The sequence below is a fragment of the Lathamus discolor genome, chromosome 1 (assembly GCF_037157495.1).
Source record: "Lathamus discolor isolate bLatDis1 chromosome 1, bLatDis1.hap1, whole genome shotgun sequence".
Lineage (NCBI taxonomy): Eukaryota > Metazoa > Chordata > Aves > Psittaciformes > Psittacidae > Lathamus > Lathamus discolor.
The window spans coordinates 97,130,046-97,274,224 of record NC_088884.1 but is presented as its reverse complement, the minus strand read 5'-3'; positions in this window follow the sequence as shown (position 1 = coordinate 97,274,224).

Here is a 144,179-nt window from a genome sequence, read left to right as displayed (position 1 = left end):
AAAATAGCTCAAACAAGTTGTAATGGATTTGATGCCTGATGCTGTGGGCTTTTGAGTTCAATTCATTAGTCATCAGTACTGAACATGTCCTGAGCTGATATTCAGGAGATGAAAAAGAAGGTGCTCAAAAGAAATTGCTCCACTTTCAACTAGGTTCAAATATTTGGGAAGGGAAGAAGAGGAAACTTGTTTACCAAAAGATGTGTAGCCAATTGTTATTCTTAAATTCACTGAACATTATTCTTGATTTAAGGAATGTGAATTAGCACTGTGTCAACTGTCCTACTCTGTTGGCTCAGATCCATTCTTTCTATAAAGTGAATCAATCATGGCAATTTTATCACAGAAGTGATGCCTTTGATCGGTCCAAGAAAGATGGTATTTTCTCCTTAGAATTGGAATACACTCTGACAGGTCTTTAAGTTGTTTATAATTTCTCATTAAGCATCTTTTTTTGCTTATAATTAAAATCTATTGAAATTCAAAGGTACTTATGGAGGAGCTGTTTTTTCAATATTTGAGTCCTCTAGGTACTTCATAACTTGGGGTTTAATAACATAAGAGACAACCCAGCATGTAAATACCATCTTTTAGGAAAAAAAAAAAAAATTGTTAGAGAAATAGTGATGAAGACAATTTATTTCATTTATCAGCCTCTGGGACTGTTGACTGAAAAGCTGATTCTGTTAGAACTAAAACCTCCCAGTGAAACCAAGGATTTCACCTGAATAAGAAACATAAGGACAAGTTCCCACTTGGATTGGCCCCTCCCAAGTCACATGATATGCTTGTAAATTTATTTTGTATTTCATCATATTAAAGCGAGAGGGCAAGTTTATTTCAAAAGACACTATAAAAGCACATCAAGAACTGTAAGAGTTTTGAGCTAATAAGTCTCTGACATCTTTAACTAAGTAAAGATACTTGCCTAAGACATCATTCTATGAGGTCTACTCAATAGGGCATTTTAAAACTGTTTTTTTCACGTCCAGCAACTGTAAGGATTTATGATGCTTGTGGATTGGCTAATACATAAGATATTCAGGATAGAAGATATATTCTCTGGCTAGTGACAATGAGAGGTGACATTTAGGGATTGAAAGTGGCCATAATTAGGTGAGAGCTACTTTTTCTTTTATACAAATGATACTTATCCGAAAATTCAGTAGTTTCAGAGTTCATGCAAGCTGATATCACACTGTTTACAGCCTGACCTGAATGTATTTACTACACTTCTGACTCTGTCAATGTTTTCTGGACAAAATGATCTAATGGATAACTATTCCATAATTTATCCATTGGATGAATTCATATAGGTATTGTTGAGATTTGTTCTATCAATGTGTGTAACAATGTCTGCTCTTGTTTTATTCCAAAGCATGATATTTTTTTATCATAAAAAATCATATATGGTCATAAAAGACATTTTATGGAGCTCATGTAGTTGGTAAAGTATCCCGACTCCAGGTAATCAAGAAATTTAGAAAGATGAAATAAAAATTTCAAATAAAAAATAATCTCAACGTCTAGCAGTAAATTCTGATGCTGTGCATGTGACATCCAAGCATACAGTGGCAGTTCAGTTGAATCACTACTCTGTAGAAACTGAGCTCAGAATTGGTATGGCTGGATTATCATGTTCCACTTGGAAAGGAAATAAACACTTTAAAAATCAATCCTCAGTTCTGAGTGGAATAAAACCTAGAGCTGTAAAAATTGTCCATACCGAATTGCTTTTCAGGCAAACTGTTTTGAAAATATTGACTTGGAGTCCAACATGTCTGCCTATTTCTTCCTATTTTAATTTTTTCCCTTTGAAACTGAATTCTAACTGAAATTATTATATTAAACATTCTGATTTCAGCATAATGATCTATTCTAATGAAACTCAGTCTGAGCAAAAACTATTATGAACAGGGTAACTTAGCTATAGTTGCTTATGGTTAATAAATTTTAATTCTTGGTTAAAAATGTTTTTGAGATTTTGCTACAGATTGCTAGTGAAATACGTAAACAAGCAAATTTGATGTTTCTTTTACAGAGATTATGTTTCTTTTACAGAGATAACAGAATAAGCAAAAATGTCCAACTGTAATTTCAGAATTTGTTTATCTCTGTGGTTTTTATTATTTAGGTATGTTATTTTGTATGCATTTGTAGTGGATTTTGAAAGTGTTGGAGGTCTTAACATGTTTTTAATATTAAGATCTTGTTTATCCTTTATTAAAAAATGTGGATATATTCATGTTGGCTTTGCAAATATCATTGAGTGAAAAAAAGTTGCTTATGTGCATGTTTATGTCTTGATGCTATAAATATGTGTGTATAAATATCTGTATAGCATCTATTTACCCTAAAGTTGTAATGTTATATTTTGACAGTTGTCATATTTTCAGAGTCAGTTTCCCTTTTCTTCACGTACCTGATCAGCAAACCATGTGATAAAACTTAGAAGCTCAATCACCCCATTTCCTTGTGTAATCTCCTGAATGCTTTAAGTGTCCCTGTGTATTTTGTTCCACAGGAATCTTGCAAGGACTATTACCCTCATGATCACTCGGAATTGTATTCATCCCTCATTAAATTAAGAAGTTTAATGAGCATGTTAATAGTAAAACAAAAATGCTGAGTGTATATTAGCTGCGGCTTCCTTTACATACCAGGAAGGATTTCTATTTGTCATTAATTTTAGAGTGATTCATTTAATATCTGCCAGTTTTCTTATACTTGTGAGCATTGCTGTCTGTAGTCCTTCCATTGTCCTCTTTCTTTTCTTCCAGTTCCATGATTAATTTATATGAATGCATACTACACATAATGCTGTCCTAGTGATAGCTTTTCTGTGTTTACCTATTTCTGTTTTAAGGTCCCTGAGCTCCAACCCAAATTATTGTTCTGGTGGCACCCTGGCAGGTTTGTGTTAAGATATCAAGCATGGAGCATCAACATTGGCATAATTTGCTGCTCTGAATTACGGACTCAATATAAATTCTGACACTTAATCTCAGCCTTTTATGAATTCAGTGAAGTGGCAGTCTACCATCAAATGTAAGATGTTATGCATGCTGTGTACTGATGCATAAACCTATGAGTTTAGAAACCCTTTTCTCCATGTCTGATATGCGTGTAGTACTTTTATGAAACATGTTTGCTAGCACAAGGTATAGTGGAAGCAGCTACAAATAATGGAAAGTTAGGTGTAAAGTACAGCTAAAAGTATGTTCTGGTATAACAATTGTATCTGTTGTGACCTCAGTTAGGGTCTGTTGAGCATAGTTTCTGCTGCAATTATGGTACCAGCTATAAGGCACAGCACCGTGAGTGATTCAAGGGAACTGTTCTTCAAACTTCAGAGTCTTTTTAACACTGCTCAGACATCAGGTAGCATGTCCACTGTGTCCAGGAAATATATTGGCAGTAAGACATACAATCTCTATGTCACTTTTAAATAAAAATTGATGAATAGTAGCAAAAGATACTATATTTTTGTATGTTCTAGATTGCGGATTGACCTTGTGCTTTTCATGAGAAAAGCCCAAATTTTAAAAATGCACTACTAATCTGTATCCTGGGCTGCATCAAAAGAAATGTGACCAGCAGGTGGAAGGAGGAGATCTTGCCCCTCTAGCTCTGCTCTTGTGAGACCCCACCTGGAGTACTGTGCGCAGTTCTGATGAAGTCAACATAAGAAGGACATGGAGCTGTTGGAGCAAGTCCAGAGGAGAGCCACAAGGATGATAAGGGGACTGGAACACCTCCCGTTTGAAGACAGGCTGAGAAAGTTGGGGCTGTTCAGCCTGAAGACTGCGTGGAGACCTCATAGCATCCTTCCAGTACCTGAAGGGGTCCTTCAAAGATGCTGGAGAGGCACTCTTCATTAGGCATTCTAGTGATAGTATGAGGAGAAATGGGTTTAAACAGGGGAAGTTCAGGTTAGATATTAGGAAGAAGTTCTTTACTGTGAGGGTGGTGAGGCACTGGAACAGGATGCTCAAAGAAATGGTAAATGCTCCACCCCTGGCAGTGTTCAAGGACAGGCTGACAGAGCCTTGGGCGACATTGTCTAGTGTGGGTCATCCCTGCCCATGGCAGGGGGTTTGGAGCTAGATGATCTTAAGGTCTTTTCCAACCCAAACTGTTCAATGATTCTACTATTTATTTAATATAAGTAACAGTGTCTGTAGTATTTTCAGTCTTCACAATATGACTTTCATTTGCCAAATTGCTTATTTTAACTAATCAGCTTTGTCTAAATAATTATGTTGCTATGAATAGATTTTAAGCCCCTCTTTGATCCTTACTGGAAAATCAAACCATCCAAGGTGAAAATATTTGAGTCAGGCTTATTTTTACTATTTCCTAAAATAAATAAATAAAGGAAAAAGTCATCATCTTTGCCATTATCTTTGCACATTAGTACTTTGCAAAATAAGCCTGATGATATGAGAATTACATGCTGAATTGCTTTTATATTTCTTGTTACTGTTAGAGATGTGAATATGTAAAAGATTAATTCTGGTACCTTTCAACACATGCTACTACTTTATTTTTTTATTTCAATGTCACACACTATTCTTTATAAGAATATTTCCTTGTGAAATGATTCATGTGATGTGCAATTAAATGTCCACATAATAATTATTTAGTGGCACTAAATTAACTTGACTATTAGATAGCATTGAGGTATTACTGATTTTTAGATTACTTTCTACCTGAAAATCCTTCCTTTAAAGACTGACAGCATATAGTGCATTTTCACAGTTCCTTAAACTTGGTAAATTTTTCATTATATAGATATTATTAACTGATGAAAGCTGTCCTGGGAAGAATAAAAAAAAACAAAAAAAACCACAAAAATCACGAAGAAAGAAGGTAAAGGGAATATTTTTTATATTTTTATGGGGAATGTTCCTTCCTGTCACTTGTTCCACTAAATTGCAGTAGGCCTGATTTCCATTTCCAGATCAAAATACAAGCAAGCTGGAAAGTTTCCCCAGAAAGCTCTGTGGCCAGACACTGTTAATGTAAACTGTAGCTCCATGATTCAGTAATATTCTTAGAGTGAAGTTGACAACTGATTTCTAACTATCCTTGCATGACTTATACAAAATCGGCTTGTTGTGATGGAAGAGGGAATGTAACATGGTGTTTCAACTGTGCCATGAACAAAGACCTACAGGAGACAGGCAGATTGTGTAGAACTTAAGCCAAAACTGAGAAATCCAGTTGCCTAAATACAGTTCTCAACCCTCTTCAACTTTCCGTGCCAGGAGAACACTGGCAGCAGAGCTGACTCCATGCTTTGTTCTCTCTGGTTTCAGTAGGCAAGTTGTGCTATGCGTCCATGTGAGAGGATGACTGCAGTCTCCATGTTGGCTCCAACTACTGCTCTATGAAAGATTAACATCTCTGAGATCTGTGTCCAATACATAAATTATTCACGGGACTGTCACATAAGGGTATGACCAAGCCCATCTTGCAGTGTTGACTTCAGTTCCCTCTTCTTTTACAAGAGGACTGTTGATGGTTACATACTGAGAAAGGGGAAATTATTAGCACATGATTATCTTTCCTTTCCATTAAGTTTATGCACTTTGGCTTCACTTTACAATGCACAGCATGGTGGAGCAGAGACTCCTATAGAGACCGGTGTTACATTTGCATAACCTATACCACTGATAACAGTTAAACGCGCTTGCATAAATTTTGGAAGTCACTTACTGCCTTAGAGTTTGCTAATAAAAGTTTCAGATAAAGCAGTGATAACAAGAAAATTTTATGTTTAGCTCATTAAATGGTCCTGACAAAAAAACTTTTAAATCAGTAAATTCAAAATTAAGTTTACATTGTGTCCAGTGTATGTTTTACTGAAAGACGACAAAAGAACTGAAATGAATTAAAGATGGATTGTCAGTGCTGTATTTCTGATTTTGTTTTTTGTCTCCCATTGAAAAATTTTACATTTCCATATAGAATTTTTCCATTTCAATTTTAAAGAAATGAACTGCATTTTATGGAAAATTAGGAAATTTAGCATACATAAGTCAGGACCATAATGACTACTTAAAGCAATTTCTGGGGTTTGGTTGGTTGGTTTATGTGATTTTTATTTTGCCTTTTTGTACCAATATGTAAGAAATCTTATTAATCCAAGAAATTACTGGTTTTAAACATGGCTTATTAACAATCAGTATGTGAAGTTATTTCAGAGTAAGAACAGAACTGATGCAAGTAATGCAAACTCAGAATGTCTCAAAGCCAGTTTTGAAAGACAGATCTTTATTCATCATGTCTCTTGAGTCTTTACACACCTGTTAACAGTGCTTGACAGTGGTTTTCTTCTCCTTTCTTCTCTTTTACTGTTAAAAATTGATCATACAGATTTGCATAAGGAACAGAGATCTTTCCAAGTGTCAAAGAATGTATGATGATAATTTTTTAGTTCCCTGTGTTAAAAAAAAAAAAAGAAAAGGTAAATAATCACTTAATCTCACTTCTATATGGGTTACAACAAAAGAATCCTCTCTGCATTCAGATCCACTAGATCAAAAATTATTATTTTCATAGAACCACAGAATGGTTTGGTTTGGATAGGACCTTAAAGATCATCCAGTACCAACTCCCCAGCCGTAGTGGTTGGTTGGTTTGTTTTAATCTGTGGCTTCTGGAAAATCAGTGGAAGATTTGGTTTCTTAACAGAGGGTACTTTCTTAAGTTGTGCTTTTCTGTTTCTAAAGGCAACTTAAGCATGTTAGCAGGTTATAACTGATGTCAGTTTCCATGCAAAAATGCCCACAAGGTCACAAAAATATTTTCTAAAATTTCATTCCATGACCTGAAACCCATCAGCTGTGTATTCATAGGTGATGTTTCTAAAAAGAAGCATTAACAGAACCACAATGTCTAACCATATGGATTTTTGTGCATGTGCTGTTAGCACAGAGCTGCTTCTGCTGTTTCCCTTCCAGCACTTGCAGTCATTTTGACATGGAAAAATTAGCTCTGAGTTAAGCAAGGAAGTTGCCAAACTACAGAATATAGTTTTCCTGCTGAGCAGAAACCTAGGTGAAGTTCCCTGCTGTTCTGTGGAACCTGAGGTGATCACAAGTAATCCCTCAGGTTCCTTCTGCTCTTCTGGTGATAAAGGCACTGACTGATTTGGTTGCCTGCTGATTATTTTGCTGTTTTATTTGCTGATTCAAGGGAGTGGTGGTTTGATAGCTCTTTTCAAAATTAGTTTTTGCTTTCTGGAATTCTTGATGGGAATGAACCTTTTCTACAAGTAGTCTCTGCAGTCCTGAAAGCTTTCTTTATTGTTAAACACAGCAGGACCTTTGCTTAATATAGGAATATTTCAAATTTGCCACAGAGGTCCCATGTTCAGGAGATACATGTATATTGCTGAAGATGCATCTGCAAATAATGCTGTGTATGAGTTTTTTCATCTTGTCATTATTTTGTTTATTTAGTATTAGCAACTTGCTAACAAGAACAAGCAGCACATTTATGTGAGCTATGATATGAAGTTATATTTCCACAAAGAAGTAATGCTCTGGTGTTTTTTGTAAATGTTGGTAGTTTAATAACCATTTCTATTTGAAATTAAGATTTTAATAAAAATTGTGATGATCATTGATATTTTGGAGAAAAAAAAAATTGTTATCATTGCAGATGTATTACTCATAAATGCAAGTATTGTATGGTACACTTCCATAACTTAGAAAAGTCTTGTAATTAGATAGAAGACATGCTTACATAAAAAGCTGCAGGCAAATATTTTCTGCTAGTTTCAGCAGAAGAATTTCTATCAAGTGTAAGTTTACTGAAATGAAGCAAGAAAGAATTCAGTCAATCATGTTTTACAGAGAGGTACATAAGTGTGGTCTTGAAATGCCAGTTTCACGTAGAGGCTCTGCATGTGTAAGTATTTCAAACCCAGAGATTTCATTTTCACAGAAATACAAATTTATATTATTAACTATTGTATGTCAAATAGTGTTAATGCTGAATAAAGGTGCTCAAAGGCAACATGTGGTGACTAGATTTTAAATTGTTGGTCTGCGTTATTACTTGGCAAAAAGTGAAAAAGGAATTGAGTGCTTTCATAATTTCTAAATAGAAATTGTGTTCCAGGTTTTTTTTTAAGCATTTTAATTCTTTTTGGAACCCTGATAATCATTCCAGCTATTGAAATGTTTCCACATATTTGTTACAGAGACATAGATACCTAAAAAGTTAAAATAATCTACAGGGCAGACAATAAAAATCACTTTTAATGGTTGATTCTTGCTTGCCTTCCACTGTTAAAATCACTGCTTACCTTTCTTAAGGTTAGTCCTTGTTTTGGCTAAAGAAGTGAATAAGTATTCTAATGTTGTCTATTTGTTTTAAATTTTGTGTGGTTTTCATTCATCCAAGAGCTATGTTTTTTGAAACCATCTTAACAGACCCAAATTTTAAGTGCAAGATATAGATATAACTTCATACAAAGACTATAGGTAATTGATTTGCAATTTAGTTTATTCACCTCTATCATGAAAAATATTCAGCAGAACAGCCAAGGTAAATATTTTCTTTTAAATGCTGTTTCTCTTCTGTATGAAGGGTTAGGGTATCTCTCCTCTTCATTTTCAGTTAAAGTTATAATGAAAAGATCATTCTGCTGATAGTTACTTTCTGTTAGGGTCCTATTGTTATCTTTTTTTATCTCCTAGCTGCTTCTCTTGATTTAGATGAAACAAGAAATCATTTCTTCAACTCTTCAGCGGGAATTACCATGTAAGTAAAGTTGCAAAAAGCTGGGATGTAAACACTGCCTTGACTAAACCACTATACCATAGTATGCTACTGTTAACATGCTAATATGCAATTAATTTATCCTCTTTCTCCCTCGCTGACTAAAACCATTATACAAAACAAACCTATACCATGGCGGTGTGAGTCACGTGGAGTTATGCTTATGAATCTTTCTATTATCAAGAATGTAATGCAAATATTTTCAAAAGTAAGAAGGGAAGAAAGAATGAGTGGTGGCCCATTCATGAAAATATTCCGTACAAATCAAATCTGTTAATAATAATTGTACTGCTTTTTCATTTCATTTTTTAAGTACTCCTCATTGCACGTATATTCAGGCAATCTAGTTCAATATTACTGTGTGAAAGCTATTCATAGGTATACTATATGTTATTGGATATGATCAGCAATCTACCTTATCTGATGAGCACATTGTTAATCTTGGCAGTGCTATTCCTGGACAAGCAGACATCTAATGGCTTAGTGCAAAAATGGAAGAGTTTGAGAGGGTTAAGCCAAGACATCTCATCCCTAGTTTCCAGCCTGTACTCTGTGCTCTGTTTGTAGAAGGTAGAAGGTTTTAAATCCTCTTAGAGAAAAGAATTGAACTGTGATTTCCAAATGAAAATGATAAAAGCTACTTGATAAAAAGGGAAATATATACATACATAACTGACGATCTTTGGAATAAAAATCACTGCCTATGCCAGGTGCAGCAAATTCCAGCTCTGAACCCCAGCTACATATAACCATAGAATGGTTTGTGTTAGAAGGGACCTTAAAGATTTTTTAGCTCCAACCCCACTGCCATGGGCAGGGACACCTTCCATTAGACCAGTTTGCTTCAAGTTTCTGTGCAACTATCCTGGAGAGGGATTCAGTTTAAATTACCACCTGCACTTGTGTGTTAGGTTCAGTGACTCTTCACTTGCACTCTTGGCAATCCTTTTTTGAGGCACCTAACTCTTCTAATAAATTATGGAAGGAACCTAAAGCAAATTGAAGAGTGTGAATATGTTACAGGGGCCAGGTACATATGAAATATTTTGTTCTGGTAGCTCTGCCTCTCTCTTCTCTTTGATTATTAACACTTTCCTAATTTTAAGAAAATCTTTTTCCAGACTCTAGTAATTTTATCAGTTTTCTTTTCACTGTTGAGGTCATACCACTGGCCTATTAGATTATTATATACCTCACTCTTTTTTTTTTTTTTTTAATGATTCAATGTGCCAAGAAAGACATTACTTGTCCCCAGCTATCAATATTATTCACAGGAGAAAAGCATTATGATTTCCAGTCTGGCACTCACACAGTCTTCAGCTCAACAATGAGCAAAAGGAGTAGAGGAAGGTTAAAAAGCCCGTTTGGGAAAAAAATCTAACCATGCTTCAGATAATCTCTATAATTTTATGTGTTTAATGACTTCAAAACTACTATGTACTTACACAGTCCTACCAACAAGTAAATCCTGTCAAAAAGTCTGGTACAGAATAGTCCTATATTCTTTCTGCTAAATGGTCCCTTATTTTGTAACAAATAAGCTTCCATTTTGATATTATGGCTGTAACTATTAGCCAATTTACCACTGGCTTAATTAAGCCATATAGTTTTAGATATCCACTGCTTCAAATTTTTAATGTGGTAATGGAAATATTCAGCAGCCTGCGGTATACATGAGGTCAAACTTTATGGTCACTGATAATCTCTGAATAACGTGTGAATCTACATAGGCAAATCATTTTTTTGAGGCCTGATTTACTATACCATTTTTTCTGAAAAACAATTCTTAAAACATTGAATAAAATATGAACTTGTCTGATGCCAAATTTCTTGAAACCAGTCATTAAGATTTACTATTTCCATTATGAATAATGTCCATTATAAAAGAAAAACATGACTGAAAGGCAAGCGTATATTTTCTGTCATAACACAGCAGTTTGTCTTCAATGACTGATGTTGTTTGCAGTTAGGGAAAGTAATAACAGAGAAACATCAAGTAAGAATTGTATTTTTAGGAGAAACTTATTGTTCATCACATACATTATTTTCATTCTTCTATAAAGTGAATGTTTGTTACTGTCAATAGTGATGACAAAAAGCCAGCTGACCTCTCCTCATAACTTAATAAAACTACAAACATTGGTGAACAAATCATAGTGTTATAACCATTTATGACAGGTCTTGCCAAAATGTACATATCATGGTGTATGTATGTCATGAAGATGAAGAAAACCTTCCTTATTAAGACATAAATGTCTCCTTAATGAGAAACAGTAGGAACATGGCTGTAGGATGCACACCAAAACGTATGTTTCTGAAAGTCTCTGAGAACACTCTAGTTTTGGCTCATGAGTTAGCAGCCTCATGAATTTATATCACCTCAGGTCCTCTGGAGGTAGTTTGCAGGCAGTTAACTGTTATTCTGCTGTTCTTTTTGTCTTGAGAAGAATACTTTTCATTCTCTTCTTCCTTTTCCTTCTGCTCTGTTTAGAAGAGTGCAACTGCAGTCAGCAACTCCATGCTCGTAATTAAAGCTCAGTCTCATTTTCCACCCCTCACCCCTACCCTGTTTGAGGAACTGAATTGCTGATGACTCGGGTGAGCTTGAGCTGCTGCTGTCTGCAGGCAACTAATAGTTGGCAATATTCTCAACCTATTTTTTGACCTTCGGGGGGCTGTGGTCACCCACTTGAGAAAAGAATTAAATATTTCCCCAGAAGCAAAAAGTTATTATCAAAGCAACAGCAATTTTCTGTAGTGTCCCATTGGAGGAGTCTGGTGTGTCCTCATGTGCTTGCTTGCTCAGGCTTAGCAAGGGTATTGAGAATCTGCACATGCTGTAGGTGGTGCAGGATAGCATACTGCTGCAGGAAGCTCTCCGAATGAGAAGAGTCCCATACCATGTTTCAGAATTCATGGTTATTTATTTCCAGTGCTCCTTTTCCCTTTAGACTCACCTGCTTGCTCTGTTAATCATTGCAAAGCCAGAGACTGTTATCATCTTATTCCTGAGGGATCAGCTGTGCTTGCCAGAGACCTATATGAGTATTTTCACTGCATGTAGCAAAAGGCAAGGGAAAAAGCTGAATGAAGGGGCAGACAGCAACAATTCTTTGTGCCTTCTCAGCTTCCACCTGCAGTCCAAGTCAGCCAGTACAACCCATGGCTGTTACAGATCACAGTCTGTGCTCCCACATGGTGCCTGCAGCAGCCATTGGATGCAGACAGAGCTCTTCAAAATTAAATCATGTATTTCTTTCACAAATACAGCTTAGAAGACAAAGAAACTGAATTAATTTTTTTCTATGTAGTAGAACACAAGTAAAACATTCTGCAGCTGAAAAAACAATTACTAGAAAGAAAACAAACCCAACACTAGGACTCTAGGACTGAAAACATGTGGTGCAGTGTTAGGCCATATTTCTGCTCTCAAAATATGTTATATACTGTTACAATGTGGATGTTTAAGCTTATAAAACTTCCATCAAACCTACTATGAAATATGTGGTGGTGTCTTCTTTTTTCCATGTTTATTCCAACTCTTACTCTCTGTCAGTGGAGAACCCTGTCAACTGCTGTGTCTGTAAATAAATATGTGAAATAATTTTATCTAATATGATCAAAGTATCATAGAAAATAATTTTGCTCAACATAAAATAGTATGTAGGTGCAATATATTTTGAAATCTGACCTTTATTATCTGTATATCTCTAATGAGATTTAGATCTGCTTCTTCACTATAAAACAGTTTTAGACAACCTTTGCAAAACAAAAATCAAAGAACACTTCAGGAGCAGAAAAAAAAAATTGTAATGAAGACTCTGTTCTGTACAGATAGTGAATGAAACTGAATGAAGCTGAGTATTTTTCATTGTAATTTTTCATAGTAAAGATGTCATTGTGATAAAAGTATGTTTCTAAATTAGTGACATTTGCAAATTGGTTTCAGATATATGAAAAAACTGTGCTGGTGGGAAATAATCCAGGAAAGAAACGTAAAGAATCTGTTAATTACAAAGTACAATTCTTGCTATGTCTTCCGCTACCAGAAATATCTGTTAATTGCTACTGGCAATCCTCTTTTACTTCAAGCTGGTCTAATTAATTTCAAAACACAGTTCAGTTTCAGAACCTGGATTTCTAGGTTTCAGAAAATTTATTTGCTCTTGATGACTTTAATAATACCTCACATATCATGTAAATCAAGTAGATGTTTTCAGATAGATCACATACTAGGTAGATCCATGGCATGTTTTTCTTCCCATACCCTTCTTTGTTTATATAAAGTACTTCTGATACACAGTGTTTTTTATTTAAATATTTGAGATAACCGTGATTGTAGTTAGGAAGGGTTAGGTCTACTTGTACATATCACACTTAATGATAATTTAAAAATTAGCTACTTTTTTTAGTGGCATCTATTGATGTACAATTTTTGTTAATTCCTCTCCTCATATGAAGGTGAATTATTGCAGAAATTTATACTGTAATGCACATTTATATTTTCCATTCTTCAGCTCTTCTTCAGTATTTCACCTTAAGTTATATTTTGTGCTGAAGAGTTACCATAGACCCATCTGCTCTTTTCACATATTTAGCACCTGTATTTGGAGGCAACAGTTTCATTTTGAATTGTCTCCTATTAGAAATTTTTTTTCTGTCAGCTGTTTGAGAGGCGTATTTGGGGGGGGGGGAGGGGGGGAGGGGTAAGAATTCTTAACCAGAGCTGTACATTAAACCCAGATGGAGGTGGTATTGGCCATTAACACTTAACACATCAACTGTAGAAAGACCACATAGTAAGTTGAGGTTTGAATAAGCGTACAAAATCGATGGGTCCGGATGGAATGCACCCACGGGTGCTGAGGGAGCTGGCGGAGGTCATTGCTAGGCCACTTTCCATCATCTTTGGTAAGTCGTGGGAAACGGGCGAGGTGCCTGAGGATTGGCGCATGGCAAAGGTCACACCAATCTATAAGAAGGGCAAGAAGGAGGACCCGGGTAATTATAGACCGGTCAGCCTTACCTCCATCCCTGGAAAGATGATGGAACAACTTATTCTTGACTCCATCACTAGGCATATCAAGGATGAGGGGGTCATTAAGAACAGCCAACATGGTTTTATGAGGGGGAAGTCATGTATGACCAACCTTATAGCCTTCTATGAGGAAGTGACTAGGTGGAGGGATGATGGTAGAGCGGTAGATGTAGTTTTTCTTGATTTCAGTAAGGCATTTGATACTGTCTCCCACAGCATCCTCATAGATAAGCTAAAGAAGTGTGGGCTTGACAATCAAGTCGTGAGGTGGATCGAGAACTGGTTGAAAGGAAGAAGGCAGAGAGTTGTGGTCAATGGTGCAGAATCTAGCTGGAGGTCTGTGACTAGTGGAGTTCCTCAGGGGTCGGTGCTGGGACCGGTGCTGTTTAATATTTTCATCAATGACCTGGATGAGGGAACTGAGTGCACCCTCAGCAAGTTTGCTGATGACACAAAACTGGGAGGAGTGGCTGACACACCAGAGGACTGTGCTGCCATTCAGCGAGACCTGGACAGGCTGGAGAGTTGGGCGGGGAGAAACTTGATGAAATTTAACAAGGGCAAGTGTAGAGTCTTGCATCTGGGGAAGAACAACCCCATGTACCAGTACAGGTTGGGGGTTGACCTGCTGGAAAGTAGCGAAGGGGAAAGGGACCTGGGGGTCCTGGTGGATAGGAGGATGACCATGAGCCAGCAATGTGCTCTTGTGGCCAAGAAGGCAAATGGCATCTTAGGGTGCATTAGAAAGGGAGTGGTTAGTAGGTCAAGAGAGGTTCTCCTCCCCCTCTACTCAGCCTTGGTGAGGCCGCATCTGGAATATTGCGTCCAGTTCTGGGCCCCTCTGTTCAAGAAGGACAGGGAATTGCTTGAAGGAGTCCAGCGCAGAGCCACAAAGATGATTAAGGGAGTGGAACATCTCCCTTATGAGGAGAGGCTGAGGGATCTGGGTCTCTTTAGCTTGGAGAAGAGGAGACTGAGGGGTGACCTCATCAATGTTTACAAATATGTGAAGGGTAGGTGTCAGGATGATGGAGCTAGGCTTTTTTCAGTGATATCCAGTGATAGGACAAGGGGCAATGGGTGTAAACTGGAGCATAGGAAGTTCCACGTTAACATCAGGAAGAGCTTCTTTACTGTAAGAGTGACAGAGCACTGGAACAGGTTGCCCAGGGGGGTTGTGGAGTCTCCTACACTGGAGATATTCAAGGCCCGCCTGGACAAGTTCCTGTGTGATGTACTGTAGGTTACCCTGCTCTTGCAGGGGGGTTGGACTAGATGATCTTTTGAGGTCCCTTCCAACCCTTGGGATTCTGTGATTCTGTGATTCTGTGATTATATTGAAAGATTTTGAAGTGGAATGGGAAAGTACGTTCACACTATTTCATTAGCACTATTTCTATGCTTTCCCACCACAGTGCAGTCAGGTGTGTTTTGGCCGGTTTGTTTGTTTATTACCTGCAGAAATTACAGATGTGATGAAGGTGTTCAGCTTTTTTCTAGCCTGTTCTCATGTGTAAAGGATTTTTTTGGATCCCTGTTCAGTACTGATTGAGAGACTGTTAGTTTTAGACATCTAACAAGTCAAATAAGTGTTTAGCAAGTAACCTCCTAGTATGCTTTCCTTCAAGTATCTGGCCAATGATCTTCCTTTTAGCCTGAAGCAATAATTGTGCATTTTAACAGTTCATTTGCTTTCACTACACTTCTTGTTTCTTAGCACATTAGATTTTACGCAGCTTTGAAATAACTCCTCGTGATGGTTCAAATGGGCATTTGTATTAGATACAGTGCAGTGGAAGAAATCTTTAATACTGGCTGTATATATTTTTATATGGATAAGCAGTATCTATCCATCTCAAAAATGATTTATTTATGCCTCTCATAGCAATAATACATGAAGGTACGACATTTAACATAGAATAGTATTTTCCTAATTTGGGGGGGGGGGTGGGGGGCGGTGTTAGGTTTTTTTGTTTGTTTGTTTTTGGTTTTTTATTAAACGACTACAACCATGAATCAAATACTCTCTGAGGGCTATCAGCACCAAATTAGAGAGGTATATTTACATAATATATATTCTTAACTGTGTCCAGCCACAAGAATCATTTCCCAGAGGGGTGAAGAACGCAAAAGTAAGAACACTGATTTCTGAGAAGTCCTTTTGGAATTCCTTGGGGAATTGTGTGAGGATACTATAGTATTCATAAGAGTCCTAGAAAGTTATACAGTCAGCTTCTGCTGCAAAATAGTGGTCTATGCTAGAGTAGTAAGGGATGAATGAAGGGATTTTGGCGAATGAAGTTGCTAAGCCACTGGCCATCATATTTGAAAAATCATGGCAGTCAGGTGAAGCTCCCGACAACTGGAAAAAGGGAAATATAACCCCCATTTTCAAGAAGAGGAAGATGGAAGACCCAAGGAATTACAGACCAGTCAGTCTCACCTCTGTGCCTGGCAAAATCTTGGAGCACATTCTCCTGGACAGCATGCTAAGGCACATGAAAAACAACAAGGTGCTTGGTGACAGCCAGCATGGCTTCACTAAGGGGAAATCCTGCCTGACCAATTTGGTGGCCTTCTATGATGGGGCTACAGAGCTGATGGACAAGGGTAAAGCAGTTGATGTCATCTACCTGGACTTGTTCAAAGCGTTTGACACTGTCCCACACGACATCCTTGTCTCTAAATTGGACAGATATCAATTCGATGGATGGACCACTCGGTGGATAAAGAACTGGCTGGATGGCCGCACACAAAGAGTTGTGGTCAATGGCTCGATATCCGGCTGGAGACCAGTATCGAGTGGTGTCTGTCAGGGATAGGTGTTGGGACCGGTCTTGTTTGACATCTTCATCGCTGACATGGACAGTGGGATTGAGTGCGCCGTCAGCAAGTTTGCCAATGACACCAAGCTGTGTGGTCCGGTTGATACGCTGGAGGGAAGGGATGCCATCCAGAGGGACCTTGACACGCTTGTAAAGTGGGCTGATGCCAACCTTATGAAGTTCAACCATGACAAGTGCAAGGTCCTACACTTGGGTCGGAGCAATCCCAGGCACAGCTACAGATTGGGCAGAGAAGAGATTCAGAGCAGTCCTGCAGAGAAGGACGTGGGGGTGCTGGTCGATGAGAAAATGAACATGAGCCGGCAGTGTGCCCTCGCAGCCCAGAAAGCCAACTGTATCCTGGGCTGCATCAAAAGGAGCGTGACCAGCAGGTTGAAGGAGGTGATCCTGCCCCTCTACTCTGCTCTCGTGAGACCTCACCTGGAGTATTGTGTGCAGTTCTGGTGTCCTCAACATAAAAAGGACATGGAACTGCTGGAACAAGTCCAGAGGAGGGCCACAAGGATGATCAGGGGACTGGAGCACCTCCCGTATGAAGACAGGCTGAGGAAGTTGGGGCTGTTCAGCCTGGAGAAGAGAAGGCTGTGTGGGGACCTAATAGCAGCCTTCCAGTATCTGAAGGGGGCCTATAGGGATGCTGGGGAGGGACTATTCTTTAGGGACTGTAGTGACAGGACAAGGGGTAACGGGTTAAAACTTAAACAGGGGAAGTTTAAATTGGATATAAGGAGGAAATTCTTTCCTGTTAGGGTGGTGAGACACTGGAATGGGTTGCCCAGGGAGGTTGTGAGTGCTCCATCCCTGGCGGTGTTCAAGGCCAGGTTGGATGAAGCCTCGTGTGGCATGGTTTAGTGTGAGGTGTCCCTGCCCATCGCAGGGTGTTGGAACTAGATGATCTTGAGGTCCTTTCCAACCCTAACTATTCTATGATTCTATGAACTGAAATGTGTGCTGCAGCCTCAAGGGGCAGCATATGGAGGGATTGTGAACACACTTTTATTCAGTTTTAAATACAGTACAGTGAAATTAACCTTATTTTAAATTCTTTTTTCTTTTGAAGTTTCTTGAACTACTGAAGTTTCTTTCAATACAGTGGAGAGCTTGTTATTTATAGCAGAATAACTTTGGACCAAAGAAATTGGAAAGTATTATAACATTGATGCAGGAAAAAAAACATGGAAAAAAAGAAAATTAAAAGAAAAGCCATAATACAGACTGAAGTCTATTGCATTCTCTTACTTTGGCATGACTGTCACTTCTTTCCAGGTATGGTCTTTAAAAAAAGGGAAAAAAAGAGCAGCAGAGAGGGGAGGGTTTGATTTTTACTCTGTGTCATTACAATTTTACAAGCAAATTTATCTTTTTAAACTCCTTGTCTAGAATGATATATGATTTCTAAAAAGTAAAAATAGTAAGAGATGTTTAAGGAAAAGAAGATGAGGGAAAATGATTGGCCCTGTGTGATTTGTCTTACTGTTTGCTCACTGAGATATTTTCAAGGATCATAACTCTCTTCAGTTAAGAGGATTTGCTACATATAGGGGTTGGCTCTCCCTCATTCAGAGGTGTTAAGTTTAGCAATATCTTTTATTGATGGCAAGCAGCGTCATACTATACCAATTATGTTGCTTCCACTTTTAATTGAAAATATCTTATACTCTCTTCTCAAACATCTTATTTAGGACTGCAATACAACTACATGCTGTCATATATGTTGTGTAAGTCAACAGCAGTCTAAAAACGTACCAAGAATGTCAAGTTGTTTTCACGCAGACGATAACAGGTTGTAGTTCTTACAGAATGTGCTTTCCATCTTAAACATATGTACATATAATGAGGTGAGGAACAAGTGCAATAAGGATCAAAGGAAAACAACACACAGATTTGAAAACTGGAGTTTATCAGAAATATGCAGTTACTGGCTTCAGCTGAAAACAGAGCTATATCAGATGACTGTCTGCTAAAAGTTCCATTTACTGTTTTATCCCACAAATTCATTAAATTATACAGTTAGTTCAACGTAATTCTTAAAGAGCTGCAATACTGCCAATAATTTTTCATTTTGTTATTTTGGTAATTACTTAACCTCTAGGAATGTTCTATTGTATTCTTCAAAAAAAACACACCATCTTTTTCACAGTCTGTCCTGTCATAATTGTAACATGTGCCTAAATGTTTCCTGTGTACACCTTTGCCTTTCATGACAACTTGGTAAGAAGAATTTAAAAATGTAAGAGAGGTGTGTAGAAAAGGTAAAGGCCCTGTGGCAGTGGAGCCTGACCTTCTGGATTATAGGGATGTTAGTGATTCCAAAGGCTTAAAGGAATGTTTAGTTCTTAGACATTTTTTAAAATTATTTAAATGAGTGTGAGTGTAATACAGTGTGATTAAATTTTTATTTTCCCATAGCTGATGGTAAAAAAAGATGTGTATTATTATTGTCATGTATAGCTAAAGTAGTTAGTGATTCCAGAGACTTAAAAGAGTATTTAGTTCTTAGACATTTTTTAAAATTATTTAAATCAGTGTGAGTGTAATACGGTGTGATTGAAATTTGTTTTCCCATAGTTGATAGTAAAAAAGGAGATGTATTATTATTGTCATGTATAGCTAAAGTATTTCTCTGTTGTGGTCCATGGTGTAGTTGTGTTCCAGTGTTACATTAATTTTTCATGTCCTTCATTTACAGTCCTGGTTAAACTGTTAATCACAGAATCACAGAATGGTTTGGGTTGGAAGAGACCTTAAAAGTCATCCAGTACCAACCCCCCTGCCACGGGCAGGATCACTTTCCCACTAGACCATATTACCCAAGGGCCTGTCAAACCTGGCCTTGAACATAGTTAATGTGGACTCGAAATACAGGGTAAGTCTTTAATAACATTCCCAATGGCCTTTTTCTTCTTTTTATCTATCTCCCTCATGACTTTTTTCTTTTTTTTTTCTTTTTTTTTAATTCTTTTCTTTTCCCTTTCTCCTGATCATGTCACCAGAAACTCAACTGATTTTAGACCAAGCTCTGAGATTTAAACGTATGTGCGCACACAGGTTCAAAGCATTAATAAAGACTCATTAAGATCACAAGAGTAACTGGGATCACAGATCTTAAAGGTTATTAGAATATGATCTAATCTCAAGTCAAGTAAAAAATTAGCATATGCTTACCATGACTATCTGCACTTATTTAGCATTGTGAAAGGAATAATTTTAGAAATGGTAACGCAAAAAAGAAAAAAAAGGTGAAGGGACTTTTAGCTGCTGATAACTTAGATTTCAAAATCTTAAAAGAAAAATCTTAACTTTTGGCTTTATCTGAACTAAACTGTATACTGCAGACTGGTAAGTAATAAGTTATTGAATGAGATTTCAGCTATAAACTGATTAAATATGTATTATTGAAATAAACAATGTTAATTGGAACCTATATGGAAAATAATTAGCCTTTTTTAACCAATGCTAGAAGATAATGTCCTAAAAGATTTTCTCCTCGTCTTGTCTTGTGTCATGCATACCCTGCATGACAGTGAGATCTTGCAAAAATAACAAATTTAAGATTATCAGTTAATCCCCAAAAACAGAACAATAAACGGCACACGTCATGAATGGCTAGCTTGCTTACATCCAAACAGAATGCAGTTGATTTTACTCAGGAAACCAAATGTCGTAGTGCAAATTCTGTGAGCAAAAGAACCACAAAGTAACAGGGAAAAAAAAAAAGCACTTTGTAATCAGTAGTGTTGTGTACAGAACCATTCCTTCTCCATTCCCTTAACCCTCTTCCTAAAGGAAAGCTACAAATTACTTTCAGAAGTTGACCCTGGAGTCATAAATCTAAAAGAGATCAACAAATTACAAATCACATACTCAGCCAATATATTCGTATTCTGGCATATCATAAATTTCCTCACACTCAACTTCTAACTAAACCATCAATGTTTTAAAATCAATATTTAGCTTGCTCTCTCTGTCCAAGAGGGCTAATGACTTAATCATCTCCCTCTCTCCTAACAGTCTTTTTTATTCTTCTGGTTTATATTGCTATTTTACCTCAGATCGTTTAATTGATTTATATAGTAAATTAACTCCAATGAAGAGTTCTGAGATCTTCTGTTCCTGTTTTACATTTCCATCAGCCTTTTTGAAAGAAATAAAAGAAGCAGTAGAAAAGCTGGAATCAGGAGGATAAATTCTTCAGTAACTTCAAATGACATTTTTACACAATTTCCATTGTAATTCAAATACAAATACAAAGGCAATATTTACTTGGTGGCAACTGTGATAATTAAAATTTCATAAATGTCACTTATCAGGAAATTGCACTGTTTCCTTAGTGCACAAGATTTGGAGTTAGATAAATACCACGTAGACACTATAAGAGCTGTAATTTTCTGCAGAGCAGGGATACTGTCTTCATATTTTTTGTGTGAACATTAGCTATAAAGTTGCTCCTTATAAATACATCTGAAATTATATTCAGGGTAGTCTGCTCAAATTACATTTTCACAGGTGAAATATTTTAATTCTCCATAATTCCTTTAGTGACTATTTTTATTGTTGATTAAAATGCTTGTCATATGTTTCTGCAGGTCAAATTGCCATATTATCACTTTATACTGTAAAATCTAGTACAATTACTGTAGCAATGCTTTTACTATTTCTGTGAATTGTCTGAAGCTGGCAAAGGTTAATGAGATGCTCTTGGTGAGGTAGATGATTAGTGTGAAATTTACTTTCTGTTAATCCACTTTACATGGGAGAAGTATGGGGGTAAAAAAATGTAAGCAGGAATATTTTAAATTACAGCATTACTGTTATTAAATACTTATCCTTAGGGATCTATTTTATGATTTGTGGGCAAATCTAACCATGTGACTGCTTTATCTGTAATGGATTATATGCTTCAATGCTTCTTTTAATTTTTCTTTCTTTTTCAAACTTACTTTCATATTTTTCAGAAAAATATTTCTGACTAGTTAACATCACAGTCTGTCTCGTATCATTCTTTAAGGCTTTCTTTTCAGGATTAGATGAGGACTGTATAGTTTTCCATGTGTGCAAATCTAATATATCCTAAGGGTTTTCAAATATACAAATATACAATAATCAGTTTCACTAGACTCTCTGAAACCAGCTAGAATAAACTAAATTGTCTTAAGGCCCTCCAAAGCTGCAAAGCAAACCATTTACTTTAACAGCTAGTATCACTAGGATTTAGGAAATTGAGATAAGTTATTAATATGCCCATTTTAAAGAAATGAGTACACTTAGATGTACCTGAGCAAGTCCAGAGCTTCTCTTCCCTTTTTCTGAATGAAAAATATTTGTGAATAATAAAACAGAGGCCCTTTTGAAAATTTCATCAGATAGATCGTAGAATTAGCACACGTGTTATATTTAGATCTATTTCAACAGTTTACTATTCACTGATGTATACATCAAGAATGTTATACTAAGGAGACTGCTATACGCATCTGTTAATTCTTGGATGGAAAAGTCTATCATCCTTAAAAAACCAACAAAGCTTTCCGAAACAAATAAATTCAACCGATAGTACTTACAGGTTTTGCTATTCTTGAAAGGGATACAAGCTGACAGAATTTTGCCTTGGAGGTATGTGGAAACCATGGATGTTTTCTCATCCACATCAGAAGTTCACACGTCAAAATGGGATTTTGGAGACATGAATTTCTCACGACTGATGTCATCCACTGACCAGTAACATAGAGTCTCTGTCTCTGTGGAAGGGAAAGGAAAAACTAGCAAATGTAAGGGAAAATAACAGATGAAAGCTGACAATGCAAAGTACTAAACTGAATCCGCAATGACAGTAAGATTTGTCCAAGAAAACTTACAAAACAGAGAAAAATGAAATTTTTGCAATGTGTTTGAGGTGAAAGTATTCTACTAAGCAAAGGTGTGCTACTATTCCGATAAACTGCTTATCAATTAACCAAGGCTGAAGTCAAACTGAAAGATTTTTTTTTTTTATTTGAAAGACTTCCAAAAAACCCCTTTTAATTATACTTTGGAGAAGTAAACAAGGTATTAGCCTTAAAGAACTAACTGTTGCAAGAAAAAAGATGTTAAAACTATATTTAAAGTTGTGTAGTCACATAGATATTGTGAAAGCCATCTATACATGTATAGTGACAGATTGCTGTAAAAAGTCTGAAAATATAAGGCAGATGAAACTGTTTTTTTGCAAATGGCAGCCCTTTCATGATCCTGTATATGGGTGATCTCCTTTGGAAGGAGAGCCTTCAAGTTCATTTAGAACTGTAAACGCAATCTGATAGAAATCCGATTTGAAAAGCTTACATTTATACCATTTAACCTGTTGCTTTGAAGTCTACACTCAGATACATTTTCTGAGGTTTATCTGTGCTTTTGTACATAGTTTAACATATAGGACTGTTCATTGGAGTCTTCAGGTGCTAGTATGACGTGCATATATTGAGGGGGTCTCAAAGTTCAGATACAGAAGCAACAAATCTTCTAGCTGTACAAAAGAATGTATGCAGTCATTTGGTAGTGTTTTTCTTCTTTGAAGTCATAATATATAGAGGGCTTTTAAATTATATGGATGAGAAGTGATTTTTTAGTTTAGCTTCAATGGCAAAGTTGATGGGTATGTAAGAATTGTAGCTATAATATAAATAATGCAATTTATCCTTAACAAGTTACTTCTGCCTTCAGCAATGAATAAAATGCCTGGTATGGAAAAAGATGATAATTCTCTCTGTGAGTATGGAATCCAGCATCAGTTTTCTTGCTATAATAACCCAAGACAAATGCTTACACAGATGATTTGCTTAATTGACCAAGTCACAGAGCAGTCAGCTTTGAGGAAATATCATCTTGGAAAGTTTATTATGCCTGGTTTGAAATAATAAGCCAATGAACCTTTGGACTGAGGAAGAGCGAGCACCATTGCTTTCGCTAGTCTGAAGGGATGTGGACATATTTTGCCCAGCAATTTGTCAGAAAAAGACAGGAAAGTGTTTGCAGGCATTAGCAAACAGCTACATTATCTTGGCATTCTGGACTTGGGCATCAAATAATATTGGCAGAGCTACGGCATTAGAGTAAAGCAAAGCATCTGTACCAGAACAGTCTGAAGAGGAGACCACTGAAGATTACTCTGTCAAACAATAAATAAATAAAAAGTGCTTTTGTAATACATTTAGAGACTAGTCTGTAATGTTGTTCAACATAGCATGAATTTAGCCTCATAAGACAATGTAATTGAGATGCATACATGTAATATTTGTACTAGAAATTATTTTAAATAACAAGTAGGAGGATACTCTGGGCCACATTCCTAGTTGATAGAAGTAAATTTATACATAGTTTCATGTAAATTTACAGTGTCTTACTATGTGGTCCCCAAAAAATAATTTAAAGAAATCTTTTAAGTTGCTTGCAGTTTGAAGGAAGATACCTGAAACTCATTTATGCAATTTTCATCAAATATGAAAATAAGAAAAGTATGTATCCTTTATGTAAGTATTTGGCAGTGGAAATTTGAAAAGTTCAAAAATGGTGATTAAAATACAAATTAGACTTTTTAATCAGCAGTTAAAAATCTTCCAAATACTTGATTAATAATAAATGCAATTTTATTCATTAGTGTGGCAATTTTACGTGAAATTTTAATGAATATATTGGCTTTTAAACTTCCACATTGTTTCAAATCATCATATAACTGTAAGAATATTTGTACTTACATATTTTTCTACTGTGATCATAGCTGTGCATATACTTTTGGAGTACGATCTTGACATAATACACAAATCCTGCCATAGTTTTTCACACTGAGAAAAAAAATGTTGACCTATCAAAATTTTTGAATTAGTGGCAAATAAAAATTATAGTGGGCTGTTTTGCCAAATGTTAAGCATTGTGACAGGTTGCCCTGACTTTCACAATTTCACATTGTCCTCTTCTGATTTCTGTGGAAGACACATGTATTTAACAGCTCTGAGAATTAAGCTGCATTCTTGAATGCTTTCATATAGATTACAGTGTGCAAGTATGAATTTCAGTGGTTTCATAATGGCATCTGACCTTTTTGAGGTTGTAACTCATTCCTCCAAAATACAAGGTGGGAACTTGAACTTTACCTTTTCAAAATGTGCCAAGCGCAAGGCAAGATTAAGGTTATCTCCTGATTTTCTTTATCAGCTTGTACATTCCTGTTAGCTACGCACGCAGAATCATATCAATAGGGCTATTAGAAATTAAGAAAACTCAGTTTGTTATTGACAAAACAGACTTTGACAAGTATAAAGTAACTAATTTTTCTTAAATAATTGCAATTTACTTTATTTTTTAAATTAACAGACTGGTTTAGTATTGCTGCAGTAGTATTTTTAGTGTGTTTTCACAGAGGCAGAAGTTAAGAGAAATTCACCAAAATCAGCTATATTTTATATATGCTTAATATATGGTATTGACTCTCTTTACATTATTAAAAACAAACAAACAAAGTTAACATTATAATGGAGGAATCAGCTTTTTAGTCTCTTTCATCTTATTTCTATGAAGATGTTTGCATCTCTCACCAATCTGCTCAGAACTTAAAGTGCAGAGGTGGTGGGAGTACAGAAACCCTGCCTGGAGAGTATATGTACAGCAACAGATGAACTGGAGCATCTCAGGAAATAATTCAGTTTATAAAGAGCCAGTTTAGTTTTACAAGTGTAAGCATGTCCTAAGTATTTTTTTCAGTTTAGTTTTACAAGTTTAGCTTCACAACTGTGTTTTGTTACCCAGCAAGCAGCACATGAAAAGATGACTGTCACTGTAGGAGATCCCTAGTAAGGAAGGCTGTGTATAACAACTAAACTGAAGCAGTAGAAATTTAGGATTGTGATAAGACTCAGACCTCTGAGAATATAAAATTTCCAAGGAAAAAAATAAAACTTACAGGACTCAGAAACTGCAGATGCAAGAACTAACTCTGGGTATTAAAGATAAGAAAATGAAGGTAATATTTTTGTTTAATGTGTGTGTCATTTTTCTAAACAATCTCAGGAGGAGAAGGAAGGTGAAGGATGAGTAGAAATGGAGCTAACAGTGTCAGGAATAAATAATGACATGCTGAAAAATCTGAAAAAATTTCCTAATTAGTACCATCATTGCAGACATCCTAAGATTATAAGAAGGCTAGAGTGGCATTTTTTCCAGGTTTTGTTTTTGATTTAGTTTTGTTTTTTTTTTTTTGTTTGGTGTTTTTTGTTTGGTTAGTTGGTTTTGTTTGTTGTTTGTTTTTTTTTTAATTGCTGGGCTTTTGCAAGTAACTCAGAAACGTTAATAACTTGGAGATACTACAAAATTCAAAACTTAAGACTATCTTTTTTTTTTTTTTTTCTTTTGATGGAGGACAGTTTGAAATTCTCAAGAAATAGAACTGTTCTATTTAAATTTGTCAAATTTCTGTTGCTGTTTTGAAAGACTCTCCCTCAACCAAATGATAGGTAATTATGTGAAGACCAACAAAAAATCACAAAAAGCACCAGCAATCTTAGAGTTGTTGTAGAAGTAACTTAAATTGGACAATACAACTACCAAATCAAACTGGGCCAGTCAATTAACTACAATTAATTACAACCTGCAGCCAGCAGGTATCAAATTAATATAACTAATAATAGCATCAAGAGATTATTTCAGTTGACAGCCAATTCATATGAATTCCAGCCTCAAGTATATACAGAGATTTTCTCATTCAAAGCACAAACTATGTAATGAATAGGTAACTTTTCAGAATAATCTGCAAGTAGTTTATCCTTCAGTTCCTAAAGCAAATATGGACTGCTGATTTCCCTACAAAATATTTTACTAACATTGGGGGGGGGGAATCACAATAATCAGCACAGACCCATCTTGCTAATATTTTTTAGTCAATTCTGATAAGATACAACAATTTACCAATTTTGTTTGCTTAGATCCAGGGAACTATTGTGGATGCATTGTTATAGAAAATTTATACACAGTTCAGGTGTGCAGAAGAATCTACACATTCCTGTCTCTTGACGACCGTCAGCAAAATTATTAATGTGCTTTTTTGCTTTCCCAGAGAAAGAACAAATGCAAAAATAGTCATTTGACTTTTACAGTTCACACGAACTTTATAGCTAATAATACTTTCAGAAGCAGGTATCATTAGATCCAGGGTTTTCTTTGTGGCATTTGGTCTTCATAAATCTTAAAGTTAGGTTTTGAATATCTTGATCCTTGCCTCTCTACACTATTAGCTTCAGAAAGCAAAATGCATCAGTCTGTCTTACCTGAAAAATTCCTAATTCTTCCTATGGGGCTCTCTTCAATGAAACTAATGTAACTATTAGCAATGCAAAATAAAAAAGAAATAATATAAAAAATTATAAGAGCTAGATAAAGAACAAACAATGTAATGAAGCAGAAATTTATCCAGCCAAATACTTGCTGAAGTCCTGTATAAAACGCATCTTTGAATGTTGTTGATATTTTTTTTTATATACGAAGACACAATCCAGTAAATTATGACAGCTTCTCCACCAATTGAGTTTTATTGGACTGCTAAAACCGAAAGTGCATCTACTTCGGATATCTGATTTTGGTTTGGACCCTGAGAGCCTTCAAGCCTAGATCATGGAATTCAAAAGAAAGTCAGGAGTATAAAAAGACTGTCAACTATCTTTTGGGATTTTTGTGAAAAATAAAGGAGTCTGCAGGATTGGTTTAGTCAGAGACTCATAAATAAGCAATTAAAACCACAAATTGAGACTTACGCATTTTAAAGAATTCCAGCGCTGTGTAAAAGCTAAGCTACATCATGGGAGCACAGGAGTCCTACCACAAACATTGCATCAAACCCCAGCACCTCGCACCACTGTCCAGTAGAGCACCAGCAGATGCAGAAGTGGCACATACTTAGAGATAAGGAGCTGCTAGCTGTGTTCTTTTGGAACAGAACAGTTGCCTTGATTCATCTTTAGGCACAAGATCAAGATTAGAGTTTGAATCCAAGGTATTAGTATCATGAAGAAGTCACTGCTGAGTGCACCCTTGTAATGACAGTGCGCATTATTTAGACTCCAGCCCTTGATGTGAAAATAAGCTCTGCCCAGGAAAGTCACTAGTGGTGGCATACGTGCTGAACAGGACATATCTTCCTGAGCACAACACAGATGGCACTGTGGAATAAGAAAGAAAGTCTTATCAATATGCTACATTACCTTTGCATCTGGGAGGCTCCTGGCAATCCAGCAAGGCACTGAAGAGGATTGGGTGCTGCAGGCAGAAAAACAGTGTACAGGTCAGACCAAGTAACACAGGAGGTTGCCTATTACACCATGGGAATGGTGTAAAATATATGTATTTAATTTATTGCTTAAAATTAATTTTTATTTTAATTTATAGTTTGTTTTAAAATTCCTTGAGTAGAGATATCAGCAGATGTAAGAACTTGACATCATGAAATAACCATGGGCTTGAAATGTCCAGGCAAGAACTATATAAAGCAATGCGTATTGTGCAAAGAGTTTAGTGACAGGCAAGACAAGCTTTATAGATAATTTTTTCAGTCCCACTCTTAATCCAGTAAAAGGCTGGAACCCAAAGGTCATGCTCCACAAAGGATGGGAACTTAATAGTCGGGAGGTCATTAGTTTACTTCATAGAGATGGACTTTCTAGAGGAAACTTAGACAATACTGAGTATCAGAAAACTGAAGGCACATTTTGTCAAATACTATAGATCTGACATTCTGTGATTAGGAAAAACCTCAGAAAAAAACACAGTTTTCAAAAATTCAGAGCCAAAAGGAAATCTGAATTCAAGCTGTTTTGTTTTCTTTTTTTTGTTGTTGTTGTTGATTTTTTCTTTTTTTTTTTTTTTTTTTTTTTTTATGTTACATACAACAAGGTAAGGAACAGACTTTTTAGTTAGATGTTAGATTTTGGCTGTTGGCTCAAGTGATTTCTGAGCACTACATATGGGGTTGTGTTTTGAAATAGGTCTGGCTGCAGGTGACATCGTCAAGGCCCCTACAATACTGGAGGGAGCAAATTTCATGAGATAACACACTTTAGCATCATTTTTTAATGCTCTCCAGTTCATTTGGGAGTAGTATTGAAGAGTTCTGCAGAGAAGCCTGTACTTAGAAGTGAAGCAAGAAGGTCATCTCTACTTATTCTTCCATGTTGCTCTTTTGCCATTGGGTGAGGGAAGGGAGGAGAACTACACAATAGAAACTGCTGGAAGTTTCAGAATACCACTTCTCTTCTCTTGGAATTCAATGTAGGTGGGGAAATGTGCTAAATTTTCAAAAGTGTTTTTTTTTCCCATTTTTGGGGCAGGTAATAGGGAGCTAGATTATTAATAATTATGCTGCCATGAGATGTTAATCTAAACCTTTAGGTTCCTTTTGCATTGCAGCTGAAAGAAGGGAAGAAAAAAAAACCAACAAAAACAAACCCTAAAAACCAATTCATGAATACTTAATGAATGAGCAAACATTTGCATCATATAAATATTTTCTTTCTCCTTGTCAGTATTCAGGGGCTGCATTGCCATCTGGCAAAGGTTTCAGTTGACTAACACTGAAGCAATAAATTAATATAGTGAAAGATGCTACCAACAGTTTTAAACCAATTAAAATGCTTGAAGCAGACTCTGTGTATGTTAAAATGTCATGTCATGATCCTGCAGCACAGAACCAAAGAACTGTAATGAGCCAAGTGTGAATGAGCAAGGACTGCAGGATTCAAGGGCATTGCTTGGTGTGAGCCTTACGGCATGCGCAAATATTCTTGTAATTCAAAACGTTAAATAGTCTGACCCATATTAGGGTGGATGCTAGTTTCACCACAGAACAGAGCTGTCTTATGCTTTTGTAGTTTTTAATTTGGATCCAGTAAGAGCGAAAATGAGGGTAAGTCGTGTGCATTTTAGCTGTCCTGTGACCATCCAAAACCTGCATGGAACAATGATGCAGAAAGCCTTCACATTAGAAAGGGGTTTGCTGCTTGGAGAGAGGGAACAACAAAAGGGAGCACTGGGGACAAGAACAAAGCAACAGCCCCTTCTGTGGGTCTGTTTTGCCTGAGCTTGGACTGTAGACTAGTGGCTGGGCTGTGCAGGACCTGCTGTCCAGAGCCGCCTCCTCAAGCACAGGGTCCCTGCAGCCATTCTTCTAAGAAACCAAGCAGAGCTTGCTGCTGTCTTTTGAAAGGGCTGGTTTCCTCCAACTCTTTGTGGAGACTGCAAAGGTGAATGCCACACTTAGAAGTCTAAGGCTTTCCTTACAGAAACCCCTCACTGTCTGATTCTTTTCTTTGGGAAAAATGTCACTGGAATTGTAAGCTGAATGAAAATCTCTTATAGCAGTGATGCAGAGCAGTGCCATAACCTCCCGTGAAATGAGCTAAAGAATTTATTGAACTTTATGGATTTTTTTTTTTTTAAAGCAGTACTGCATACTTTAAAACAGTCCATCAAAAGGGTGCTATCAAAGATCTTTCTCAAAGTTTCCAAGGTAGGAAATACCTATGCGACTATTCAAGACAGGGAAGAAGCCTGTTCCCAAACCTGTCAGTTTGGTATGTTGTTTTTTTATGACATAAGAAGAAAAGAAACGAAAAAAGAAATCCTCCAAAAATTACTGTATCAAAAATGTGAAAACAAATTTTGAAAACATGCCACTCATTAACTTTCTACAAAAGGGGTTTATGAAGGTAGCAATTGTGTGGCCATGTTGCTAGAAAGAACATAACATTGTTTATGTCTTCTGCAAGTGTAGTGATTGCAAAGCACAAATATGTGGAGAAGTATTTTTGATGGTAAATTAATACTATGAGAAATAAGTTGGAACAATGCAATAAGACCTGCTAATGCCAAGATCATGCTAGAATGTTTTGTTTTTTTTTTCGCTCTTACGTGTCTATCAATAAGGATCAGAGCTAGATGAATTACACATGAATAAAGTACAAGGACAGAGTTGTATCTTTTAGAAAATGAATGCTAACAGAAAATTACTACTGAAATATCTGAGATTTAAACTGACATAGTCTAATAGTTGAAATATCTTGGAAGCACAAATGATCCTTTTAATGTGGGCTGTTCACATCACTGCAGGAGAGAGAAAACTTGTACTTTTTTCATGCATGGCAATGATTTATTAAAGAATGTTAAAGGAAAATACTGGGTTTATGTAGGCTTTTTATGAACTATTTATTGCTACTGCTTTGTACACTCATACAAGTCAGAAATGCTAACCTTTCATTTATGATACAAAAAAAATAAAATAAAAAGGACAAAAGCATAAACAGCTCTAAATCCTTTTACTGGATTAAAATGCCATTTCCATCTGAGCTGTAAGATCTAACATAACATCTGTCATAATGAATTCAAAATGCTCATATTCAGAGTACTGGAATGTTAAGGGAGAATTTTACGCAGATTTCATAAGCACTACTTGATTATATAATGTTATCATAGAACGTATGTATGTTAATGTAGATGAAATGTCAGTGTTTAATGCTATGATTTATTGAAACCCAACCATTTTTCATGAAGATACTTAAACAAGGTAAGGTTACTTCTTTTAATGTCTCTATAAGTTGAGACACTTGAGAATTAATTTGCAACTCCCCATGACAGATCTTCCCCTTATATATGTTTTGCAGTGATCACTTTAAAACAAGTACCATAGACTATTGCATGTCAGGGAAAGAAAAACAGAAAGGTGCTCTGCATCTTTTACTATTCCTAACCTACTTCCAGAGCTACCTTGAGAAGCAAGGCAAAGAATGGGTTGTTTTTAGCACGCTAATGGTATAAAATGCCTTTCATAAGGTGGGAGGTAATACACTACTGAAAATATGTGAAGCAAATGTTTTACCCAATATTCTTTATTTTAGATATGGGTAAAACTTGATAGTGAACGCTGCTGAAATTTTAAGTCCCAGTTTGTATTTTCTCATAGGAAAGGGGCAAGTTCCCTTTGCTACTGGAGGGTGCACTGGGCTCAGTGTGCAGCAGCCTGGAAAAGGCAGACAGTCCACCTCATCCCACCCTTTCAACAGAACATGACGTGCAGTCAACAGGGAAACCAGGTATGCCCTTCATTTCAATCCATGTGGAAGCTTCCTTTTCCTTGGGCTGCATAAAATATGAGTTGAGATCATGTCCTCAGTCCTTTACCGTGCGAAATGGTGGGATAGTTGCAGAGAAATGACGAAGTTTCTGAATATCTTTCAATGACAGATGGTTGAAAGGGGCTGACTTCTCTGCTGCCTTCTCTTTCCTGTCCAGCATGAAGAGTGGTGGAAACAGCCCTCTGTGCTGACTACCTGGGCTCCTCGCGCAATATGCATTCCAGAAAAATAAACCTTCTGCTCTATTTAAATATCTTAAATATACTGATTCCCTGCCCCTTCCCCCCCCCCCCCCCCCCCCCCCCAATATGCTCAGATTTAAGTGGTTTGAAACTTAACCTGGCTTGTGTAGCATCATTCTGTCTCTTAACAAGGTGACAGTGTGGTCAGCAGTCAGTCACAGCCTGGGAATGCAGTAGCTTCCAGTTTTTATGGCACTGGTTTAAATTGGAAAGGGCAAAATATGCAACAGAACAAGATTAATCTTTAAATTCAGATACCTCAGATCTTCTGGGTAATTGAATTAAAATAATTCTAAAGTGTATCCAGTGCCCTTGCAGAACATGTTACAGTTGCAGTGATCCACTTTTAGCTGGTGTGTTTTAAGGACTATTCTATTATTTGAATAATGCAATGTTGTTGATGATGTTTAAAATACAGGTAATTCTTGTGCATCTTTACAGTTGATGTATCTTAACGAAGTAGTGCCAGCTGAATGGACTGAGCCATTGGCCTATTGACCCATGTTCAAAATAACACTCGCAGTTTAGTCTAATTTTGTCTAAAATTATACAGGGAAGATACAATCTCCAGGGAAGGTTCTGTATAAAATGGAGATGGCATTCCCAGACCAGACTGGCAAGACAATTGAACAGATCTTCTGCAGGTATGATTGTTAATGCTGCTGTTCACATTGAGTTTTAATATGTGCAGAAAAACATTTTTATTTGTTTCAGTGTCTTTGCAAAACACTGCCATGTTAATGTCAGTGAGGTAACTCAAAACCACCATTTTCAATTATATAAGCAACTTTTAAATAAAGGAAAGCCAGAAGAATTAGGAAATGTTCATTGATGTGTTCAATCATGGTGATTTTTTTTCTGCAGTCTGCGTATAATTGTTATAACTGATAATAAAAACCTTTTGTTCTGAAACGAAAACATTAGCAGTATGCAAATTGGCAGAAATACCAGTGCAGCAGTTCAAACAGGTGTAGAGTGCAATTCAAATCTCGCTACACAATATTCTATCCCAAACTTGCTTTGATAGCCAAAGAAATGGTAGGTTGAACTTCTGCTTAGAGAGTTATCAAAGCTAAGGTGCTCTTTCTATTTTATCAATTTAGTTGCAAAATTATTATCCTAGACAAACCCTGATGGAGTTGTTATAGTTAGCACATTTTGCATCCCAAGCATGATACTTCTGCAAGAAAGAGACAGGGATTTTCAGCAACTGTAGCAAAGAGACTGTGAGGCTCGTTAAGGCTTCCCAATACTGAGAATTAGAATGGAAATAAAGATTTGGAACTTGAAAGCATACCCGAAATTATATAAATTTTGTCTCCCTCATATTTATTAATATGATAATATGTTTTAAATTGCTATTTCCTGCATTCCAGAGAAGCCAGGAACATAGAACTAGAAAAAGGTAAAACTTGAACATATTCTTTTCAGTGACTTCAGTGAGTTATATCCTACCTGAGCTTTAGTGTCTGAAAAAAAAAAAAAAAAAAATCACAGCCCAAACTAAGACAAAAAATTAAGTATAATTATTGTATAACTAGAGACTTTACAAATTCCTACATTCTACCCTAACTTTACCTCTTATAAAAATCTTGTTCAAATATCCTGGTTTTCTGTACAGTGTAAAATAATTTCATAAAGGGAATAGTTCAAAATATATATTAGAAACTGTTTTCTCACGGTGAACTCCAGTTGTCTTCTTAAACAATGCTGCAACTTCATTTACATACTACTTTTTATTCCTGTTTGATTCCCAAATCTGTTGTATCATATGTAAAATTGTATGCTCTTTAGAATATTTTGTAGAATGTGTTATAGGTCTTCAAAAGCAACTTAGTTTGGTGTCACAAAGCTTTTTATCCATGTTTTGCCTTGATGGTGTCTTTCTTCATTATTCATAGAATAATCAAATGGTTCGGGTTGCAAGGGACATTAAAGATCATCTAGTTCTAACACCCTGCCTTGGGCACAGAAACCTTCCTCTAAACCAGGCTGCTCAAAGCCCCACCCAACCAGGCCTATTAAGATCCTCTTTACACATATTTTGTCATTAAAATAAGTGTTAGTATTTTCTCAGTAATTTTTCATGAGAGGAGTCTTAGCCAACCAGTAGTACTGTGTGCCATGCTACCTATGTCAACAGCTGTAACGTATATGCTACACTAATGCAGATGATCTGATCACCTCTTGTGCACTGTCAGCTTGAGTACAGTACGTCAACTGCACTTTGTTTTATAGACATTCTTTCCTTTATATTCTCATTCTCAATGTGGAAAAGCTATATAATCAGATGAAAAGAAGCATATATTCTAGCTCCTAAATACCTCAATTTGTGTTTGCTGTTTAACTTAATTTTGGTTGGGTATCAGACATTTGAGCTAAATTAGAAAATTAGAAAGACATTAATAGAACAGTTTGACCTAACACGGGAAGGAAAAGATTGATGATAAACATCCTGACAAAACTTCAGAAAGCTGAACTGTTATTGCAGAGTAACAGGGATTTTTTGTCACTATTTTTAGCAGAAACTGTGATATAGATATATGCTCCTGGCAAACTATCAGTTGCAGAAGCATTTTGGGTCATTATGACAGGAGTTTGTTGTTCCGTTTTATAGTTCTATAAGAGCATCTGGATTTTTTTATTTTTTTTTTCCAAAGGGGAAAAAACTAACTACGATTTTGGACCCTTAACATTTGTAGATCTGCAGATCTGTTAATCCTCTGGGGGTTTATTGCATGCAAGATTTTCTTCATACAAGCTATAAAATGCTTTCTTCTATAACATCGTTCTATTTTTTGAAAGTTTTATCAGGCTTGACATTACCTTTTTGGGCTACAACAGGAGAGATTAGAAATTTTTCTTACATCAACTGAAGAAAAAGTGTTTGTGTGATGACTTGGAGAAAGTCATCACCTTGGTGTTTTTGAAATGCTTCTACTTTCTGTTGTTCTGGCTTTGTCACCCTCCACCCACCCCATCGCCCCACTTTGTTTTGTCACATCTGAGGAGATTTGTGGAAGGGAAGTGTAAAGTGATTTTCTCAGTTTCCTAGTCTGCAGGCTCATTAGACATGTTGAGGTGCACTTTGGCTCTGTGATAGCGCTTGACAAAACTGGTAGAGCTGGTGATTCCCTTAAGGGAAGTTTCTAGTACCTGATTCTTAAATAAGAAAACGTCTGCTGTTTTTCTTACTGCGTGACTCCCTTCTCTGATTCTACCTACCAAAATTAAAGGTGCAGGACACAACTGAAAATAGTTTTATTTCTGCCCTAGAAATAATATAATTCAATAATATAAAATTATTGTATATTATAATAATGTATATAGTAATATATAAATATATAATAATCTATATAATAATAATACAATAAGCCTTGGAAAAAAAATGATTGCTTCTATACACAAGATAACCTGTTGCAGAAGTTTGTCAGAGATAGATGGGTCAGAAAATCATCATAGAATTGCTAGCTTTTTTCCTTTCCTTTAATTTTTTTTATTTTTTTATAATTTTCTAACTATTGGTCTGAGTGTTCACAGAGCAAAGTAATTAAGATGTTTATTCTTTGCCATATAAGAGCAATTTTAAGGTCTTGCATGGACATCTGTTACAAGCAAGCAAAACAAATGTTCTTTGTAAATTACTGGTCTGAATGTCTGTCATAGTTCAAGGCCAGGCTGAGCAACCTGGTCTAGTGGAAGGTGCCCCTGCCCATAGCAGGTGGTTGGAACCGGATGAGCTTTAAGGTCCCTTCCAACACAAACCATTCTATGATTCTGTGATCAGTCATTTAGTTTAAAAAAAAAAAAAAACAACCAAAAAAACCCAGATTATTACAGTCTTTCAATTATTTAAAAATGTAGTTCAGGTAGAACTAATTGGAAATTTTTACTATCAATTATATGATATATTATCTAACATTGTTTAACTTCTTCAGGATGTTTTCCGGCAAAGAGTGGACACCCAGTAGACACCTCCTGTGTTGTTCTTGGACCAACAAAGAGTGTCACAGGCTATATCATGCCTTACACCTTGGCTGCTTCTCTATTCTGTGCTGACTGATTGACAGAGAATATTGAGCTGTCATCTGGCACGACCAAGTGGGGCACAAAGTTCTCATTTCAGTGATGGCAAGGTGTGATGATTCCCATTATCATAATCAAGAGCTATGCGAAAGGCAAAACATCTTTGCAATATTCTAACCTTCAGAAGTCCAAGTTCCACAGAAGCCTATTACACTACAAAGGTTTCCAGGAACTCTATGAAATGCTTTTATTTCGTATTTTCACATGGTGCAGTTAAAGAAATGACTGTCTGTTGCAGGAGGGGAAGAGTCAAAAAAACCCAAACAAAACTGTAGGAACATGAGAGAGATATTTAAGGTGTGAAAAATAAAAAATCTACAAATTTTGAAACATAACAGTAGAGTTCTAGTCATAAAACTGAGTAACATTTTGAAATTTGCTTCTGAGAAGATTTTGAAATTGATGTTTTTGATCAAAAATTCTGTGTTCATTTCTAGTGCTGAGTTATTTTTTGTCCCATCAGGTTATTAAGGAGAAATTCATTGTGAATTGTTTGACAGGAAGGTTTCTAGTAGTCCATTTTCAGAGCACAAATTACCTATACCCATGTGTTCATGAGGTTTCAGGGCTTCTACACTCTCCTCATAAAGAAGCTTCTGAAATAAAAATTACTTTTTTCCAGTTAGTTGCATTCAAAACCTTGCTATCAGTTTTTATTAAAAATGCAAAATGAATTTTCAGCAGAGCTTTGACACTTGCATTGTTAATGTGCCTTCAGGCATGTAATTAGTAGAAGAGTATAATCTTTTATATTCCAGACTTTGATCAGAGTAAATAAGCTCAGAGAACCTATAAAGTATTGGCCAGCATCTTCGATAAAAGAAAGTTGTAAGCAGTACTTAAAGATACTTTCATAAACTTGAATGCACAACATTAGTTCTGCATATAATAGACAGCATGTTCACTTATTATTTTTATTACTGGTGTATTGATCAAGCCCATAGTGTTGGGAGTTTTTTATTCCCTCTCCCTGTATTCATTTAGAACCTTGTGTTATTTTTCAGTGTTCATGGGAAAACTTGAAAACTGCTATCTGTAGCAGCCCGATAAATGAGTGATTTATTCTAAAGCTGATTCCATGCTAAAAAAATTTTATTGATCATCAAGAAAACCTGTCTGGTAGGCTAACTGATAAGATGAAGCTGTTCACGTTAATTTTTTGAACATGTAATAAAGATCAAAATTAGGGTGCCATTAAAGTGAAATAAGAATTTGTCATTAAATTAGCAGAACAAAATATTAAGTTTGAAAAATTTGCTCTTTGGGTTATAATAACTTATATTTAAAACTTTTATCTACTACCACACTGAAAGGTTTGAATTTATTAATTCTCACTTTTCTTATAGCTGCTGGATAAGACCAGTTGCTAATCGATGTTAGTGGGTGAAATAATCAGCAGATTTTTTTAATGAAACATCTAAAACTTTTCCTAATGTTTTGAGATATGAAACATTCAAAATGAAATTAAATTTGTGTTTTTCCACTGCAGTTGAATAAATAAAACAGTTAACCACAAATAAAATTTTTTTGGCACCTCATACTTAATCCATGAAAAAGACCAAGAAACTTGAAAAGATGTGTTGATTTAAAGTCCTTCAATTCTTTTAAAAAGAAACTCACAGGGGAACGTGATTTCTTCTGATTACAACGCTTATCTAAGGTAGGGTGAGGGGGAAGCTCACACATCGTTTTGTCTGGGTTAGACAGCATTTTGTTTGGTTTTTACAGGTTTTTGGTGCTCCATTTCTGTCCCCTCTCTCCTGCCCCCAAGGTACTCATAATGAGTCTCTATGCATCCCTGATGGGCAGCCTTTCAATTCATGCAGTTGGGGGTGGAGAGATCAAAATCACACATTTCAAGCTGTTTTGGTTTTGATATTCAGTCTAAGTAACAGTGTTGTTTCATTGAGCTTAATTCTTTGCTACTTAGATCCTCAACGCCTACATAGGCAGTATCTTCCAAGGATGACAAATTTATCTTGGGAACCCTGAAGCACCTTCTCCCACCATTGACTCAAACCTTGATGAAAAAGTCTGAGTGTTCATAAATAAAATTTCAGTCAATGAAAAGTGTCTCCAGGGCAACTGTTGGCAGTTATTCTCCTATGTTGTCTCCCATGTGGCTTCCTGCATACACCTTGTCTGGCATACTAAATCTCAGAGAAGTTTGAAGCTCCCTGCATATAAAGGGTGAATTTCTGGCTGCTCCTACAGGTATATTTGGCATTGCAGGTAAGTTTTATTTTGAGAGAAATGTTTGGCCCAGCCTTAAGAGAGAATATGAGCTTGATCAGAAATTCTAATGACCATATACTAGTATTTTTCTCTTGTTCCATTTATTTCCATAGTAAAAATGTGTCTGAATTTTATAAAACTAAATTGATGTGCTTGTGACCTCTGATTCTGATCATACTGCAGACAAATCCCCAGTGGAGAATTCTGTTGTGAAAGTACATGTGTTTAGTAGGTAGTGCATGACCACATAGTGAGAAAAAATATGTCCCGAAAGTAAACTTCATGCTAATTTCAGGAACAATGAAAATAATACAACTATTTTATTTGTCCTTTATAGCACTCAATTGCTTCACAGTCTACAGAATGAATTTTATATTTAAGGGAATGTCTATAAATAATTCTATATGATCTTTGAGGAATAAAAATTTATGTATTTTAAATATTGCTTATATAAACAAACCTAAATATAAAGACATTTTAAAGAATTTTTGGTTTCATCTCTAAATTATGGAACTAGAAACAAGCTCATGACTTCAATCTATCTTCTTCATCAAAACCATAAATACATCACTGGTGTTTTACCTCAGACTGTTCCCTCAATAAGGTAACAAGAAGCAATGATTTAGCATCAAGAAAATAAAACCTTTTGAAATTGCTTTTTCTTTTCTTTCTATACGGCAGGTCACTGCCTCTACATTTTGGGGTGTCATTATTGAGATTTCAGGCTTGGGGGTGAAAGAAAATTTGAAGATATTGCTTAGAGGTTGCATATTCTAAACACTTTTGCAAAATAAAGTGGTAAAAGTTTTTCCTGTCAAATATCAAAATAATTTAGACTAGCTATTCTAAAGTGGAGGTGCACATTTAACTCAAAGAACTAAATGAAGTAAATGATTTAATGTGATTTTAATTAATTTACCTGTCTCTAGACAATTTCTCATTTTTTTTCTTTCAAAGTCTTTGCTCTTTTTCTCATTAAATTTTCTTGACAATAACAAGTTATTTGTGAAAATCAAAAAAAACAATCACTTTCCCATCTTTATTCTAAATTATTCTGCCATGTGTAACTTCTGTTGATTTATTCACCAAAATAGAATTTATATTGTAGCTAATATATTTTGATCTGGGTTATCAAAAGAAATGTGCTGTAAAAAGAAATAACCTTTCTAAGCACTATTTTGATAATATTTAATTTGGAGATTGAGATGGAAACATTACACTTATTGTTTTATTTTCTTTTTAATGATAATAAAAATCAGGTAGTCATAGTTTAATGTATGTCTTGGAAATGGGAGCAGAAAACTACTGACTATGAACAAGTTAAAACTCAAGGAACATTTGAAGCAGAAAACTACTGACTATGAACAAGTTAAAACTCAAGGAACATTTGAAATAAGAAATTTAGTTTGTCATTCTGTATTTTTTCTACATTACTAAAATCAAGACTATATTTTTGTTAAAATGTAGAACTTTACACATTACTTCCTACCCTCTATATTTAATCAGTGTACTGAAAGATACAAGAGTATGTCAGAAAAAAAGGTAAAAATAGACTGGTATGATTGAAGACCGCACCACAAAACATATTTACCAAGAGCTATTTAAAATAGCTTTTCTTAAAAAACCTCTGAGATAATATTTTGTATTTTTAAATGTTAGATTCCATTTACACATAACGTTCTGAGTCAATCAATTTGAAAATGTATTTGAAAGTGAAAAAAACCAAATAACCCTACTTAAAAACTCTTTAAGTTATATTTTCCAAGAATTTTCTAACCTAAAAAAAAAAAAAAGAAAAAGAAAAGCAGCTATTTCAGATAATAAATTAAGCCTATGATTAGGTTATTGAAAAGTTTTAAATCTTATGGATACTGAATAAAGGCATAATGCACACATACACATTTGTGCTAGGAATACAAATCTGATTTTTCCCCAGATTTATTACAATAAGCTAAATCATCGTTTGCTAAAAGTCACGCAAAGGATGAACCAACATTACATGAAAAGCCAGCAAGTTTTACCCTGAAAAAGAACTCAGCTGCAGAGTAGCATTACCAGATCTATCATATCTCTGTAGGTAGAAGTCTATTCAGTGTGCCACAAGCTTCATTTGACTTGAGCAGTGGCAAGGCAAGTGAGACACTGTTTCAGCTAGGGACTTGCTGATGGTTTTTTCCTCTCCTCTCTTCCAGGGCAGCAAGCTATTTCCATAGATGACTAGTGGTGCTGAACATCACAGCTAAAACTACAACTTGCCTACCAGAAGCCTAGGGAAGATGGATCACCTCTAGCCTCAGCAGGGAAGCAGCAGCTATGGGCTGTGATTTTGCAGTTGATTTAGAGAACAGCTAGATGCGGATACTTCCTGGGGAGGGAAGGCAACAGCTGATGAACTTTCCCCTCCCCAGCAAAGAGGATATGATAATCCACACAGGTGAGACAGGGACAGCACCTGTGTGATTGACTTTGATCTTCCATGAAGACTCTCTCCCTTGGAGGGACATCAGGGTAGACTAATATTTCTGCTACAGCAATGTCAGATTTCCAAATTACAGGTTATCTTTCATTAAAAAAAATACTGTTCCTTGTTGCTAGTGCAGATGTACATTTGAGCAACCACATAAGCATATATGTTTCCAGTCTGAAAATAGCATATGGGTCTTTTGTGTTTTGTATGTAGTATTGATATGATGGGTTAATTTTTTTTGTGCAAAAAGCTAAGTTCATTAAGGCTAGCTAGGAAGGTCTGAAAGAAGGCTGGTGTGTATGGCTTGTGGTACATATTAGTTATGAGAATGGCAAAATTCTTGCCTGTAGTGGAGCAGGGATGTCAAGAGCATGGATGCCATAATGTTAAGGAACTGCCAATAGCATAACTCTGAATTAAAGATGTGTAGACTTGCTTAAAATTTCTCTAAGGGAGGAAACAGTACTTAAAACTACACATGGCTTATTTCCATGCTTTTGTGTCAATAATGGAATCCTCCTAGGATAGGAAATTGAATATAACAGCTGTTTATGTAAATTACTTAATGCAGGCTTTTTTTTTGTTTGTGTTTTTTTTTTTTAATCAACATTTTTAGAAAAAACATACTATGGACTTAATAGACAGCTGTTGAAGAAAATATGAATGCGACAAAATTTTCTGTATTCTGTATAAATTATTCTACTGCTTGGAGGCTGGAGGTTTTTTCCTGATTTCTTTTTTCTTTCTTCCTTTTTTTTTTTTTTGTGTGTGTTTGTGGGTTTGTTGGATTTTTTTAATCTTTTAATCTCACAAAATTTACTGCTTGAATTGGTGATACACAGAGTGTTAAAATGTCACTTCATTGTTTAGATAAAAGTTAACAAATCCTACATTTGAAGCAATGAGAAATTAAATTTAACGAAAGTCAGGTGTTTATTATTTATGTACTATTGCACAAGTGCTGGTAACTGTGATGGAAGATGGCAGCAAAACAAGCAAAAACTCGCAATATTTCTGTGTTTCTTCAAACCAAAACAGCAGTAATTAATGCTGGATAAAACACTTTTGGCTGTAAGCTGTTGAATATTACTCACAGAATACATTATCCTCCCAAAGTAGCTGTTATTCATTAAAGAAATTATTTAGGAATAGTCTTTTGCAGTATTTGACCATCTCTCTACCTGGTTGAATGCCAAATCATTGAACAAATTTTTCAAAAGATAACTGCTTGATTCATGTATAATGTATTTGAAAAGCTTCTTCTCTAGTTCTTACCAGCGCTACTTAGACTAAGTAATACCCTGCGCATTTATTAATAATTTGTCATTTGGTTGGCAAAAATGAATGAAGGCAGCAAAAAAGGAAAGGATCTGACTTTTGAGGTTAGTGGGAGTTTTGCCACTGACTTTAAGTGGGCCCAGGGCTTCACCTGCAATGTTTAAATGATGACTTTGAAATGTGATGTGCATTTGTCTAAATTTTAAAGAACTGAATATATTTTAATATCCTACACTTATGAAAATATGCAGTAACATTTTGGCATAAACTTGCTAGAGATGATTGGTGTAGGAAGAGGATCGTTGTCTACCATGAACAGAACTGTGTGTGTTAAGGAGTTACCTCTCTTAAGAATAATTTTTTGAGCTTATCTCAATCTGTAAATATTAGAAAGCATGGAAACTGCAGTGTGAATACAACAGTGATTTTGAAATTTTTTTTTGGTGATAAATATATGAAGAAAAAGCCCTGCAAATTCATACAGTGTCCCTGACTCGTAAGAAGCCAGAGGTGATATACAATAAGAAAATTTCCAGAAGCCTATTTCCTGAGCATTCCTTGCATGCTGGAGACAAAGTGACAATGATAAAAGACCCATTCTGTGGATTATATTAGATAAGACAGGACAAAATAGCGAAAGATGTATTAATGTTGAAGTTAGATTTAAATCTAGGTATAAACGACTTCAGGCAGTGTGCATGAAGCAAGAGAGAGATCAAAAATAAAGCAGTATGCATTTATCCAAGACTAGGAGCTCATCTTCCCAGACTGCAAATGTTTTAAGATGAATTTTGCCACAGCAGCATTGTAATTTGGCTTGGAAGTCGATGGATTCCCTCACCTGTGTCCATGGACTGCTTTACTGCTTGTAGGCCCCGTACTTTACGTGGAACTCATGTTCAGTTATTTCTTCTTGACAAACTTTCAGCTGTTTCTCTGGCATTATTTTCCAAAATACAGTCATCATGTATGCGTGACCTTCAACTTCTGCTTATTGTCCTGTCTAGATGAGATCAGCTTATTAAATCTAATATTGGCCTATTCTTACATTTATGTAATTCCAGTGATTGTTTGGGTTTTTTTTGTTTGGTTGGGGTTGGTTTTGTTTTGTTTTGTTTTTGGTTTTTTTTTTTGGGGTTTTTTTTTTTGTTGTGGTTTGTTTTGGTTTGGTTTTTTTTTCCATCAACTTTCTAGATGCATTACAAAAATTTTTAATAGCTTTAAACTTTGGAAACTTGCTTACAAAATCCCCATTTAAAATGCTTGGATAGGAAGTATATAAGGACTTGTAAAAAAGAATAGTTTGATACTGGTTCTGGTGCTGCTCTGATTTCCAGTATGTTGGTTTTACTGAGTGTAACAGCTGAAAGGAGATTTAAAGCCTGAGACCCTTTTGTACATGTGAGCCTTCCTGACTCCTGGTCACAACTGCAGTCAAAGTCGTTGATTTTTATTTTGCTTATTATGGAAGATGGGGGTAGGAACAATATTCTCTGGGAGGAACCTTTTCTCCATCTTGCTGTGATATACCTTTAGCATGGCAGCTGCCTTCTGGGTTCCTGTGTTGTGACTGTGTTTAAGGCTGGCTGATGCTATGGGGTATTAGTGGGACCTTTGTTAATATATCAGTGTATTGACTGAGTCTCAGGGCTGCTGAATGATTTTATGGCACTAGGAGTATCATCCTATCATTCAATAATGTAATCAACCTATTCAGGTACCTGAAATATTCACACCTGCTTTTTTAAAATTTAATATTAAATGAACTTTATGTTGACTACATTTAGCAGGATTTTTCAATGATTGCAAGCATTTACTCACCTGAACTAAGGAGGTGATTGACGATGGCTATGGAGATAGCTTTTTTCTTTATTTTAACAGAGTAGAGCAGTGTATTCCCAGAAGAATTAACATAACAGAATAAGGTGTTTTCTCTAGAAGAGCTAAGACCCTGAGACTATTATTAACACATTGCAGATTGGGGGAAAGGAAGGTGCAGTTGCATCAACAGCACACAGGTGTTATATTCTTCCAGTTCCCTGCTTCTTCCCATTTTGCTGTTACGTCCCACAATTTCAAGAGACAAAGAATTCAACCAACAAGAAAAAAAGCAATATTGAATGTGTAAAAATATTTGCACACAACTAACAACAGCTAACACTGCCAGCTTTTTCTTCTAGCTCTTCTGCTTTGAAATATGAGCTGGAAATAGCACAATATTGGGGGGCGAAGGAGGGAGCACAGTAAATTATTTGGAGCTGGTTTTTACCTAGTAATTGAAATATGTGAGCTCACAACACTCATATATTATAAATGTATGCATTTGAAGGCAATTTGAGTGGAATGTTTAGGTTATACTTATTTAAGACTAGTTTCATGTATGTCATTTCCTGACTTCAGATCTTGGCATTTCGCTTTTCATTGCATTGTTCTCAGAGTTCTACTAGTGCATACAGATGGCAAAGCAGAGACTTGGTTATCAGGTTTGGTTTCTTATGCTGTGTTGTTCCAGTCAAAACATAAGATAAAAGGGTTTTCGAGAACGTAAAGGCTTGGAAGTTTCACTTTGATATCAGCACCTGCCTATATCATTACGCATAATTTGGAAGTTTTCATTAGAAAGAACAGCAACCAGATAGCTTTTACATTCTGAATAGAGTGATTACAATGTTGGTTATGGGGATCAGAAGTGAATATGCCATTCTTTATTCTTACCAATTCTGAAAAGTTTTATATCCGTATTTTTCCATTGCTTGGAACTTTGGTTATAGTTAAAATAATTACAGTGGTTCTGCATCAGAATAACTGGAATACTATGAGCAATGAATATGGTCTCAGAATAACTCTGAGAAGTTTATTTTCCATTTTTTCTTCTTCATTAAAAGAATTCAATTGCCTAAAAATGAAAGATGGTTCAGCAATAACAAGTGATGTTAAAATCTGATTCTACTTGCTAGTCTTTGCTAAAACTGATTGAAACTGCTTTGAAACCACCATTTGAAAAGTTCTGTAATGATAAGGAATGAGAAAAGGGTAATTACCAGTTTAAATGAATTTATCAAAAGCCATCATCTGAGGGTCACTGAAGTTCAAGCTACTTGTCCCCTAAGCAAGGTGAAATGCTGTTGTATTGTACCAAGCATTTAAAATACTGAAGACTACAGCTCTTAGGTACTAACAGGGAGCAGTTGTATATCCTGGGTGTGGTAAGTGAAGACTGAGAAACAGAAATAAATAACAGCAGTAAAAATCTGTAACAAGGTATTTGGCTTATAGCAGAAGTATGTCTATTCCTTGATCTCATGCTGTAAAAAGCAACTTGAGTGTGAGTCATTTTAGCTATGAAGGTAAATACCATAAGTGTTCACCTGTGGATAATTGAAATCTCATCAAGATGGAATATTATGTTAGCCCGTGCGTTCCCGTATGATTACTGAAGTTCACTAAAAAGTGTATCTGTTTTAACGTCAACAAGAGGCATTCAGAAATATTTCAAGGATGTTAATTTTATCTTTCAGAAATTCAAGATGTAGTGAAAGATGATCAAATTGACATCATCAGAAGAGATGCATTAGACTGAGAATTTGGTAAGTTTCAAACAAACAAAAGCATATACATAGTAACTTTTCATCATTGTTCAGACAGTAATTTTAAAATAAAAAGCTGAAAAAACATCCTTAACTGCTGTAGTGATTGGTACCAAACATCAGACTTACTGCATTTAATACCACCTTATCATTAAGCAGTTAATTTGGTCATGATGAAACTACTTAAGAGGTAAGGTCAATCTAGTTCCAAACACCTCAGCAAAATAATAGTATGCTGGCAAAGAGTATAGAAGCAATTAATTTTAAGGTTTTTCATGTCTGGGTCAGCATCAATAAGCAGTCTTTCTCACTATTAACTGAGAAATTATTTGAGTGGAAAGTAGAGGTGCTTGGAGGGAGAAGGAATATAAGGCAATACTGAGTCAATACTAGTAGATCATGAATGTGATCTTGGATACTTGCTGTAATGGCTGTTAAATGAGTCAGAAGTTCTCTGCAAATCTGCTGCTGTTCTGCCTATTTGTGCACTTGCCAGAAATCCCTATTCAAATGCACATGGTGTCTGAAGAGCATGATAAGGTCAGGCAGCAAAATTGCTCCTAATTCTACTGAAAGCTGATCTTCTGAGGAGAAGGAGATATCACAGTGCATAGCACAGAGCTGATATCCCCTCTGAAAATGAGGCTGGCTAGATTCAGTTCTTAATAGAGATGGATGCAAATGAAAATTCCAGATTTGCCTCAGAGTTCAGAGCTCTATGTAGTACACTCTAGTTTATAGAAAGGCTTTTGTTGCTGGTTATTATGAAAGTATGAATTTTGAAATTATCTTTAATATTTTGCCTTATTCTGCATTCCTATTTTTTTTCATTCAAATCCTGAGTTGGAACATTTTACATAATTGTGTTCCATGCTGCAATAGATTTCACTAAAGAAGAAGATAAGATGTCTTAAGCTTCTAGCTCTAATCCTGCTGTCTTAATGAGGTAGACATACCATCTTCAGCAACTGTTCAAAAATGAAATCCAAACAAAAAATCTAGGGATCCACCACATTTCTGAGGCTGATAGGGATCATTAGAAGCACCTGAAATCAATTGAATGCTTCAAGGAGAAATACTGAGTAGTAATAGAATTTAAATCTGTCTAGACACAAGCTGAATGCCTGTTTTATGAAAAATCATTGTAAATTTTGCTGGAATTTATTTTTTTAGTTTACCTCATTGACTAGTATATTCCACTGACATGTTTCCTTTGTCAGGTGAGATCATCTGCAGTAACAACATGAAAAGCAACAGATGTAAGTAGACAAACTGTTAATATTTCCTGCGTTATTGAATGCTTTATATGTATTGTAAAAATTAAAAGACAAGTGGCAAATTAAAAGAGAATACATAGTAGTTCCCATAAAAATTGTATTCTGATGGCTTGGCACATCACCAGCAGTGAGATAGATAAAGATAAATTATCTCAGTATAAATAGTAAATATTCCACAGATAAACAGCCTTCTACATTTGAGCTACTGTTAATGCTCCCAGGAGTATTCTCTCCAGTTTGCTCAGTTTTGCTGCCATGCAGAGGAGTCGTTTTCCCTGAAACACAGTTACAGTCTTGTCTGCATGATTCTGTGCAATAACGTCAATGAATGAAAAATTAAATTGTCACTCTGTTTTGCATTTTTTTACAAGTATTTTGTATTTTGTAAGTCTCAGTGTTCAAAATCTGAATTAGTTTCATATGCCTTTGTTATGAAATGCCACAGTAAAATTCATAAAGAATTACTATTTCTTTGTAAAATACGTAATGAGAGATTTCCTAAAAAAAGAAAAAGAAAAATCAAAATAATTTTATTTCAGGTAGAAATGGAGTTTTTGAAATGTTGCCATACTAAACGAAATTTTCATAGGGCAGGAACTTAAGCTTTTGTGCAACTCTTTGTGAGATCACAGTGATCATAGTTCACAGATACTGCTGGAGAAACTACGTTGGTGCTATGGTCCAATTTTAATATAGCATTTTGACTAAGAAAGAGAATTTCTTTGAAAAGGCATAGAGGAAAGTAAGAAAATATAGCAGCTTATTTCTTTTGCATCCATAATGAGTACATTATTTATTTGCCCTGAAGAGGTTCTGATTTAAAGACATAAGTTGAACAAAAAAAAAAAGTGAACTGCATAGGTTCATGCAGTCTGTCAATGCCAGAGCTGCAAAGAAAACTCACTGTCCATTAGTCCACATAGCTTTGGAAAAGTTTGTGTGCAATGCATAAAGGGACAAAGGATTACGAGAGATCATTAATGTATAGTTGATTTTAAGATGTTGTATTATTTTTTAGACAATAAATTTAAGCCACTGTCCTGGGTTTACCAGGAGCCGTTTTGCTCCTTCTTAGTAACTGGTGCAAGCTCTGTGTTTTGACTTCCAGCCTGGGCAGAGAGCTGATAACACCAATTGTTTTTAATTGTTGCTAAGTAATGTTTATTCTGGCCAAGGACTCTGTGAGTCTCATGCTCTGCTGGGGATGAGGGGAGGCCGGGAGGAAGCAGAGACGGGACACCTGACCCAAACTAGCCAAAGAGGTATTCCTTACCACAGCACGTCATGCCCAGGGAGGTAACTGGGAGTTACCCGAAAGGGCACACTCTCTCTCTTCGGGGGGGTCGAACTTGTTCGGCGGTGGTATCGTATTCTCTTGTTATTTTCTCTTATCAATATTATTATTGGCGGTAGCAGCAGTGATTTGTGTTATACCTTAGTTACTGGGCTGTTCTTATCTCAACCCGTGGGAGTTACATTCTCTTGATTCTCCTCCCCATCCCTCCGGGAGTGGGGAGGGTCGGGGGCGGGGTGAGTGGACGACCTGTGTGGATTGGTTTAAACCACGACAGTTCTTTTTAGCGCCCAACGTGGGGCACGAAGGGTTGAGATAACGACAGATCTGACTGGATTAATAGTCACTCGTCACAATGCTGATTTATTGGCTCTCAAAGCTGTTCCTCTTGGTCTCACAGGTTCAGAACTCTGTACATTACATACAGCCGGTATTTGCTGTGGTAGTGTTTTTCAAGTGTGGGGCTTGGGCTAAGGTTTTTGTCTCATTGTACTTTATTATAATGACTTGTAATACAATAGAATCATTGATCATGAAACTGATCGGTCTTATGTTCCCAGTGTGGTCACCACCTTTATACTTTGGGAGGTATATAATAAAGGTGCTTAGCAATTTCACATCTTTTTTCTCCTTCTCGGGTGGTCAACCTGTGAAGGAAACCCCCTCTCAGACCAGCTACAGCATCATTTGAGAGTTTTGAAGTTCTTGAATGGCCTTTTAATATTGTTGAGACCTGTTTCCTGATTGTGATGGGGATTTCCATGTTGGCACGCATACGGATTGTGTTTTGCCCACAACCATCTCGTCTGATTTCAAGAGTTAAGCAGAGTCAGGTTTGGGCCTTGTCTGGGGTTAAACGACGATATAGGAGGACCAAGAGATTTTCCTCGGGGCTGGACAGCCATGAGTGGCAGGGTGTGTGGGATAGTATGGGCAAGTATCTAGGTCAATGGGCTCCTCCAGTACTTTGGAATTTCACCACCCCCAGTGACGAGTACAGTCACTACCCAAACTCTGGCTGCAACAGACAGGATGGCTACCCCAGCTCCAAGCACAGCAGCTACACCACCCCCAGCGACAAGTACAGTAGCTACCCAAACTCTAGCTGCAACAGACAGCACGGCTACCCCAGCTCCAAGCACAGCAGCTACACCACCCCCAGCCCCAGCGACAAGTACAGCAGCTACCCAAACTCTGGCTGCAACAGACAGGACAGCTACCCCAGCTACAAGCACAGCAGCTACACCACCCCCAGCGACAAGTACAGTTGCTACTCAAACCACAGTGAAAATCACTGCAGCTAAACCAGAGGACCAATTTGTACCAATATTGGTTGCCCCTGTACGCAAGAGAAAAAGCAAAAAGGAGGCAAGAAGGGTGAAGCAAGATGAAAAAACAATGTATTCACCACGTGGTCCAGAATCTGAGGAGGAGTCATCATTGCATGATGACGAAGAAGAAGAAGAGGTGACTTCTCGACCTTGGACCTCAACCGAGCTACGGAATATGTGAAAAGATTTTACCCGTCAACCAGGGGAGCACATCATCACCTGGCTGCTCCGATGCTGGGACAATGGGGCCAATGGTCACGAACTAGAAGGTAGTGAAGCCAAGCAGCTGGGATCACTTGCTAGAGAAGGGGGAATTGACAAAGCAATTGCAAGAGAGAAAAAGTCCCTCAGTCTTTGGAGGCAGCTCTTGGCAGCTGTGAAAGAAAGGTTTCCATACAAGGACGATGTTATGAGTCGTTCGGCCAAGTGGACTACTTTAGACAAAGACATCCAGTCTCTGAGGAAATCAGCCATCATAGAGATGATCTATCACATCAAGCCAAATAATGGGGATGTACCCATAGACCCAGATGAAGTCAAATGTACACGACCCATGTGGCGAAAACTAACATGGAATGCACCGTCATCATATGCTCAGTCATTGGCAACAGTAACCTGGAATGATATAGTACCACTAACAGTGGATGAAATGATTCATAAACTCCAAGAGTTCGAAGACAATCTTACCCCTTCCATCATCTCAGCTGTGGAAAAACTGTCCCAGGATCTCAAACAATTGAGGGATGATCTATCTGATTTATCCAGCTCCTCACGTGTACCAACACACGTCTCAGCTATTAACAAAAGGTGTCCTATTCTTCGAGAGAGAAGATACAGGAGGTATACGCCACGAGCCACCCTATGGTTTTATCTGCGGGATCACGGAGAAGACATGACAAAGTGGGACGGAAAACCTACTTCAGCTTTGGAGGAACGGGTGGGTGAATTGAAGAGGGGAGCAAGGCCCAAGACTCATCGTCCCATGAGAGCTGCAGCTTCAGTCTCTGGTGAGCAAGCCCCCAGATGGAGTGGAAGAGCTGACTTTACTCCAGCTCCTGTGATAACGAAGAATAATCCCTTTCAATATGACTTAAGTGTTCAAAGTTGTGGTGACTATTAGAGGGGCCCTGCCTCCAGCCATGTGGAGGTAGGGGATAATCGGATTTACTGGACTGTGTGGGTCAAATGGCCTGGCACATCAGTCCCACAGAAGTATAAGGCTTTAGTAGACACCGGTGCACAGTGTACCCTGATGCCGTCAAGCTATCAAGGGGTGGAACCCATCTATATTTCTGGAGTGACAGGAGGATCCCAAGAGTTGACTGTACTGGAGGCTGAAATCAGCCTAACTGGGAGGAAATGGCAAAAGCACCCCATTGTGACTGGTCCAGAGGCTCCATGTATCCTCGGCATAGACTACCTCAAGAGAGGGTACTTCAAAGACCCAAAAGTGTACCGATGGGCTTTTGGTATTGCTGCTTTGGAGACTGAGGAAATTGAGCAGCTGTCCACCTTGCCTGGTCTCTCAGAGGACCCTTCTGTTGTGGGGTTGCTGAAAGTCGAAGACCAACAAGTGCCAATTGCGACCACAACAGTGCACCGGTGGCAATATTGCACCAACCGAGACTCCCTGATTCCTATCCATCAGCTGATTCATAGACTGGAGAGTCAGGGAGTGATCAGCAGGACCCGCTCACCCTTTAACAGCCCCATATGGCCGGTGCGAAAGTCTAACGGAGAGTGGAGACTAACAGTAGACTATCGTGGCCTGAATGAAGTCACACCGCCATTGAGTGCTGCTGTACCAGACATGCTAGAACTTCAGTATGAATTAGAGTCAAAGGCAGCCAAGTGGTATGCCACGACTGATATTGCCAATGCATTTTTCTCCATTCCTTTGGCAGCAGAGTGCAGGCCACAGTTTGCTTTTACTTGGAGGGGTGTCCAGTTCTCTTGGAACCGACTGCCCCAGGGGTGGAAACACAGCCCTACCATCTGCCATGGACTGATCCAGACTGCACTGGAACAGGGGCAAGCTCCAGAACACCTGCAATACATTGATGACATTATTGTGTGGGGCGATACAGCAGAAGAAGTCTTTGAGAAAGGGAGGAAAATAATCCAAATCCTGCTTCAGGTAAAGGCAAACCCACTCGTGGGATTGCTTTTGCTCAGGGAGCCGGATATACTTGGTGGGTAATGCGGGAAAATGGGGAAGTCCGATGTATACCTCAAGGGGATTTGATTTTAGGGGAAAACAGCCAATGAACTTAATTGTGTGCTGTTGCCTGCTGTGTAATACTTTTATAGCCCATCAATTAGATGTCTTCAGGTCACCAGCGACTGGCCCTGACTTCCCTCCAACCATCATCACAACAGAGAATGAATTCTGATAGAACCAGACAAGTTCTGCAGTGAAGGAACAATCAGCATCAGCAGGCAACGATCCAACACTGCACACAGCTTTTCCTTCCCTGAAAGACTGTTACAAGGGATGGAACCTGACATCATGGACCGAATGGACTCAGCAGCTTTATAGGGACTGATCCCTGCACTAAGAGTGTACTGAGATAAGAGTGATGGTATACTGAAAATATGGGATCTGAGCATGATGTGAATGGTATGGAATAAGGGGTGGATACTGTCTTGGGTTTACCAGGAGCTGTTTTGCTCCTTCTTAGTAACTGGTGCAAGCTCTGTGTTTTGACTTCCAGCCTGGGCAGAGAGCTGATAACACCAATTGTTTTTAATTGTTGCTAAGTAATGTTTATTCTGGCCAAGGACTCTGTGAGTCTCATGCTCTGCTGGGGATGAGGGGAGGCCGGGAGGAAGCAGAGACGGGACACCTGACCCAAACTAGCCAAAGAGGTATTCCATACCACAGCACGTCATGCCCAGGGAGGTAACTGGGAGTTACCCGGAAGGGCACACTCTCTCCTCGGGGGGGTCGAACTTGTTCGGCGGTGGTATCGTATTCTCTTGTTATTTTCTCTTATCAATATTATCATTGGCGGTAGCAGCAGTGATTTGTGTTATACCTTAGTTACTGGGCTGTTCTTATCTCAACCCGTGGGAGTTACATTCTCTTGATTCTCCTCCCCATCCCTCCGGGAGTGGGGAGGGTCGGGGGGGGGGGCGGGGTGCGAGTGGTCGACCTGTGTGGATTGGTTTAAACCACGACAGCCACTCTCTGTAACACATAGAATTTAACTTCTCACTTTTATGCCTCAGCATACTAAAGAAAGAGGCTGCAAGATGAACTGAACTTGTCATAACTCACTAAGGAAGTTATGGACTTCCTCCCCCAGAGAACTGCTGCCTATCTAAATCTAGGATGAAAAAAAAAAATAAAAAGCATTTAGATTATTTAGAAAAAAAACAACAACCAAAACCCCCAAAAATACTGTTCTGTTATTACTTGGGTAATGAATGAAGCTGTATCCATAGATAACTTATATTTCAGTAGCAAAAGTCACTACATATGTCTAGTTCCATTTTGTTATCTGCTACTTAAGAGTCTTAGGAGGGTTCTGCAGGTCAGTGGTTATCTAATGCCTGTCTAAATTTTTTTTCAAATCTGATCAGGTTCCATAATGAAATGTTTCTTAGCCTACCTCATGTATATCATCAAACAAATTTTCTCTGAGAAAAATTAAGGAATTGTTTTTTATGCAATAAAGCAGTCACAACTTTTCTTAAATATGACTGAAAGTAAAAGTGATGCCTTCTTTTTTTAATTTCTTGAAAATTTAAAAAAAATAATAAAAAATCCTACAATGTCGTGAAAGGAAGACTTGGACAACTCAATATGAGTTAACAGCAAGCTTCGTTTATTGGGCTTCTACCTTCGGTTAATATAACAGTAAATATGCAAATACTAGGCACTTGATTGGTTCTGGCACAAATAAGGCATTGTGTAAGCTCTACATTCTTGCAGCTACACCGTGCACCCCCCCACCATCCTCCTTCTCATGCACTTATCGCTTAGTGTCCTTGGCTGTGATTGGTCATAGTATGTTGCTGTTTGCCGGTGTCCTTCAGTTCCTCATTATCTGGCGTGAGAAGTCTGCACCATGTTCTACACAAATGTCTTGTTTCAGCTCGTTGATGGGAACGTGACCTTTTGACCTTTTTTGACAAGCCAATCCTCCACACTACAATAGCTTAGTTGTCCCAGCATTTGCATAGTTAATAGAAATGTAGGTACACTGAATTTAGTGTTCCTACTCATGCTGTTCTCCATTTGAGACAACATAAAGCTGTATCTTGCATGTCTCTGGAGATTTCATCAGACACACAGTGGTCTACAAAGGAGATGCTTCTCATTCACAGGGCCCGGTAGGTGTAAGGAAGAGAGAAATCAAAATAGATGTCTGTCTTTGCCCTGGGAAACCTCTGCCCTTCTTTCCCTCCTTGCCCCCTGTCGTCCCACCCCGTGTCCCCGTCCCCCCCCCCCCCCCCGTTTTTTTTTTCCCCATTAAGAAAACTTCCACCAATCTCAACATATTGTAGGTTTTGCCTCCAGGTTGCAGAAAAGTTCTTTAAGAGTGTCTAGGGACTGTGGATTGTAAAGCTTGCTGTCAGGCTCCCTTTCTCTAGTATGGGTTTTCAGCTGGCTAGGAGTTCCCATAGTCAGAAATTAAAGCAGAATTTCTTAACACTTAGTTCTGTAGCTTAATTTAGCATTCAACTAAAACTATGATTTCAAAGACAGTCGTGTGCCATTGTGCACTAGTGATTTCACATCTTTGGAGAAAAGGGCAGGTCTTCTACATAGCTGCTTTGTTATTTTGGTATACAGCTTCAAAACTGTTAATCTTGCATTGTTGAGCTAAAATAATCTGCCAGTCTGGAGCATCCAGCACCAGTCATCTGGGGATACTCATGTTTCTTCAGGATTCTCTACACACCAAAACTTTATATTCATGTGTGCTCCCTCATATGTTGATGAATGCCATAACTTTCTTGATAACCTGCCAAACATGTTGTTTCAAAACAAGAGAAGATCGCTGTATTTGTTGGACAATGTGATATAACTCAGCAGTGCTGTGGCATGTAAACCGTCTGCCATGTCATGGATCCTCATAATGTCTTTTATAAGCTGAGGGATAAAGCTTAGACTAGCCAAGTGTGGGTCATATCTAAGGTATTTTAAGAGTAGAACCAAACAAAGAGCCTGTTCCTTCGATCATCCTGCACCATCCATATGCAAACAAATTTGCATTGAGCCTTACCTAGAAATTACAATCAGGCCATATGAATTCTATCCTGTCATGCATCAGTTATTTTCAGACTACAATTTCTTTCAGAATTTCTTCTTCCACTGTGTACTCTTCACATCTATTCTTCCTCTTGGCACTTTCCACTTTGTGTCTAAATTCTGGACACAAGAAGACATCTGAACTTTGTGTACTCTGCACTTATATCCCAGTGTCACACTGGACTGAGAAAACTGGATTGAAAACTAAAAAATGAAGGCTGAAAATGGTAATATTCTGTCCTGGACCTTTATTTGAATGATTGGGAGTACAGGAACTAAGTGCTTCTTATTATGCAAATGCTGTTCATTCTTAGCATAACCTTTGCCTCTGCATGAATGAATGAAACCCCATAAAACACATTTTAAAATGAATGATAATACATTCTTTGTGTGCATTGGATTATGGAGGTATATTATATTTCCAAAATAGTATGTAGTTATTAAAAAAGATTAATTGAAAACAAAGGCTTTGTAAACCAAATACTGAATACAGAATCAAGCAGGGTATCTGAAACATGAGTTGGTTTCCTGGCACGTAACATAACTTTCTCCAAAAATGCATGCCCAAAATTATGGAAAATAACTCCCCAAGGTTGCACAATGACAGACTTGCATGTACTCTCTTTATTAAGAAATTGAAAAGAACATTGCAAAGATTTTTTCAAAAGCAGCTTCCTGCTCTAGAGGAAGCCTGTCTACCTTGCTACTCAGCTGCAAGTGGTAATTTGGTCAGCAATAGAAAAAACCTTCTTGTCTATAAGGCACATAGAGCTTTTTATCTTTTTTTCTTCCTCTCCGCCTCTTTTTTAATACATTCATTTTTAAAGGTCAAAGCTGGGCTCAGCCTACCAGTGTTCTCTTATCAAAATAAATTCCCTAAGTCATGGTGAATGTTTTCAGACTAAACTGTTGAACTCATGATAAAAAATGTCAGTTGTCATCAACAATCAGATGCTCTGTACAAAGAGACAGGAAAAGAAATGTCTGCAGCTCGACACATATCGTGTATAGCAGATTTCTGAGTGGGCTGCAAACACTGTGCACATTCCTTTCAAAGCTTGGGAGTTCTGCACTGAGCCAAATCTAAAGAGGTGAATAAGCTACTATTTTTGAAGTGCATCAGAGCATATCCAGACAAAGGAAAAATGATTTATATAAAATAACTTTCCTACTTTAAAGTATTCATTAGGTAAAATAGAAATTTTCAGAGAAAATATAATAAATTTATTTTTCTGTATTAGGCAGATAGATTTTGTTTGGATACTCACAGAAAAGGTTTTTGCAAATATAAGTTTGCAACAAATAGGAATACCTTAAATCAAAAAACGAAAATGGAAAATGCAAATACTTCCTAACTGAATCACAGTGGATGTACCTGGGCCATTCCTCCTTTCTCATCTCAACTATAGCATCACATTTTGCTGTTTGCTTTCCAATTTTGCTTTAATTGCAGCAAAGTTATGTGCAAAGAGAGAATGAGGTATAGGATAGAACAAATATCGTTAGCAGTTCATGTCTTGACATTGTTGGTTCTTCTGAACACAATCTTCTAACAATTACTCAAGTATCTATTCAGTTACAAGGCCTAGCTGATAACATCTTAAAAATCTTGGGCAGAGACCCGTAAAGGGATTTAGTGACTCATGGTATTCTTTCTGGGCTCCTTCAGCAGAACCAATTCCATTGTGCACACCCTGTGTAACGCATAGGGAGTTTGGCACATCAGGGCGTGATGCACAACTCACAACATTTACATAAAGCAGTCACTGGTTAAAGAAAACATACATAGTCTTCAGAGCAGAAACCAAAACAGCCTAGTTCCTGGAAGAGTGCCTTAAGGCCACTAAGTCCTGCTTTTCCAGTGTATTAAAAGTGAAGGATAAATGAGAGAGTGACATCCCCTTATGCTACAAAAGGCTGACTAGCTTCTTGTCTAGTTAGTGTGATGGAGATATGAGCTTATGGAGAAACAACAGGAATGAAGCTGAGTCCTCCTTAGCCTTGATGAGTCCTTTCAGTTGAGAACTGTGGAGCAAAGGGCAGTGTGCTTCCTTCCACTTCTGTGATGCCTTGGAGGATCATAACTACCCAAGACCAGCATGGAACATGATCCAACAGACATGCTGGGAGAAGGCCACTGAAAGCAGGCATGTTGGGCAAAGCAAGTGAAAGGCATGGTCTGCATTCTAAAAGGCTTCCTGTGCCACTTAGATGACCAGCTATACAGGCTTATAATAAGAAATGTGTTACCTAGAGAGCTCTGAGTATGGAAAACTTTGCTACTCCATGCTTAAGCAAATGCAGAGCAGGGTTTAACATATCTAATGTTGGATTTGGTACTTGAAGCCTTTGACAGTTGGCTTTATTGCTAGCAATTAAATTTGCATTGCTTTTTTTTTCTTTTTTTCTTTTTTAGGTCTTTTGTGTTATGATATTTTCCATTAATATCAGAGACCTTTATGCTATCTGCAATGCATATCCACCATGAAATAAGGTCTCTCCTCTGAAGAATTTAGTGCTGGACATTCTTAACCTTAGGTTATGAACCATCTGCTAGAATTATTATTCCCTGTTCTCTCAGTCTCTGAATCATCTGATCCTTTTCATAAAGAGAAGTATTATAAGTATTATCACCATATAGATGTGAGGAACAGAGAAAAGAAATATTCTCCCTAACATTCCATGTGGAATTTTGGGCTGGGAGAGAGTCAGGTACTTGATTCATAACTTTTACCCATTCTAGAGATTTGATCCTTATGCTAACTTCGTAATATCAGTTGCTTATGCATGGCAGAGTAGCTTTCTAATTGCACCTACAAGTTCTCTTAATGGAATAAGCTGCCTGTTTGATGCAGTCAATTGTTCAAAGTTCCAGTTCAGAGCTCCAGTACTCACCTTGAGAAGACACTCAAAATCTGCAAGTTTATTCTATTATTTCATTTCAAAAATGGCATACAAGTACTTGCTGCTTACCTCTAAAAAAAAAAAAAAAGTTAAAAAAAATCTGATCTTTCCATTTAGCAGTCACTGGGAAATACTTGGTGCTAATGATTACAATTGAAATTGTCTATATTTTTACCATTAAAAAAAAATCACAATTCTTATCTAAAACTCTGCATTGGTCTAAACAGTTATAAGTCATCATCTTAATATTTAGTTTTAGAAAAATACTAGACATTTTGAAATTTACAGAAATATGGAAATTGATACAGACTGTGCTAGGTTTTGAAATGCTCTTATATTTTCCTCACTGAATGCTGAGCATAAATGCTATCAATAGCATATTATAAAAGCAATAACATTAAAATAAATACCTTGCATAATAATGAGTATCTCAAATATAAAAGCAGCTTGTCAAGAATTATAAATAGCTTACAGGAGATATAAAAATGGATGATGTGGTAAAGTACAAAAGAGAAATATCACTGTAATAAATGTATCTGTATTTTTAATAGAACGAGTAATTGGGAGATATTCAACAAAAACAGAATACGTAGAGGAGCAGCTGATACAAGAGATAATTTAGAAGCAGAGATCAAAAAGTATCAGACTTGGCAGATGAGAGAAAATTACTGGCTGTAAATGAGTATTTTATATTTGTTATGCATTTGAAAATATTTGAAGTGCTAATTGAAAACTTTATGTAACTTCCCATAATGCTGAAGCACATGGCAGTAGCTCTTGCTTCACAATATGAATCCCCAAATAGTAGAGGCTGACCTTATTAGAACAAACTACAGTATGTTCTGTATTACCATATTTGAACCACCTAAGGACTCTAGCTTAGAATGTTGAAGGATGTCTGTGAGGGATGTTCAATATCTGCTAATGTCACTATCAAGAACAGTCCTGTGACCCCTTTCTCACGTCCACCTTTTTGTACTTTGCATCCATTTCCACAAGAAGTTAGTTTACGCTCCCTATAAACTTTATATATAGTGTGATTAAGTGAGCTATTTTTTTTAGCTTCTATGTAAACAGAGGTGGCTTTTTTAATATCAGTATGTCATAGAGGTTTGATGGCCAGTTTGTGCATTTTTTAGGCAAAATTTAAACTGATACTAGTGAGAATTTGCATGTAAATATGCATAATAGCATTTAAAGCTGTATCAAGTGGTCTGAGAGTGGCCATGGTCATGCCAGCAATATGCTAGTGGGGCAGTACTGGCAAAAGGCCTGCTTGTTAACTTGACTATCAGTCCATGCAAAGAAATAATTTATCAAGGGCAGATAAAAGTTGTGCATCATGAAGTTATTCTGGAGCTCAGAAACATATTCAGCCTGACCCTCTTCAGTGTGGAGCAATAGGCCCCTGGAAAATATTTTTCTCTCTTGCTTGTGAATCCTAGACATGCCAGATTTTTTTTTTTTCTTCTTCTCAGTGCCATGACAATTTGTTTAAAGACTCACAAGATCAAAAGGATTATTTAAGCTGATCTAGACAACAATGTAAAGGTAACTGTTGACTCATTTTAAGGGCCAGGTAGACAAAAGTGTGTCCATTCTGATAAGTAGCCTAGAACTTACTAACTTTCACTGACATGCAACCTACTTCTTGTGTTACTAACACTTCTTAAGATCTGATTCTGGGAGGTCCAGAAGCACCCTGGTTTTCAAAACCATAAGTTCTTTACCTAGTACATCCCATTAGGACCATTAGGTCTTTGATTCTTTCAGTCACTAATGGGATAATGATCCATCTACTGATTGACTCAACCACACAGGGAGAATAGCACATTCTTTCATTCACAGAATGTGAGAGGTTTTAAATACATTTTAATGCTGTATTTTTTATAAATGTGACTTTCCCCTGGATAGCAATTAAAGTTTTGAATTTGATTGTCAGCATTCGTTTGAATTATGTACTCAGGGGTTAAATTGGCAGATTCATATTGACTTTGCATTTCTAACACTTATTTCTAAATCTCTTAGTTTCATTAGTTTGATTTAAGTTATTTATGTTAATAGATTTGCATTATAAATCAGCTTTATTACTCATTTCTTAGTTTTTTCGTATTAATGCTGGTATTTAGGAATGCTGAGGAGTCAGTGTCTTTAGTTTCCTGCCCTCCCTTTCCATTTTTTGTTATAAAACTGCTGACTGGACATCTCATATTTTCTGGGAGAAAAGATTCTTGTCGATGTAATACAATTATTTTTTTCATTATCTCTTGTTTGTACCTTGTACTCTCATATTGAAATTATCTGTAGTCCTACTTATCGGATTTTATTTGAATGGCTCTTATCATTATTAGAAATATGTCATCATGTTAGGTGACAACAGAGAAAAAAATCAAGTTATTTAACTGAATCATGCTTAGTCGAGATAGAATATGGACAGAAAAGGCTTTTCTGAACAGTTATTGATTAGACAGTAACAGCATTGGCTGAAAGCTGTCTCAGACATTCTACTTTAGGCTGTAATTACCATCTTATTTACAATCATTACTTGACATTTGAGCACTTGTGTGTCTGCCATCATAATAGAATATAAGAAGCAACAGCAATGAAAGCAAATGCTTTGTGCAAGATAATAGTCCCCCTGCTCTTCCTGACTTTTAGGCAGTTTGGCAAATTATACAGATAATGGTATTTTACTGCTATGTATACAAGGAAGTTGGATGGATTTCCATTGGAGCTATATGAATCTTATTGTCTAACACACCTTTAATTGCATACATTGCATTCTGTAATGTTTAAGGTTTGAAAACAACTGTCATAATAAACTATGCTTACCATTTCTGTTCTTATTTCTTTCATATAAGCATGCCATTTAAAATGTAATTTTACTTAGTCATAGAAAAGCAAACAAATGAAAAATTTGAGTTCAGGGGAGAAGTATCTTGGTTTGTAGAATGTAGTATGAATACAGAAGGGTGAAGAAGGGTGACATTCTAAAAAGAAGTGTATGAAGAATAAAAAAGCCAGTAGCCTGCTGATTAGGGCAGAAGGCTACAGGACCAATTGGGAATCCTATTGCTTTTCTGAATATCATCTTCTTTGTGAAAAAAAAAAAAAAGGTTCCAAACTCATTTTTATGTACTTATGATAAATGAAAACATATACTCAAAATCTGTAATGGCGTGAAAGGTTTGTTACCTTTCTAGACTTAGGTATCTTTATGAAACTGTATAAAATTTGTGTAAAGCTCTTGTATACTTAATTTCTTAAATGCAAAATAAATTGTTGTGTTTAAGAATTTGAGTCTCAAGTATTTGTTGGGTCCAGAAAGAGATTTCAAGTTTCCTTCCTCCATGTCAAGGGTCTTAACTTTGCAGTCCATCCCATCCTAAAAAAACTAACAAGGATAACTCAAAAAAGTTTGAAAAAATGTCGATAAAATTCCTTCAGGCAGAAGAGAGGCTTGGATCTCTGTCTCTTGTAGTATTCTATGGAGAATACACAACTGGGAAAAAAAGTCTTATTGAAAAACACAACAACTGTCTTTAACATCTTTGGGGTTTTAAAAAGCACTATATGTTTTTAGTATAATCATAGTAGTATCAAAACAGCCTATGCAACAAATATATTGCTTCACGGTCTACTCTAACAAGCAGCAGATAGAGAGTTATATAGCATTAACAACACTAAACTGTTGGTTCTACCACAATTATAGAATCATCCCATTAATATACTTATCCTGTTCCTTATTGTATTTATATAAATTCAATAAAACTATATATATAATGACATGTGAATGAAGTGACATAAAGCAAATGAGATAATGTCACCCTTTGTGGCTTCACAGCATAAATTTTCCCAGTTTGGGGGCCAGTGGAGTGAGGGGGAGAATTGTCAGAGTTATCTGGTTCACTCAGTCATTTTACAAAACACTAGCTAAAGAAAGAAAATTGCACACCTAATGAATTCTCAGTTCAGTGAAATGATACTGTAGCCTTGAATTATGGATTAATAGAGTTATAGAGAAGGATGATTTTTAATAAGAACTTTTAGAATGTGATTCTAAACCCTTTATAGATTTAATAGGAATAACATGCTGTTCCCACAGAGCTTCAGTGGGAGAGGAGAATGCCAACATGGGGTTCGAGCTCTAAGGAAGTTTTGCCATTGCTGCACAATCTACACACAAACATTTTGTTTCCCATATCTTCGTGTTATGCTGTGTTCTTCAAGGCAGGTATGGCTGTGTATTTCTGGGCTTTGTTTCTACTGGGTGAGGAGTGCTTGTCTTCTTGAAATATTTTCAACTATCATTTGGAAGTAGTTACCTTGTCTGTACAACTTCTCTTTCCCAAAGTAAATGGTAAATCCTTTATGACTGCGTTCAAGTTGAGTTTAACTCACTAGGTCTAAAGGTATTTCTAGGTCTGTGTATCACAGAGTACAATGGCACCACTCTACGAACTATGACAGGTAGCAAATATATGCAACAGTGAAAGAAAGTGACTGCAAGTGATTCAGTTTTTTATGAGGCAGAAAGTGATAAAGTACCAGTTTTTTTACTGTTGTGTTTTGGTATGGTATAATATAATACAAAATTTAAGCACTGTCAATATTGCCATTGTCATTTCAACATTATACATACTACCACACTTGGAAATAGATTTGCCAAATGTTATGACTAATTAGGCAGACACAGGGATTCTTGATAATGTCTAGAGGGTTGGTTTTTTGTTTTTTTTTAATAGACAATTGCATTCCTTTCTTTTCTAATTTCCTCCATTTTTTTTGTCCTAAACTTTATTCTTTCAGCAAGGAACATTCTATTTACAAATCAATCTTTTTGATGCTGGAAATATTTAGTAGACTGGTAGCTGTGTGGATGTGAGGATGTGAGAATAACTTTACTTAATAATGTAATTGAAACATAGGAAAACTCCAGATGACTGTTTTGTATAAAGACAGTAAACAAGAGAAAAAAAAAAAAAAGTCTATTGTCAGTCTGACTGCTTTTCTGGGTTCAATATAAAGACAGAAATTCTGTTCAAGCAAGACAGATTTCAAGCAAGAGAAATGTAAATTTTCATGTTTCCCTTACATGAGTTCATTCAGGTTTCTGCACTTGAGTTCTTTGTTTATCTATTTCTAATCTGTGTTTTCTTCTACTGAGAAGATAAAGTAAGCTGACAATAAATTTTGAGATATATATTCATATATATTCATGATGTGGACTTAGGCCTGTTAAGATAAAAACAAAGATAGTGAACTGCAACATAGGATCATAAAATTATAGAATAGTTAGGGTTGGAAAGGACCTCAAGATCATCTAGTTCCAACCCCCCTGCCATGGGCAGGGACACCTCACACTAAACCATGTCACCCAAGGCTCTGTCCAACTTGTCCTTGAACACTGTCAGGGATGGAGCATTCACAACCTTCCTGGGCAACCCATTCCAGTGCCTCACCACCACTGCAGTAAAGAAATTCTTCGTTATATCCAATCTAAACTTCCCCTGTTTAAGTTTAAACCCGTTACCCCTTGTCCTGTCACTACAGTCCCTAATGAAGAGTCCATTCTCACCATCCCTATAGGCCCCCTTCAGATACTGGAAGGCTGCTATGAGGTCTCTACCCAGCCTTCTCTTCTTCAGGCTGAACAGCCTCAACTTTCTCAGCCTGTCTTCATATGGGAGGTGCTCCAGTCCTCTGATTATCCTTGTGGACCTTCTCTGGACTTGTTCCAACAGTTCCATGTCCTTTTTATGTTGAGGACACCAGAACTGCACACAATACTCCAGGTGAGGTCTCACAAGAGCAGAGTAGAGGGGCAGGATCACCTCCTTCAACCTCCTGGTCATGCTCCATTTGATGGAGCCCAGGATGCACTTAGCTTTCTGGGCTGCAAGTGCACACTGCCTGCTCATGTTAAGTTTCTCCTCGACCAACACCCCCAAGTCCTTCTCCTCAGGGCTGCTCTGAATCTCTTCTTTGCCCAACCTGTAGCTGTGCCTGGCATTGCTCCGACCCAGGTGTAGGACCTTGCTTGCACTTGGCATGAGTAAACTTCATGAGGTGGGCATCAGCCCAATTCACAAGTGTGTCGAGGTCCCTCTGGATGGCATTCCTTCCCTCCAGCATATCAACCAAACCACACAGCTTGGTGTCATCGGCAAACTTGCTGAGGGCACTCTCAATCCCACTCTCCGTGTCACTGACAAAGATATTGAACAAGACCGGTCCCAACACCGATCCCTGAGGGACACCACTCATTACTGGTCTCCAGCTGGACACTGAGCCATCGACCATAACTCTTTGCATGCAACCATCCTGTCAGTTCTTTATCCACCGAGTGATCCACCTATCAAATTGATGTCTCTCCAATTTAGAGACAAGGATGTTGTGTGGGACAGCTTTGAATGCTTTGCACAAGTCCAGGCAGATGACATCAACTGCTCTACCCCTGTCCATCAGTTTCATAGCCCCATCATAGAAGGCTACCAAATTGGTCAGGCAGGTTTTCCCCTTAGTGAAGCCATGCTGGCTGTCACCAAGCACCTTGTTGTTTTTCATGTGCCCTAGCATGCTGTCCAGGAGAATCTGCTCCAAGATTTTGCCAGGCACAGAGGTGAGACTGACTGGTCTCTAGTTCCCTGGGTCATTCGTTTTCCCCTTCTTGAAAATGGGGGTTATATTTCCTTTTTTCCAGTTGTCGGGAACTTCACCTGACTGCAATGATTTTTCAAATATGATGGCCAGTGGCTTGGCAACTTCATTCGCCAGCTCCTTCAGGACCCGCAGATGGATTCCATCAGGTCCCATGGACTTGTGCACATTCAGATTTTGAAGATGGTCTTGAACCAGATCCTCTCCTACAGTGAGCCCAAAGTCTTCATTCTCACAGTCCCTGTGTCTACCTTCTAAGACTTGGGTGGTGTGGTCAGAGCCTTTGCCACTGAAGACCAAGGCACAATGTACCTATAGAATCCCTTCCTGTTATCCTTAACATCCCTAGCCAAGTTTAATTCTGACTGGGCCTTAGCTTTCCTAACCTGGTTCCTAGCTTCCTGGACAACATCCTTGTACTCTTCCCAGGCCATCTGTCTTTGCTTCCACCTTTTATAAGCCTCTTTTTTCCTTTGAATTTTCCTCAGCAGCTCCTTATCCATCCAAGGAGGTCTCCTGGCCCTCCTGCTGCACTTCCTTCTAGTCAGGATGCAGCACTCCTGAGCTTGTAGCAGGTGATCCTTGTATATCAACCAAGAGTCTTGGGCCCCCTGCCCTACAGGGCTATATCCCATAGAACCTTACTAAGCAGGCTCCTGAAGAGGCCAAAGTCTGCTCTCTTGAGTCCAGGGCAGTGAGTTTGCTGCATGCTCTTCTCACTGTCCTGAGGATCTCGAACTCGACCATCTCATGATAGCTGCAACCGAGGCTGTCCTGGAGCATCACACTTCCAACAAGCCCTTCCCTGTTGGTGAGCAGGAGGTCAAGCATGGTACCTCTCCTTGTCAGCTCCTCTATTACTTGCAGGAAGAAGTTGTCCTCCACACAATTGTTGAACCTCCTGGATTGCTTCTGCCAGGCCGTACCATCCCTCCAAGAGATGTCAGGGTGGTTGAAGTCCCCCATGAGAACAAGGGCCTGGGAGTGTGAGGCTGTTCCTATCTGTCTGTAGAGTGCTTCATCCGCAGGTTCTTCTTGATCCGGCAGTCTGTAACAGATCCCCACAATAATGTCTCCCACAGCTGTTTTCCCTTTAACCCTGACCCACAAACTCTCTGTAAACTTCTCACCTGTCCCCAGAGAGAGTTCCATACTCTCCAGCCTATCCCTAACATAAATAGCAACTCCTCTCAGCCTGCCGGGCCTGTTTTTTCTAAGGAGCCTATAACCTTTCATCCCAACACTCCAGTCATAAGAGCCATCCCACCATGTCTCTGTGGTGGCTACTATATCATACCCCCGTAGACGTGCACACACCTCTAATTCCTCTTGTTTGTTCCCCATCCTGCGGGCGTTAGTATAGAGGCATCTGAGCTGAGCTCAAAATGGAGCTGGTTCATTGGCTGGAACATCTCTGTTGCTGTTTAATTCCCTGAAGGGAAATTGGATAGTTTATTGACCTAATACTTTATTCAACTCTGTCCTTGTTCTGAAAAATAACCATTTCCACTGGTAAAATGGCAACAAGCATGTTGATCTCATTTCTGTAGTTCTTATATTTAAATATCTATATGGAGAGAGTTACAGTATATAATAATGTTATTTCACTAAGGTTGAGATAATGTACGGAAAAAATGGCAAATTCTTTCCTAATTAATCTTGATTACCTCACTTCAACTAAGTGGTAAGGATGTAAAATGTCTTCATCTGGCATGTTCTGCAGTCTCCTGACTGCTTCAAGCACTCTTTCATACTTGAAGCCTCGCAGGTAGACTGCAGCCTGGAACACCAGTTTCCGTTTGAGCAGATTTCTCTGTTCCAAAAAGTAGACACAGTCATCCCATTGACAGCTTATAAAATAAGTTGCATCTCTGCATTTGTAGGGAGCCCAGTCCTACTGGTATCTGCCTAGTGTGCTCTGAAAACACAAGCTATTATTCATTTGTTATACAGCCCAAAGACTTCTGAGTTAGCTTTGTCATATGTTAGGTGCCTTTATCACAGAATCACAGAATCCCAAGGGTTGGAAGGGACCTAAAAAGATCATCTAGTCCAACCCCCCTGCAAGAGCAGGGTAACCTACAGTACATCACACAGGAACTTGTCCAGGCGGGCCTTGAATATCTCCAGTGTAGGAGACTCCACAACCCCCCTGGGCAGCCTGTTCCAGTGCTCTGTCACTCTTACAGTAAAGAAGTTCTTCCTGATGTTAACGTGGAACTTCCTATGTTCCAGTTTACACCCATTGCCCCTTGTCCTATCCTTTCCACCTTCTGCTTTTCTCCCCTGGATCCTAACCTTAAAGGTTTATATTTCCTCTACCCAGTGGAATCTGATGTGGTAGGTTTAATATGAATGACTCTGAGCTGACATCACAAAATAGTTTTTTAAGTCTCAGACCTTTTCTGGGGCTTATTTTGCATTTGGAATGCAAGTTTTGAGACTAGCAGAAAGAACATTAATCAGCTTTGTAGTTTAGAGTTGGTAATTAAAATTCCAGAGAATACCTCCAATGTGACCTTCTCACCTTCCCTGCTCTCTTCTTCTTTCCCTCCATCCTCCTGCTCAGGGGATCTGAAGCAGCAATTTTCTGGTTTTCTAGGTAAGGATAACTTAGCATTTCCAGCACTGAGCAGCAAGTTCCAGTTTTTTCTGTAAATACTTTCTGAGCAAGTCTGTAATTAATGTTGCACTGATGACTGGTGGCATCTGTATGATTTTATCCTCTGTACTGAAACACAATGCACAATGAAAACATGGGGGATTGTAAAGAAAAAGCCTAAAAAATTACATGAATTAACATTAAATTTAATTTTCCACATGCCAACCAAACTGTGCAGCAGATCTAGATCCTTCAAAAGTTATAGATTTCTCTGTTGTAGCTTCTTCCCAGGCTTGAATGCTACACTTTAATTTTTGTTTGGTTTGTTTTTCTTTGTCAATAAGAGAGACAAAAGAAGCATTTTTATTTCTATGTTTTTAAAAATATTTAAACCAGTAATAAATATGATGTATTAGTGTAATTTTCTCTTTTGTCTCAAATGTGAAAGGGTACTGGAAAACTATCATGAATGAAATGATACTTTTTTTGGTAGTATTTGGTTTAAAAGCATGATAGCTTTGAAACTTGATAGTAACACTGAAATAATCAGGGTAGAAATATATAGTAAATAACTGTAAGTTGGCTCCTTCTGTAAGGGACTGTGTCTTAGCTTCTGGCAACCCCCCAAAACACCGAACAGTGAAATTAATTAAGTTGATATGTTTGTCACTGTTTTAGCAACCATGGCGTCAAAGAGAGTCCAAATATGAAATATCAGAATGGAAGGAGAATAAAAAAAAACAGATAACAACATTTTACCTGACTTTTTATCAGAAAAGTTCATCATGCTTTAAATCTCTTTGCCCAGCTTTATAGAGAAAAGAATGTGAAATAAAAGTCCAAATTTGGGCCTTAGCATAGTCCATGATAGTTTCCACTGAACTATTGAGTACACTGCATGTCACAGAACAAAAATAATCCTGTAAAATTTTCCTGGAAACTTGCAGGTCTTTTGTTGAGAAAATTTTAGGAGACTGTTTGACTTAAAAGAAATCAAATTTCCCAAACCAACAAATTCAAAATGACATAAAGTTAGTAGATTTTTTATTTTTTTAAAAAGAATCTTTGGATTAACTGGATTAATTAAATCCAGTGAAAACCTGAAAACTGAAGAACTCACACATGTGCAGAAAAATCTGCTGATTTTAGACTTTGACTTGGGAACTTGGCAACTGCTGCAGTCAGTTCATGGGGCAGGCACAGTTGACTTCTGCTAAGGAGCTGGGGAGCCATGTGCTCAGGATAGCTGAGGTGCCTCTTCTCTGGTGCCTATTGCCTTAGCTACAGCTGCAGCTTCTGAGGGCATCTGAGTCTTTAGATCTTAAAGACTGAGACTGTGAATAATCTCAGACAAAAGGCTTCCTGGACATACTGTGTACCAGAACATCAGCTTGATTTTACTATCTGTGCTTTAGAGGGAAGAGAGTGTATTTAAGCATTTTTTCAGTGGCTACATTGGTTGCTGCTTCTATTGTAGTTGCTTTAATAGGTCAGAAAACAAACAAACCAAAAACCAAACCGAAACAAAGAATCAGTGAATATATTTTCAAATAAAAGCTATGCATTTATCATAAAAGCAAACAGTTAACATATTATTCTGGATCCAGTATAGTTTGCTGTGGAAAAGTTTGGTTGCCAAGTTGTTAATTTCGTAGCAACAAACTCCTGAACGAAAGGTGGCTAGTCCAGGTATGTGAAAATTAATGTAATAAGAAAATATATTATTTTTGTTAACTCGTCTATCCGTCCCAGCTTGTCAAGGTATATTGGAAAAAGAAAATGGCAGAATGATGAGTACTTATATATCACGAAAGGTTTAAAGGAAGTGAGAGCTACGCGTTTTCATCAGTCATGTGCATGTCATAGCAGATTACATTGGAAAGGAGACAGGTGCTGTCAGGCTGGCAGTGTCTAGTGAGTATATTAAAATTAGATTTTCAATCTAAGAAATATGATCAAAAGAGTAGAAAATTTAGTTAATCACCCATTTTTGTTTCTAAGGGTCCTTTAGTTTACATAAGCATTTTCTAGTTTACATATACTCTGCCTTTCTTTTTCTCCTTCCTTCTGCCCTTTATTTAAAAAAGTGAAGGTGAAAGAAAAGACTGGTTGGAAATAGGATTGGATTAATACTTTCAACAAAGTACTTTAATGTGGCTATGAGAAAAGATCTCCTTTAGTAACAAGAAAGCTTCAATACTGAGAAGCCAGAGCACATGTGAATTTTATTTTTTTTTTCTGAATGAAATATAACAAGTTGCATATTATCTTTTAATTATCAGAAGAAACTAAACTGTGTTGTCAACTTTAGACAGATATTTCATATATCTGCTAAGACAGGATACCACAGATTTTTTTTTGTCAAAACAAAGTGTTATGAAAATAAAATGTTATTAAAATAATTGCTACCTTTTATTTTCACGTGTCTAAATGTACTTTGCTTTCCATGTATAGCTACTTCATCAAATAGCTTGGCAATAAAACTGTTTCCATGGTCTCTTTCAGCTGTGTTTTCAAAAAAGCAGTCCAGAGCTTGGAAAGCATCTGGGGCAATGTGTACTGACCATAGGTGTTCATACTTTGCAGTCCAGATTCTGCCACCTATGTTGAAAAGAGATTTAACATGACTGTTCCAGAAGTGAACATCTCTTTAACATGCAGACTGTAACTCATTAGAAAAAGTATAATCCTTTATATGAATTATAAAGTGAAAGGAAAGTGTAACACCCTAAAGTTTGCCATATCAATGTTTCACGTTACCAGGTTGGCTCTAGTGCAAAACCTGACCTTTTTTTCACCCTACATGTTCAGTTCTTTCATGTTTAGTTTTATCTGTTGCAAGTAAGCAGTGCTTTCTGGTTAGATCTTCTGACATTTGAGAAGGATTAAATGTTTCACCTTAGTCTGTTCTGTTGTCAGATTAAATAGTTTGAAGTAAATGGAGAGAAAGATGATTATACCTGAATCTCTACTGAGCATATAGAAGTGCTTATTCTGAAAGGATATTGAGTCTTGAGTACATATGAGACTCACCTAGCTTTTTCTCTATAGCCTTAGCCTATGAGACACAGCATAAATGCACTGTCCCAGTAAAAGCTTAAAGAGATTTAAGAGAGAATCTTACTTTTCATAGCTTCTTCTAGAATCAAACAACCCCCGGCACCGCTTTATCTCCAGTGTTAAGAACAGCATAGAGCCAAAACAAACCTGTCATCCGCTACCTGTCCTTTTCTCCCTGTTTTCTCCCTTGGACATGCCTAATAGGTAAAGGAGGATCTGATTTCAAAGGTGAATATTATCTCGATGCTCCTCAAAACTGAGACTCTCATCTATATTTGCTAAACTTTCAATGCTCAGAGAATTTTACTGATGAGAATGCCTAAAGGTGTAATTTTTAAAGTTTTTGGATGTAGGCTCAAATGTCTAAATTCTTGTCTAAGTTTCATTACTAGTATTTAAATAGGTTTTGGTTTTTTTTTTTTTTTTTTTTTGAGGCAGATTTTTGGCTTTAGTTCTGAAGTGGCTGAAGGTATACTCTCCACGTAAGGAAATGTGGCTTTTCTTAAAACAATTGATGAAAGAACTGTGTAGTGTGAAGCTGAACTATTTTTATAACTATAAACTTTAATCAAAACAGATTTGCCAGTCACTGCTTGTATGAGTAGTGCACAGCTTGGTAAAACTGTAAAAGTTCAGGGTGAAATAAATAACAAAAACTATTTCTTCCAAGTATTCTCAGTAGTACTTTAAAAGATCCCTAGTACTTAAGTGATAGTATAGCAATTCTATTTTCAACAGCTTTAACAAAATATGACTTCTCTCCTTCTCTATCATTATCTACCATTTTGCTGTTGTTGTTCTGAGATTTTGGGTTGTATTACATTTCTATGAATGTTGATCCAAATGTAGCTTTGGGTACAGAAGTGCAAATTTAACAAAGTTACATTCAGGTTTTTAAAAAACGTTTGTTTGTTTGTACGGCTTAAATAGTTTGAAGGACTTTTGTATTTGTCAAAACAAAAAGCTGCAAGTTTAAATGTTCTATGGATTTTTTTTAGCACTAGAAAGTAAAAATATTTGTCATCCAACTTGAATTTCTATGAAGAATATAACTAGAACAGTTTTTTCATCACAGTATATTTAATTCCTGTATATCTTAAACCACTTTCCAAACTTAAAATAATTTACTATTGCAGTATATTTCTGCCAGAGAAAATATGTCATCTGTTTGTCAGAAATCAAAGGCTCAAATGCATCCAATTGTTACTGAATTAACTGAAGATATCTCACTTTCTGGTGGTTACTGTGTAAGGTATCTGGCTAAAAGAGAACAGTTGCCACAATTACTAGTTGAAGTTTGGATAATTAAGAGCTACATAATCTCGGGTACCTATAGAGGGATATAGAAATCAAAGAGAGAGTAGAGGTGTAAGTTTGTTAAAGAGCACCAAGTCATGCAAGAGAAATGCCTGAGCTATGTCTTTCAAAATCTCTCCAAAATGTATTAAGCAAAACTGTGTTTTAATGAAATGCACATCAGATGTCACACACAGGCATCAGCAAAATTAACAAATGTTTCTAGAGGCAGTGTGAAAATTTCTAACTTAGTGTTGTATTCAAAATAAAGTCATTTTAGATTTGGAACATAGTATGTCTCACAAAGATAGGTGGAAACAGGATAGCCTGGAGAATAAAAATCAGCATCTGACAACACTGTCATAGAAAAAATGGTCTCTATCCATAATGTCAAATGTGTGTTTCATACCGTATATATACTTGTGTTTGTCTGTTAAATTGATGTGCTAATTAAAATGGCTATGTGAAATTATAAGCACAATTGAAGGGAAGAAGACAGTAAAATGTAAATAGAAATAGTTGCTTAGCATCCTAAGCAAGATAATGGAAAATATTCAGATGGAATACTGTTTTACAAACAATTAAATTAAATTGAATAACTACTTTCATTAATGTATTTTATTAAATAGAAAGTGTGTCGCATGAAGATAAATTTACTGCATTTCTGGAATTTCTAAATCTGTCTGGCAGAGCAACTTGGGGTATCTATTGCATTGCTACTTAACAGGCAAAAAGAAGATGACAAAACCCACCCCCCTCCCCCCCCCCCCAAAGATGAGTAAAACACTTATTAAAAGAACTATGAATTTGCCTACTTAGAGATGGAAAAATCTATTAGCAAAAAGAAAGGATCAGTAATAACATATAGCTAGCTGGAAGAGTACTGCAGGAATCTGCACCTTGCAAGACTCAGCATTTTCATCAGTGATGGGGATATTAATATTAAATTGCATGTAAATCACATTGCAATTAAATCTGTAAATGACACCAAGATTGATGAAATTGTAAGAATTAGAGCTGTCTTATATTCCTGACTCATGTAAACCCACTGAAACAAAATACTTTTTATATACAGCCATAAACACTGTAAGCCATGACTTTGAAATGGCAGACAATAGGCGAATTCATGTTATCACAGGCAGAGTGATCTTTATGTGACTGTCCTACATGTGTGCTTTGGTTCATGCTGGCCTGTGCTATTTGCCAGCTCAGAGTGAGCCAGTATGTAACTGAAGGTAGTGCAGCTGTCTAACTAGTTATGTGCCTTAATCTGATCTCCTGCATTGATACCTCACAGAAAGGGCTGATGCCATCCTAAGGAGTTTCATAAGGGTGGTAGTGAGTAGACAAGGGAAACTTTTTCTTCAGGATCCTTCCTCTTTACAAATTATATTAGTTGTAATTAAATGCTGTTAGCGGCATTACCAACAATGCTAATGAGTCAAATACTCTGACACTGGACTGTGCTCCTGCCAACTAAATTTTTAAAAGGCTGTTAAAAAGTTGGAGAAGGTTCCAGAAAAGACCTATGAATTATTCAGGAAACAGTAAACATGTCTTAATGTGAAAGCTTTAGAGAACTCAGTCTCAAAAGACTTAGAGCTAACTTGATTTTTCTGCACAAGCACTTTCCAGGAGAGAAAGCAGTGGGTTCTGAAGGACACATAAATCTAATGTAATAAGAGCTAGAAACCAAAACCAAACGTTTGATTTTTCTTGCTACATAACTGTGAAGAGACACCCCCAAACCCAATCCTCTTTGAGGAAGAAGGTATTCATGACATATTTTGTCCAGTCATATTAATGTATGACTGCTATGGAATAATCAGTGCAACTTTCATTATCTTTGAAGAAAAACTGGGTGGGATTCTGGAGGAGATGTAGCCTATCCAGGACAGGTGCCCTTTGTCTTGGCACATATTGGGTAAACTGCTGTGTTAATCCACATTTTGAAAGCTAGGCAGAAATTATAAAATATTTTAGGTTAATAAAGAAGTCATGAAAAATAGTATTAAAATCACAAAGGTGTCTATTCTGTTGCTGACTAGCACTCTGGTCTGTGGCAAATCATTGAAGCATTTTAACTTCTCTCCCATTTATCAAAGACAATTAAAAAGTTATTTACCTTTCTCTAAAGAATAGTTGCATTTAGTTATTATTTTTAATATCCTGAAAAGCAGAATCATAAAATATTATGATTATTTAAGAGGTACATTTCTGCAGACATCAATATTTGTTCCAGTTTCCTACATTAGCAGGTTTTTATTTGATTTTTCTGTTGCACTGGTATATATCAAGATGAATTCTACTCAGTCTGTGGAATTACACTGGTATGAATAATAGAACCTTTTTGACTTATTTGACAAACCTGATGATTTTATGAAACTGATTTAGAGAACTGTTGAGAAGAATTACCAATATAACTCACACTGGCAATATTTACATTAGAGTCAATTCTCATTTGATATATCTTTCTTGGTTAGACTTTGGTTCAGTTTGGCTTGGGAAAACTGACTTATGTTAGACTGGTAAATACTACTGGAACTTAATGGTAGTTGTCACTTCACTGGTTTTCCAAGATTTAAAAATTGTCACACAATTTTATATACCCTATAGAAATGGTCACCCTGCTGAAAATTAAAACACTGTATATTTAAATAAGCAGGAATGAATTTTTTAAAAAAATCTTTTATGCACAAGTCACAAACAAGAATTTGATTAATTGGTATGTACTGTAATATATACTTTTCAGTTATGACCTTTCATTCTGTTAGCTTACTTTGAATGAACTCTTCTTAAAGTTCAATGACAGTTGGATAACTTATAATCAGAAAACACTAATAGAACAGTTAAAAAATATAACAAGGCTTTTTTTCATTCTTGTAAATGGACCCATGAAGAAATATGTGTTTTGCTCACATACATTGCTGAGTTAAAACTTTGCCTAACATTAAAGTCAAAAAGCTTTCAAAACCTTCAGTACTTTATCTTGGACTCTAATAATCAGTTGGTTTTTGTTTGGGTTTTTTTGGGTTTGTTTTTTTTTTAATGTAAGGTTTATATGACTTCATTTTGGGAAGCAGAATCTAAAACTGTCATTCTTTTAGATTTTAGGCTCATCATATTCTAAAATATATGTAATTCCAAAAAGGATAACATATTGTTGAGCTTAATTGTTACCTTTTGAATAAATTACATGAAAGCAGGGGAGTGATTGAGACATGCTGTGTATGATTCTTGATGCACTTTTAATGCACAAAACGCCAAACTTCAGACCAGAGGAAAGTATACTAAAGAGGAAGAGTAAGCCTCTGTTTAGGGGATGAAATAGCTTGAAAGAAGTGCTTGTACACATCTAGTTCTTTGATTATTTTTTTTAATGAACAATATTTTAAAGGGTATTTGTTTTAGATTATAATGTTTAAGAATATATTATCTAATTAGGAGTTACCCAATGCGTGTTACAGTAACCACAAGAGCAAATACAGGAATTACTTAAAGACAATAACCCAGTATCCAGTGAACAACAAAAAAATAATCAGTTGCTTCTGTGATCAGAGAAGAAAAAAAGGTTAGGCAATTTATCTGGTATTCTGACTCTGATATAGAGTCAGATTTTCTTTATTCTTGCACATTTTCTTTAGGCCAGGTAAGAACCTGTGTCTGTTATTTTAAGTATGTTTCCTTATGAGAAGGTCACAGCCTGTGAGAGCTACTTGATTTGCCTCAAATCTTTCCCTCGCCTTTTCACCAGAAAAGCTTTCCCTCTCTGTCTATTGCTCCCAAAGTCATAAAATTGCATCTGTGGCATTTCACTGGAAACTACTTGGTGGAATTTAAAATACGGAAAATGAGAAAGTGTTCATGAGGAGAATAGCTTAAAAAGAAGAGGGGGTGATTTAAAAGAGAAGATGCTTTAGTGAAGGACAAATGCCTGGTGTTAATTGGTAACTATTATTATTTAATATGTCAGATGAAAATCGAGCTACTTGGTATCCAGCTATGGACATGAGATGTTAAACAAAGGCTCCTTTTCTTTATCCCTATATTTTGGGAATGTGCCATCTCTGTCCTTGCTTCCTTTGCTACTTGTGTTTAACTTTTGCCTCAGTGAAATAGAAGATAGGTTGTGCCTTAGCCTTCACCTTTTCAGAAGTAGTTGACCTTTAACCATCTCTTTACAGATGTTACACACAGACACATACACTGTAGTAGCTTGTGTGCTATGCTTCTATGCTTTACAAACCCTGGGAAATAAGAAGTTATTAAAACTTTGTTGCAACAACTTTCCTATCTTGTGATGGTTTGGTGTTTTTGTTATTAAAAATGATTAAAAATAATGGGAATTTTAATTCCCTAGGGGGTTGCACTTAAAACCCGATAAAATGTCACCTCATTACCAAGTCTAATAATGTTAGATGCAATTTAGTATGAATATTATTAAAAATATGTTAAAGTAGAAGTTTGTATGTAGGGTCTTTATTGGTAATGCTAAATACATTAGTGCTAATGCTAAACTGCTGACATTCCCTCATACTATATATTGTCGTTAAGTATCTAACAATTTTAAAGACTTTTATTACACTCAGCAGGATTTCATTCTTCAGGTGCCCCCAGTGGGACATCAGGAACATGTAGGAAACCAAAGCATTTGCAGCAAACCTTATACAGCACTGCAGGAGCTCTGCTTTGTTCTTGATGTAATTAGTCACCTTTGGGTAGAAATGTAAAACTCATTAAATCATTTATTACTTATACCTATTAGAGAGGACATTTACAGTGCCGTGGTTCAGAACTTGTTAGTATTGTACATCTGTGGATTCTGAAGAAAGACATTTTTTTGCTGTTCTCCCTCTACCCACTTCTTCCCTCTCCTCCATTTCTGCTTCACCTTCTAAAGCATGTCAATCATTGCAACTAATTTTGCTCTTGGAAGGTTTATGTCACTGTTGTATCCTTACACATGAACTATTAATGTGTAAGCACCAGGATGCTCCATTCCCCCACAGTAGGCACTTCAGCCCTGAAGCTTAGCCTTCCACCTCTCTGACGCACACCATTGACAATCTCATGGCTTGGAAATGTGTTTTTTTTTTTTTTTTTTCCTGTTTGAAGATTCTGTGTATGCTTTGTGTCCCATCTATCAATGAGTTTCTGGTTATTAATTGCTCATAAATGTTCATGAATTTGTGTCACTCTGATGAGCCTCTTAACTTGCATGCAAGCTATTAATTATTCATTTGTAAGTAATTATGCTGCTGATTTTTGCATCCTCTATAGCTGCTCATTATGTAAACTAACCATGTTAACAGTTCCTATACTGATTCAGACTTGAGATACAGTTCTCCCTGACAGCCGCTAAAGACTGTAAGATGAAAGATTTTTTCATAATGAAGTAAAAATTAGTTACTGTTAGTTATTGCCTTTCTAATAGACAAAATGAAAGACTTTGTTTATAAACACACATACAAACATCATACTTTACTCGCTTAAAAAAACCAACACAGTCATTGCCTTAGTTGTAAAATTTTGTTTTTATAAGTTGTTTTTAAATAGACGTTTTTTCTATAGAGAAATATTCGATCAGATAATTGGAGGAAACAGTCCTTGCAGGGGGGAATATTGTGATGGTATTTGGCAGGGGTTCCAGACAGGGGGTGTTTTGGGGCTCTCAAGGGGGATATCTGAGGTAAGAGTTGGGGGGATGCCAGCCTAAATTGCAGCACAGTATTTTTTTCAACCCCTTATTGACAATCAATTTTGATAAGGTCAACACAACAAGATCTTTAGACTATGAAAACATCCACTGAGGTTAATAAAATAGGAGATTTTGACCCCTAGAAAGAATAGCAAGCTTCTAACAAGAATCTGTAACTTTCAGGAAGAATAGAAACTTGTTTTTTGCAGATGTAAAGTGTCCTATGATAGAAGTACAATGCTCTACAATCATCTTTTACTTGAAAGTGTTGATTGCAAGGTAAGTTTCAGGATAGATGCACAAAGACACAATATCCAATGATGCGTTTTCAAAACCACACTAAGTAAATTAACAATTTAATGGGAGGATAAAGCACTTATGAACCCACCATTCAGTGAGTTGTAAAAAGGATAAAAAATATTTTCAAGTTATGGAAATTAAAGAGGGATTTTTTTTTTATTTTTTGGAGGGCTGAGAAGGGGAGGGTAAAGAGGCTTACTTTATTCCTACTGACATTCTGCTACTTTGATTTACATGTATGTTCTTGGGTTTCTATTCATAATGTATTTTTGGGGAATGATGTTGAAGGATAAGGAAAAAAATCCTAACAACTGTGAGTCTTGTGTCTGAATTTCCTGAAGATCCAACTCACTTGCATCTTGGCACTTCACAGCACTGGAGTAAGGGATGTCTGCTAGGTAGGACTCCCACCTAGGGCTCCAGAAGAGCCTTGTAGGGGCAGCCCACAAAATAGGAAAACCATCAAACACAACCTGTTTTCTTCTTTTCCTTGTGAAGAATTGTGTTAAATGTCTTTTTTGCTTAATCAGCATATGAAAGAAAAATAAGAAACACTTCTTTGTCAATTCACTTGTATTCTCACTGTGCATATTAGGCAGCGGAACTTTTTGCCATTTCACATGTAGTCTTTTCTGAAGGACTGGTGTGCTCCTACACTGGTAAGTCTTCGCTGTTCTGCATTGAGATAATCCTTTTCTAATTTGCTTGCAGTGTGCTTAAAGCCTTCAGCTGGTGTACAGAGGAATTTAGTAGTTTTAATTATGTAATATGTCTACTTGCTCTCTATCTCAATTTTCTCCTTTGGAAAATGTCATATTAACTTGGGAGTGTATTATTTTATTTAATGATAGAAATGCTTTTGAATATACTCAAGTGACCACAGAATAATGAATATTTGCTAATAACTATTGTAGCATTGTCTATAATTCCTAGATTAGTAATAGCTTTAGATAATTTCTGGTCTATATAAATAGATACATGTTCAGGGCAACTACCAAGCTGGTGTAATAATTGAGCTACAAGGATTACTAAAAAAGCAGCAACTTATTTTTGAAATGGCTGTATTTTTGTCAGTGAAGATCACAAGTACAATTTAAGCATTTAAGGCTCACATAGGAACTTTCAGAAAGTGAACAATAGAGCAGATTCATCAGAGACTTATTACCAGCCAACACACTGCACCTATCAAAGTGTTCTTCCTTTCAGCTGAGGTGTACCCATCTTATTAGTGGCATGTATTAACCGTGTTCATTTGGGATTTTGCATCAGTCAAGTAACTGTAAGATGGTTAGTTTATATAATGAGCAGTGCTACAAGAAGCAAAATCTTCAGTATAATTAATTAGAAATGAATAATTAATGACATACATATACTAACAAGTTGATCCAGATGTCGTGTACAATAAATGCATAAACATTTTGGAAATTAACAGCCAAAGTGATATGAGTGCATGATAGTTCAATGCTATCTTCATGCTTTTTGATGAAGTATAAACCCCAGGTTTTAACCAGAGTGTGCTGACAATATTATATTCTGTTCAAAAAATTCTTATAGGGCAGTTACATGCTCAGACTTCAAGCTCTAGTGAACTGAGAGGGAGCTTTGCCTGTGAGTAGTAACATACCAAAGGTAGACTTGGGCTCAATATGTACTGCAAGATTCTGAAGAGAAGACTCACAGGAGATCTTACTAAGGCTTTTCAGTTCTTAAAAGGTACCTTTCAGAAAGATGAGGGGAGACTTTCTAGCAGGGCCTGTTGTGACAGGACAAGGAGTGATGGTTTTAAACTAAAAGAGGGGTGATTCAGGCTGGGCTCGAGGAAAAAGTTTTTACAGTGAGGGTGATAAACCACCTGAACATGTTGCCGGGAGAGGTGGTGGATATGCCAGTCCCTGGAGACATTCAAGGCCAGCCTGGACGTGGTTCTGGCCAACCTGATCTAGTTGAATATATCCTTGCTATTACAGAGGGGCTGGACTAGATGATCTTTGAAGATCCCTTACAACCCAAACCATTCTATGTTTCCATGATTCTCGAAGGAATCAGTAAATACTCCTAATCTGTAATCTGGATTGTTACAACCTGATACAGTGTAAGTGCAGAGTTTTGCTTTGTTTTGTTTATTAAACAACACACACTGAAATTTAAAATTCAGAAAATATCCAGATGTGAATACCCTTTTTGAAGAAGATAAAAGTATAAAAATATATAGCTTCTCTAAGAGTATATAGAAGATATTAGTTCTTTGTATTTTCACATAATTCCACAGAAATTTGGGTTCAGAGGGTTGATTTCCTGGCAAAAAAAAAAAAAAAAATCCAAAGAATTATCCTGTTTTTACACATTTGATGAGCCCTCTAGACTGACAGAAGTAGAGACTTTCTGGGGACAGCTAACTCTTACACATTAATACAAATGGGTACTTGGGATACATCTGATAAAAATGCCTCGGGTGAAAGAAAAGCCAACAAGCTCCTGTTATTAGATATTTCAGCAAATTCTTACAGAAGATAGATCTTAAGTGTACTGCAGAAAAAGCTTCAGTTTGTGCTCACACTTTCTTGACTCAAAAAACATCCTACCACAGGACACAAATCAGGGGACAGACTTCATTAGTTCCAGTTCTACAGTTTCATTGAACTACTTGTTTGCTTTGGGTTTTTTAACTTAAACCCTTGGTGGTTTAATTCTACATTGTCTAATTTATTGGCCAATAATGGTAGTTTTGTGTTCAATTTATGAATGTTTTACATTATTTTAATTGACATTTCTGGGCTTTTAAATTGTTTCTGCATGGAACTCATTCTCAAAGGGTTTAATTTGGTTCTGTGTAAAATTTGATGAATGTACAGAGGAACGTGAAAGGATAAAAACAAAGAATTGGATACAAATCTCACAACTTGGAAACAGCTCCCTAAAGGGAGATTCTCTCAAGCAGATCAGTGTCCTTCTGTGTTGGAAGCCAATAGAGCTACACTGGTTTACACCTCCTGAGGATCTGGATAGACGCTATTAATACCTGATTTCAAAGCCCATAGATAAAATTTGGTTTTAGTATTGTAACTTTATGGTTAGAATAATCTGTTGGTATTTATAAAACTCCTGCTTAATGAGTTCTGACATATTTTTTTAGGGTGCCTCTGATCATTCCTTGACTAGGGTAAGTCTCTGCAGAACAGTTTCTTTCCTGGGATGCTCTTATAGCAGTGCACACATTTGTGATTGCTGGATACAAACAAGCAATCCAACTATGCTTAGGGTGGTTTGTTTGTGTTTTTTTGTGTTTGTTCTTTTTTTTTTTGGGGGGGGGGAGTGGTGTTTGGGTTTGGGTTTGGTTTTGTTTTCATTCTGCTTGTTTCCATTTTTCTTTTTTTTTCCGAAACCCATCTCGGACAGTTTTTGATCTCTAATAGTAGAAACTGAAGCTGTTAATTGTGAAGCCCGTGTGAGAACAGTAGTGAAACCTAATGCTTAAAAGAATGCAATAAAATTTAACCATCATTCATTGATTAGTAACAATATGTCTGCTAGATAATTTACTCTTCTAACTACTTCGGTTCTTAGGCAGAAATAGAATTTGTGGTTTTTACCCTCAGAGCAGATGAATTTACACATCTTGCATATATGCTTCTTGGGTTATTTGAGGAAATGATCCTGCTACTACAAAAGAGAAAGTTATCTTGAATCTTGGCAGAAATAGGCTTCACAGCAGAACAATGGTGGTATAAAAATGAGTGAAGGATGGCTTAGTCTATGCTTGGTAATGACTTCATTGTTTTTTATTATCTTAAAATATGAACATATCACAGTTCTTATTCCTTTTCTGCAGAGCATGCCTGAGCATCTCATGAGAACAATGAGAATTTTATTGTGACATTTCTGTATGTTCTGCTTTCCAGTAGGTTTCAGCTATAGTATTTTAGCATTTATACTTCTAGTCCCAGTATGGTTGGGCCTGGGAAATAGTAAACAGTAAACAGCATGCCAGACAGAGAAAGCTTGAGGAAATACAGATAGCTTTTCACACAGTTTGGGGTTTCTTTTTCTTTCATTTAAAAAGTATTTTTTAATACACATCACTCACTAGATGGTTTATCATTGTTTTACCAGATGGTTCATGTGAATACTCTTTGAGGGTTTGTTGTTTTGTGGGGGTTTTTTTGTAAAGTGCTGGATACTTGACATCACTGCTGATACTTTTGGATGCCTACCAAAGACAGGGAAAAAAACATGCTCACACCTCCCTGTATCTTAATATACAGGATGTAGTGTTTTCATCTCAGCCCATCAAGATGTAAAACAACCTGTTGCTCCAACAAACACTAAGAAATCAGAATGAGTTGTTGAATCTTAGAAGTCACACCTAGTAAGCTGATCATCGAATAGATGATTTCATCTCTCTGTTTCGATTATTTGTCCCTTCGTAAAAACTATTCCTTGTTGGTAGGTGAAATATTCAGATAACTATTAATTTCATTAACATGCACTCAGATTGGAGAACACAATTAATGAATGACAAAAATAACATTATAAGAATGCGTTTCTTGTTTCATTTGGACATCTGCAACATATTTGCAGTTAATGCTGTACTGATGAAGACTTGCACAGTTATGAAGAAGTTATCTTATTTCCTAAAATTCAACATGACAAAATACTGCCACGCATAAGGCTAAGTCTAACTAACTAAATTAGAGTAATAAAAATTAGGAAAAAGTAACTCTTAAAAACAGAGGGAAGGTAAGTATTGTGGTTCTCAACCTGTCCTTGTGCTGCTGATGTCTTGCTTGATACTATTAGCATTCCTTTAAGCTTTTTGCTTGACTTCTGTGAATGTGTTCCATTGCTCTCCATCTCAAGATGCTCAACACTTACATCTTAAATTGCAAGAGGTTTTGAGTGGTGTATTTTATGTACTACTATTAAATAAATGTTTTATATAAAAGAGGCTTTTCATCTTCTAATTCAGAGCTGAAAATGCTAACATGCCAGAAAGTCTGAATTTTCTTGGGTCTTCCAATAACTGGGTATCATAATTAATTCCATTTATAGGAGGAATTAATTTCACTTATACAATATAGTTTATACTTTTAGTGGATATAAAAATTCCAAAAACCCAGACCAGAACATTTGCATTGAATTTAGTTGCTGAGAGAATTAATTTCGGTAGTGTTCAGTTCCCACTAAATATCAAAATTAAAAGTGTTAGGATCCAGGGAACTTGAGAACAATGACTTTGTGACAGCTATGATTTTCCTAGTTGCTAGGGAGCTTAGAAGCTCTGTGTCTATGGCAGCATTGCCAAATTGTGTGGTGAACAGGAGACTGGTATGTTCTAATTTCGTGGAAGCTACCATGCTGTCTGGCAATGAACTGTGAAAAGAAGTGCATAGTGACATGTAAGCTGTTAGGAAAGTAGGCACATCCTGCCAAAACATAAAATTATTTCCTCAGAGATAATTTTTTTTGCATCAAATTTTACTGCCATATTTGACAACTGTTGAGAAAAATAAAACCAAAACAAAACACAACTGTTCTGACCCAAGTTTATGGGTGCAATGATTAGGAGGGAATTTGAGGGTCATTTGTGCATTTATTGTGCATTCCTTTGGTCGGATGGTACCTCGTGTTAATGATAAGTTCTGTTCATGGGGATACAGCATGGTAATATCAATTGTCAATAGAAAGAAAGATACCTTTTATGGATTAGTTTTTTAATATTCCTGCCACTTAGTGACCATAAAACTAATTGTAATATTGTTTCCCAACCTCACTGTGAAGCTACAAGGATAAATATCATTGTACAATGGTGTTAAAATACTGTGGAGATAAGAGCTATAATAAAATTCTAAACTTTAATGGACAGTCTCTATGGGATAACCAGTGTATGTGTTGTCAGGTTTTTGGTTCTAAACATATTTGTAATGTAGCTAGACTTAATTTTTTTTTTTTTTTTTAAACAGGTACAGGTAAACTGGTGGAGTGAACACGGAGTCATCTTTAATGTGAAGAGCTAAATCAGGTGAATATTGAAATTATACTTCTCTTTTGTTCATTGTCAAACTGTTATGTTTCTCAGATCAGAGAGAGACTTCTGAACTCTATAGAGATGTACATTGATTTGATTGCAATACAATGCATGGAAATGCACCTTTATTAAGATATATAACTGTAAAGAGGAATTTTACAGTAAGTAAGCTTCAATGACATCTGCTTAAGATTTTCCTTACATCTTTGTCATAAGCTCATAGTAGAAGCATCAATTAACATGGATACAGCAGTAGAGTTTCAAGTCTGCAATATTCCTTTTCTAGTAGGGAGCAAAAGAATGCAAACAGTAACCCAATTCCACAGATTCACACACTGCTGAGTCACAAGCCAGGAGCAGTGACTTTTTAAAATATGATTTTTTACTTTTTATTTTTTTGTGACCTCTTCATAACCTTAAAAATGTCAGCAAAAAGTATCATAATGTTATTGTGTATTTCAAAATGCAGTCACCTTAATGTTACAGACATGCACTCTGTTCCTTTTTAATAAAGATAGAGCTTTTAAATAGAAACCTATGCCTTTTGAGAACTGTATAATAAACAGTGTCTAAGATGCTTAATCTCTCCCTCCTTTCCCTTCATTCTCAAAGAAGTCTCTCATTGGATAGCTATGCTATTGTAAGAAAGATATGACAGATTATTACTGTTTCTATTGTTCTGGAAAATTACATTGCTATAGCACTTCAGATATTTATAAAGCTACCATATTAAAAAAATAAGATATTCTTTACAGTCAGCAGGAACAGGAAAAAGATATATGCCTTGTAAAGCTCACTGTAGATATGAAAATAAACACCCAGAGTAAACGCATGAGCTTACTAGAGAAATAAAAATGATACAGATAATATTCTGCAGAGATCAACAAAATCCCAAATCTGATAAATTTTGTATTAGAAAAAAGATTAAGGCAACAAAGGGCAAGAGTATGGTGAAAAATAATTTCTTGCATTTAAACTAGCTGAAGATTTTCATAAACACTTTTTCGTGACTGCTTTTCAAGTGTCACAGGTGGGAATGAGCTTTAGACAAGGTTGGGGCAGAGGGCATATACAGAAAGTTTTTCCTGTTTTAATGGTCTTAGCATTCTTTATCTATTTTACACCTCAAAAGATAAGAGACAAATTTTCTTGTATGCTTTTCTATAACATTGCCAGAGGTCACCTGTAGCACTGCTCTTGGAAGTAGCCCCTCAATGGAATAATTTCCCACAGGCACAGATCTTGCTTTATCAAAGCTGTAGTAAAGTCATGTTTTCCAAAAGATGATGTTTTTAATTATATATCAGGTCTACATTATCTAGGTTTAGAAAGATACTCTGAGACGTAGTTTTCTTTCTTTTAAAACAGGGGATTTTTTTTTTTTTATTCTCTTTCCAAATTTTCTACCCAGAAAAGGCCTGAAAATAAATATCTTCACAAGTTCCTCCTAATTCATTTAATTTTTGCTGTGAATAAGGGTGCAATAACAAGAGCCAGGCTCCTCAGATCAGTAACTCTAACAAAGCATTATGTCTTTGTTTCTGCATAACCATGCACATTACTTGAGTCATCTAGCATACCAATCTCTTTCATTGCTTGGAATTAGCATGATTTCAGTCACTCTCTCTCTTTCCTTAAAAGCAAGTCGGAAAAAGAGAACTGTGCAGTTCTGATTATAACAGTCTGGATTTATTTGAAATTGCAGGCTGTCCTCCGCATACTTCTTATTAGAGGGAACACTGATGGACACTGTATGTCTTTCCTGGACAGAGGCTAGAGTAGGAAAGAGGAAGAGGTCATGGGACTTAAGTATTTGGTTTTGTGGGGAAGGAGATATCACTCAGATAGCTGAAAAGAAAGCCCAATACTGAAAGTTTCCAAATTATCTTGGGACATAAAAACCCTCAGAATTTGATGTGGGTATTACTTCATTAGGATTTTTCTTCCTGAAAAGTATTCTCTTTTTTAGATTAAGTTAAATGCAGGATGAGTGCTGAAGAGACTAAAGGATGAAATCAAGGTTAATTAAAACATTTAAGTCTTTGCTTTCAAAGGCGATAATTACAGTAGAATAAAGAGCAAAATAACATTGAATAACTCATTATTTATGATCAACCTTTTCTATCAGATCGTCAAGGAGTTTATAATATCCCATTTGTCTTGTTATTCTTATACCCTTTGTGGCCTAGAAAAAGAAAGGAAGAAAAGGAGGAAGGGAGAAAAAAAAGTCTTGTTATATCTATGCCAAATACTCATTTCTTTACGTAACCTGGTTCCATCCTGATATACTTGCTTATATGCTTTCCTTCAAAGACATAGATACTTGCTCTTTACAAGAATTTGGGATAACAACTGTGGGCAGAAAAACAAAGCCACTTGATACCTTGATATTAGTAATGTAAAATTTTTCTTCAAAGGCTGAAATAGGGTGAAGGAGAGCCAAATGTTTTAGCAGGACTAGGAGCTAAAGTTCCTAGAATAGTTAATAAAGTCTGTGCTGTCAGCTGCAACTGTGACCTTCTGGGAAAAGAACTGTGAGAGAGGCACATTTCTTTTCATCTTTCACTTTTTTATTCTCTTTCCCACTTTATGCATAGTCTGCCTTATAAGACTAGAGTAGACTAGCAATAGAAGTAAAAGTGCCACCTGAAATGTATTCCTTTCTTTTCCCAGCAAGGGCACTTCAAATTCTTGGAGCGAATAGCTGAAAAAAGGGAGGAACAGGAAAGATTGTTAAAACGGAGATGTATTTAAGGTTGTTTTGGGGAAGTTCACCAGGTGGCACTGTTTCATATAGTCAAATATTTTCATCATGAAGACTGTGCTCCCTGTTTGAAGGCTGCCTTAGTGGCTTCGAGAGTCAGTTTTTTTTGAGGCAGATATGGTTGGCAGGGTTGAATGTTCCCTTTGTCCACACCATCCAGGCTGAAGCAAGCTCTCAGTAGCTGATGCTGCCTGGTTCAGCTTCCTGCAAGGGGGGCCTCAGTGTCCAGGTGTTCAACTGCCACTGCTCAAGAACTTGTGTAAGTAAGCAAGGTATAACAGCACCATTAATGCTGTGGTGCTCTGGAAAATATATCTTGCCCAAAGTGCTTCTTTCTTTGATCATGGCTTTAAATGACAGGCATAACTGCATTAACAAAGTAAATTTTGCCAGAATGCTTATTCCACATAACATCTTGATGATCAACAGCATTATCTTCAGTCAAACGGACCCATATTAAGCAGGCTGAGATCAATTAGGCAACAGTATGAAACAGGGAGAATCATTATATTGCAGCCTGAAATGGCCCTTCAGAGGTGTTCCAAGGACAGATTCTTCCAAGTTTAGATGAGGACATGGAGGCATTGCTTCATGGCTAGTGTAGTGCAACAGGGGTCTGCTGGCAATGGAACAGCCACAGATGAGGGCTCCCAACCCTGTGGGGAGGAAGGAGACCTTGCAGGGTCCTGCGCTGTTCCTGCCAACACATCTGTACATGACTGCCTGAAAGAGAGACCTCAGGAAGATGGGGTCTGTGGGTTGCCGACTGGTAAAGGGAGAAAACCTGGCAACCCGCCACCTAAATGTTGTCACTTTGCTGTTCCTTTGCAGACAGAGAGAGAAGCAGATTGTGACGTTTCAGGTGCGGTTCCCAGAAGATGGATACAGCATTGTAAAGCGCCCACATGCTTTACCACCCCTGTTTTCTGAGCAGCACAGCTCCAGGCATGGATTTCTGTAATGTACTTCTGGGCACCTTTTGATTCATCAAGTTGCCCATGCCACCCCAGGATGGTAGCTGGAGATAGCACCAACCCTCCCTTGATGGGCCCCACACCTGAGAACAGACTGGGCACATGCAGCAGTGAGGCAACAGGGGCTGTTGATGGGGCCATGGCCTGAAGTTGTCCTGGAGCCTGTCCTACAGCCTCCCAGCTGTCGCACACATTCTGCCTCAGACCCAGGGTCTGTGGGCACAGCCACTGCCATCACTGGGGTTCCGGGATCCAACCTGGCACACTGTGAGTGGTTTGCCGAGCTGTCACAGTGCCCTGGGGAAGCTAGGCACAGGAGTGGAGGTCTTTATTTCTGTCAGCAGCCACATAACTGCCTCCTGCGTGTGTCGCCTTGTGCCTGGAGAAGTGGCTGAGAAGAAAGCTGGACAAGCCCCAGACAACATGGAAAATGGTGGCATAGTATCTTTTGTACCAGGGTTTTCTTGCAAAAGGCTTGGTATGTCTTCAAGGTATCCCATTACCTTTCACGCACCAGGGGAAGTCAAAACGTTTCAGCCCTGAGTAGCCATCACCTTAGAGTAAAATGGCTGGCTCGTCCTGGCAGCATGCACATTGCACAGGATTTAAATCCTCTGCCCATCGCCTACCTTTCAAAAATTACACAGATTTCAGAAAATATCTGAGGGATTGGGCTAAAGAGCTCAGTTGTGATCAGAAACTGTAGTGAACTTGGGCCCTTTTGTGCATAGAGGGAGAAGAAAGAGGGAGGAAAAGATACTGGATTTCTCACTTGTTATTTAGCTGATGCACAAGACAGTACAGCTTGAGAAATATTACATTTAGCTGTCTTCATCATAATTAGCTGTTATTCTTTATTTGCTAAATAGCTGGAGTATCATTTTGGCAGAAGGGGCTGAGAGCATTTTCAGCTGTTTCTTTTGCTGTAGCATTCCTAGTCAATTAATTTCAGTCATTCTGTGTGCTACAGCTAATATTAAAATATTACCAGAATAACAGTGCTTTCTCTGGTATCTTTAGTATTATAAAATTAAAAATGATTAGAACTGAAAAGGGCATTTTCCATTAAATTCTTCATTATCTTTTGTAGAAACAAGTGAATTAGTTTTGAAAGCCATTCCCGCTATTTCATGAATGAATACTTGATGTTGTCAGCAGGCAGTTTTTCTTCCATATTCCTATTAATTTCTACAAATCTGTATTTGAATTTTGAAGTGCCTTTTTAATTTTATTTCTTATCTAAAATATTATTTTGACCTGAAGATTTTGAATTTGAGCATTTTAGGGAAGATTTCCAAGATGTTAATGAAATTTAATGTATAAAATGGTTTTACAAACACAAGCTTTTTAGATCATGGGTTTATGTGGTAAGTTTCCAGAAAATCGTCCGTCTAGCTGCTCTTCTGGTGAATATAGTGTGAAAATATGCCTGATTTTCCAAGTCTGCCAAGTTTAAACATTTCTGGTGTGCAAATAGACTTCCTAGTTTTCCTCCAGATGGACAGGTGTGTATGCATACTTTAGATACTATTTTCAACTGACATTTTGCTTACACTCAAGATCATTTCACCAGAAAATAACAGAGAAAGGAAATGTTAATGAGTTGTTGTTGGTTTATTTTATTCATTTTGCATATTTTTTAATTTTCATTATAGAAAAATAGAGGAATGTGGATACTCTTCATTTTCCTTTTCCACGGTAAAGTAGCTACTTCAGTAAATATTGCTATATGCTGAAAGAGCTTCCAAATTGATATATCTTTCTAGGGTGCCACTGAAGAAAGAAAAAGCATTTAACTCCTAAGACTTTTCTTGGTTTTAAAGTTAAGGCAATCTGAATATATATATTTATTGCCCAACTTGCCACTTTTTAGTTTGGTCAAAAATCATTTGAGCTTTTAATATTCTTATTTTTCCCCTCAGTATGGTTAAGGAACCCATTTTCTCTGAATTGTAAGTAAGTTCAGTACATTGAGGTCAGTAACGTTCCTTCTTTTATAAGTGATAAGTGAGTTTGAGGTTTTGTCTTAACTTCAAGGGAATTTTTAAGACTTTTTTTTTTTTTTTCATTTTTTCCCTAGTTGTTTTATTTTTTCCGATAAGTTTGTTAATTCTAAAAGTGTCAATGACAGGTTCCCTCTATGTATGAATATGTCTGAATTTTCTGTGATGGGTAAAATCTCCCATGATACTTTCAAGTTTTCTGCTACATTTTAGAAACACGAGTGAACTGTAGTAACTGTGTTCTCTTTCATTTCAGTTTGATTTTGATTGGGTACCCCAGCTCCTCTTGATATAGAGTATTAAAATTCTTCTCTTATTCTTATGACAAGGTGTATGACCTTTCTCTTTCTTGCATTATTATTCATCCTTCTTTGATATCATTGGCATGTTATTTTCAGTGCTCTGACATTCCTGGCATTCTGCCATGTTCTTCATGCTTTTGACCCAGAAATGTTAGAAAGGGATGCACATTTTCAAACAAGTTTGTTCCTACAGGAAAGGTAAACACATTGTTTTAGAGAAACTACTTCTGCTCTTTAGGCTCTTGGTTTGCTTTGTTATTTTCTCCCTTCTGAACAATTAATATTGATGTATGCAGTCACACAGTGGATAGTAGTTTTGAAGTAGCTACGGACAGACAGGCTGTGAGGTAAGCTCACATCAAAAATCATGTAGCTATTGTGGCATAAAAACAAAGTTAAATCAAATACTATGATCTTTAATAGTGCTCCAAACAAAAAAGTTCATTCTATTTAGTGAGATATAAAATATTTTCTAATCCAATTCATAATGTAAAAGTTTCTGATTTTGTGATATGTGATAGACACATCTGAAAAATCCAATGTTTCTATAGTCTATGTGCTTGTGCAAAAAAAAAGGAAAAAATTTTTAATTATTTTAGATAATCCCAAGATCAATTATTTTAGGGAAGCATAAAAGCCAGGCACATATTTTACATAAAGTAATTAAGAGAAAAATATCTTTGTCTCATAGTTGAGTTCTGCTGTTTTCCATGTTTTCAAAAGCAATGTGAAGGTCTGTATCTGAAGTATTGTTGTAAATAAAGTATGAAAATCTTTATAATGGATTTTTTCCATTAAGTATAGATCACTACATAATGATTGCTGGCTATAATTTTATCTGTGCAATGTCCTGATAATGAATAAATATTGGTTGCTTTTTTTCCTACTATTTTTTTCCCCTGTTAATTGGAAAAGATGAACTCTTTAAGCATAATGTGCACTGATTAGCAACTGCATGTTCCAGAAAGGTTTGCTTACACATAAAATTTAAATTGTTATCAACATGTTTAATGCCTGGCTCCTGGAAAAGATCTTAAAACTCAAAAGTCCAGCATCTTTAATTTATGCATGGGGATAATGCTAGCAAGGCAATGCCATGAAGTGGCAGAAGTTTGCATACAGTTTCTTAACAAAGACATATCTGCATTATATTGTACTCTGAGATTTAGGCATCTAAATCAGGTTTTCACCTATGTCCAGCCTATGACTGTGAATTCATGCAGTAATAACATTTGACAGATGTGATAACTCATGGCTAAAAAATTCCTGTTTAAGAGGAGTAGGAAATGATGTGCGCTTCTTCACTGTTTAAAAACCTAGAGCCAGAACATTTGCACAGCCAGTGGATTGTTTACACTAAACTTCTTATAGATAAAAATCTGAATTAAATCTGAGAGGAGGATCTTCATTTAAAGATACCTTTGTTTCCCTGCTGTGTGCCCTATGCTGTGTTTTCCACGCTCTTTTATAATAGCAGGAATTTTGCATTGTTTGCTATGCAATGAGCCAATTCGGATAAAAAAGGCTGCCCAGTAGTTCAAACTTTTAACTTGCCAGCTACTAACTTCCCTAACAGGGTATATTCAATAAATTTAAATACTGCCCAAGATGGCACGTCTTCCATTTTCTGAAAGAGTCAGTTTGCTTCTGAGATACTGAATAAGGCAAAAAGACAGCATTTCTTTTCATGCTTATGTTAAAAGACAGAAGATATCAAGAATGTATTTTGTGACTGGCCCATACCTGGTGAGATGGTTTGGGCATACTGTAACTTCAGGGATGCAGATAATTATCAATATAATTTCTGTCTCTCTAATGGACTCTATCTGTTTAAAGCTGCATATATGGCACCTTAACCAGAGCTGCAGTTGATTTCTGTGTATTGGGGATCTGCAGGTGCTCAAGGAATCACAGATTTAGAAAGGCTGCCTTATTGGCTCATATTTCCTATATAATTTGTAGGTAGTTTAGCCTGAATGCGTGCAAACACTTTCAATCAACTAATTCTGGCTGTGTTTCAGTGTAACACTTCTAAATACAGTGCAGTCTTTCACAGCGTTTGTTCAAGCCTTCAGGTGCTAAATGTTCAGAACGACATGTACTGCTTCCACTACCAAATATACAACTTTAACATGGCCCAATAAGAGGGCTTTTCAATGAATATTCAGTAGACAAGTATTGCTTGAAAAAGACCTAAACAAATCTGATCTGGGGCTCTAACTGCTCTCTGAGAGGGAGGATGAACCAGAAATGTATGCCACTTTTTATAATCAACTGATTAATTCACCAAAATTAATTAGTTTGAACTAGTCAGCTAATGCAGACCAGTAGTCAGACTCTGTCATATACTGAAGGAAACCTTTGTTCCTTCTTGCATCTGTTGCTACTTTGTTAGCCTTAGGACAATTATGACATTGTAACTGAATTTCACTTTATACTTGGATTGTACCTTTTTTGCAAGCTCAATAAATCCCAAATGGCTTCAGAATTGAATTATTTTTTGTAAGATTAACAAAAAAAAAAATCATATCCATTTTTCATTCAACAGTAACAGTATCAAGAAGATAAACCTAAGAGATTTATACAGGTCTTTTACTAAGCTGTTTTCCAATCTTCTCATTGATTGATGGTTTGAAACATATTTGTCTCAAGTTCCTTGCATTTGCAGATAAGATGCATTCCTGTATTCAGAAGTCATACAGGAGTATTGTGACATACAGCCTTATCAAATGTTCTGACAGTAATTTATTGTCGCAATGGTTAATTGCCTTTATTTTACTGTGAGTATATCACTTAAACCACATTAGTAATAAGGAGTCTACTGTAAGCAGTGTGTTTAAGGTACTATTAAACATTTCTTTTCATCCCTAGATTAAAAGCTTAATTAAAGACTATACTTCATAAAAAATAGTATGTAATTCCTGACCAGTTGAAGTTCTGTACATTTTGAATGACCTGCAGTAATCTGACTGGAAAATATCTTTAGCTCTGCTCCAGATTTTGGAAGTTGAGGAGTTCTTTCATATTCTCAATTACTTGAAACAAGAATATGACTGGATTGCAGACTTTGACTTAGAGATTGCAGACTTGGGAAAACAAAAGTTAGTCATAGAATCATAGAATAGTTAAGGTTGGAAAGGACCTTCAGATCATCTAGTTCCAACCCGCCTGCCATGGGCAGGGACACCTCACACTAAACCATGTCACCCAAGGCTCTGTCCAACCTGGCCTTGAACACCACCAGGGACGGAGCATTCACAACTTCCCTGGGCAACCCATTCCGGTGACTCACCACCCTTACAGTAAAGAATTTCTTCCTTACATCCGATCTAAACTTCCCCTGTTCAAGTTTTAATTCATTATCCCTACAGTCTCTAGTGAACAGTCTGTCATGGTTTAAACCCAGTCAGCCATAAAGCACGCAGTCTCTCTCTCACCAACCCACCCCCCACCACCACCTTCTTGCCCTCCCCCTGCTCCCAGAGGGATGGGAGGAGAATCAAAAGCATGCAACTCCCACGGGTTGAGATAAGAACAGTTTAGTAACTAAGGTATAACACAAATCACTATTGCTACCACCAATAATAATAATTATAAAGGAAATAACAAGAGGAAATAATGCAATACCTCAACACCAGCTGACTGATAACTCGCCCCACCCCGCCCAACTGAGCACTGACCTGCAGTGATCTAGCCCTTCTGCACCAACCAACTGCACCAACCCTGCAGTGATCTAGCCCTTCTGGGTAACTCTCAGTTACACCGTGGGCATGACGTGCTGTGGTATGGAATACTTCTTTGGCTGGTTTGGGTCAGGTGTCCTGTCTTTGCTTCCTCCCAGCTTTCCCTCCTCCCTGGCTGTCCTGGGTTTACCAGTAGTTGTTTTGCTCCTTCTTAGTAACTGGTGCAAGCTCTGTGTTTTGACTTCCAGCCCAGGCAGAGAGCTGATAACACCGATTGTTTTTAATTGTTGCTAAGTAATGTTTATTCTGGCCAAGGACTCTGTGAGTCTCATGCTCTGCCGGGGACGAGGGGAGGCCAGGAGGAAGCAGAGACAGGACACCTGACCCAAGCTAGCCAAAGAGGTATTCCATACCACAGCACGACATGCCCAGGGAGGTAACTGGGAGTTACCCGGAAGGGCAGGCTCTCTCTCTTCGGGGGGGTCGAACTCGTTCGCCGGTGGTATCGTATTCTCTTATTTTCTCTTATCAATATTATCATTGGTGGTAGCAGTAGTGATTTGTGTTATACTTTAGTTACTGGGCTGTTCTTATCTCAACCCATGTGAGTTACATTCTCTTGATTCTCCTCCCCATCGCTCCGGGAGCGGGGAGGGTCGGGGGGGGGGGGGGGGGGGTGGGGTGTGTGAGTGAACGAGCTTTTGTGTTTGGGTTTAAACCACGACACTGGCAGAGCATGAGGCTCAGAAAGTCCTTGGCCAGACCAAACATTTCAGCAGTAACTAAAAACATCAGTGCTATCAAGGCTGTTCCCAGGCAGAAAGTCAAAAACACAGTGCTGCATCAGCTACCAAGAAGGAGAAAAAATGACTGCTACTGCTGAACCCAGGACAGAGTCCCTCTCCAGCATCCTTGTAAGCCCCCTTCAGATACCGGAAGGCTGCTATGAGGTCTCCACACAGCCTTCTCTTCTCCAGGCTGAACAGCCCGAACTTTCTTAGCCTGTCTTCATACAGGAGGTGGTCCAGTCCCCTGATCATCCACATGGCCCTCCTCTGGACTTGTTCTAACGGTTCCATGTCCTTTTTATGTTGAGGACACCAGAACTGCACACAGTACTCCAGGTGAGGTCTCACAAGAGCAGAGTAGAGGGGCAGGGTCACCTCCTTTCACCTGCTGGTCACTCTTCTTGATGCAGCCCAGGTTACGGTTGGCTTTCTGGGCTTCAAGTGCACATTGCCAGCTCATGTTCGTTTTCCCACCTACCAACACCCCCAAGTCCTCTACAGAGCTGTTCTGAATCTCTTCTGTTGTGATTTAAACAAAGTCACACAGCTCGTTCACTCACTCCCACCCTTCTTTCCCTCCCTCTACTCCTGGAGCGACGGAGAGGAGAATCGAAAAGAATGCAACTCCCACTGGTTTAGATAAGAACGATTTAGTAACTAAGGTATCACACAAATCACTACTGCTACCACCAGTAATGACAATGATAAGGCAAATAACAAGGGAAGAGAATACAGCACCTCACCACCAGCCAACTGATAACTCCCCCAACCCCACCTGACCGAGCACCGACCGATACCTCATTCAGCCCCGCAGTGCCCTAGCCCTTCCGGGTAACTCCCCGTTACATCCTGGGCATGACGTGCTGTGGTATGGAATACCTCTTTGGCTAGTTTGGGTCAGGTGTTCTGTCTCTGCTTCCTCCTGGCCTTCCCTCATCCCTGGCAGAGCATGAGGCTCAGAAAGTCCTTGGCCAAACCAAACATTTGAGCAGCAACTAAAAACATCTGCATTATCAGCTCTGTTTCTAAGCTAAAAGTCAAAACACAGTGCTGCATCAGCTACTAAGAAGGCGAAAACTGCTACTGCTGAACCCAGGACACTACTCTGCCCAACCTGTATCTGGGCCTGGGATTGCTCTGACCCAGGTGTAGGACCTCGCACTTGTCATGGTTAAACTTCATGAGGCTGACATCAGCCCACCTCACAAGCATGTCAAGGTACCTCTGGATGGCATCCCTTTCCCTCCAGCATATCAGCAGAACCACACAGTTTGATGTCATCAGCAAACTTGCTGAGGGCGCATTCAATCCCACTGTCCATGTCACCGATACAGATGTTGAACAAGATTGGTCCCGACACCGACCCCTGGGGGACACCACTCATTACTGGTCTCTAGATGGACTTTGAGCCATTGACCACAACTCTTTGCATGCAGCCATCCAGCCAGTTCTTTTTCCACCGAGTGGTCCACTTATCAAATTGGTGTCACTCCAATTTAGAGACAAGGATGTCATCTGGTGAATTAATTGGGTTTTGTTGTTTTTTCCCCACTCATTAACTGTTTTAAGTGGAATGTCCTACCTTGAATTTATTTCTAACTTTTCTACAGCTTTCATTCCCCATTTTTCTAGAAGATGTACTAGTTTAGATACTTGCCTTAACTTATGCACAAGGAAAATTTTTTAAAGTATTTGTTTTTTCAAGCTTTTGTTGTACCAAGCACCTGAAATTTGTTTCGTTGTTTCTGCATCATACTGTCTTTTCAAAACTATTGCAGCAAAAAAAGGGAAAATCTGATGCAATCTTTTTACTTATAACTCCATATTAATTCTTGGAATCTTTTTTCTGATGAAAAGTGCTGCTACACAAGTGTAATAAATAACAAGAGAATGATGTTTTAATGTGAAATATGGGCTTGCAAAATATGTTACTGGTGGCTCTCCATACAAGGGGGTTCTTCCATAATTGTTATGAATCTGACTAAAGACTTGTCAGACAGAATAAAGAAGTTTAGTCTTTTCTAACCTGGGTGGCCATGCCATTTACTTTTAAGCAAGAAATTAAGAATACTCGTCTATGTTTTAAATATGAAATTTGCTAGCTAACATGCTGTCATTTCCCCCTTGGATACTTGGATCCTTTTCTTTTAAAAAAGTATGATGGGTGTAAAATAAAAGACTGAAACATAATATAATTTTTAAAAGATTCTAACTTATTACCTTATATCTGATTTTACGTGACATTTTTTCCAGAATTATGAAAAGACTGTGGTAAACCAGGAGATGATTTAGCTAACTGATGGTTTTAGGTAATGACTGATTAGTATATTTTACCTGGAGATCTTGCTATTCCTGAAGTTCTTTTAGATATATCTGATATTGAATAACTGCACAGTAAAGATATTTTTAACTTAGATTTTAAGATCGCTTAAAGGACTTTGTCTATGTATTCTTTCTTTAAGTAATAGAAGCAGATTTTTTTAATTCTTTATGGAAAAGTCTGTGCTAATAATAACAGGAACTTAGTAAACGGTGCTAACTTAGGAAAAAAATGAATTGATCAAAACTAAACCTGCCATTTAAAATCTTTTATTTTGTGTCATTCTTCCTACTTACAGTGAAACAGAATTTTTGTAGATAGTGTTTTTTATGGCATGGAAAAATAAGCTTGGACAAGCAAACTGGTTAGATTACTGAGAATGAGCTGACCAAGTAATTTAAGATGTAGCAAATCAAGTAACAGCACATAAAGCAACTGACATAAATACACACACACACACACATATATATATGCACACATATACATATATATATACATAAATCTATTGACTCACACAAGTAAAATGGTTTATAAGGCACTGAGCTTGGCAGGTAAGGGAGAGAGATAGCTCTCCAGTAAATAGATTAGCTTGGGTGGACCAACACATTGGATTTTGTTTTTCATAAGGCTCATCTATGATTGCCATTACGTCCTTCTGCAACTTCTATGTTTAATACGTGTCATTAGTGATAACATGACAACATGTTAATGTGATACTGACAATATGTTTTTTTTGTATGTGGGGCAAGGAGTGCTATTATTATTACATTCACATTTTCCTATTTTCCATCCATGTCAAATGTTATCTTGAAATTAGCTGTTGTCAAAGTCAACACTATGCAGCTTCAGAATTCACCACTGAAAATCTATAACACTTCTTTTTTTTCCAGTCAGTTAGATCTCTCTGGGAAAGTATGTCATGCATCTTTATAAACAACATGTTCTGCTCTGTGGAAATGTGTGTTAGTAAAAAAAACCAACCCAATACAGAGACAAAGCAAAACATGGTTTCCCTATTTAAAAATACTTTCCAGTTGGTGAGCTTTCTCTATAGTTATGCAAATTAAATTTGGCAAGATTTTTGTGACAGCAACAATGCACTCATGTTGACAGTCATGTCAAAATTAGAACTGTAGGTAATTATCCTGTAGATTTTACTATATGGTGCCATGTCTTGATCTGAGACAAAAAGTCACTCACAGTCAAATCCACCTGCTTATAAATATTGATGTTCCCAACATGACTTGTCAGATTGGTGATGAGTACAAGCTCGTTCTTATAATCCAGAGAATTATTGAACAACATAAGTTCACTGTTGTTTATCTTGCCAGCTTTGTTGTGATCAATTGCTGTATACCAGATGTCAGCTGCCAAAGCAACACACTGAAGTCATCTGTGATGAACAGTATGCCTGCCACAGGATCTCTGCCAGTGTTGCAATGAAGGCTGTTGAACTCTTTACCCTTACTGTATTTGTGACTTTTTTTGTAAGTTCCAGTGGCAGTAATGTTGAACTTGCTGCGTAATGGTAGTAGCATTGGCCTGAGATCCCTGCCTGGTGATATTTGGGTTTGTTTTGTTTTTTTGTTTTTTTTTAAATTAGACTACATAACTTTGCAATTACAAATTCTGCAAGGTTATTGGCGTTGCCTGGGCATTGTCTCTGTGTCTGGATTGCAGAAATTATTTGTCCAGCTGTGTCTTTCTAGATCCATTTTCAGTATTAATATGGTTTTATAAACTTCATGAAACCCTTTTCTCCATTTGAATGGAGGATGGGTGGGGTGATTTTTTGTTTTGTTTTGTCCTTCACTCATATTGCAAGGGACATGTTGGTACTGACCATGTGTTACATTTTGAGCCATCGCCAACCTGCTTCAGTTCTGAATAGGATCATGTACATTTTTTCTGTAACATACACACACATATATATGCACCACACATTTTTTTCTTATCAGTTCGGTGTGAAGGGTGAATAAATGAACAAATGTGTAAAAAGTAAAAAAAGAAGTATAATACTAAATGCAACTTTAAAAATTCCTGACAATCCTAACTTGTTAAGAAAAATAAGATTCTGTGCCACAAAACCAATATCTGCTGGTGAAATTAAATATTTGGACTGACAGATATGGGGAAATGAGCAGTGATTAAAATTACAGATAATACACTGGTAAAAATACATATATACACACATGGAAAAAGATTAGTGTCTGTGTATTTGAAATAAGATATGTGGGAAACCTAGACCAGAAAAAAACAGTTTATTTAAACTATCAGACTTAAATGATAAAGAGAACTTTTTTTTATTATTTTTTTTTAAAGCAATATGAGAGCTGAAAGAGATAATATAAAAACCCAACGAATCCTCTGTAGTTCAGATTTGAGTCCTTCTACTCAAGCAAGAAGAAAGTCTTAATACCAGTGATGACTTTCTTTCAAGGAAATACTAGACACAAACTGTATTTTCTGAGGAAAAAAAAAAAATCCAGGTAAAAAAGTGCCTTTCTTTTGCATATATAATGGGTTGAGACTCAAGAAACAATCTGATATAGTTGGAATTGAACATTAAAAATTATTGTATTCATGTTTTTGAAGTGGAATGATGTGCTTTAAGGTATTAATGATCTAATAAGAAAGTAATAATCTTTCTAACTTGAAGTTCCAGCTGGAGGGTAAAGTGTTCCTTAAAACAGGTTAAGATCTTAAATTCCATTGAAGGGGGTTTTTGCCATCCTTATAGCCTTACGATAGAGTAACTTGTCCAGTGATATCCTTCCAAGTTGAATTTTATGTGGCAGGGATGAATAGCTCAAATTAAACACCTTAAAAGTGATTTAAAGGAGAACACTGTGATGTTGATCTTAAGGTCTTTTCCAACTCTAACTATTCTATGACTCTATGATTCTGTCTTGACAGCTGATACAGCAAACATCTTATCTGTATTCACTTGGAATTCAAGCCTTACAAATTATTCCAGTACAGCTGTTTTGTATCTCATTCACCTAAAAGGAGGAAGGGAGGAGTTTATATCTGTTTCTTGTATAAATCTGTGACTGTATAATCATGGAATATCTTGAGTTGTAAGGGACCATCAAGGATCATTGTATCAAATTCCTGATTCCAGTGTTGTTCAGACACTCCAGGGCTGGGGCTGTGAAGAGCCCCCCATGGGGAACTTGTTCCAGTGCTTGACCACCCTCCCAGTGAAGAACTTTTTCCTAGTATCCGATCTGGTGAACTGGCACAAAGAAGTTTTCTAAGTGGCCTGTTTGATGGAGAGAGGTGTTCCAGGGAATCCATTGTTGGTACTGAAGAAAGCCTGGAACATGAAATTTAGAACTCAGAGCCCTTTTAACACCAATCAAGTATCTTAATATAATTTTTAAGATTATTATTTTATATCCAATCATAAAAAAATATTGGGTGACTTATGTCTACCCTGTTCCATCAACTAAAAATCAGTTGTGACCCCAAACTTTCCCATTGCCAATGCTCTGTATCTGTTGCTTTGACTTTGCAGTTAGCTGGTTCATTCATCTAATAGGGAAATTCTTATGACATAAGCTGGAATCATAAGTCATGCTTTTGCAAACATAAATTCTGCAAATCCTCTTGGGTGCATGGGTGATGATGCATGGGTGATGGGTGCTCTCTAAACAGAACACAGTTTTTTCTTCTATCAGAACAACAGTCTCTAAGGATAGTACTGAAGTTGTGATTGTAAGAAATATCTCTGTTAGATTAATCTGTGCAGGTAGAGTTAAGAAGGCAGACTCATTCAGTTGACTCTGGGGATATATTCAGCTCACTATGTTTGTGTATTCTAGAAGCAGGTGCAATAGTGCAGTTTTTGTAATGTGGGTTTCTGCCACAGTGGCCTGTCAGTGGTAACCTGCACAGAAAATTCCCCGCTGATGTGGGTGTAGGGGGAGGGAGGAACATTGCCTTCTGTATGCAGAAAAGCTGACAGTTTTTGGCCAATATATAGTATGAACACATAATCTGAAGCACATCAACTAGAAATAGTAGTAAGTTTGAATATGTGGCAGAAATACCGTATGGTCTTGGGTCATTTGGGGGCATAATATTTTTGCAATGTAAATTTAAACAGAGTTGAAGCATTAGCTCAGGTTCTTATCCAGATATATGCATATGGGCATAATGGGCTAAATAAGTTGGCACCTCTTATATTGCTTACATAGTAGAATGTACAGCTCCATGATCAGTTAATTTTCATTGTTTTCTCTGATGTTTTCTGGATAATGTGAAAGAAAAAGGTTTCATTTACAAAAGTAAGTTCAATAAGACAAAGTGATTTAATCTTTCGTATTGATTTATTCTGTGGAGTTTCAAGTTAATATTTCCATTCAAGTATTTAGAGTTGTGTTTGCGAAGAGAGAAGCTGAAAGGTTCTCTTCAATCCTAGCAATTAAATGCATAATACAGGTGCTCTGATGAGACCATTTTATGGTAAACAAAGAGCACATTCCTAACTTCCAGTTTTCCAAATTATCAACTGTTATTTTCCCCACTAGTGTCTCCAGAATATTAGGAATATCTGCCTCACCAATATAGGTATAATTTGCTAAAGTAACAACAATCCATTATAATAGTTTTTGCTACCATAAGTTGAATTGTTTGTAATAATAAGAATATGAGAGGTAACTTTTATGACTTTATGGAGTCAATGTTTGTACAAAACCTCTTTTTCAGTACTCTTTCAGCAAAGTTTCTTAATAGTAGCAATTAATTTTAATTTTCTTAAGTTTAGTCCTCAAAACCATAGTGTTCTGAACATATACATTTTGAAATTATTACATGGGTATCTTAAACTTAATTTTGAATAAGCTCTGATAGCAATTAATAAATAACAGGTAGAATCCCCTTAAAAATCCAGATGCAATTAATCACTGCTGTGATAGAGTAGTCAATGCTTTATGATCTTTAGACATTTTACAGTAAGGTAAGATGATCTCTACATATTATGGAGATTTATCATCTTCATTTACAAAGAATATATGCAGTATTTTTTCACCTGATTCAACTAAACCAGCTGAGTGATCCTGAAATTTAGGTTAATTAAGTTATAAATGATTCTCTACTGACATATGGTTTCTGTAGAGTTATGAAACTAGGCTTAGTGTCAGCAATTTTTTTTGTGATTAAAAGGATTTTCTCTAAATGAAGACAAAATAGTCCTTGCACAAACAAATTATGACCAATTTTTTTTTTTAGTTCCTTTCTAATTGAAGTTTTATCTTAAGGTTTTTTACTTATCTTGCAACTAGGTTAAAAAGATTCATAGTAGCCTTTTGTAAAAAGCCACAAAATAGAAAAGAGCAAACAGATAATATTAACAACCAGAGTATCAGCCTGATTCTTACAAAGATGCGTAAGAGTATTTGCTTCACCTACAGTATCAATTTGCACTGACAGATGCTTGTCTAATTTTTAAATGGTTATGATATTTTGCATTCCCTGTAATCCTTCAGTTTGTTTAGAACCTTACTTTTGCTTTATGTCTTGCTTACTTTTGCTTTATGTCTTGCTTACTTTTTCTAAGGAAAAATGTAATCAAACTAATTTGTTTTTCAGAAGAGTGTAAAGAACTTTCTACTTTAAAGTGTTAATATAAGATCTTATAAGCATATGTGTAACCGAAATTTAAGTCAATCAACCACTACCTTCTGTGTAAAAGGAAGTCATGTTACCATTATGCTGAACTGATTCTTCTGCTTTTGGAAGACAAACTGGATCTTCTTGTCCTTAGGAGTGTTTCCAATATGTCTGTAAGAAGGATATAATAATATATAGCAGGTTAGCCAGGGATAGCAGCCAAACATTCTCTTAACTGCTTGCTCACTTTCTCAGTGGGACAGGGGTGGGAGAAACAGGAAGAACAAAAATGAGAAAACTTGTGGGTTGAGTTAACAACATGGAGATCACCTATTAATTACTGTCACAGGTAAACCAGACTCAACTTGGAGAAATTAATTTATTGAGAATTAAAATAAATATTTAATTACTGAGTAGTGAGAAATAAACTAAATTTGCACACTAGAGGAAAACATCTTTCCTCCCGCTATTGTGCTTGGTTCTTTCACTCAGGCAATGGACAGCACAGGAGTGGGGAATGTAGTCAGGACTAGTGGACTCTGCGGCCTCCTTCCTTCTCTCCCTTCTGCTCCCATGTAGCTCCTCCAGATGCTGCTGACTCTTCAGGGAATACCTACTTCAGTGTGGGTTCTCCACAGGCTATAGTTCCTTCAGGAAATACATGCATGTGGGCTTGTCCATGCACTACAGTCTCTTCAGGGGTGTACCTGTTCCAGCATGGGCCCTCCACAGGCTGCAGTCCCTTTCTGGAAATGGGGGTTGGTCTGCTTTGCCATGGAGCACTTCCCCCTCCCACGACCTTGCTGTTCCCTCTGCTGTTCCTCACTCTTTTTATTCCTTCTTCCACCCTTTGTTCACTGTTTTCTGCCCTTTCTTAAATATGTTTTCACAGAGGCACCACCAGCATGGCTGACTGGCTCAGCTGTGTCCTAGAGCATGTCTGCTGCGGAGCCATGTGGAATCAGCTGTGCACAGCATAGGGCAGCCCTTGATTTCTCCTCATAGAGTCCAACCTTGCAGTACCCCGGTACAAACACCTTGTCACCTATGTCCAGCACAAGCATCTTAAAAAAAACCCGAAAAAACACTTAGAAAGAAGGTGTGGATATACAAAGTATGTTCTTAAGTCTTCCCTGAGGCTGTAAAGAAAAATGAGTTTCTCCTGCTTTTCAGAGTACTATAACCATTAGCCTGAGGGGAAATGAATGTTCTGCTTTCAGATGTATTTTTGAAGTGTTGCACTTTCAATATGCAATCATTCTTTCAAAGTCTATTTTTAGTAGAGGGTTCATTGCTATGAATCCTGAATTCAAGACAGTAGCAAAGTGCCTAATTTTGGCTAGGGTTTAAGACAAATTCCCATTAACAGTGTTTCTAATTAATTATCAATAGACAAGATTTATTAGCTAGGGTTCACTATAGTAACTATAGTCATGTTAGCACAACTCCAAAATGCTTCTCTCAAAAATGGTTAAAGAAAAATGTAGTGCAGGTAGAAACATCTTTCCAGACCACAGTCAGTTCCTACATTGCTCTATGTGGTAAAGACTTTCTGAGACTAGCATCTTCCCATTTAACTTTTGGTCTGTAGCTCAATGAAGGAAATCCAAGTTTTTATCATTAAATTAATGTCATCACTGCAACTTGCACAAAAGGTTTTAATTACTGCTTTATTTCTTGGTCTCTTCTAAGGCCAAAAAGCTATTTCCTGAAAGTGGTAAGCATTTTGTATTGTTTTAAAAAATGGTACTAGTGCTCGTCGCTTTTGTTTTGTTTAACATGGACATATTGTGAATGACCTAACTAGCCAGACAACTCATCCATCTAGTACAGTATTCTGTGTCCAGAAGAGCCACAGGGACACCACTGCCCTCACACTCTGCCAGTATCAACAACTGTTGTGTTAGGGATATTTGAGCAACTGTCACTGACTAATCTTTTTGCATGCCTGTTTTCCAATAATTTAATTCATACGTCAATCTGCTGGTAGTATCTGCCTCCACATGCTTTTGTCTGCAAATTCTGCTGTCTGCTATGTTAAGAAATATCTTCCTTTATTTCTTTTCATCTGGTTCTCTACCACTTTTATCAAGGACCCACTAAGTCTTGTATGTGAGCACCAGCTGTGTATAATTGCCTCTTTTTTTCATGATGTTGTAACTGTTGACCAACATTTTCTCTCTAAACATAGGAGCCCCAGACATATGAGTCTTGTACAGAAGCTGCTCCATGCCTTTGGTCACCTCCCTTAATTCTAGTATTCTCTTCCAGAGATGCAAAAAGCAGAACTTCATGTAGTGTTCATAATATGTGTTCACTAAGTTTTTATATAGTAACAGAATGACAATTTTTGTGTTTTCCTTAATACCTGTTATTTTGACATGCAATATGTCACTGGCTTCTTTGCTAGATGATGAACACCAAGCTGATGATTTCCAAGAACTTTAAAAAGTGATTAAAAAAATCTCTCCTGAACTGTAACAGCTAGTTCTGAGGTCAGCGTTGCAGAGGTATGGATCAGTTTATTTTTCACTACTGAAGCTGATGTATCACCTTTTTGTCTGTTCACTCAGTTTTGTAAGGTAAGGTTAGTCATCATTTGAATGACATTTGATTATCCATTCACAAGTCTTGAGATTCCATAGAATCATTTCGGTTGGAAAAGACCTTTTAGGTCATCAAGACCAACTGTAAACCTGACACTGCTAGGTCCACCACTAAGCCACATCCCTAAGCTCCATATCTACACTTCTTTTAAGTGCCTCTAGGGATGGTGACCATTTTCTTGGACAGCCTGTTCCAGTGCTTGATATTCCTCTTATTAAAGAATTTTTTTTCCTAATACCCAATCTAAACCTCCCCTGGTGCAACTTGAGGCTGTCACTTGTTACTTGGGACAAGTGACCAACCCCCCCCCTCCACACCCCCCCATGCTACAACCTTCTTCCAGGTAGTTGTAGAGTAATAAGGTCTCTTCTCAGCCTCCTTTTCTCCAGGCTAAACAATCCCAGTTGCCTCAACTGCTCCTCATGAGTCTTGTGCTATAGAAACTTCGTCAGCTTTCCTGACCTTCTTTGGACACACTACGGCACCTTGATGTCTTTCTCGTAGTGAGGGGCTCAAAACTGAACACAGTATTCAAGGTGCAGCCTCACGAGTGCTGAGTCCAGGAGGATGATCACTGCCCTGGTTCTGCTGGTCACACTGTTTTTGATACAACTCAGGATGGAGCTGGCCTCTTGGCCACCCATGCACACTACCAGCTCATATTCAGCCAGCCAATGACCAACACCCTCGGGTTCTTTTCTGACAGGCAGTTTTTTTTAGAACAGGGGAGAACTCATTACGCTGCAAGTGTTGTCTATAGTGCTCAACATATAAATTGAAAGTAGTGCTCAACATAAATTAAAAGCCTCCTTTAAAGGGCTACTTCTAGGTAATGAACAGCAGTACAGAACAAAATGTCAGTAACGCTCCTTAAGAGATTTGTTTAACAGATTTTAAGGCCAGTCTGACCTCAACCATGTCACTGACTATAGAATTTTGCTCATTAAGGAAAGAAGTTTTCAATAAGTAGCCATACTAGAGTGATTTTTATACTATCATTAGCTATATTACTGTTATTATTCCAGTTCTTGATAGATCAGCCTCAGCTTTCTGGGAAAGGTTCTGGAATTTATTCTGTTTACACTAAAATCTCATTTAATTTTGCTTACAAATAAAGAATTGGCAATTTTGGGCACCTGTTAATATGAAGACAAGTGTGAATAAATGGTTCAGTTGGTATCCTTTATTCATCAAAAAAACCCAAAAATGTAAAAGAAAAAGATGACAGAGTTATAATGCTGGTACAACTTGAAGTAGTAGTTTAGATACTTCTCTTTGAGTTAATTTACAAACAGAGGATATTACTACAGTAATTTATAATAATAAATAACTTTGAGTTAATTTACAAACAGAGTATATGACTTTGCTGACTATATTTTGTTCTTTGCTTGCGGAAAGTAAATTAAAATTTCTTCACATTTCAATCAGCTGAAGAAAATAAATACTTAAGGAAAATGTTAAAAGAGAGACAGACTGAATTGTGATGGTCAATTAAAAGGATGTAACCAAGGAATATGTTTTAGATTGTTTTTTAGAAAGTAAGAAATTAAGAGGATTGGAAATTGTCCAGAAGTCTTCTTCCTGGTGAAAAAAGAATAGAAATAATGGCTGTTGCACTTTTTTGGCCTATTATGAAGTCCTGTTGTAGCTTTTCTGTGATCTCTTTGGGCATTATGTTTGAGTTCCTCCTGCAGATGATGATATGATTATGGATTGTCTGGCATTCCTTTCTTTTCAGAACCTGTGCACATTGCCTGTGCCTTTCAACTTGTTCTATTACTGTGGCAGATACGGTTACAACTATAGTGATGTCTGACCCCATCTTTGTCTCACAGTAGTGTTCCATACGTATTTGAATTTATACAACTCTTAATTTCCATGATGTTCCTTCTCAGGTTTTTTTGCTCCTTTCTCTCCATGTATCTTTTTGTTTCCTGTTCTTCATTTAATTGTGAAACCAAAAGAACAGCCTAGTAAAAATCATTACAAGGCAGACAGCCTAACCATATTTGCTTGAGTAAAGCTACACAGTGGCCTGAGAAGACAGAAAGAAGATTTTTTTTAATTATGTGCTTTTGTCAAGGTAGGAAAAGAATGTTCACAATTCAGAATTTAACAACAGAACATGTTGTTTTTTCCACCCCCGACAATGGGGGGCAGAGGGAGAGGGGGAGAAAGATGAAGGGGAGGGGAAGTGTTTAAAAAGAAAAGTAGGAAAATAACCTTTTCAGAAAGAACTTTTTTGTTCAGGTTTTCAAAACTGATATAGTTGTTTCAATGAATCTCAAAACTATTAGTGTTTTTTTTACTCTTCGCTATGAAATTCAGAAACTCAAACATCATCTAAGTGTAAGGCACTGCCATCTTATAAGTGGAGGATCTTTTTGTATATTAGTTGTATTAAAATTTATTATGTGGTACCTTTAAAATTCGTTTTGGAGGGTTTTGTTATATTTTGACTGTACTGATATAGTTTCCCTTGTTTATTCTGGATTTCTTTTCTGTTTAGTTTATGAATAAAATATGTAGGAGGCTGGTAAGCCCCATAGATGTTTCAGCACAATTAAGCTTGGGTTATTCAAGATCAAGTTCTCTATAGATTGATTCAACTTCATTGATGTACCAATCATAGTGCCAACTTCTGCCAGCAGAGAATTTTCTCCTCATTTAAAGTTCTATCAGCTAGGTGTACACTGCTCTTTTCCCTGTGCCTCTTCAAAATACTCTTTCATTATGTGATCATGGAACATTATGTTACCTAGCATAGATTAATGCTTTAATATCAAAGCATCATCCTTTTCTCTGACTGCAAATATCCACATGCTTTATTTTTGTATGTCCATAGTTGTTTGAATGATAGAATAGCCCTAGAGTGAATGTGTTTCAGATAGCAATAAATTTGGTATTTTCTTATCCGAATCAGCTTTCACTACTACTCTACCAGTTCCTGCATATGCTTGTCTTTGTCTCTGCTTTTCATGTTTACTTTGCTTGACTTCTGATTTTGGCTTGAAGGGGTTTTGAAACCTATTATTAACCTTTCCCTGTTGGTTATTTATTCTGTTCCTTCCAGATGATCTAGCATGTGAGGAATAGAGAGAGTCAGAGGCTTGAATTCTCATAAAGATTTGTGTTCTTCACATTAGAGTCAGTATAAGGCTGCTCTCTCTGTGACCTTTCTTCCTTTATTACAGTCTGCTTTACTTCCCAGCAAGGTAGATACTATTGCAGTGGGACATGCTTAAACTGGCTTTGATTTTGTAGTCTGATTTTGTAGTCTGTCATATATGCAAAGCTTCTTGAACTTCAGTTTCTAAATATTCTCTTCTCTAAGAATCTGCTTTGTTACATCCATACTTGCTCAATAGCTATGAACTATGAATGAGCTATGAATGCTGCCTTAAAGGGATTTGGTCAAAGATCTGATGTTGTTTTAATATTTCCCCACATACAGTTCTTCAGTTCTTTCTCAGTCTCCACTATTACTTGCAGCATAATACACCCCAAGGCCAATTTAGGTTGTTTTGGAAAGCTTTGAAAGACAACAGTTAAACATTAGCAATTCATGTGAACAGCACCTTCTAATAGCTAGACTGGAAATTTTGAAATATTTACTGGAAAACAATGGAGAAAAAACGTGTCCTTAAAGATTCAGTGTCAAAAGAAGACCAGTAGGCTGGTACACAGAAAATATTTTGCAAAAAACCTAAACCACATTGTTTATTTTCTGTGGTGGTGATACTATAACAGTAAAAACTAGGAAGCTTTAAGAATCATATAAAGAGGAAGGTATACAAATGGAAAAACAAAAAAAAACAAAACCCACATTTTTTTTAACCATCCTTATGCAAACAATTCATAATTCGAAATATAAGTGACTGGGAAAATATCAAGGCCGTACTTCCTGTTTACGTGAGCGCTATTCACAATTGTATATAATATTACTTGCAGTCAGATAATCTTATTTCTAAGTAATTGCTGACTGTCCTGTACAAAGTGTGGATGCTTTTCCCCCAGCAGAATATGGAAAGAGTAACTATGCCTTTGTAAGGTACATAATATTTTCTGCAGCAAGTACTGCAGGAACAGAAAAAAGAAAAAGATGCACCAAAAAATACCTCAAGCCAGTCAGTGATCTTTGATAGGACTTGCAGAATCAAGATTTGCTGTCATACTATCAGTGAATAAGTAGTATATCATCATGAATCAATACCTTTTCAAAGTTATCCAAAACCCGAGAGTCAAGTGTACTCCTACAGTCCCACAACAAAGGGCTTTTTAACAAGGGTAACTGCCAAGAAAAAGAGAAAACTATCAAGTATTATAAGTAAGTTAGGTTTTACATAGGCAGATCCTGATGACATTCTTCCTACAGTACATAAACATTTAACTATAATAAATAATTTTAGGGCCATTAGCAGTTTTCTCAGTGAGGTTTTTACAGGACAAAAGGAGGATCTGGGAAGAGAGAGGATGGGAAAGGACAAATTGCTACGTTAGAAAGGAAGAGAGGCCATGGGGAATTGTAGGCCTGTGAGCCTCACTTCACTAACAAAAAAGGTTCCAAAACAAACTGAGCAATATGCAGGTTGTAAACACCTTGAGGGAAGTAAGTTCAAGTTGATAAGAGACAGCCATGTCTGTTAGTCATAATAGAACTGGCTCAGTGAATTGCAAAGGCAGAAGATAAAGTAGTTCTAATTTAACAAGTCCTGCTGAATTCTTCGAAGAAATTTGTTCTAAACCAACAGTGATCAATTCCCCCAGAGGTAGGAAAGAAAGAATGATCAGGCTAATCTGACCACCACTTATCTGTATTCAGGTTGATAGTAGGATAATTGTTTCCATTTATGAAAAATGATTTTTCAACAGCTTAGCAAAGGCTGTAAACTTTTCAAGAACTCCTAGACAGAGATCTCTCAGAAATAACAGTAGTAATCACTCTTGCAGTATAATCAAGAAGTAGATTATAAGATTCATATGCTTTCACAGCACTATATCTCAGCCTCCTGAGGAAACTATTTTTGCACTGTCAGGCCACACTAATTTGCAACTAAATCAAGGAGTTCTACTTCCCACCTCAGTTTTTAAATTGGGTGATCAGAAGAAAAATGAACTATTTCATTGCTAAGTACATTTTATAGTAAATGATTACTTGTGAGAAGAATGAAACAATAAAACTTACTTATATGTTGCATTTATATTCTATGGTAACATATTTTAAGGGTAATCAGTCAGTTCCAGACGAAGAAAATGGAAAGTTGAGAGAGATAAGCGTTGAAGATATGAAGCCCATTGATCTGCTTAACAGGGCTTCACTTTGTAGAACATTTGCAATAGTGATGTCACCTGTTATTCTGTTCCTGTCCCATTACTACCTGTCCTCCTCAAATATTTAATGAGTTGAATGACCCATCTCCCAGAGAGCAATAATGGAACAACCTGTAATGGGAGGATAAGTTATGTGCAGAGCTCCCTGCCAGTGAACAGAAGAGCTGATGTAATTCATCATTCAGCTGCTTTGCCTCAGCTGGAAAAAATCAAAACAAAACAGAAACAACCCTAAAACCCCTGAAACTAGAAACAATAGTTGGACTTAATATTAAAGGTATTTTCCAACCTAAATGATTCTATAACTCTATGATTCCATGATTTTTATCCACTCATATTAAAGGAGAATAATGTGAAGGTCCACAGAGTACAGAGTTATTACAGAAGGAATAAGGAGACACGGATCTAAATGTTCCTAAAATAGAAATGAATGCAGCACAATAAACAATGAAGTTTCAATCCTATAATAATATTTGTTGGTCTCAAGTGAGCAGTGGACCTTTTTGTAGATATGTGCTGTTTGCAATTTCTGATTGTATTAGCAGATTAGCATCATCATGCCTATGTTCGGCTTGGCCTAAAGCACTTTGTATGGCATTTTGATGGCTAAATGAATCCCTCAGAGTGACAGCACACCTTTCTTGGGTTTTCTTTCTCTAAAAAGCTAAGGTATCCAATGTTGCTCATCTCATCTGTCTGAAAAACACAAGGTTTATAGTATGATACGTTTATACAGTCGGGCTTAAGGTCAATGTTCACGTTACAGAACTGAAAGTAAAAGGTTAGTTTTACAGCTGGACTCTAGTTGTTTATTAATTGCTTAATCTGCATTCTAATTAAAGAAAAAATAAGATAGTGTTAGAATCATCAGAAAGGCTGTAGAAACATATTCTTTAAGACAATAAAACCTTAAAAAAAACCTGGAAAGCCTGTCTGCCTAGTTCTGCATGGTCTGTTATGGTCTGCTGTTGCTGTAGCTATAGAGAAACTATTCAAGTTCTTTGTTTTCTTTTCGTCTTCTTCTTCAGCTGTATCTTAAGCTTTCAGTCTATTACTTCATTTTCATATATAGCAACCCTGCTACAGTCTCCTCAGTTCTAGATACTTTCTTCAGGCTCTTTTTTTAAATTTTGCAACATCTGGTGTAGTCTTATTACTAAGATTTCCACTATTTTTGGATTTGAAGGGTGGGATGGTAAAAATAATGTCATTGTTTGGTAAAGGACTAAGCTGCTCAGATGCTATTATGCCTCTCTTGCCCATACTAGTGTTCATGTGTGTGAGACATCTTTGTAAGCGCCCTGACGACTGGTGCTCTGCTACTCTGCCTGTAGCCTGGAATATCCATTTCACACTCTACACACTTAAGTGGCAGCTGCTGTTTTACTCATTATGCATCAGGTACACTGTCCATTACTTCAAAAACTATGGTGTGTTGTCAGCTGTCTGTGGAGAATGGTAGTGATGTATTTATTAGCAAGTTGTCTTGCTTAGGCCTGTCTGTAGGAACAGCTCATTTCTTCACTGTGTCTTACAGAGGGTTCTTCACCATGTGCTCATCTCTAAACTCTTGAATTATGTTTACTACTCTTGTAATCATTAAAATTAAAATAACTATCCAAGTCACTCTTCAGCAATAGTGTATTTAGCAGAATCAACCTTATGACTTAGTGGCCACTGGAGAACATTAGTGATGTATGAAATTGTTGCTTGAAAAATAGTATTTTCTTTGTATGTTGAAAACTCGACACAGCAGTTTTAGGGACATGCAGATTTTGCCAGATCTATGACTAATTATGTTGAATATAATGGATTAAAAAAAAAAAGTTCTCAAATTATAACATATAACATTAAAAAGGCATAAAAAGGCAAATACTGAAGCATAAAAAGACAGATGCAGAAAGAAAATGAAAATTAAATTGTATGCATTCCAGCTGGCTGTTATAACACCTGCTAATAGGTGTGAAAAGTTTCTTAACTGAAATTGGAATACTTTTTTTATAAACAGAAGCATAAGAATACAATGTAACAGATCACCAATATGTATAACTTGAATATGAATAAATACAGTTTTAACGTTTGGAAAACACTTTATCACAGAATCACAGAATCCCAAGGGTTGGAAGGGACCTAAAAAGATCATCTAGTCCAACCCCCCTGCAAGAGCAGGGTAACCTACAGTACATCACACAGGAACTTGTCCAGGCGGGCCTTGAATATCTCCAGTGTAGGAGACTCCACAACCCCCCTGGGCAACCTGTTCCAGTGCTCTGTCACTCTTACAGTAAAGAAGTTCTTCCTGATGTTAACGTGGAACTTCCTATGCTCCAGTTTACACCCATTGCCCCTTGTCCTATCACTGGATATCACTGAAAAAAGCCTAGCTCCATCATCCTGACACCTACCCTTTACATATTTGTAAACATTGATGAGGTCACCCCTCAGTCTCCTCTTCTCCAAGCTAAAGAGACCCAGCTCCCTCAGCCTCTCCTCATAAGGGAGATGTTCCACTCCCTTAATCATCTTTGTGGCTCTGCGCTGGACTCCTTCAAGCAATTCCCTGTCCTTCTTGAATTGAGGGGCCCAGAACTGGACACAATATTCCAGATGCGGCCTCACCAAGGCTGAGTAGAGGGGGAGGAGAACCTCTCTTGACCTACTAACCACTCCCTTTCTAATGCACCCTAAGATGCCATTTGCCTTCTTGGCCACAAGAGCACATTGCTGGCTCATGGTCATCCTCCTATCCACCAGGACCCCCAGGTCCCTTTCCCCTTCACTACTTTCCAGCAGGTCAACCCCCAACCTGTACTGGTACATGGGGTTGTTCTTCCCCAGATGCAAGACTCTACACTTGCCCTTGTTAAATTTCATCAAGTTTCTCCCCGCCCAACTCTCCAGCCTGTCCAGGTCTCGCTGAATGGCAGCACAGTCCTCTGGTGTGTCAGCCACTCCTCCCAGTTTTGTGTCATCAGCAAACTTGCTGAGGGTGCACTCAGTTCCCTCATCCAGGTCATTGATGAAAATATTAAACAGCACCGGTCCCAGCACCGACCCCTGAGGAACTCCACTAGTCACAGACCTCCAGCTAGATTCTGCGCCATTGACCACAACTCTCTGCCTTCTTCCTTTCAACCAGTTCTCGATCCACCTCACTACTTGATCGTCAAGCCCACACTTCCTTAGCTTATCTATGAGGATGCTGTGGGAGACAGTATCAAATGCCTTACTGAAATCAAGAAAAACTACATCTACCGCTCTACCATCATCCCTCCACCTAGTCACTTCCTCATAGAAGGCTATAAGGTTGGTCATACATGACTTCCCCCTCATAAAACCATGTTGGCTGTTCTTAATGACCCCCTCATCCTTGATATGCCTAGTGATGGAGTCAAGAATAAGTTGTTCCATCACCTTTCCAGGGATGGAGGTAAGGCTGACCGGTCTATAATTACCCGGGTCCTCCTTCTTGCCCTTCTTATAGATTGGTGTGACCTTTGCCATCCGCCAATCCTCAGGCACCTCGCCCGTTTCCCACGACTTACCAAAGATGATGGAAAGTGGCCTAGCAATGACCTCCGCCAGCTCCCTCAGCACCCGTGGGTGCATTCCATCCGGACCCATCGATTTACAGATGTCCAGATTGCATAGCTGATCCCTAACCCAATCCTCATCTACCAAAGCAAACTCCTCCTTTGTCCTGACTCCTTCTGGGGCTATAGAAATCCGGGGCCCTCGGGGAGAGTCTGCAGGAGTAAAGACAGAGGCAAAGAAGGCATTCAGCACCTCTGCCTTCTTTATATCCTCTGTCTCCAGGGTACCCACTTCGTTCAGCAGTGGGCCTATATTGCCTCTTGTGTTAGTTTTATTTGCTATGTATTTGAAGAAGCCCTTTCTATTGTCTTTAACCCGACTAGCAAGATTGAGTTCCAAGGAGGCCTTAGCTGTCCTAATTGCCTCCCTACATCCTCTAACAACTGTCCTATATTCCTCCCAAGCGGCCAGCCCCTCCTTCCATAATCCATAGATTCTCCTTTTCCACTTGAGTTTGCCCAGCAGCTCCTTGTTTAACCATGCCGGTCTCCTAGATCCCTTACTTGACTTCCTACTTATTGGGACGCTCCGATCCTGAGCTTGGAAGAAGCGGTCCTTGAATGCTAACCAACTATCTTGAGCCCCTTTACCGCCTAGTACACTTTCCCATGAGACTTCCCTTAGCAGTTGACTGAAGAGGCCAAAGTTGGCCCTTCGGAAATCCAGAACTGTGGCTTTGCTAGGTATTCTATTCCTCCCACACAGGATCCTAAACTCCACCATCTCATGGTCACTGCAGCCAAGGCTGCCATTGACCGTCACCACTTCGACCAAACCCTCCTTGTTGGCGAGTACTAAATCTAGCAGCGCTGCTCCCCTAGTTGGTACGTCCACCATTTGCATTAAGAAATTATCATCAATGCACTCGAGGAACCTCCTAGACTGTGAATGACTGGCTGTGTGAGTCTTCCAGCAAATATCAGGGTAATTAAAGTCCCCCACGACGACTAAGGCATGTAGTCGCGAGGCTACTTCCAGTTGCCTGTAGAAAGCCTCATCAACTCCTTCGTCCTGATCAGGAGGTCTGTAATAGACCCCCACAACTGTATCACCCGTGCCAGTCAGCCCCTTGATTCGTACCCACAGACATTCCACTTGCTCCTCATCCGACCCCGGACAGAACTCAATACATTCTAGTTGCTCTCTCACGTAAAGAGCCACTCCACCACCTCGCTTTGCTGACCTATCTTTCCTAAAAAGGACATAGCCATCCATGACCACATTCCAGTCATGTGAACTGTCCCACCATGTCTCTGTAATCGCCACTAGATCATAACCTTTAGCCCGCACACAGACTTCTAACTCCTCCTGTTTATTCCCCATGCTGCGTGCATTGGTGTACAGACATTTCAGGGAGCCAGTCCTAGTACCCTTTTTCCCCTGCGGGACAGGGTCTAAAAAGCTATCCTTTCCCACAAGTGAAACAAGAGATTGATATTTTGATGCTCACAGTTCTGATTTTAACTTTCTGTGAACCTTTGTACTTGGTAATATATCATGCCACTATTATTTTGATTGGATTTGTTTCCTTTATTAATAAAGGTCAAATTCTAAGGCAGGATTTCAATTAAAATGTGTCCCAATAGTAGAAGCAATATCACAGTGATAGATTTGCCACAACTCATTGAAATTTCTTATTTCTTCGTATTACAGTTGGCAGTGGAGAATAGATTAGTTTTGTAGGCATCAGCTGGTTGTGTACCTTTATACACATAGCTTAACGCTTTTACAAAGTAAAAAGTAGCTGCTCTAAATTAAAGATTATATTGCATTTTGTGATAGGAAAACAATATCACTAGTAATTATATAGCTTTTCATTTTAAAAATAGTGATTCAGGGAACCTCTCTAAACCTTTCAATATACTAAAAAATTCATGGCAATCTTATTGTTTTTAAAGTGTTCTTGAAGTTGTAGATGCTCATAAAATAGTGAGAATGTGAAATGGACAAAATAGCAGACATGAAGTTTTTCCTCGGTATCTCTAAGCAGTTTTTTTTTTTCTTTTTCTGGCTTTGCAGTAAATGTGCTTGTAAACTAATTGCACAATTACAGGAGTATGTTACCTATTAATTTCTGATACTTGATTCCATATTAGCTAAGCAACTCAGTGCACAATGAAATTTCCCTCAAAATACTATTGTGATATAATTATCTCTTTTGAGAACAGGGAACTAAGAATCAATTCTGTGGCTGGAATACCCACCGAGGTGCTCTGTGGTGACTCTTTGAATCTGGATCTGCCCATTCATATCACAGAGTACACCAGTACACCAAGTAAACTCCCATTTGAAATTTCTTCATATGAAAACCAAGCTGTAGAAGGCAGATAATGTGCACATGAATGTAGGCCTAGATTTTGAAAAAATCTATACTGCTATCCATCTACTGTCATCTTCTTTCATCCAGGACTTAGCAGAGAAGATAAGGACTACACTGGTAGTGATACATGTACATAAAGCACATACATACCCTAATACCCAAAGCAGAGGTCTTGAAAACCTCCACCTACTCCAATGAACCTTTGTCAGGCAACATATAGCTAAGTTAAAAACTGTTTGCACCATTTTTTTCATTTATTTTTTTCAGTCTTACCGTGTCTAGACTCTTTAGCCTAAAGGCCAGTCCTTACCCCAGCAAGGAGGTTTCTTCTTCTGAAGACCTCAAAACCTCTAGGCATGCTCAGATCACCGCTAATGTTTAGATGTGACATCAGACACTGAAGAAGCATGATGAGTGGGGTGGTGTTCCGTTTTATGCAGTAAACGTGTGACTAAAGTACAGGCAAGAACACCTTCATTTGTCTCCAGGCAAATTCAGGCAAGAGACGCTTCCTTGTGAAGAAATTGCTAGGATCGTAGGAATTTGCATAAGTTATAGGAGTTTGTATTTCATTTAGCAGCTGTCTTCCAAACCATTGCATTCAACAGCTGGAATTTGTCCTCATTTACGAGGGACTTTTATGGATAAACTGTTAGTAGGGCTCTTCTCTCTCAAACAGCGCAACTTTTCTTTTTCCCATTTACTTGAAAAAATAATGACAATAAGATACCTTCTGTTCTTGATAAATGATCAAGAAAACATAGGTGGATGTTTCCAGTAGGAGGATTTTTCTAAACAGCTGTTAGTAGTGCATAAAGTTGAAAATACTTTGATCCTTTGGTCTTTCCTTTTTGTGAAAGAATAGCAGTTAAAATAACTGTGCATCAGCATAGTTTCTGTTCTAAAGGAACAATCATTCTCCAAGAGCAGTATCAAAAATTATATTACTGGCTGCTGTTCCCCATATATTAACATAATGTGGCAAAGGACCACAGTATCCTAAATTGTGGTATTGATGAGACAGCAGAACTGTCACTCCGTAAATAGTAAAAATAGTGTTTTGTACATTCTTTTCAGCAGCATTTAAAAAATTTTGATGAGCATGTTGTCATCACTAGCTGGTGATGGCTTGTGTCTTTGTCTGTCTGATAGGTACAGAAACAAAACAGAATTAGGCCGCAGCAAATTTAGGAGCAGAACTTCTTGGACTTCAAACTAAGTTTTGATTCCTGTCAGAACCAGTGACTGACAAAAGAATACAGGAGTAAAAATATACTTCCTTGGTGGTGTATCTTTAGAACCTTAAATATCTTTATCATGTTTTCTACAGCAAAATTATTATTTCAGACTTGTGTTGTTTTTCTTTCCCAGGACTATTTTTAATGCAGGAATACTTTTGAAGTCTATTTTGGCTGTACTTCAAAGAAGGTGGCAGCATTGCCTTGAAGAAAGTAAAGAAATCTGAGAATTCTGAATTTATACATGTTATCATGTCTCTACCAGTGAGTCATTGGGTACTTGAGTGAACAACTGGCTTGTGTATGTGCCCAATCAAGTAGTCAGGCAGTTTATAGGATTAGATTGACTTCTCAGCCTCAATTAATTTCTTTTTTTTTTTTTTTCTCTCAAATTTTGAGGGAAAAATTGCTTCACTGCAGTGCTGATGCAATTAATTAATAGTCTGCAGTTTGTCAAGGACAGTAGTCTTATGGCTGCTAGACAAGCAGTTTTCAAAACTTCTATCTTCAACTAAAAGCAAAACTTTGATAAGAAATCCACTCTCCCACTCCCTTTTAATCTCACTATAGAAAGATGCTTGTCATTACTTCTGAGATACCACCTGTTTCTACTATGGAGTAGTATAACTGAATTGCTAAAACATCATTAGAAACAACTGTGAGATTAAGAAAGACTCACAGAAAAACACAATGTGTTAAGTGCTGCAAAAGATAATACACTCAGTATAAAGATGAAAAGATGGAAAAGCACATGAAACATAAGAGCTAAAATGCAGTTATAAGACATAATAAGATTCTAGATCTCACACAGCAATGTATGAATGTTTTTTCAATATATATAGATAATGTCATCTATCGTGTGGCATATCAATGAAATAATATTATCTTCTGAATTTTTGAATATGATAATGAAAAACCACAATGAAAGTATGTAAAATAAAAAATGGATATATTCATAGTAACTTTTTAGGCCAACTTTAAAACAATAACAATAAGCAAATTATGCATTTTGGGTATCCAGTACATTTTTTGCACTTGCTTTTAAAGCAATCTCTGAGAGATAGAAATAGTCAGGTGTAGAAAAGCTAGTCATAACCTGAGGGCTTTAATTTAGCATTCTCAGGAAGTTAATGATTAGCAGAAAGAACTTAATTAATGATTCTGTTAAGACTGACACAATTAACATAGACTGCATTGCATCTTTGACTAATTGTCAACAATTTATGCCTCCCTTGTCAACAATCTATGCCAAATTTTCTTTTTGATGTTACAAAATATTTTGGATCAATTTGTGTGTTTAACTTAATTATATTCTAGAAATGCAAATCACTTTTGTGTGCTGTACAATATACAAAAATTTAGGTATCTAATGTGTTCACAAGAGTTTCCCAGTGAAAATTTTGTTGTACTTGGTTACATTTCATAGCTGGGTTTTTTTTCACTCCCTGAAAAAGTGAGAGTTTTAAAGTTTCAAAGCAGTTCAGCTTCAATTCAGATGACCAAACTACAAGCAGGTATAGGCTGCTCAGGATTGCTCTTCGTTGAACTGGGGTGACATCACAAAAAGCCTTCTGTTCAGGAAGTCAGAAACTTTTGTTTGCTTGAAGGCATCCTGTCATTACTGGCAAATCACAGACAAAGGCATCGTTTGAGCTTTGTTCTCTCATCTTTATCATCTACTCGTGACTTCCTTGTCCTCTTCTTGCTAGTAATAGTACAAAGCTACACTGAAGGTCACAAGACAGTGCCAGGAAAACTTTGGAATTGATTTTGATAAATGTTGCTGTTGCAATATATCTCTCATACTTATATTCCACCTAAAACTCTACTTTGGGACCAATTACAGTGATAAAAATCTATCTCAAGCATATGTATTATTATCTCACATTTTCTATAGATTTTGCTTAGGAGAGCTTATTCTTTGCCCTTGCTTAAAATTGCAGTTCTCAGTCAAGCAGAGATTTCTTTGTTGGATTTTATTCATGTGATGCCTCTCATAGTGTGTGGGGTTTGTTGATTTTGTTTGTTTCATTGTTGTTTTGTTTGTTTGTTTATTTCATGCAAGAATTATTAATTTATTTTAGCTGCTTCTTTGTAATTTTGATATGACCTTCAGAAAGGACATACACAGATGAGGGTAGCATCTATAATAATGGCTGTTGTTGAAAGCTTACTGAATAAAGATTTCTGCCAAACAATTTTCTTTTGTAAAAACTGATAACAATATAACTCCAGAATTGCAGTATACTAATCACCAGAAACATTTATATTCAGTATGTCTTCTGTGTATATTGTTCTATACATGTTAGTGTTGCTAAAATACTATAAGTGATGGCTAAAAATGTTACAAATATTCTGTTTGGGGTTTTCTTTTCTCCCCCAAGTAAGTTTCTAATATGTATTTTTAAGTCTTCTGAAAAAAAATAATGAATTTGGGGATATTTGAGAAGGAAGATTTATCTTATATAGTATATTTTATCTTATCACAGATCATTAAAAACATCTACAGTTCCCAATTCCAGGTAACTTAAGACCCATATATATTACTGGAACTTTTGAAAAGTTATTTGTGATAAGGCATAGGATTCTTAAACTAGAGTTTTATTGTAAGATAATGAAATGTGATATAAATTTCATCTTTTGATGTTATAGATTTTTTTTTTAAACTAGTAATACTCAGAAGAGCTAAGGTTTGTTGTGTTTTTTATTTCAGACAAAAAATAGTAGGATATGTAAATATTTAAGGAAAAGCTGGCCCAATGGCTTCATGTCAGTCATAACAAGCTTTTTTTTTTTTTTTGTATGAATGTATAAAAATCAATTGTTAAAAATGAAAAGTATGCTTTATTATGCATGTATGCTGTTGCTATCCACTAGCTGCTGTTGGAAAAAACTTTGCAGTTGAACTATTTCCTTTCTGTACATAATGCAAGCATTTGAATAGTGGACAATTGAAATATTGAGAAAGAAAAAAGCATTATTCAGCTGGAGTATCCTAGCAACTGAGAAATACCAGGATTTTAGGCTGACAGAAGAAAAAGTGACACTGTTTGAGAGACCCATTATAGATTTTGAATGTATTATAAATATATTCTCCATCTGTTTGCTTTTTTATTGCCTAATTTGTTGCAAAGAAATTCTTATTTCCTTTGAATCATGTGTTAAGAGATACTGCTATTTGTTGTGGAAAAATGTTTTGTAGCTTATAAATGGATATCTTCACTCTAAGCTATACTTTATGCTAAAGTATCCCTTCAAGCAAATGGAATTACTGAGAACATCAAGTCATGACAACAGGTATTTGTGTGGATACTGAACTTTTCTTCATGACCAGGTAACTGGTCATGAAGCCTCTGAAAGAGAGAAAGCATGAATCACAATTTCAGAATTACTCGAAATGGATTGAAATAGCCATCAGTAACAGTAGTAAAACAATTTAAAATTCAGAACTCTTGAATGGCTACATTTGGTTGTACATTTTCAACATCAGTTCGCTCCCTTTTGGACTTCACATTGTCAAAGAAGTTATTTGTTTCCTTAAGAAATCAGCAGAAAGCTTCTTACTGATTTGGATGAATGTCAAATTTTGTTGGAGCTTGTGTTTGTATCCCATGTCTTTGTGAAGGCAGATCCAAAAAACAGTCTGTCCTTAGCAATTCCAATTCACAGGTATGGTCTGGATTTTAGAGTGTGGTGGAGAAGGAATATTTCTATTAAACTCAACAGCTACTAGGTCTTGAAGTTTCCTGTTCATTAGGTGTTTGAATTTTTGTTTCTCCAGCTGAGATGAAAAAGAGTTTTAAAGAAAAAGACAGTTCAGACAATCTGGCTCTTTCAGTCAGCTTCGACAAGTGATGTTGCCTTTTACTCTTTTGATTAGATTTATTAATAGGATGTTTAAAAATCATTCATTAAGTAACATCAATCTTAAAAAGATCCATCAAAACATACAAATTATAAAGTAATCAACAGTCCAAATATTTTCAGTGCATATTGTGAATTATGGTAAATATTTGGATATAAGGGGAAAATAGTTATTACAATCTTTTTTTAAATTTATGTTAAATAGCTTACAGTTTGTGAAACAACAGATATAAATCAATATTTCACTGTTTTAAAAATTATTCCAGGGGTAATCTGTATAGCATTGAACTATACAACTTTTGTATGGTTCAAACTCATATAAAGATACCTTGAAGCAAAGAATGTTTTCATAGCACATTACATAATAGACTAGGTGTGAAATTAGTTTTATGGTGAATGGACACCCTGAAGGTTGTTAGCCTTTTATTATGTACAGCTTCCCTTACATAGCTACATTAGTGTTTTTTCATAGATAATAAAGTACATTTTAATGAATGAATTATTCTGAAAGTACATAGAGAAATTCTTGAATTTATCCTCAAATATTTTCACACTTTTATATTCACAAAAACTTAGAAATGTGCATAATCTACATTGTTTACACTTATTAAAATGACAAGGAAAAGATGAAACAGGTTTTATTGAAGTTTCACTTTTGTGTCTGTTCTATGATTAGAGTTTCTCAATATCTCTCTGGTATTTCATTTTAGCTCTACTGAAAAGGGATTAGGAAGCTTTCTAAAGTTATTTTAATGTTACAGCATTTTTCTAGTGTGGTTATGTGAATTCATCAGTGGTGCTGCAAAGCTTTTGAATTTATCTTCCCAAGCTTCTCAATCCCAAGAGAAATGTTTTTTTTCTAAGTTGTTTTGTAAAGCTGAATTTCAGTTGTAGTCAGACATAAGAAGCCACCTATGTACCACGTTATTTAAACTTGTCATTTTTGTATAAGATAGTTTCAGATAAATTTATTTAATCTGAATATTCTGATTATATAGCATGAAAACCTGGAAATCTCCAAACAAGCAGAACATTCTTTTCCAGACAAAGACCAAATTTGCTAATTGATGAGATTGCTTTTTGCTGGAAAATATCTATTTACTAGGACAGAACAACTTCCTGTAAATACACTAATTTCAGTCTAGCTTTCTTAGCTCTAGCAGTATAAGACTGCAATAAATCCAATAGTTCAGTAACTGAAAATTACTGAAACAGTTATGTGGAAGGCATAAGGGTTGTTTTCTTCTCCACCTGATTCACATCTAGGTTTTAAACCACAACTCATCCTGGCATCTTCTACCACTTTTTTATGTACCTCTTCCACTTCTGATGTTACATGGACAGAATTGCTATCTGGTCACAGGTTAAACCCTGTAACAGAATGAATTCAGATTGCTTAGATGTATAAGCAATATAGATGTGTGTGTGCGCATGTATTTTCCTAATGTAGATATCCGTGTGACTGCAGCATCAGTTTTCCTGGCAGAAGGACACCACAGAGAGTGGGGTGGGCAAGGTGAGTGGCGCTGCAGTTGGCTCAGGAGCTGAAAGCAAGGCTTGTGAAGCCAATCCTTCCAGTCTCAGTATTTTTAAGCATTAGACTGTTCTGTGATGGCACTTGAAATGGTTTGATACTGCTGTAATGGGAACACTAAAACTCTCAAATTCAACAGCTAGACAATCATTTCTCATTGATTTCTGTTATGCATTTTAGCTCCTTGACCTAGATTTATATCCAATTTCCAAGTGATGTCAGTGCAAGTTCTGTCTGAAAAGTATGCAGAGAGCATGCACTCAGCATTTTAGAATTTTTCTGTATAGATTCGTAGCTAGACATTAAGTTTTCCTTAGCAGTTGCAAAATAGGTCATGGATAATAACTATAAACCATAACCATTTCTATTTGGGCCATGTAATTTCCTGTTAAGGTGCTGGTTTAGTGGTTTCATGACATGTCTAATCTTTAATAGAAATATTTATTGTTAATTTGGGAGCATCTCTTGCTATAAGACATTTCATATTCTTTCCATAATTTCCCTATACTGACATAAATCTGACTATAGGAAAGTCCTGGGGAAAGTCCTGCAGCAAGTCCTCTGGGGAAGACAAAAACAGTCAAAAGCAGAACACTTCTCTACCTTCAGAAAAATAGCAAAAGGCAGTTCTGTCCAGAAAGCAGGAGTAGTTTGTGCTTGTACTTAGTCAGTGCATACCTTTTGACAGTCTTTGCCTCAAGCACTGCTGTCGGGGCTCCAGTGTAAATTGAAACTGACCCTGACCAGTGGAATTCCTAAGAAAAGAAAGACAGATTTGTGTTTTCTGTCTTGAGAGTGATTTGGAGTTGAGTTGCATTTGCACTTCCCTGTACAAATGGCATGAAAATTCACCCCACAGTTGCAAGCTTCTCAATTCAAGCACCTAAAAAATTACCTGAATTTTTCTTTAATAAAAAAATTTTCATGGTGTCTCTGGCACCCCAGTAAACTGAATGCATGTAAAAATGATACTCTATAACAGCATTTCATATGTTTTTTTGCAAGAGCTGTTTTATCCACGTGCAGGGCAGGGGAGGGAAACAATAAAAAAATCAAAAACAAAACAAACAAAAAACCAACCAACCAAACAAACAAAAACCACTAAAAAAAAACCAACAAACAAACCTAGCTTTTCTAGGGATTTGGATTATTTTCTCTGTAGGAGTATTTGTATGTTACAGAGGATAAAAAAACGCAAAGGCCTGGATACCTACTTCTAAAATAAGTTCATATTAAGTGATCATCATAGAAGAAAAGTGTAAGAAAAATATCTGCTTTGGCTAGTCAACAGAGTGTAGAATATACTATGCAATGAGTCTCGTTCCTATAGTTAAAAAAGTCAGATGACATGGGGAAAAGAGGTAGGAGAGATTACTTACATCAGCAATGTACCTGTAGGCACAAAAGTTGCCTTTTGAAGGCTTAAAATATCTAGTCAGAAACTTAAGAGGGAAAAAGAAGTATCTAATTTCAAGCTTTATTCAGAGAAGAAATAAAACAAAATGCAGAGAAATTAAGGTTATTTACTATGCATCTTTCAGTAAAAAAAGGTAGTTGTACAGATAAGAGTAATTAATTTAGTAAGTAGCCTAGAAGATGTGGTAAGTGTATAATAAAAGGTCTTGTTACATTGATCCCTTTAAGCAGCTGCAAAACTGCGTGGAATTTGCTGGTTGTGTTTCAGTGGTGGTGCAAGCTGGAAAGAGAAATTAATATGGTCTCTTTAAAGGGAGTGGATAACCACTCTGCTTTTTTTTCTGATGGTTCAGAATGGAGATATTAGTGATCCAGCTGCAGCCTTAATGTATATCAGCATTGCTTACCTGTTTTTCCTGCAGTCTTATTGATTCAGGCCATAACAGTGCTCTTCCTGTTTCCATCTCTGCAGCAGATAAGAGTATCTGAAGGCTCATGCAGTCTAGTCTCTTTCTTGCAGATTAAGAATGTAATTCCTAATAAGGAAACCTTAGTAAGAACCCAGTTCTAATGAGGAAACCTGATTCTCTGGTTTTGTGTTATAATGTTGCTACATAAACCTTTTAAGGGCAAGATTGATGTCTTTGTTGAATAGCAATTGGAAAAACTCAGAAAGATTGAAAAGAATGAAAACTTAATAAGTTTACTTAAGGGAGGGATAGTAAATTAAAAAAAAAAAACAAAAACCATACAAACAAACAAAAAAACCCAAACAACCCAAACCAAAACACAAAGGCAACTAAATCAAACAAGTAATTACATAATTTAAAGTATCATAGTTCAAAACCAAAGTACTAAAAATCAGGGAAAGGGTCGTTAAGGAAAATCAAGGGTAAAATTAAACTAGAAAGATTTATACATAATTCAGTTCTTTAAAAAAGTTTAAGTAGAGGTGAAATTTCTTATATAATTTAAATTTTATAACTACTTTATTTTAAAATTTTTTTTTTTAGTTTTATTTTTGAAGTGCCTGATTTTAAAATTTCTTCTGCATAGATGTCCTTACCATATGCAGATGCAGTTTTTCTATGCAAGTCTTTCTGCATATGTAAAATTGCATGGTGAGAACTGAAACTTATATTTCGTTGTTGTGCTAGGAGCTTTGCATGCACAAAAAGATATAATTTGCTAAAACATGTAACTTAGACTACCAATTTCATCACACGTATGTCTCCTCTGAGTTCTCTTACTGTCAATATATTGTGCAAGCAGTATTCCAGAACCAGCTAGACTTCCTAAATGCACATGCATTATTAATTATTTGTGCATCAATATAATACAAATTATGTTGTTATGGGTTGGGCATTCTGCTAACTAAGATAAAACTAAAGGAAATTATATTTCTACAGTTACTGAAAAGTTCTTCACCCTCTATTTACTTTTAAACTAATTTATTCTCAAACTAATCTTGAATTACAGAACTTTTACAGGGTTTGATGAGATGCCATTTCTGTTCCTGAGTTTACCACTGTTTTCTGAGTGATTTTAAAATATAAGATGTAAATTTATAAACTTCCACTATAAAAAGAAAAAAAAAAAAAAGATAGACCTCATGTTTTACACATTTTCAGGAAATACATTATTCTCTGAAGTACTTTTTGAGCTAGATACCCACATACTGTGTTCATTTCTTTGAACTCATCCATTGCAGTGAGTTTAAAAAAAGATTATAAATCATTAACTTTCACATCAAGCAGTCAGTGCTTAGGATTTCCAAGCATTAGGGAAGATTCTTACTTGCCTAAGGATGTCATTTAAGGCAACTGTTAGAAGGTGAAGAATCATACTATGGGGAAGAAATTAATAAAAACTAATAGACCCAAACATCACTACAGAATTCAACTTTCAACCATTTAGTGAAAAAGATAATACAAGCTTCCAACTGTTGACCTGAGCTGCAGAAAGTTTCAGTGCATGATTCATTTCATTTTAAGTTTATATAATGTCTTTTTTACAGCAAACTTGACTTTTTTTTGGCCTGAAAAGGGTCAGGAATATGGGAGGGGAAAAAGCACCGGATCTTCTAATTATGTCTCTGATAATTAGACTGATAACTGGATTCTCAGTAGGAGAGTGTTCATTGCATTTAGCTTTGAATATGTGTTATTTCCTTCAAAATTACTACAGCTTTTAGAAGGAAAAAGTTTAATAAATACAAACATGAATAATATTTGTATTTGTGATATAAATCAATATTTATAACAGAAATACTGATATATTTTACATACAATATGACAAATAAGTCCTTAGAGGGAATGCTATCTCTAACAGAACTGGTAATAAAATAAACAAACAAACAAAAAAAAGGCTGAAATTAAAACTCTGTAATTAATTCTGTCCAACTCCTTTTCATACTGAGATTGCAAATTTCCATTCATATTTTGGATATAATTTTTTTTGGTGAAAAATATTTTACTTAGGCTCTTGTAGGACTGCCTGAAGGCCAGTCTAAAGGAACAAGAGGCCGATAGAAAACCCTGACAATTTAATGTAAACTGTAGGCACTGTGTACTTTTCTGTGGAGGTCTACAGTTCAGCCTTTTCAAATGTTCACTGTGATCATCCCCTAATTGGAGGTTTGATTGATCCGAACTACAGTGGGCAACCTAGCCTGCTAGTAAGAGAATATTGTGCTCATGCCCTCTCTACTTGATAAACAGAGGGGTAACTAGAAAGCCTAGTTCATTAATTTAAGTATCGCTCTCAACATTGGTGCTCCTGATTTTTCCAAGCAGTTAGCTTTTGCACGATCATTCTTTGTTAGACTCTACAGAGACTACTATTGTGAAGAAACACAGGGTGCTCTCTGGGCTACTTTTGCTCTTTCTTTTGTGTCATTTGGGCACAAAAGGGTTATTCAGACTGGAACTACGTTTGTTCTTTGTGTTTGAAGAAGTGAGAATCTAAACTAGTAACTTTAATAATATCTAAGAACACATACTGTGAGACAGTGAAAGCAAGTCATGGGAGACTAAAGATTTCAATAAAAACACTGCGCAGAATTCTCAATAGCGCATCAGGTATAAGAGAAAGCAGAGAGAACTGTGTTTTGCAGTAGGGGAAATAATAACAATTAAGATGAATGTTCTGCTAATAAATAATAAATCAACAAGAGAGTACACTGGTAATAATACTGCTGAAGAGCGGAAAAGAGATGTTGTCTGTGAAGTAAGGATTTTACACAATGTGAACACTTTAACACACCTCTGAAGATTTTGCTCTAGTTGATCAAAGGGAATTTTATGATCAAAGGTGCTATTTAAAGGTTTAAAAGAGCACTAAGAAAATAACCTTTATCGAGTGAGCATAAACTCAACATGTAATTCATGACCTTTAACAGCATAAAATCCTATACTGTGGATAAAAATAAAAAATAATAAAATCAGTCTGTAGTACAGGCTAAGGGGGGGGGGGGAAGCCTTTGTTTTATGGAAAAATAAAAAAGGAGTGGGACAGCCTTGAGAAAGATATGCATGCCTTTGAAATGACTGACAGAAGCTATATGATAGAAGAAAAGAGGGGTTTGGACTGTGTTTTGTTTTCTTGTGCAATTGATGATCCGTTACTATTGGAAGGTAAAAGAGGTTCTCTAAGGTGATCTGGTAAAAGCTTAGCTTTCCAGAAACATGGTGTCGTGGTTTAAACCCAACCACAAACCTCTTTTGGAAGGGGGAGTGAGTAAAAGAGGTTTGTGGTTGGGTTTAAACCACGACAGTTCTTTTTGGCGCCCAACGTGGGGCGTGAAGGGTTGAGATAACGACGGAGATGATCAGATTAATAGTCGTCACAGTGCTGATTTATTGGCTCTCAAAGTTGTTTCTCTTGCTCTCAGAGCTTCAGAATGTAGTACATTACTTAGAGCCGGTATTTGCTGTGTTAGTGTTTATCAAGTGTGGAGCTTGGGCTAAGGTTTTTGTTTCACTGTACTTTATGGCAATGACTTGTAATACGGGTGGGCTCCGGCAGCAGGGAGAGATGAACATGGCCGTGGACTTGTACCCGGCCGTCCCGCTGCTCTTCACTGCCCTGGCCCTTGTCCTCGCCTCTGTCTTTGTGAGGCTGCGGGGAGCCGAGGGGGAGCGGCCCCGGGAGCCGGCGGCGGCCGAAGCGGCCCGGGAGAGCGGCCCCGGGGACCAGGCGGCGGCGGGAGCGGGGCCGGAGGCCGGGAAGGAGGCGGCTGCCGGGCAGCGGGAGGGGGCGGCCGAGGAGCCGAGCCCCGCGGAGGAGCCGAGCCCCGCGGAGGAGCCGAGCCCCGCGGAGGAGCCGAGCCCAGCCCCGCGGCGGCCGAGAGCGTCCCCAGGCAGCCGCCCGCCGAGCCCCAGGAGGATGCAGGAGTGCACGCAGCATTTCCCAGCACGGCAGAGGAGGAAGAGCTGCACCCGGGAAGAGAGAAGCTGGTGGTGGGAGAGCCGGCAAGCACAGCAGCTGCACCAGCCCCAGGGACAAGCACAGCAGCGTCATTGGAGAGTTCTGAAGGGTTTGAATGGCCTTTGGGTACCCTTGGGACCTGCCTGCTGATTATGATGGGGATCAGCATGGTGGCACACACACAGAGCGTGCTCTACCCATGACCATTTTGTCTGATCTCAGAAGTCAAGCAGACTCAGGTTTGCTTCTTGTTTGGGGTTAGACCACAATATGGGAGGACCAGGAGATCTTCCCCAAGGCTGGACAGTCATGAGTGGCAGTGTGTGTGGGACAGTATGAAAGAGTATCTGGTCCACTGGGCCCCTCCAGTGCTTTGGAAGCATTGGAGATAGAAGGCAGCTGTATGGAGTCCCCAGCAACAAGCTGCAAAAACTGCTGAAGGAGACAGTGAATTATTTTAAACCTGGTGGTCCCATGACACTTCAGGCCATCAGGGCAGAGATGCAACACAGAAATGGACTCATGATCGAGGGGTGGACTTAGCAATGGACACTATTGCCCAGGTTATTCATGAGTGTAAACACTGCACACAGCCTCTCCTGCTCTGAGAGACTGTTACAAGAGATGGAGCCTGACATCATGGACCAGATGGACTCAGCAGCTTTATAGGTCCATGCACTAAGAAATGATGTTTTTTCTCTGTGTATATGTAGATGTATATATATATGTAAGAGTGATGGGATATTGAAGATGTGGGATCTGAGCATGACGTGAATGGTATGGAATAAGGGGTGGATAATGTCCTGGGTTGAGCAGCAGCAGTCATTTTTCTCCTTCTTAAGAGCTAGTACAGTGCTGTGTTTTGATCTTTTGGCCTTGGAACAGTGGTGATAATGCCGATGTTTTCAGTTGCTGCTCGAATGTTTGGTCTGGCCAAGGACTTTCTGAGCCTCATGCTCTGCCAGGGAGGAGGGGAGGCCGGGAGGAAGCAGAGACAGGACACCTGACCCAAGCTAGCCAAAGAGGTATTCCATACCACAGCACGTCATGCCCGGAGAGGTAACTGGGAGTTCCCCGGAAGGGTTGGGTCTGCAGGGTTGGAGAAGGTATCGGTCGGTGCTCGGCTGGGGGGAGTGGGGCGAGTTATCAGTCAGCTGGTGTTGAGGTGTTGTGTTCTTTCCTCTTGTTATTTCCTTTATCATTATTATTATTGGTAGTAGCAGTAGTGATTTGTGTTATACCTTAGTTACTAAACTGTTCTTATCTCAACCCGTGGGAGTTGCATTCTTTTCGATTCTCCTCTCCGTCCCTCCAGGAGCAGGGGGAGGGCAAGAAGGGGGGGAGTGAGTGGACGACCTGTGTGGATTGGTTTAAACCACGACACATGGGTTCTCAGAGACATGCAAGAGAAGATAGTGCTGATGGAATTTTAGAGTAATCTTCAAATAAATGAGAATTAACTGGCTTCTCACAAAGGATTCTTGGCGCAGCACTCTATAAGGAAATACATTTCCCAAGCTCTGTGATGCTGAAAGCTCACAATGACAGAGATAATTTCAAATAATATGTTTTAAGATTTCATTTTTACTTACCTAAAACTAACCACTATTTAATTACTGAAATAAATCTCAAATAACCTCCCAGCAAAATTCACCTACAAATAAAAATCATGGATCAGTTAATGTGTCCATCTTCTTTGTACAAGCCAGTGCTGGTAGCCAGGTAGATGTTAGAGTGTGATCCAGATCTAATTCTGAACACAGCAGACCAGTTTTAAACCTTCTGTACGTATTAAAAGAAGCTGTGTTAGCCCAAGAATTGATACCCTTAATAACACACTGCTGAACTCACCAGTTCCTTTCTGCATTTGTTACTTGTGCTGTGAGGTTATTCACACATACCATGTTATTGTCAGAGGGGTCTGACCCTGCTGTTTTTGTTGCTACACATGCTCTGCTTCTGAAGATATTTCCTAACACCTGGACTCTAGGGAGATGACAGCTGATTGTTTGAAGATACAAGGAGAAACATGCTCACTCCTGCAGCCCTTTTGCTTCTATAACAGAGCTAACTAAATGAATAAAAACCAGAAAACCCAGCTATCCTTCCCAGCGAAGCCACTTACTTAGTATTTATTACATGGCAAATAATATTCCATTGTAGTTTTACCAGGCCTTTCCACAGAATTTATTTTTATTAACAAGGTATTGATAGTGTAACTCTGAGTCACAGCCCTTATGAATCAAGAAAGCTATTTTCTCAGCTTACATGCAGGCAGAACCTTAAATATTCACATCCTTGTATAGATTTAACTAACTTACACTTACTTGCCTAACTCTGTGGAGTATCATCTTAGTGTAACAAACATTTGTCGATCAACTGTCTCTAGGTAAATTTTGGATATAATTGATCCTGTAAAAAAAAAAAAGGTAATCAAAAGAACAACTCATGGCTGCCCTTTGTAAATAAAAATGTATATTAAACTTAAAATTTTATTTCCAAGGATATTGTAATGATTAGTACAAAAATAATGTTTAAGAAAATATGCAGGCTATCTTGACAGAAGGGCTTAGAGATTTCAATGTTTTAATGATTTAGTAACTTACCAGCTAAAAGGTCAACATCACAAATTATCTAGCAAAGAAACACTATATATTCTGATTGGTAGAAGGTCATTAAGTACCAAAAGTTCCATTGCAGTTTCATGATTGAATAAATTACAGGGAGAGGTTTGGATCATAAGAACACAACTAGTCTCACACTATCAGCAGCGTGTGGAAACACATGCCGTCCGTTTCCCGGACATGTAATCCAAGGGAAGAGAGCAAGTGAAAGACATCAGTCATTAGCAATGCCTGGCTGACAAGCCTGACATCTGTGGTGTGTTATGAAGTCAGATCTCATCTGTTTCATTCAAATAAAACTGTATATATTAAAAACCTGAAATTAAAAATCAATATTATTACTTCTTTATGAAATGGTATGTTAATCTTTCTTTTCTTTTTTTTCCCTTTCCCTTTTACCTGTGGTTACATAAGTCTTTGTTAGCCCATAAAAAATAAGTAACAAATTGCTAATGAGACAGCAGTTACTCTATGTTAAAAATAATATTCTTCCAAAGCAATTATTCTGAAATGCATTAAAATAATCTCTGTATTTTAAAGGAATGGGATAATAAGAATGAGGTACAGTAACTTGCAGTACAAGTAAAATTACCTGATGATATTAACGGAGTCAACATACGGTTTTTAAACTTCTCCAATTACACATACTGGGCAAAAAGAAGTGGATAAATAATCCTGGAAGAAGAAAACATACTCAGAACTCTCCAGCTCCAAGTGAGTGCTCTAATCGCCCTACTACAGAGTCATTGCAATTGCCCTCCTTCCCAACCCAATTATTTTTTCATTTTTTGTTTCATTTTGGCACAACTACAGTAGCAGGGTGATGAATGCTTCTGTACTTCTGTGGAAGCCAAGGGTGGAAAATGCCCATGAGCCTAAGTAAAGTTCATGGCTCTAAGGTGAGAAGAAAGACTGAGAGAGATGTTAGATCTTCTTGGACTTGTCCCTCAGCACGTAGCACTGCAAGCTTCATTGCAAAAACAAAGCAACTGCACTTTCATTTTGTGAGGAACCTTGCCCAGTTTATGTGTCAAGCATGCTCTGGAGATAGCTTACTGTACTGGTCAAAAGAATCTGCCTTCCAGAGCTCAGTCTGGGGAACCTGAGCTTGCTTTTGATGTCTTCTTCAGGCCATTTTCAGGCTGAGCAACAGTGAAATTTTGAAACACTGAATTAACTGCTGACTGGGAGTCATTCAAGTTCAATGAGTAGTTTTCTAAGCTATGAGTCCTTCTGTTTCAGACCAGGATTATCCTTTCCAGAAACAGTCTTTTGTATGATGCTGAATATGAGTCTTGCTTTGGATTTTAGTCACTTCTTTTTAGCTTAAAGCACAGGTAAGTGACATCATCAATAGTAAGTCATCGACTCCCTTTCAATGGAGGCTGTTATATTCTAATTTTGAGAGAAACACCTTTGAGCAAGGAGAAACTCTTTACACTGCCAGTCACAAGTCTCAGGTGAGACCACCAGGTCCCAAATGAATCTGGCACCTGCCTGTGTGAAAGTTTTTTCCCTGTTCTTCTGTCAACCTCTGACTCTCAGAGAAGTAGCGCTGAAAAGTGCTAGAACAGCACATACTGGTTTTACGTGAGAGGTGGCAAATGTCACATTCTGCTTGGAGGCATTGCTCTTAATTGTCACTTCTTAGCTCAGGCCAATACTTCACCATATAAGGACCTCCAATTTGTTCAGATTCCAAGTGAAACAGGTTAGCTTAAGCTAGAGCTCCAAAACAAGTAGAAAAGACACTTGACAGCCCGCATGAGTCAAAGGGATGATTTTGCAAGAGTTTTGCTTCTTGCAGGCTCCTTCACAGGCCATAAAGACTGAGCTATAAGCTGCTCGGCTTTACTTCTAAATGAATGCCTTAATCTCCACCAACATTACTGAGAAAGAAAAATGTGAGCAGTTGGAAGACTGACATGGAAGAACCATGCACATTGGAAGTGCTGAGGGCTTTCCTTGCAAAATGCATTTGCTGAATGCCCTTCTGTCCTGTACACGTTAAGAGGATATCAGTCGAAGAGCTCTGTTGATAATCAGTTTTTCTTTAATATTTTAATTTTGTAAGCTCCAGAATTCAGTGCATAAATGCCTGGGTTTTTATCATGTGCTGCAATAAGTGAGTAAAATTACAGGGTTTGCTTTACTGAACCCTATGGAGCAAGGGGTTTTCTCACTTTCACTATTTACATATTAGGTTTTACAATAGCATAAAAGATCTGATTTTACTACTAAATTTGGTCCTAAATCTATTGAAAAAAAAAGGAACTGGAACCATAGCAGACTCTTGAAAGACCATGGCAAATGCACATGAACTAATTTGAAGTTTAAAGCGGGGGGGGGGGGGGGGGGGGGGAGGGCAGGTGAAGCCAGCAAATTGGTAAGTGATAAGTAACTTAAATGAGAGCTGGGAGGGAAAGGGTCAGTTGAGAAATTTAATTGTGATTTGATTCCCTCCTACTTTCTCATTTTTTTCCCTCTCCCCCCTTTACTAAATTTCATCTTACAGGTGTAAATGATGCAAGTGTGTAGTAGGCCTGATTTTGCTTATCCTGAAATGTATCTCATTTGTATCAACTTGCATCCTAAATGTAACTACATTTATAACTACATCTATCAAGCTGAATATTTGTATATATCCAAATCCTCTAAAGACTTACATTCTGGGATTCAGACTCATTATTTTTATTACAGAAGGATAAAATTTTAAATATATGATTGTAAATGGAAAGCAATGACTTTAATTAAAATTCTGGATTAGAAAGAGGGCTTGAAGGTATTAAACAAATTTGAATGTATTGCTAAAATGCCTGCTTGAATTTGGCTCAGTCCATGAGTTTGTTCTCAGAGGTATTTTCATACTGTAACTGGCAATAGAAGACTTGGAATGGCAACAGTAGTAGAGAAACTGTACATGAAAAAACAATATGAAAAGACCCAGCAGACATTGGCAAATATGGTAGCTCAGAAGAGAAAGTCTCCATGCTTAAAATTAAAGATATGCAACTATGGCAGTGCAGGGAAGGACACATTTCCATTCAGCTCAAGGCTTAGTATTAACATGCAAAGAATCAAAGGGGTGTCTTTTCAATGCATAAGGATTTATGAAGTAGAGGGAAATGACTCACAAAGGGTCAAATCCTGCAAACACTTCAGCTCAATAAAATTACAGGGTGAGTGAAATTACTCAAGGGTGTATTAGAGGACTGAGCCAACTGAGCGGGTAGGTAAAGGACAAACAGGATTATAGTGGTTGTTGAAGTTTACCTTCCCACTGCCCCCAAAGTTACTACAATTTTAGTTTGATTCTGAGAAAACAAGACAGAAACCTTGCATTGTGCTAAGCATCAGCACAGGACAGATAAGGCTGGATGGATATTGACTGGTTAATTAATCCACAGCTTTGTGTTGAGCACAACTTCTGTGTTGCAAATACTAATTTTAATTGCGCTGACAGTGTTGATGTTTTGTTTGCAAAATTTCTTCCATAAAACTGTAAATTTCATTCCTAGGTGATGAATTTCAAATGAGATAACTTTGTTACTTTGTCTTACAAGTGGTTTCTTTTCTTTCTTTTCTTTCTTTTTTCCTTGTTCTTTTATTTATTTATTTATTTATTTATTTTACTTCCTTTCCCTGTAACAGAATAGCTAAAAATGTTTTGGCTGTTTAAAAAAAAAAAAAAAAAAAGAACAAAGAAAAGAAAAGGAAAGGAAAGGAAAGGAAAGGAAAGGAAAGGAAAGGAAAGGAAAGAAAAGAAAAGAAAAGAAAAGAAAAGAAAAGAAAAGAAAAGAAAAGAAAAGAAAAGAAAAGAAAAGAAAAGAAAAGAAAAGAAAAGAAAAGAAAAGAAAAAAAAGAATAAAAAGAAAAAATAAAAAGAAGGGATTTCTGAAAAAAAAAAAAAGGATGACCCTATTACTCTAGGACAATCACTAGTAATTATATAGCACTATTTTAATCTGACTTTAAATGTTGTTTTATTTACAGATACTTGCATCATAAACCACTAACAGAAAATTCCTCCATTTTTATTGAGGTGATTGTGGATGTCACTGAACACTCTGCACTCTGTTACTCAGATGTCTGTATTATAACAAAGTAAACTCTGCAACTTAGCATATATGTATGTTCTTTCCTGTTTGTTTCAGCTAGGTACTAAATTTTAAATTAATACGGAACCATCACACCCATGAAATTTCAAGTGTAGAAATAGCAAGGTGCTAATCCACCCTGAGTAAAGGGTGAGTCAGTAAAGTCCAGTGACAAATTGCACCTCAAATTCTACTTTAACATATTTAAAGAGTAATATTTCAAGTAATTGGTTGGAAACTAAGGCATATAATTTCTGAAAATGCAGATTCGCAATTACATTAACTTTTCATCTGAAGATTCTAGTTCACTTGCCTCTTAAACCCGCCTCAATAGCAGGCTGCCTTATATTCACAGAAGGAATATCTCAAGTTGTCACAGATTTTTTAGGTTAGTATTTGTAGGTTCATATTACCAGTCAAAAATGATTAATTCTAATTCCCATAATATTCTAAAACCTGTTAGTGTATGGCTACTTTGTGGATCAAAGGGGGTAAAAGTATGCAAAATATAGTTTCTTCCTGTTCTCAAAACATTTAACTATTATTCTTATTTGCTGTAGATGGGAAACAGCTGAGGTTGATATGTGTTAATTCTGGCCTAACATTTTTTGTCACACCTTTACTGATATTGAAACTAGAACTCGTTTTTGCAGTGATGCTATCATGTATATATGTACAAGTTTGTGCTCATGCTAGACTGAAGGGGGAAGAGAAAATGCCTCAGTGCCACCCTCATTGTTCAGCCTAGTAGTGCCCTTCCAACCATGTTATCATATTACGATGGACCTTTCAAAACTTTCTCAGCTGAGGGAAATACCATTTTTGTAAATAATAAAATAAGCTTAAACTTTATGAAAAAAAAAATGGAACTGACCTTTAAATGTTCCAAACACCACTAGTTCTATGGCATTACAATTTATTTAACCTTTGAGAGAGTGTTCATTTAAGTCACTCCAGCTTTTTTTTCTTTTTTTTTTAACCGTATGAAAATGTGTTATGTCGCAAAAGGTGCCTTTTTTCTTATCAGATAACAAAGTTCACCACATTTATATTTTCAGTCATTCATTTACAAGACATGAATGCATCATTTGGCATGCATGTCTCATAATGTTCCCTTTATTTAAAATACTATTTTTAAGACTCTATTAATAATGTTTTCTGTGCATTTTTGTCCTTCATGGCATTGCCCATTAAGATTTCTGCTCTAACAATGCACGGCTTTGAGGGATAAGCGATCTCTTATTAGCTCAGTGTTTGTTTTATGTCTTTAATATAAGATTAACTATGTATTTCAATTGTAGCAATGCTGCATATCAAAACATTAACGTAATAAACAGTAACAGTCATAAGAATAAAGGACCAACAGTTAGTCTGCTGCTTTCTTTACCTTCTAGAAAAAGATCTTTCTTAATCACCATTGCAAGAGCAAAGTTCGAAAGGTCTTATTTAATGCACAGTACTGAGCTATTCTTTTGTTCTGTATAAGAAAAGTTCCTCCTGAAAAGGAAAGTGGTGTTTATTTACTGGAAAGAAGACTTTTGACTGGAGAAAGTAGTTGGGGAAGAGACTAAAATGGTGCTCCTTTACTGTGAATATGTCATCCTTTCCTTCTGAACAGCACAACATTCTGAACGGCAACACCTAGGCTTTATAGGTGAGCAGCACGATCATGCCTCTGGACATTCAGAAATAATACATGGCTCTTTCAGTTATTGTACAGACTTTAAAATGGCAAAAAAGTGACAGTTTTCATGCATGACAAAACCAGTTCAGAAGCCACAGGGATGGCCTTATAGGTATTGTGTGTGTGCACTAGAATCTTCTTCAGAGTCCTTCAGAAGATGGATTTAAAGCATAGTTGGGAACATCCATTTTTAGAAAGCACGTTTTCTGCATCTTCAGCAGGGTTTTGGAACTAAGACAGACTATTACCATTCATATTAAAGGCTACTGAGAGCCACATAACTTTGAATCAGAGGCATTTAATAGTAAAGATTAGTTATATCTATCACGAAAGATGAAAAATTTCAAGGTAAATGTTGAAGTATTCTTCTGTCATTTTTCACAAGTGGTTGGCTCTGAAAGTCACGACACACAGAGCTGCTTGACTACCTAATACTGTCCCTCAGCTGTTTTACCAGTCTGTGTGACTGGCCTATTGTTTTACAAGATCCATTGAAAACACTGGACAATTTGAAGCCAGCTGGGTCATCAACCTCAACATGCCTGCAAATCCATTTTTTCATTAGCAGAAAAATGTATGTCTCAAAAATTACCCTATTTTTTGTATAGACAAGCAATCACATAATTTCCTTTCAAATGTAGAACTCTCTATGAAAAGCTTTATTATTTAATTACAAAATGGTTTATGTTGAAAGGGACCTTAAATATCGTCTAGTTCCAGCCCCGTGCCATGGGCAGAGACACCATCCACTGGACCAGGTTGCTCAAAACCCTGTCCAGCCTGGTCTTGAACACTTCCAGAAATGGGGCAGCCACAGCTTCTCTGGGCAACCTATGACAGTGTCTCACCAACCTCACAGGGAAAAATTTCTTCATAATACCTAATCTAAATCTACCCTCTTTCAGTTTAAAATTATTCAGCCTTGTCCTATACCCACATGAGCTCGGAAAAAGTCACTGACTTTTCTACAGTAGAACATAATATATTAGGTAATTCTACCTTATCAACTACATTTTTTTTTCCAACTTTCCATTTTATTTCTTTAATTTCTATTTTGCCATTAATAATAACCAAGCAAAACCCGGTAAATAATCTCAGAACCTTACCTACAATGCGGTGATGATATGACAACTGAATTTATAAGCATGGCACCATTAAAAATGTTACTTTCTTGCTTTGTTAAGAAAATTTGTGACAACATAGTAACAAAAGTTATCTCCTTGTTTTTTCTTAATTATTAACTAAATTTCTCATAAAATACAAGCATAAATTATGTTCTCAAGTGGATGACACAGCCATTTCACAGTTTTATATAGAAATGTTCTATACTCTGTATTTTATGAAAAAAACATAACTGAAGATCCAAGAGGAAGGCTGCCTACCTATGTTATGAAGGGTTGCTGTGTACTGTCACATAGGAAAGCCTGTGAAGGGAGGCTTTGTCCTTTCCATGAAAGCAATCCCAAAAGAGTGCTTAAAGAACTTGCTGGGTTTTTTTCCAAAGATAGCAGTTAAATTGGTTTGAAAGTGCCTCCTGCCCTATCCAGGTTCATTCTGGTAGGCCATTTCAGGACAACAGTAAGAGATGGACAGATTTCTGCAGTGTTTCTGCTTTCCTTGCCCTTTGATTTTCAGTAATGTCCATGGTTCTACTCAACATAGGTACATGTTCATAGCTAAATTTCATTGCTTGCACTACTGCTTTTTTCCTTCGGTTTTCTGCATTTAGGTTAGAGGGAATGGTAGGCTCCTCTTTAGCACATTAAACTCTAAACGCAGTAGGACTGTTCTACAAAAAGATCATTTCTAACTTTTTCTTCCCTAGTTTTCTAACATCTACAGTAAGGACTAACTTTCTCCAGTGTCAAGCTGCATCTGTCTCTGCAAGGACAATATTTTTGTTTAGGAAATACAGGTTGCATATGTAAGAAATATATATACATATTTTTCCTTTACCTAACTTCTCAGCCTTTGACCATTTTTGATCCTTTTTTTAACTCACACAGTTGTGGCTCACCTTAAACTTATCAGCTTCTTCCTCTACCCCAACATATTAGTAAAATATCTTTCTTTGTAAATTGTGCTTTCAGGGGGTAGTTAATATAAAACTGTTTAAATCCTCAAAGGAAACCTGAATGCTTCCACCGTTTCACCACATCTTCTGTAAATCACCTGCTGAGAGGAGACAACAAACTTATAAGCAGTGCTTTATGGGTGATCCATTATATTTTGTCTTTCCCAAACCCTGAGCAATAATATTCTGGGATTATCTCAGGTTACTGTAGGAAGTATAACTTCCTTCATTTTTGGTATATGCTTCACTTTTTTACAAGTTCATGATTAAGTACGCTTACTGAGCTTCTCCTTAAATAATTTTGGCTTGTTTTTCTCACTACACTCAACTTTATGCAGCAGAAATAGCCTTTAAAAGCTTCAAGAAATAAATTATTACCAAACCCTTTTCCAGCTCCGGAAAAAGTTTAACACCCACTTGGGCCATCAGAATTCAAAACAAGTTCATTTTTCTGTTATAATTTTATAAGGAGGTATAGGTGTTTGTACTTGCTACAGGCGTTTCATTTCCAGCTTGAGTCCCTTTGCTTCCAGTTTGTTCTACTTTCATGCTCTGCATGAAGGCTCCTTGCTTTGTTTTTGTCTCATGCTTTGCCCCTCTTGCAGGTAGCTGGGAAAGCTGCACGAGCTCCACACCTTCAGTTGCAGCTCAAAGGCAGAGAGCAAGTTTTGCCTTTCCAGTAGGTTATATGTAGTTCAAACTTCACAGCGAATGAAACTTATATAGACTGCCTTTTTAGGGCTGCATTTTAAAATAAAAATACAGTGTATGAAGGGCAAAATTGAAATAAAGATATAAAGAATTTCCGTCACATATTACAGGTCTCCCTATAAAATTGTACAGGAAAACATTGTGAGCTTAAAAATATGGAATATGTGAAATATTATTTTTTCCTGTGTTCATATGGCCACTTTAAAACTTAAGTTTTGAATAAGCTCTCAAGAAAAGAGCTACAGTTTCTTCAAATTTAGTAGCTGCATCACTATTTTCAAGGGAGCTATGCTGTTTTGTCCAGCAAAAAGTTCGTCTCAGATGTTTAAAGAGAGGAGATGTTTGCTGTAGTGTGTCTAAGTAAAAGGAGCTTTAACAAGACTTTATAACCCCTTAGAATTACCAAGTTAAGAACAAGCTGTTAAATATTTTGGGTAACGAATTATTTTCTGAAATGGGTCTATCAGTTAATAAAAGCTATAAGAGATCTTCACTAACACAATTAAAATTAGGTGACTAATATATAGAGAGATTTCCATCTGGCATCTTATTATCAGAAGAAAAACAACAATAAACAGTTTCACCAGACTAATGTTTTTGTCAGTTCACTGAATCTCAATACTAAATGTAATTAGAATATCAGCTCCAGTGACTAGTATAAATTTCTGTCTTCAGCTTTCATTTGTGCAGACTAATGAAGTAAGTAAAATATCTTTCTTGTCTGCTAAAGAAGTATTCTAGACTTTAGCTTCGTGCCAGGCATAAATCAACCCTCATAGTACTTTATATCTTCTGAATATCCTGAGGAAAGAGAAATTCATCAAGAATAATACCATTAGTGAATGCCTGGAGGGCAGCCATCTTATTCTCCTAAACCAAGGAATAAACTGCAAGTATGTAATCAGAGTTTTAATTGATCAGTATTTGCATGAAAAAGGAAAACAAAAAGACTATTGTCATGTTCTTTTTAACATTTGAAAAATATCCTGACTCCAAGATACATTTTTTGTATCCTGCTCTCTGTGACAAATATTTTCTTCCTTATTTCATGTGTTTGGTTACATACTCATCATATACTTAATAAAAATATTTTAAAAGGAAGTTAAAAAAGAGAATGGTTTTAAACTGAAAGAGGGCAGATTTAGATTAGATAATTAGGAAGAAATTCTTCCCTGTGTGAGTGGTAAGACACTGGAACAGGTTGTCCAGAGAAGCTGTGGCTGCCCCGTTTCTGGAAGTGTTAAGGCCAGGTTGGATGGAGCTTTGAGCAGCCTCCAAAAGACAGTGATTTATTTTAATCTCTTTCAGGACATAAAAATACATGATGGGATTTTAATTTAGGTATCTTGATTTTATTTTTTAATATTGCCTGAGAAATACTTCTATCATCTGTAACTAAAATTACTTTAAGAGTCTAATGAACAAAATATGATGATTCATGTACTTGTGTTTGTTTGTGCTTTCAGCATCAAGAGCTATACTGTTGGGTGTCAGGCTCTGATTTGTGGATACTCTGGATTCTATTTTAAAGGTAACTTTTACCTGAGATTCTGATTTCCATTAGCCTAAATATGTATTTGTACCCAGATACATCTGTGCATTTATGTGAGCTTTTGTTCATTCCATGATTAAAAATCTAAATACATACTGTTTTTAGCATGCAAAGCTGCCTCAACTTTGTGCTCAAGTTGGCATTGGAAAGTCTTCTTTTATACCTGTTACAATTCTAATTAATCTTTTTAAATATCCAGAAAATAATAAATTGGCTCAGGTTTTGGATTATATTGTTCTGTAACCTTTTAGAAAGAAATCTAAGATTACAGTCAGATTGAATTCTTGCAGTATTGTTATTCTACCTTCTACAAGCTACTTCCCTCTTATTTGATCCACATTACTTGGCTGAAAACAAGTTATTATCTACTGTGTTCCAAGAAAAAACATTGGGTTTCTTTTTTTTTTTTTTTTTTTTTTGGATTCACACGATTTTAAAGCAATTACTTTCAAGCACTCTTTTGGTAAAAACGATTAAAACAGTGTACTCTAAAGGGATCAAAAAATCCATGTTGCCAGATCCAGATCTACTTTAAAGTGATTTTAAAGTTACATATATGTCCCACTTTCAAATTCACATGACTTCTCAGGTAAAAATGTCTGGCGCTTCCTTCCACTGCATTCTTCACTTCTAAGTCAACTCAATATTCTGTACCATTCTCTGGAATTTATTCTACTTTTTTGTGTACTATGGTTTTAAAGCAATTACTTTGACCACAAACAAGTTTGTCAGAAAGTCATGCCTTGAGACTGTAGGAACTGTAGTGTCTATCAGGGGGGACCTGAAACACTTTTTCCTGCTCGAGAAAAACTGCTAGTGATTTGATGAGGCTTTTCCTAACTTTTGATTGTTCTACAGTGCGTTTTTGTCCGTATTAAGAAAAGAAAATCAGATCTGTTAGATGGCATTTTTGCTCTCTTTGAATTGCAACAGTGGATGAAAATTCACCTAGCTCACAATATTTAGGTTTATCAGTGATGCTTGTTGGAAGAGGGACTCCTTATGTTTCCCAGACTAGTAAATCGGGATTTCTAACAGTCCAGAAAATAGGGTTGTCTGTTCCTAGTGCGAATAATCACATTAGTCTTGATCTCTATTCTTCATCAAATACAGGTCATGTGCATCAGCACTGCCTCTTACTCTTTCTTCCATCTTACTCTTTCTCCCATTTCTCTCATATCTATACATGCTTTCTTTCCCCATATATGAATTTCACTATAAATAAACAGCTAAACAGAAATAATTGGTGTTTGACAGAACCTAGAGATTTAGTATACGTAAATGATTTTATAATCCTTTTTTTTTTTTTACATGGTCTCTCCCTATTTTCCCTCTATTCCCTACATAGCCTGTGCAGAAAATGTGAATGACATTTAGAATGCTTTTTAATGCTTCTCAGAGAAATCATTTGAATATATGTGAACCCCATTTGAATAATCATGATTCTTCTTGGTAGTTTCTTTTCTGTATTTATTTTATGTATTTTTGAGTGTACTTTCAATTCAAAGTAAGAATCTTTGGTACTACATGAATTCAATTGATACATTGATTTCCTTTTTATAATGCTTAAAATTATTTGTAGTCTAAAATTCAAAATGGACTTGGGAAGAGGATAGTCTCTGAAAGCAGATTTTACTGATATACTTCTTTTCAAAGGAATTAAAGCAAGCCCTTAAATATCTCTTCCACCTTTAAAATAAAATACAAAAGTATTTTGTTAGGTATTTCCTAAATAAAATGTAAATCTAAGTACTGTAATAAGCACTTACTGAGGAAGTTTTTAAATGTGTGTGGTAGTGGTAGGGTCAAAATGAGAAGTTCTAAGGACTGTATAATTATTTCTTCCTCCTTCTGAGACTAATGTACTTTCAGAAACACATCACTGAAGTTCTTCTCCTGATCTGTGAAACATCCAACAACCAAGCTTCAAGGAGAAATGGGATTTTAATGGATACTCTTTCCCATCAAATGACATCTAAATACAGTATTTCTTTCTTTAATTTAAATATGTTCTTACTCTGTCTATATTTGCACCATTCAGTCCTCTGGTTTCACTGTGAAAACTGAAAAGCTCTAATATGCAAGATTCTTGGTGATTAAGCAATTTGGAGGAGGAGATTGAAAGACCTACAAGATAAAAGTGATAATGGTCAAAGCAGGTGAAACCTGCATTTGTAGCCTAGCTAAGCCTCCTGCATTGTAAAATCTGATTTTGTTGGTTTTGTGAATGCGATTTCTCCTGCCAATGAATAATTACAGTGTCTTGTCAAAGGGGTAAGATTATAATATTTTGTTCATTTTTCCATTCATTTAGTACCATTACTTAAAACATTAATTTGCATACGGTCATACTAGAAAAATAGTGCGATGACTTTTTATTGCCCTTCATATTACTGAAAAGTTCATTTAGACTTTTGAGTCAAAAATATGCCATGAAACCTTTTAAATAAATTGGTTAAAAATTACACTGCATTGATTATTCAACCTTACTTACCCGAGACGTGATTATATGAAATAGGGTAATCTGTTCCCTGGCTGCAACTTAGCTAATAAATGTACCTAATAGGAGTTGCTATGGTAATCAATGTTAGAAAAGTGCTTTTTCAGACAGAGTTCAGAAAGTAGAGGACTCAGAATCTTGTGATTTTCCTGGAGCAGAGGTCTGCTTCCAATGATTTTAGAAGCTTGTCAGAAAAAACAGCGTGATTCTTAAAGGCTTCACATTTAACATATTCTGTCCAGAAATACTTCTTAATTTCATGTTAATTACTCTTGCCCCTATTTTAAGCTACCTTTCCAGTTGCAGTTATCCTGAGTTACAAAACTTTGCTCGGCATAGAGGAACTGAAAAAAGACATTGGACTGAATCAATAGATTATGAAGACACCCGAAATTAGGTCACTGCAATTCTTACTCCCTTGCTTGGAATGAGGAAGATTGCATTGAGGAATCTCAGTTTTGCTTTCACAGAATCAAAGAATTATACTATGGGTTGAGTTGTGTCATGGTTTAAACGCAGCTTGTTCACTCCCGGAGGGATGGGGAGGAGAATCAAAAGAATGCAACTCCCACGGGTTGAGATAAGAACAGTTTAGTAACTAAGGTACAACACAAACCACTACTGCTTCCACCAATAATAATAATAATGATAAAGGAAATAACAAAGGAAGAGAATACAACACCTCACCACCTGCCGACTGATAACTCGCCCCACCCCGACTGAGCACCGATTG